Genomic DNA, 144,179 nt, shown 5'->3' with positions numbered 1-144,179 from the left:
AGTTAATAATAGGCTAACCTTACTGGACAATTCTGAAAGATTTTCGAGAACAACACTAGCTTCCTTCCTTTGAATGTCATTCAACTTCAGAGACAACAGACCGTTAACTCTATTAGAAAAATGAAATAACCTGGCTTGCACACGTTTAAGTTGATTAGGAGAAGGATCATTTTCTTCAAAAAAACTAACTACGGATGCCAGCTCAGTAGTATCGTCAGTGATCGTGGAGAGAGAATCGTCAATCTCTTTCTCACCCAAAGTGGGGATGGAGATAGGCAAATTCAGGGAATCTTTTAGCTTATTGGTATCTACCGCAACCGTGCCTCCAGATTGAACATTTCTAATGGTTAATTCATAGATCAACTCCTCCTTGTGCAAATAGCCGGGATGGAGGACATCGCGAGGGCCGGGCATGATGACAGAACTTTACAAATTTAGAAAAAATCGGAAAACAAAACAGCGAGTGAGAAAATTGTTAGAGTTCAAACGAAAAGCAATACTTAGCCGTCAAAAGGGGCTAAATTGAGACCCATTCAACCACGCTCTGCTACCACTTGTTACGGAGATATCCGTGGTAGTTAGAGGTGAAAGAAGGTGCGGGCTGGAATAGGTCTCAACTACAAAATTAAAGTTAATTTAAAACTTTAACAAGGGTTATATTTTCAAAATTTAACAATGGTGACGTAGGATTTGTAAACTTAACAAGTCAACAACAAGCCAAAATCAGGTACAAGGAAATCACAAGATTTAGGGGGTTAGTACAAGATCTGGGCTTCGAGCCCCAAGTATGATTTCTGAGCTCTCAACTCACAATAACAAGACACCCAAAGGGCAGAACACTCTTAATTACATGGAGCATTAGCTCCCAACTTTACATCTCAAGCCTCTCTAAGGGACTTTTACCACAACACTATAAAGAGCTGTCCCGCTCTCGAACTTTCAAGCCTATAAAGGCAATAACGGACTCTAACACAACCTGCCATCAAGGCATAATAAAGAAACACGGGTATATCGTACCCAATCTACTGGGCCTTCGCAGGAAGGAATACAAAACGGGTTAAGTAAATGGCCCAAAATACAAAATTGAATGGAGGCGATAACTTGCACTCCTACACCAAGTTTTTGTCTAAACCCTATGTGGCGCTAGGCCGATCATACAAGGGCTAATCCCAAGCTAGGGAAGTGACACGAATGAGAAAACTTTACTACATTAAAGAAGAGAAGAACGGTTATGAAAGCGTAGTCACCTCCTTTTCAAAAATGAAGGGGAGTTCGAGAGGGTGAAGCACGCTCTATCCCCGCTTTACAGTAATTTATAGATTTTACATAGACAGAAAATAATTTACATTTAAAAAAAGGTAGGTTACATACTAAAGGTTTCGAACCCTCCCCGAGAGTTAAACTGCTGAGCTAGCAAGAAATGAAGATGTTAACCGGCCATTACCTTGTAGGAGAACTGCTGCTTGAAGAAAGAGGCGCTTCCCGCCCCCTGCTACATATTCACACGGTAAGAGAGATGTTACTGAAGTGGCACCGAGACAAGAAAATCAGCAGTTTATATCCCCTCGTGGAACATTCGAGACCTTTCAGGAATGAGTACGTAAATTCATGATTGGCTACATTCAAAACAGGCGGAAAGAAAGGATTTATATTGCCAACCCACAAACCACAGAACAAAATTTAGTAAAAACAAAACTTACGAATACCATATTTCTTCAGGAGAATCCATTCCTTTACACCAGAGTGCGTTATCATAGTTTTTGGTAGAGACCTCTCTTGGAGAATGTCCCAACTTCTTAATACGGAGCAAACAAACACAAATCGAAATAGACACAGTTCAGAACACTTCAAAATTACCAAATTTACAGTAGTGACATCTTCCGAGAAACCGTTGAGTTAATTCAGTTTGTTAAAGTTCAGGCTTTCTCCTGTAGAGGAGTTTCAACTGGCGCAATATTTGAATTAGCGGCGTGGAGGTGTACCGCCCGGTACAATTATTATTACTATTATTATTATTACTACTATTATTATTATTATTATTATTATTATTATTATTATTATTATTATTATTATTATTATTATTATTATTATTATTATATTCACATCTGCTTTTAGACGGACATCGCTGTATAGGAATGAAAACTGGGTGGACTCAGTATATCGAACTCATTGAAATGAAATGGCGTATAGTTTTTAGTGCCGGGAGTGTCCGAGGACATGTTCGGTTCGCCAGGTGCAGGTCTTTTGATTTCACTCCCGTACGTGACCTGCGCTTTGTGATGAGGATGAAATGATGATGAAAACGATATAAACACCCAGCCCCCGTGCCAGCGGAATTAACCAATGATTGTTAAAATTCCTGACCCTGCGGGGAATCAAACTCGGGACCCCTCTAACCAAAGGCCAGCACGCTAACCATTTAGCCATGGAACCGGACATCGAACTCATTAACCGATTGTAACTGATGGTTGAATAGTGGTGTTTAATTCGAAAAGCGCCGAGTTCGGTACCTGGTCGGGTCGCATCTGATTTATTCTTCTATCTCGGGGGGGCTGGATTTTTGTGCTCGTCTTAATACAGATCTCTTCATAAACACACAATACACCACACTACGTATCGGTACAGAAGCAGGTGGTAGTGAATTTATTCCTCTACGTACGGTTGGTATAAGGTAAGACACCCTATAGTAAAACTGAGATAATTCCATACAAAGTGGCGAACCCAAGTAATTGAGGAAACTGCCAGAGTAAATAAGATCTGAATATAGTAGACTTGTGAGAATGACAGCGGCTACAAAGGTGAGGCCGCCTTGGCGAGGTACTGGTCCTCCTCCGCAGGTGTATCCTCGACCCGAAATATCACATTCCAGGGCGCTGCCCCTAAGGCGGTGGAGGTGAGATCCCTCGCTAAGTCCCAAGGAAAAGCCAACCCTGGGCGATAAATGGGTTAAGAAAGGTTTTCATTTTGTTATTTGTATTATTAAATATCGGATTTGGCGAGATTGATATACATTTACAGAATCCTTTGGTCTCATCTCCCACCAGAAAAGCCCATGGTAATCCTCCTCAAGCCAATAAAAAATACATTCAATATTAGTTTCGCTTAAAAGGTGTTGACGGAAGAAGGTATATAATAATTTCTTGTGGCTATTTCTAGCCGAGTGCAGCCCTTGTGAGGCAGACCCTCCGATGAAGTGGGCGGCATCTGCCATGTGTACGTAGCTGCGTGTTATTGTGGTGGAGGATAGTGTTATGTGTGGTGTGTGAGTTGCAGGGATGTTGGGGACAGCACAAACACCCAGCCCCCGGGCCATTGGAATTAACCAAAGAAGGTTAAAATCCCGACCCGGCCGGGAATCGAACCCGGGACCCTCTGAACCAAAGGCCAGTACGCTGACCATTCAGCCAACGAGTACGGAAGAAGGTTAAATGGTTACATTATTTATTTAGTACAATATTTCTTGTCAGTTTCGGTAACTAATTTGCATTAATCACTGAAGGTTTTGGAACAGCGATATTCTATACCCTATACTGTCGGTACAGATGAAACCGTTCAGCAATTTAAAACATTGCTCTTGCCTCTTTTATATATGTGCCTCAGTAATTTATAGAGCTATGCGCAATACGCATTGACATATATCTGTGCGGACTAAATCATTGACAAGGCTAAAGGAGCGGTACATATATTTACGCCCTACGAACTGTGTATTTATATATAATCTACTATCATTTTGTCATTACTAAAAATCGCTATATAGCAATTTTGTAACTCTCCGTGTGTATACAAATATATATTGTAACGTTTGACTCAACAACATAGTGGAATTTTGATTCTAATATTTCAAACTTTATGTGTCATGTACTTGAAGCATTTGAACATCATTTTACTGTTTCACTGTCACGTAGTTTTTTTAGTGGCAAACGAATTATTATCTTTTATTTTGTACATTTATTGTTCATTCATAAATCCATTTTATGACGGTTAGATTCCTGCTCCTGCCAAACAAACACAAAGTTCAATATATTTTCTCTTTTTATTTGATAGGGACTCCAAATGGCTGTCTGTTACGTCTTAATATTTCTGAGATTGGTTTTATGTCAGGATTAATGGCGTCTGGAGAACACTTTTGAGGGGATGCAATGCTATTTCTTTGTTGATTTTCTCGATTATTTTCATCTTTTTAAACTCTCCAAACACTGATGTATCATATATTGCCAAAGATATTTCCACTCATTTAAGAAACATCACAAAATAAGTGTTCTGTACCAGTGGTATCATATGATGTAAAATTTGCACTCCTTGGTCGTAGTCTCCTTGTACACAGAGGTGGATCCAGGGAGGCGCTAAGGAGAACTTTAGTCCCACACCCCTAGCTACATTTAAAAGTTAAAAGATTTTCGGTCTCAGGGGTTTGATATAAGATCAAATATGTCAGATAAATGTATTCGAATCCAAGCGCTGACTTTAAATGAGCAACCTCTGGTATTGTACTACTTCAGCCATCAACTGAACGTATACATTACGAAAATCTGTGATATTAGGCGAATTAAGAATATGTTAGGGATTATCTCATCAGTGACAACGTATGTCTCTCCTTCTGCAAAAAAAAATGTCTCCTCTTCAAAAAGTGTTATCAGTGAACTTGATATCAGCGAGTCACAAAAGACCAAGTTAAAAGCATTTTGTTCTATGCATTTAATAGGAAGACATATTAGCTTCATTGTATTTCAGGAACGAATATTACATGTCCTAAGGTTTCTTGTGGATATAGAGACGTTAAGTAAAGCTGTTGCCTTTGGTGCGTCTTCGAGAAACAGAGAATTTACCCTTGGTTTGAAAACAACTGTTCAATCTTTGGCCACCACCGTGAAACTAAACAAGTTCTGGACATATCCTAAACAATATTTATAATATGCATTGTCTTACATTAGCAACTTAAAAAGAATGTTGAATATAATGAGAAAAAGTACCCATGAAAATGTAAAGGAAGTTTTGCTGCAGCAAGTGACAGGACTAGTTAAATGGGTGAAGAAATCCGTCGGCTCACGAATTTGAGTCAGGCAAACTCAGGGTATGTATGTGTCAACTAAGGAACCTGAAGAATAATTTAGGGCGGTAGTAGGCTATTCTTGCCTTTTGTTGACCCCCTTAATAAGACTTTGTGGTAATGTTAACAAAGTGATGTCTTTAGAAATCTTCAGTAGACGAAATTATTAAAGCAGCAGAGATGTATGAAGCAAATTGCACAGCAACAAGTGATGAATTAAGAAGAGAAAGATCACTATGGAGAGATAATTGGACAACATCTCATTCAAAAGGAAACCGAAGGCCAAACATTTGCATATATTAGATCTATGTAATGAAGACATCTTTACCAATATTAGACTATTGCTACAAGTATTTGCCACCCTGCCAGTCATGACAGCCTATATAGAGAGAAGATGTTCGCCTTACTTAAGCCGAAAACCTTCCAGTACAATCGGAGAGGACCGGCTTAATGGCCTTGCCTTCGGAAAGCGCAATTAATGTTGAAGATCTCGTAATTCAAAACCACGAAGGATGAACATTTCTAACTGGTAAAAAGTTAATTGTTGTGAACTGCTAATAAGTAACTGCACATAGTAAAGTTGATGTAGTACTTCAAACATTATTTAATGGAATTTTGCGGTGAAATAAATATCAATAACATACCTTAACTAGCGTTTACTCCACTCTAATAATTTCCTTAAAATTAACTTGAAAATTTCAGCACTATGGAAGTAAAATGTCTCAGTTATTCGCTCTCTAGTGCTGTCCTACAATGCAAGCCTAGCTTAGCTGCAAGACATACGTACGAGCGCAGCTGAGCCTCAGACCACTCACTGCTCATCTCTAGTTGGAATCGCTGAATGGGCTATATTTGTGAGCCCCTGTATGTGCTTTCAGTCTGCGAAAACAGCGCATCAACAATTCGCCCAGGAAATATTTACTGTGATAATTTCGGGTGATTCACTCTGTATATAGCGATGTTCTAAATTGTAAAATATCCTTATTTTGGTAACTTCTACTCAAACGTGGTCCCCAGTACTACACTTCAGCATTAACTAAACAGAAATGCCACGCCAGTAGTCAATCAATCAATCAATCAATCAATCAATCAATCAATCAATCAATCAATCAATCAATCAATCAATCAATCAATCAATCAATCAATCAATCAATCGCCACTGATTTGCATTCAGCGTAGTCACCCAAGTGGCAGACCTATCTGTTGTTGACCTACACTTCTATTAAGTAATGTCCGACTCGTTAGCTGAACGGTCAGCGTACTGGCCTTCGGGAATTTTAACCTTAATTGGTTAATTTCAATGGCACGGGGGCTGGGTGTATGTGTTGTCTTCATCATCAACTCATCCTCATCACGACGCGCAGGTTGCCTACGGGAGTCAAATAGAAAGACCTGCACCTGGCGAGCCAAACCCGTCCTGGGATATCCAGGCACTAAAAGCCATACGTCATTTCATTTCTTAAGTAATTGCAAAGAATTTGGAAATTTATTGAACATATCGCTTAGTAAGTTATTCCAATCTCTAACTCCCCTTCTTATAAACGAATATTTGCCCCAATTTGACATCTTGAATTCAAATTTTATCTTCATATTGTTATATTTCCCACTTTTAAAGACACCAATCAAACTCATTCGTCTACTAATGTCATTCCACACCATCTCTCCACTGACAGCTCGGAACATACCACTTAGTCGAGCAGTTCGTCTCCTGTATCCAAAATCTTCCCAGACCAAAGTTTGCAACATTTTCGTAGCGCTATTCTTTTTTCGGAAATCACCCAGAACAAATCGAGCTGCATTTCTTTGGATTTTTCCTGTTCTCGAATTATATAATCCTAATGAACGTCCCATACACGAGAACCATACTCTAGTCTGGGGTCTTACCAGAGACTGACAATGTCTTCTCCTTTACATCCTTACTGCAACCGCTAAATACCCTCATAACCATGTGAAGGGATCTGTACCTTTTATTTACGATCCCGTCTATGTTATTACCCCAATGAAGATCTTTCCTTATATTAACACTTAGGTACTTACAACGATCCCTATAAGAAACTTTCCAGTTATCAGTAGATAGTGGGTTCGAGCCCCACTGTCGGCAGCCCTGAAGATGGTTGTCCGTGTTTTCCAATTTTAACACCAGGCAAATGCCAGGGCTGTACCTTAATTAAGGCCACGGCCGCTTCCTTCCACTTCCTAGGCCTTTCCTATCCTATCGTCGCCATAAGACATAGGTAGGTGCGACGTAAAGCAAGTACCAAAAAAAAAAAAAAAAAAAAAAGAAACTTTCACCCCATGAATGGAGCAATCAATACTGCGAGGACTTCTCCTATTATTGAAACACACAACCTGACTTTTAACCCCGTTGACCGCCGTTCATCTCACGACATTTTCAAGGTCACTTTGCAGTCGCTCACTATCCTTTAACCTATTTACTACTGTATACAGAGAAAATGAAATAATTATTATTGTCTGTTATACTACGATTGGTCTCCTCTAAATAACATCATTGCCTATGTTTACAGACCACCAATACGTTCAGCCTACGTATTCCTACAGCTACTGCATTCCTCTTCTCAGAGCTCAAGGGATATTTTGCGAGCATTGCCTAGTTCTAGATGTTATTGTAATGATATTTAAGTGATTACGTCAGTGACTTAGTTGCTGGTTTCCCACCCGGAACACTAAGGTTCCGGTCGATCCTGGGTTGGGACTTTAGACTCTGAAATCGCACAGCTTCAGAGAGGGTATCCGGCAATGTATTCCCGGCCAAAAGTCAAAATTAGCCTGGATGGCTCCAGTGACCTCAGAAATAAAATTCTAATTTTTTTTTCTAAGTTGCTTTTATTAAGTTGGCCTTAATTAATTTGCAGCACCAGCATTTGACTGGTGTGAAAATGGGAAACCACTGAAAACCATCTTCAGGGCTGCCACCATTGGAGTTGGAACCCACTATCTCTCGAATGCAAGCTCATAGCTGCGCGACCCTATATGCACGGCCAGCTTCTTCGGTGAAAGTTCTAATGAAAACAGGTGAAAAGTAAATACATTCTTATATTTAGAGAACACTGCGTTGAAACGATTATGGAGATTAGGCTCAGTACTCAGACAGTAGAGCACTGGCTTTTTTATTCGAAGCAGGCAGGTTCAGTCCTGGCTCGGACGGTAGTATTTGAAGGTGCTCAAATGCGTCAGCTTCATGCCAGTAGATTTATAATTATGTAAAAAGAAATCCTTCTCTTGTACCGCTTTTCCCACAGCTGTGGGGTCGTGGGTGCGAACTGTGTCGCACACCTTTGGGGCAAATTTCCAGCAACTCTGCGTCTCGGAAAACGTAAAAAGTAGTTAGTCGGGCGTAAAACCAGTAACATTATTATTATTATTATTATTATTATTATTATTATTATTATTATTATTATTATTAGGTGAATTTCCTACTGCAATTGTACTAAATCATGACGGACATACTGTGGTCGTCTGACGAGATGTCCTGTGGATGCGGAGTAAGAGGTGCGAGAGATAAGAATGACTGTCACGCATGCGCCTATCTCAAGTCTCAAGACCTAACAATAAACATCTGTTCCGTCCGCGGAGATTTTTGCGAATTGAGGTGCTGTCGCGATGTTTCAAAGTGGTAGGGCAATTGTGCCTTAGTTACACTTTTACTGTGTGGACTGTATAATGAACAGTTTCATAATGAATATGCACTGGTTCATTGTCTGTCACGACTGAAGGCTAGTACATACCAAGCGACAAAGTTGCGGAACACGTGTATCGCGATAAGTCCCAGGGATGTCCTGCGACTGTCGCGATACAAAAGTTGCATGCCGCAGGTCTCCCATTCGAAATGGGATACATGATACAAATGTTGCGCAACATGATATAGTCTGGACGTGTCGCGAGACAAAGTCCCGGGACACGCCGATGCCAGTGTGCAGATAGCCGCCACGTGTTGGTGTTGTGTTTCGTGTTCTATTGTTTTGCGATGGAAACTACTCTAAAAATCATTGAGGATTTTCACACCCTCCCTTGTCTTTGGGATGTTATGTCTACCGAGTATAAAAACAGAGACAAGTGGAGGGAAGCAATGGAGTCTCTGGCAGAAAGTTCACTATGTCCATTCACGAGATGGAGAAAAAGATTCACAACATTAAGACCACATAAAGAAATTTCTTGCGCCATTTCGCGCCGATTCCTGTGGTGCAACTGCCTCTATAGACGTGGTCGCGGGACATTGCATCGCAACAGTCTAGGGACAGTGTCTCGCAAGTGTCCCCATACAATGTCTCGCGACTTTGACGCTAGGTGTGTACTAGCCTTTTTAAGAATGCAGTATCGGTTACTCGTGCAGTACCTACAAGCAACCGTGACTTCTCGTCAGAGCATATACTGTAGTAGTAGCTAGTACACAACAGGATAGATAAGCAGCTCAATTTGTTCCGGGTGATTTCCGACAAAAGAGTAGCGTTACAAAATTGTTGCAAAGTTAGGGCTGGGAGGACTTGGGAGAAAGCAGATGAGCTGCTCGACAGATAAGAGATCTGTGTGGAAAACATTTAATCCATTTTCAAAGGTCAAGTCTGAAAGAGCATTATTCTTCTGAAGCCAGTTATATAAGATTAACTTGACGCGATGCATTACATCTAATCTGGAATGGAAATATAATTCTTAGTCTGATTACAATAGCGTTGTACATCAACTTCATACTCATCGTGGAGTATTTAATATCTAACTTGATTTATTCTAGAATTACAAACTTACATATTATAATTCATAGTTTACTAGCAGAAATACCCGTTCTTCGTACGGGTTATCAGAAACTGGCTTTAGTTACTCATACTATCGGTGTGACTGACTTCATTAGATATTTATATCACTGGTGTATTTACAGTACGTAGGAATTATTTGTCATGTTTGGAATTATAGTGTTTCATCTTCTTCTTTTCTTCATGGGCGCCTCTAAATATTAGTTCCTATTTAGCGTCGACCTCTAAGATCTTTTGCTACTATGTTTCTCCTTCATTACCATCCAGATATACCTGCTCCCTTTATAAAGCTGCCAGTTTAGTGTAAGTATACTTTCGCCAGATAGTACCACAAATATAAATATTATTGAATGTATTTGTTTGATCCGACATTTCGTAACTGCTACAAATGATCAAGGAAATACGCGATGCATAAAAGAAACTACTATAATTATCGAGAATTATAATTCTCAGGGCTTGTCACTCATGTCGCATATCATATAATGAATCTGAATATAAATGTTGAGACATTTTTTCAAGTCATAGTTGCACCATCTTGACAATTGTGTACAGTATATAGGTTCTTTTCATGGTTACAATGATCGTAAAAGTGCACAAAAATATCGGCACTAACAACATCAGTGACACTACTACTCCATGATTTAATAGAAAATAGTTTAAACTATAGGTAACACACTCCGCAAAATGCTGAAACCTAAGCCAGTACGTAAAAACGGAGGCCCGTCGGCAACCACTGGTCGCTGTACTATGGAGATCTCCGGGGCTATTATTTTTATACTTCACTCCCTTTCCATCCCCGCCCAAAGGAGTGCTATGAGCGTCTTACACAACAGTTTATTTTTTCCAGATAGTAAGTCATATGTGTATCAATTTTGGTTGGCAGCTATGCCCAAACTTACATGCATAATCCCGCTGCTGTAGAATCCTGGAGCTGACATTGCAAACGGCCGTTCGTTTCTTTATCCGATTCATAGAGGAGGGGTAGTGTGGTTCCAATATCTCCATAACGGTTGGTTTTAGGGCCTTAAAACATGGCTTTCGGGCCCGAAGGGTTTACCGAGTTTTGTTCTTTGCGTCAAGGGGCTTAAAATGAGCTTTGTCTCGTCCTTGTACGACAAATTCGATTTCGCCTATATTAGCCTATTATTTTAATATTTTTATATCTCCCCCCGTCGCCCCTCCCCCTCGAATAGTTTTGAAAATAAAATACAGTCCATGTTACTCACTAGCAATGTAGCTTTCTATAGGTGAAGTAATTATTATAATCGGTTCACTAGTGTTTGAGTCTATCCGTTACAAACAAATATACACATTTCCTCTCTTTATAATTTTAGTATAGAAGTATAGATTACATCCCTACACATACTGTTGCCGTCAGGAAGAGCATCCAGCCGTAAAACTGGGTTTAATCCACATGTGCGACACAGTTCGCACCCGCAACCTCACAGGTGTGGGTACAGCAACAGAAGAAGAGGATACTTATTTTTTAAAATTCACCCGCTTTTTTATTCTTTTCGCCTTCTGAAGTGGAATTTCCGAAAAGAATGTGTTCATTTTAAAAGGAGATGTTACTCACTGGTAGTCTAATGTAGCTTTGTATAGGTGAAGCAATTTTTAAAATCGGTTCAGTAGTTTTTGAGTCTATTCGTTACAAAGAAACACATTTTTCCTCTTTATAATATTAGTATAGATTTATATCTCTGTTATGTGTAACCTACTTTCATCGATTGAATATAATGGTAACGAAATATCCCTGTGCAAAATGGATTTGCTGAATTCGTGGAGGACGATCAGAGAACAATCTCGCTAGTTGACTGACTTGTCCCTGTTTTCTCATGGTCAAGCTTTCTAATGCATTTAACCACATTTTGAACAACTGTATTGTAGTGCCTGAACTTGGCTCCTTTACTCATTAGCCTTTTATTGTACGTGTTCTTCATGAGATGGTATGCTTGGTTTAACTTGCCTATTCTTATTTTGGAGTCAGGATACTTGATGTTAATGAAAGGCATTAAATGCTCTATTTTATAGTACATTTTAAAAACTCTTCGTGTGTATTTTTGTTACGAATTATTAATCGGAAACCAAATCATATACCTTAAAATCGTCACTTCCTTCAAAGTCCTCTCTCGCCCCGTGTATTTAACTGAGACCCACAACGTGTATTGTGTTCTATTATATTTCATATTTTCAAGCAAACGGCATTTGGATCGAATATCTAGTTCCTACGTTATAAGCTCAAATATTAGCACGTCACTTGATAACTGGAGACCGGAAGTTTATGCAGTAATAGGTTAGAGTACAAACTAATTTGGCTGGTAGGAGTTCTCTTTACATAACCTCCAGGGGTTCGAACAGGCTAGGTCCTAATGCTTATGCAAATCTCATAGCAGAACTGTTTCCGGTCTAGAGTATACTTATTACTCTTTCAGTAAGTTTGGATTCTTACCTATAAATACCTAAACATCCGGTCTCTATTTAGTACACTAAGGTTCGAATGTACAATTATATAGCCTGATTATATACACGTCACGTAAATTTGTCATTATATTGTTTGGTAATATTCAAATTAGCTGAAAATATTCCATATAGGGAAAAACCTGTTCAATCCAAGAAAGATGGAACGCTTGGACAATCCTGGATAGCTACTCCAGCAATGTGCAATTAATCTTCCTTGTCTATTCCGTCCTAACCCACTGTATGTTTCGCCTTCCTTTACCACTATACAGAGTGTCTGAAAAGAAGTTACGGAAATTGTAAGAGGACATAGTGTTCTGAAACAAAAATCGATCTGTAGCGTATTTTATTTTCTCCTACGGAAATCTCACCAGAAAATCGACAAAGAAATGTGAGTTTAATCGTGAGTCACTTCTGTGTCAACCTATGCAGCATGTGACCGCCCAAGGTCTCTTGCTTGATAACCCTTGGCGGTGCACTGCCGTAGCATACTTACGTGTCTCACTCACATGCAACCTTGCTAGTAATGGCGGCGTATCACAGAGCAGCATCTGTTCATCATGGCTGGATAATGTATCGTCTTTACTTTAATTATCATGCGCCAAATTATCCTGATTCGACAGGCATGCAAAGCAGTAAGAACAATGCATTTGTTTTATGAGGCATATTGGTAAACACAGTACATTTCGTGCACGTCAGAGTTCGTCACACTACAAAACAGTTATTGTAATGGCGTACACTCGTACCATAAGCCACCGGTACTTTTAATTTCGTGTGGCTATTCCTAGCTAAGTGCAGCCCTTGTAAGGCAGACCCTCCGATGAGGGTGGGCGGCATCTGCCATGTGTACGTAACTGCGTGTTATTGTGGTGGAGGATAGTGTTATGTGTGGTGTGTGAGTTGCAGGGATGATGGGGACAGCACAAACACCCAGTCCCCGGGCCACTGGAATTAACCAATGAAGGTTAAAATCCCCGACCCGGCCGGGAGTCGAACCCGGGACCCTCTGAACCGAAGGCCAGTACGATGACCATTCAGCCAACGAGTCGGACACCGGTACGTAATAATAATAAATATTGCAAGGATGTCGTGCGGTATTTAGGTATTAAAAGCTAAGTTTAGAACAGAGAATGCTAGGATATAGGCTAATATAACTAAGTTCAACGTTATCATTGTGTTTTGATAGGTGTTAATGCCAACTATCTCTTTACGTTATTTAGATTTCCTAACGTAATAGGCCGGCCTTTACAGACCGACTTCTGTTATTTGTTTGTGTATCTTACAGACTGTGAAAATTAATATTTGTATGTAATGTTTGTAATGTGTTCCATCCTGCGCAGGGCACAAGTACAAAAACGTACAGGAAATAATGCTTCAAATTTCTCTTTCCCGAAGCCCTGCTTGTCCACTCCCCTCCGTTACTACATGAGTGACGCAATGCACTCTACTGTATTGCTTGCCAGCTGCACAGTACGCGTACACAGCCAAAAGCGTGCGATCCTCAGTTAAGCGCTCATATCTGTACTCCATTCACTAGTAGAGATTCTGATTATTTCTGCGTACCCCATGAATTGCCCTTTGGAATTTTGAATGCTAATATAAACACTCTACATCGCTGACGTTCTGTTGTGAATTCCGTGCACTACATCGCATGACATAAGAGATATGAACCGGTTACCCCTGGCGATTAACCAAACGCTTTAGGAAAAATGGATGACGGATCGTCTCTTATATTATTGGGATTATTATGACCATAAATATGCCATAACCTATTTTCATACACTCTGTATAGTATTCCAGCTCGTCTGACCACCTAGCTCTCTCAATCTTCTCCATCCTATTCGTGTACCCACCTGTTGAAATCTCTCCACACTGTGTGACCAGCCCATTCCACTCAAGACCACTTGCTACAGTCACCACGATCTGGATTCTCGTCCTTTTCCTCACTTCCTTGCACCTTATTCTGCCCTTCAAAGTAATGTCCTAGATTTTCCGCCCCTTTTTCTCTGACAAACCTTCAACGCGTCTTGGCTTCTTACACACTGCACATTGAAATGTATACCAAAATCTGCGGTCTCGGTTTTATTGATGTTTTATCATCTTTTGGTCTCTGGAAATAGGCTATTGCAGTTATTTGTACGCCTGAGTTTGTAGTCCAATTCCTTGGCTGAATGGTCAGCGAGCTGGCCAGAAGGCCCTGGATTCTTTCCTTGGCCAGGTTGGAGATTTTAACTCTATACTGTTAATTACTCTAACTCGGGGACTTGTGCTTTGTATTCGTTTTAATACAAATTTCTATCTACGTATATCAGAATACATCACAAAGCACCAAAGAAACAGGCAGTGGTCAGGAAAGGCATCCGACAGTCAAACAGGGCTAGATCCAGACATAGTGCCGATCTCAGGTAGTAAATTACGATAACATACTTGTTAACAATACCACTAAACAAAACAAATATATTTTCGTATAAAGATCTATTCTTGGAAGGTGATGTTTCAACATTTTTTAAGTTGACTCTTCCAGAGAAAAGAAGAAGTTAGGTGTATATTGCATTAGATTCAATCAATCAATCAATCAATCAATCAATCAATCAATCAATCAATCAATCAATCAATCAATCAATCAATCAATCAATCAATCAATCACTACTGATCAGCATTTAGGGCAGTCGCTCAGGTGGCAGATCGTCTATCAGTCGTTTATCTAGTCTTTTTAATTAATAATCTTACAGAAGTTGGAAATTTATTATTCCAGACCCTAACTAAAACTTTCTTCATCTTATCCCAGCTATCTCCTGGGTCACTAGAGACAACCCAGGCTCATGTTGGTTTTGTCCGGGGTTTTAAAACCGTATGCCTTACCTTCAGCCACGTAATTCGCAGGATGAAAATCTCGACACTGGATTCGAACCTCAACCTGCTGGGTAGGAAAACAGCAGATAGACTACTGATTTAATTACGCCTCTATTTCAATCCCTAATGCCTCTTCTGATTATCGAACATTTGCGCCTATTTTTCCTCTTGAATTCCACTCAACTAGACCGGTTGGCTTAAGGCATCGATTTGGTATATTAATGTCCAAGTCCGGTTCCATGGCTAAATGGTAAGCGTGCTGGCCTTTGACCCAGGGGTTTTAGAACTCGATTCTCTGCCGGGTCGGGGATTTTAACCTCCATTGGTTAATTCCAATCGCTAGGAGGCTGGGTGTGTGTGCCGTCTTCATCTTCATAAGTACGGTCCAATCCTTACAGACATGCAGGTCACTCGAAAGATCTGCACCAGACCTCTTCGGAAGCCACGCACCATTTCTGTATACTTTTAAACGCGGCCCATGGAGGTTACTTTCCAATTTGTTTTAAATAATGACCATGTTTTCATTAAAACATGAAGGCAGCACCTAGATGGATGACGATTGAAGGAGAGAAAATTCAGAAGGTGGAGAAGCTTAAATACCTAGGAGAATGGATAGAAACTGCGCTGCCGGGCTGAGTGGCTCAGACGGTTGAGGCGCTGGCCTTCTGACCCCAACTTGGCAGGTTCGATTCTGGCTCAGTTCGGTGGTATTTGAAGGTGCTCAAATACGTCAGCCTCGTGTCGGTAGATTTACTGGCACGTAAAAGAACTCCTGCGGGACAAAATTCCGGCACCTCGGCGTCTCCGAAAACCGTAAAACAGTAGTTAGTGGGACGTAAAACAAATAACATTATTAATATTAAACTGGGCTGACAGGAAAATAAACAGTGGGAGCTCGAATAAACAAAATGAATTTAGCGTCCAAACTAACTACGAACGTCTACAATGAGAAGAATATTTCAATTAATACAAAATCGAGACATTACCAGACAGTGATCCACCCTGAACCCTTAAACGCAGCAAAAACTCATAAACCATTAATAACAGGAGTACTGAAGAGATTAGAAATGGTAGAACGAAATATTCTCAGATGGAGATATTCTCGGACATCATACGCAAAATAAGGAGCATGTTTTTCGGACACTTCCTGAGAATGGGCCAGGGGAGGTTAACACTGATATAATACAGTTTCTTGTGAACATGTGAAACAAAGCACGCTGGGCCCAAAATGTAAAAAGAGATCTCGAAGAAATAGGAACACATGAACCAAAGGTATACAACAGAGTGATTTTAGAAATTAAATCAGGTTTGCACAGGTTTTCAGGACTGAACTGGGCGCAGAACAAAATCATCATGGGCACAAGAAAGACGAAGATTGCAAAGTATTAGAATGAAAGAAAGCTGTACACGGAGAAAGACCAGAAGAAACGAAGCTTATACGTAGTCCTCGGATGCCCAAAACGAAAGGAAAAAGAAGAAAAACCAAATTCTTTCTTCTTTCTTTACTCTTTACTTTACGTCGCACCCACACAGATAGGTTTTGTGGTGATGATGGAATAGGAAAGGCCTAGGAATAGGAATTAAGGTACAGCCCCAGCATTTGCCTGGTGTGAAAATGGGAAACCACGAAAACCATCTTCAGGACTGCCGACAGTGCGGTTCGAACCCACTATCTCCCGGATGCAAGCTCATAGCTGCGTGCCTCTAACCGCACGGCCAACTCGCCCAGTAAAACTAAATTCAACGGATAGGTGTTATTTATGCATTTATTTAGCAAAATGAAGAATAATTGCAGCTTATATAAGGTAGAGCAGGTTATTGTTTAATGACGAACACTAGAAATAAAATCAGTAAATGTTTCTTTCTTTCTTAATCTGTTTATTGTCCAGGGTTGGCTTTTCCCTCGGACTTAGCGAGGGATCCCACCTCTACCGACTCAAGGGCAGTGTCCTGGAGCTTCAGACATCGGATCGGGGGATACAACTGGGGAGAATGATCAGTACCTCGCCCAGGCGGCCTCACCTGCTATACTGAACAGGGGCCTTGGTGGGGGATGGGAAGATTGGAAGGGATAGCCAAGGAAGGGGGAAGGAAGCGGCCGTGGCCTTAAGTTAGGTACCATCCCGGCATTCACCTGGAGGAGAAGTGGGAAACCACGGAAAACCACTTCCAGGATGGCTGAGGTGGGAATCGAACCCACCTCTACTCAGTTGACCTCCCGAGGCTGAGTGGACCCCGTTCCAGCCCTCGTACCACTTTTCAAATTTCGTGGCAGAGCCGGGAATCGATCCCGGGCCTCCGGGAGTGGCAGCTAATCACACTAACCACTACACCACAGAAGCGGACATCAGTAAATGTTTACTAGGTTATAAGGATTTTTTAGAGTGCAATGTCCAAAATTACATTACATTCACATATCTAAGCCATAATTAGAGAAGGATGTCAGAGATACTTTTGTAAGATTTAAGCGTTAGAAGAATACCACACATCATTGAATTGGGCAAAAGTACATATATCCATAACATGAGTGTCATAGATTATTTTACATTTGAATGGCGTGGAGAGTTCATTTCCGACTTTTAATGTCTTGTCAAAACCTAGAGTGGGCTATGCTCGCACTTACAGCAGCTCTGGATCCATACAGAAGAACTGAAAGAACGCACATGTTCATTACAACACTTTTCAGTTATTTGAGACAGTAGATTCTTCATCATCATCATCATCATCATCTGTTTACCCTCCAGGTTCGGTTTTTCCCTCGGACTCAGCGAGGGATCCCACCTCTACCGCCTCAAGGGCAGTGTCCTGGAGCTTCAGACTCTTGGTCGGGGATACAACTGGGGAGTATGACCAGTACCTCGCCCAGGCGGCCTCACCTGCTATGCTGAACAGGGGCCTTGTGGAGGGATGGGAAGATTGGAAGGGATAGGCAAGGAAGAGGGAAGGAAGCGGCCGTGGCCTTACGTTAGGTACTATCCCGGCATTCGCCTGGAGGTGAAGTGGGAAGCCACGGAAAACCACATCGAGGATGGCTGAGGTGGGAATCGAACCCACCTCTACTCAGTTGACCTCCCGAGGCTGAGTGGACCCCGTTCCAGCCCTCGTACCACTTTTCAAATTTCGTGGCAGAGCCGGGAATCGAACCCGGACCTCCGGGGGTGACAGCTAATCACGCTAACCACTACACCACAGAGGCGGACACTGTAGATTCTTACAGATTTGAAATTTTGATTCCAGATTCTAGAACATGCTGCCGCTGTATGGTGTTATATAGGAACTACATGTGTTACTGAATGATACAGCCTGACCAACGTAGTGTCCGGCTCCATGGCTAAATGGTTAGCGTGCTGGCGTCTGGTCACAAGGGTACCGGGTTCGATTCCCGGCAGGGTCGGTAATTTTAACCTTAATTGGTTAATTTCGCTGGCACGGGGGCTGGGTGTATGTGTCTTCTTCGTCATCATTTCATCCTCATCACGACGCGCAGGTCGCCCACGGGAGTCAAATCAAAAGACCTGCAACTGGCGAGCCGAACTTGTCCTCGGACACTCCCGGCACTAAAAGCCATACGCCATTTCATTACCAACGTAGTAGCATTCTTTTAAAAACTGCAACCAGTAGTAGTTTATACGTACATTTCTTTGCAGGCTGATTGACATGAAGTTTGTCTTTTTGGATTAAATCAGTTGGCCATTTGTAAATAAACAAACAAAAATATGTAAATTTATCCGCTACACGGAAAAGTATCAAATCGCAGATATATTTCGGGCGTAGAAGACCAGATTACGAGTACAGATACTTTGTTACCTTCTTACGACATGAGGTGGTCAGATTATGCATCATTTCACTCCATGCACAGGAGAGATAAGGAGTTCCGATAAATCAAATGATAAATGTAGCAACATGATCTACGTCCAACAAAATTGTCGCGGATTTAGCAGACAATCTCATGGCCAAAAAAAAAAAAAATCGCAAGATATGAATTATAAGAAAAATTCTGCTGCATTCTTTGACGTTACCATGTGTCAGGGATTTTGCTGTGACTTAGACCAAACGCCAGTCACCTACTCTATATACAGAGTCTCTCTTATAAATCCAGACCGTCCAGGGACGTTTTTACTCTCGGAGACCTGAGCAGCTCTACGGGAGGCGTGCGCATGATCGTGGGCCAATGATCGTGTAGAATTTGATGATTCTAACTTTCCTATAAGTGATTCAAAATATGAAATATGCGTGTAAAAAGTGCAAAATTTACTTACTATTGAGAAGTAGAGACAAATCTAACTTATAAGGGATAGAGATACGACAAGAAGTCATAGGACCAATGTTGTAAATCACTCTAATTTGAACGGAGATTGTGCCATCCAATTTACGATAGGACTTGCCGTTTAGCCACGAAATACCTTGAAACGAATGTCTCGCCAGTTGCAGGTCTTTTGATTTGACTCCCGTGGGCGATATATATTGATCTCGATATGTAGCTATCAAGAAAGGGTGTGCCTGCTATTGTATTCAGTACTCCCCACATCGACTCTGACTGCCAGTAGGCGTGGAGTCCTTTTCCAACTCCTGAGTAAGTGGCATTAATAAGGAGGGCCCACCATTGTAAAGAATAATTCCCTTCTCGATTTCACTTGCAGAAGACAAAGGAGCGTGCAAATTTGTTCAAAACTCCCCTACCCGATTATGTTTGGGTGTGGACAAGGCTGTCCGCCAGTATGAACAAATGTACCTATCTAAAATGTGACTGGCGTTAAACACAGTGGCTTGCTATTTTAATGGAAACTCACCAACTCGGTGTGTCTGGCAGTAAGATGGCTGGCATTAGGAAATGTGCCTTTCATTACAATGATAACAGCACAACTAAATTTTCAATGGCAGTAGGGTTGTTGCCCGCCTTTATAATAAAAACTCCCCAACTGCAACGTCTGGAAGTAGGAAAGGGGGCTTGCGATTGTAACGAAAATTTTCTGAATCAATTGTAACCCCACATTAGGCACTGGGGCCTGCCATTATAATATAAACTTCCCACCTCGATTGTGAATGGCAGTAGGCAAGTGAGCCTGCCGTTATCATCACAACTCCGCAATTCACACTTTACATTGGAAGCAACGCATTGGGACCTCCCCATGCTGTTTCTTGGATAACTCTAAGAGGCATGCAATTTTTAAAATATTTTTCACTGCATGTACAGTAATTTACACTGACTGACAGAGCAAATGCAACACCAAGAAGGAGTGGTCAGAACTTTATGCCAATTGCAGGGTAGACTGACGTCACTGAGGTATGCTCATGATGCGAAATGCGCCGCTGTGCTGCGCACGTAGCGAACGATAAATGGGACACGGCGTTGGCGAATGGCCCACTTCGTACCGTGATTTCTCAGCCGACAGTCATTGTAGAACGTGTTGTCGTGTGCCACAGGACACGTGTATAGCTAAGAATGCCAGGCCGCCGTCAACGGAGGCATTTCCAGCAGACAGACGACTTTACGAGGGGTATGGTGAACGGGCTGAGAAGGGCAGGTTGGTCGCTTCGTCAAATCGCAGCCGATACCCATAGGGATGTGTCCACGGTGCAGCGCCTGTTGCGAAGATGGTTGGCGCAGGGACATGTGGCACGTGCGAGGGGTCCAGGCGCAGCCCGTATGACGTCAGCACGCGAGGATCGGCGCATCCGCCGCCAAGCGGTGGCAGCCCCGCACGCCACGTCAACCGCCATTCTTCAGCATGTGCAAGACACCCTGGCTGTTCCAATATCGACCAGAACAATTTCCCGTCGATTGGTTGAAGGAGGCCTGCACTCCCGGCGTCCGCTCAGAAGACTACCATTGACTCCACAGCATAGACGTGCACGCCTGGCATGGTGCCGGGCTAGAGCGACTTGGATGAGGGAATGGCGGAACGTCGTGTTCTCCGATGAGTCACGCTTCTGTTCTGTCAGTGATAGTCACCGCAGACGAGTGTGGCGTCGGCGTGGAGAAAGGTCAAATCCGGCAGTAATTGTGGAGCGCCCTACCGCTAGACAACGCGGCATCATGATTTGGGGCGCTATTGCGTATGATTCCACGGCACCTCTAGTGCGTATTCAAGGCACGTTAAATGCCCACCGCTACGTGCAGCATGTGCTGCGGCCGGTGGCACTCCCGTACCTTCAGTGGCTGCCCAATGCTCTGTTTCAGCAGGATAATGCCCGCCCACACACTGCTCGCATCTCCCAACAGGCTCTACGAGGTGTACAGATGCTTCCGTGGCCAGCGTACTCTCCGGATCTCTCACCAATCGAACACGTGTGGGATCTTATTGGACGCCGTTTGCAAACTCTGCCCCAGCCTCGTACGGACGACCAACTGTGGCAAATGGTTGACAGAGAATGGAGAACCATCCCTCAGGACACCATCCGCACTCTTATTGACTCTGTACCTCGACGTGTTTCTGCGTGCATCGCCGCTCGCGGTGGTCCTACATCCTACTGAGTCGATGCCGTGCGCATTGTGTAACCTGCATATCGGTTTGAAATAAACATCAATTATTCTTCCGTGCCGACTCTGTTTTTTTCCCAACTTTCATCCCTTTCGAACCACTCCTTCTTGGTGTTGCATTTGCTCTGTCAGTCAGTGTACTTCGATATCCGTATACGATGTAGAAGACCGTAGCGAAGCACGGGTACATTTGCTAGTTTAAAAATAAAGAAACATGTATTATTTCGTTTTAGGAAAATACACTAAGGGAAGGCGGGGAGGGTAAAAAGGACTGGAAAGCGGGTTGGCTTGAATTTGTAAGATGAGCATATCTACAGTATATCTCAAAAACTTAACATTTTACAGATGTGAAAACTGGTACTTTTAATATTTTACAAATGAAAAAGGTATTGTTTGTTTTTGGAAAAACCAGTTAACGCGGGGCTAAAAGGGACTGAAAACGGGGTTGAACTATTTTTATTCGGATACTGATATCTCTAAAACTGAAGATGTTACCGGCTTACAAATTGGTATCTGGAGTCTCCTTTAAAAAGGAAGAAATACTTATTCTTGTCCACTTAAGGGGGGATGAAAGGATTGAAACATTAGTTGAATTATTTGTATGAGGATACTTATATCTAAAATAACTAAAGTTGTTACAGACGTGCAAATGGGTATTTGGAATCTCCCTTAAAAAATAAAAAAACGTATTTTTGGGGGGGGGGAATCAACTTCGGGGTGGGTGAGAATTAGGAGTTGAATTCTTTTCATGAGGATACAAATATCTTAAAAACTGAAGATGTTATAGTCGTGATAACTGGTATTTGGAAGCTCCTTTATAAACAGGTATTTTTTGTTTTCGGAAAATTCACTTAAGGGGGAGGAGGATGGAAAGAAGCAACGATGAACTTGAACTTTTTATGAGCATACTTATATTTCAAAAACTGAAGATGTTACAGACGTGAAAACTGGTATTTCAAATCTCCCTTAAAAGTAAAGAAACGCGTATTTTTTATTTCCGGAAAACCAGTTAAGGGGCTGACACGAGTTGAAAATTCAGGTGAAATTTCAAAATGTGTACCGGAATATCTACAGTGTATCTCAAAAACTTAACATGTTACAGACATGAAACTTGGTACGTGGAAGGTCCTTTAAAAATAAAGAAATATATCTTTTTCCTATTCGGAAAAACCACTTTTAGGTGGGGGTGGAGGAATTGCTGATAAAAGGGTTGAATTTTTCTTATGGGGATATTTATATCTCAAAACCTGAAGATGTTACAGATGTGTAAATAGGTATTTGGAACCTCCTTTAAAATAAAGAAACGGTTTTCTTTTACTTGAGAGGGGAAATTCTCAGGTGTACAGTTCTATGTCGCATGGTCATCTTATTCCCAAAAGGCAATACCACAAATGAGGTTTACAAAGAGTTTATGGGGTAAATGAAACTAAATTTTTAGGTGAGTTTTTATACTTGAGGGATTTTCACATAAAGTCTTAGTACAATGCCTAGGAACGATTACTTTTATCAAATTACGAAATCAACGCGAGAGAAGCCGCGGATAAGTGCTAGTTGTAAATAAATTGAAGACTACTGGCTCAGCGCTCAATAAAAACCATGCGGTCACACGAACATTTTTAAGAGAGGAAAGACTAGATGATATTGGTGCGAATTTTGAACGGTCGCCGAATAAATCTCTCACAAAATTTGCACAGCAAGTAGGGGTTTCGATTTCGTCTGCACAAAGAACTACAAACCTGATAAACATCATCCCTCATTATGAAGGATGACACTTCTAGCATCTTTTATAAGGTAAGATTTCATATAAGATTGTATACAGACTTAAAGCAGGGCGGCCGCGCGCGACGTTAGCTGGGCTGAGACAGCTGCTGTAACGCAGAGTACAAACACCGTGCGGTCGGTCTGGGTTTATAACGAAGTTTCTGGCACACGGTAATAACGTGAGAAAGAATTTTACAAAGTGTTAGTATAGACAGATGACGAACACTGGTCGTCTGCTTACCAGGGAGTCACGTTTATGCCCACGCAAAAGTTTCTAAGCTAAACTAACGACGCTAATTTCAGATAGACCCCCAATGCAAAATTATATCCATGTTAAAATGTATCCATGTTTAGAAAACCTTTGGTGCTACAGCCCTGACGGACCTTGGCCTATCAAGTGACCGCTACTCAACCTACATGTTTGTCGATTCCAAAGTGATGCGCGCTAAGCACGATGAATTTCCTAGGTCGTTATTCTTGGCTTTATTGAACGAAACCGCTATATCACAGTCAGATAGCTCCCCAATGGTTCCCCCATAGGTTGAGTGGACCTCGAGCCATTCTTCGGATGCAAGTAAGAACCTCTAACCTGGCCAGAAATAGAACCCGGGGACCTCTGGTTGAGAGGTAAGCTGTGTATCCTTAGACCGTTGAAATGTCAAAAGAAGCTCGTGTATGGGCATTTTAAGCTAATTTTTCCGCCCGAATGCTTATTGTGTACCCATCAGCTGTTGCGGATAGCCTAGGTGTCAATGAATAGGCGTACTATAAAAAATATCAGTGAAAGGCCACTGAAAGATAGATTTCTCTAGAGTGATTTTCTATGGTTCGGAACGTTTATATGAACATGAACATCTCAATAAGAGCGAGAATTTTGACATGAATGTGTCTTATGGCTGGGTATAATTAGAAAATTTGTGTAATGTAACGCGACAAAATGTATAACGAGAGTGACGTCACATTAGTCGTTACCGGAGGCCTTGGTCGACAAAGATGCTGCGGCTACAGGTTAAGTTCCTTTAACGTAGAGTTGCAGTTCTTGATATAATATTGAGTTTCATTTATTGAAAGACATATTCATCAACATTACCCTTTCGGAAGAGAAAACGGTTCTATTTCCTCCAGCCCTCGCTACGAAGTTACCGTCTATTTTTATCTATGTTATCTTAATCTTACTTCACCACTCCATCACGATTGCTGAGGTCTCCTTTGTCCCTTGTTCAGAGGTCTTGCAGCAGTTCCAAAGTTGCCCACTACAACTAGACTGAAATCTCGAAAACCGGCGTGGAGAACGGTATTGGGTCTCGCATCTTCTCATTTCAGCCTTAGGAACGCCTGGAGAGAAGTATGATCGACGTCCCCTCCCCGCAGCCTCATTTACATCCCTAATGATAGCGTAAATATAATTCGCTTCAGTCTGACTCGGACTGTCTGATCCAAGTTAAGTGATTGGTTCAGCTCTGAATCAGTGGGGTAAGGTAGATTTATCTTTTTGCGTCTGCGAGCTGAAATGAAGAACACCAAACAAATCCCACAGAGAAACATTTTCTGGTTCTTTGGATGAACCAACCGTAGCAACTCCATATGGCAGATCTCAACATAAATATTTGAGATATTAGTCCTAATGAAAAAAATTGTATATCTGTATGTTTTAGGTCGATAATTTATTTAGTTTTATTTTCCTTCTGAAACTACTGTCTTGTATGCAAAATATGCTTAATAATAATAATAATAATAAAAATAATAATATACAATAGTGAATAGTCGAATTGTTTGAGAACAGAATTAAAGCCAAAAGAGGCAGGATGAAATGGACTGGCGAAATCAAAATTGATCTGAAACCTGAAACAGGCAGGAATTACACTAACAGATGTCCAGAACCAGGTAATCTTCAGATCTAAAATTCACAAATGGCAAGTTAACCAAGAGGAGAGATCAAAGAAGAAGACCTTGACAACTTGGTCTGAAGACACATAGGAAGCACACCGTAAAAGAATTGGAAGAAATATGGGAACAAAGGAAGGCAAACGCACGCCTCTAGGTAATCTGTTGAATCCTAATGGGGTTATTCGCAAGCATATATAATAATAATAATAATAATAATATTCATAATAATAATATTCATAATAATAATAATAATAATAATAATAGAGAAAATGTCAAAATATCAAAAATTCCAAAATTAAATGTTATTATTCTACTAGGTGATTTTAATGCACAGATAGGTAAAGAAAAACTTTTCAGCAAAACATTAGGGGCATATCCGGCACACATAAGAACAAACAAAAATGGCATGAGGCTAATTATTCTCTGTAAATCCTTTCACCTAAAATTAATGTCGGCCTTCTTTAAGAAACTTCCAAGAAAGGCTAAAACATGGGTGTCCCCAAACCCGATGTTAGATGAGTTTCAATTTGACCATGTAGCTATTTCTCAAAAAAAGTATTAAGGAAATATTAATGTTAAACTAATAAGAAGTGGGGAGTTTGACTCCGATCACTACCTCTCTAAAATTAAACTAAAGCTTCTACCTTGCAGGAATCAAAGAAAGCCGAGAAAATTAATGAAATACAGCATAGATAGGCTCAACGTTGCACAAGCAACTATAGAAAACTTTCAGGAATAAAATAACTCAGCATGACAAATGGCCAGAATTATCTAAACAGATTAATAGTGCAGCAAAGAAAGTATTTGGATCAGTTAAAACTAAAAAGAAAGTATGGTGGAATAACGTATGTGAGGAAGCACTAATTGAAAGAACGAAAAAGTGGGAAAATGGAAATGTTCCGGAAAGAATGAACACTATGAGCTATTTAAACTGCAAAGAAAAGAAATAACAAGAATATAAGGCAGGTTAAAAGATTTTTTGAAAATTGCAGCTAGTAGAAATTGAGAATAATTTTGTAAGAAATAACTCCAGAAATTTCTATCAGAACTTTAAGAATAACCTGAAAGGTTATAAATCCCCGAGTATTTGCTTCAGAGATGCAAATGGTAAAATTGGCCTCAACAATGCCGATAATTGTGAGATTCTGGCAAAACATTTCGAACACCTGCTAAACTGCCCCGAGCCAAATCATAAATTAAAATTTTCAGAAATTCAAGAAAATCTAGAAGCTGATTCACCTTCAATAGCAAAAGAAATTAAGGAAGCACTAAAAAATCTTAAAAATAACAAAAAAGCTAGTGGGGAAGACTCCATAACAGCTGAACTTTTAAAATGGGCTGAACCAAAAATTATAGAAGATCAAGAAATAATCTTTGAAGAAATTTGGGAAACAGAAAAGATCCCAGAGGATCGGAAAGAGGCTCTAACACACCCATTACACAAGAAGGGTAACAAGCAAGATGTCAACAACTACAGAGGTATATCTCTCTTGCCAGTTGCTTACAAGATACTCTCAACAATACTACTAAATAGAGTAAAATCGACACTGGACAGTCAATTGGGTGAATATCAAGGTGGATTTAGAGAGGGAAGATCTTGCTCCAAACAGATTTTCAACCTGAAATCTATAATTCGACACAGATTAATAAACTCCAAAGACATAGTTGTAACATTTATTGACTTTAAAAAGCTTTTGACTCTATTGATAGGGAAACCCTAGAAAAAGTAATCCGTGAATTTGGAGTTAAAACTAAATTGTCATATCTAATTAGTGAAACCCTTACAGACACTATCTCGAAAGTAAAGTTTATGGGTGAAATATCTCGACCTTTCAAAATAAATACAGATGTCAGGCAGGGCGATGGTTTATATCCACTACTTTTCAATTGTGTCATGGAAAAACTTGTAAGAATTTGGAATGAAAAACTGAAAGAATCCAAAATATTGCCACTCGTGCAGGAGAAAAAGAACAAAGGTGTTGCAATAAATTGCCTAGCATTTGCAGATGACTTTGCCATACTTTCAGAAAGCCTTACAGATGCAGCAATGCAAGTCAATCTCCTTGAAAGGACAGCCAGCATGACAGGCTTGAGAATGCCGAGAAAACAAAATTTTTGACGAATATAAAAAGTGCCCCGAAGTTTTTAGTAAAGGATATTGGTCAAATAGTAAGGGAAAGAAATTCAAATATTTGGGTGAGACAATTCAAGAAAATGGTTTAGAAAAATCTGCTATAGAGGAGAGGATACAAAAGATGGAAAGAGCTTACGGTATAACTAAGAATACTTACAACAAAATGTGCTTATCAACAAAACTTAAAATAAAGCACTAAAACACAGTAGTGAAACCAGAATGCCTGTGTGCCAGCGAATGTCTAGCACTGAACTACAAGCTTGATAAATTAAAAATATTAGAAAGAAGAATTATAAGGAAAATGTTAGGTCCTCTAAGAATTGCAGAGTTTTTGGAAATTAAGAAGTAACAATGAAATTTACCAGAACATAGAAAACATATCAGAAACAATAAGAAAAAGGAGACTGCTATTTCTTGGACACATTTATAGAATGTATGACAATAGACTAACTAAACGAATCTTCAAGTATCTTTGGGAGAAGAAATCAGCCACCACCTGGATTCAAGAAGTCAAGAAAGACCTGAAGAAACAACATATGAGAAGAAGAATTATTGGAAGGAAAGATTTTTAGAAGAAAATCTTACAAATGGAAGGATTCCAAGGGAGGAAGGAAAAGAAAACAGGCACAAAGTGGCCTGAAGACAGGAAAACGAAGCACAGTGAAACAATGAAAGAATACTGGAAGAAAAGGAAAAAACAACTAAGGAGGAAGAATTGAAATTGTAACGTGGTCCTTAGAAGGGCGGAACGCAAGAAGATGAAATAACAGAGAAAAAATGTTAAGGAAAATACTAAGGCTAAGAAAGTGGGACAAGAATTTCGACTGCGATCAAATGTGGATTTATACAAAAAAGAGAAAATCATATCATCATTTAAAAAGCGAAGGATTTGTATCTCCGGACACATCAAAAATAGGCCACCAGAGAGCAAAATGTTCAAATTCTGGAATCCATGGAGATCAGGAATACACAAAGTAATTGGCTTAAAATAGTCGAGTAGGAAATGGAGGAAAATAACATTGGTTATCATAGGATGAATTATATAATAGATATTAATATAGCATGACCATCAACAATACTGTATTACGGGATTCGGAGATCAAACCATCAACCAAGATCACTAAAATAGGAACCACACCGGCATCATCACTAAGAACAAGGAGGAAACTAGGTATACTATCGAGACAGTGCAGAGAATAGCATCACGGCCTTCAACATTATTTGAGTAAACCAACTATATGCAGAATTTCCAGCAAAGTAGCAAGAAACTGAAACGGCATATGGGAAAATTTCGCAGGTGTTCTTTTTTTAAATACCTTGGAGAAATAATTCTTTCTTCGGTGTTAGACAGATTGGCCAATACAGAAAGAGCCACAACATTTCAGAGGGCATTTAGACTAACATGAGATCAATACAATAAACGAGTCGTATCACTTAATTCTAAATTGAAACATTACAAAACAGTTATCCTGCCGGAAGCTCTATCCCTCTCATGCATCACGTCCACTGCAGTGGACGGCTACTATTGGATGATGTTAGACCTTAGTAGTACTTTATCCCCTATTGCATGAAGTCCACTCTGGTGGACGTGTTCTGTTCAGTGCTGCATTCTTATGGCGGAAAAAGCAACTGTTGGAGCAGCAGGTGCCTTTCTTCTACAAGTGTGTGACCAAAATGGCGGGGAGGAAGGATGACTATGTACATAGTCCTACAATAACGACAAAATCCTTCTATGGAAGATGTAAAGATAGGGTAAAAAATTACAGTATGTTTTATCATCATATATATGATATTGTTGGACATTTCCCTTATTCAGAAACTTCCTCACTGTATGTGTACTGCGCTATACGTTCATGTCCACTGTGGTGGACGGTATGCATGAATGGTCACAACCATGTGCATGGCTGTATCTACTCTGGTGTAAGCCATGCATGAGCAGTACTCGGGATAATTCTGATTTCTGCAGTTAGTATGGTATATCCGTGTATTTTTTAATTATTTTAATACTGCACCAGTAAATGAAAACCGACAACCTGTCTTCCAGTCATTGACCGGGTCAGGAATGGGATGAATGAAGCAGATATAGGCTGTTAGTACGATGGGGTCGCCACTCCCAAAGTGATTTATTAATGAATGATAAATGCTATGACATTCTTCGGCGGACATTGGAGTACTACAGATTGGCGAGGGAGCAATGAGTGATATATAAGTGAAATAGAAGAAGGATCGAGTGAAGACGTAATGTTTAGTTGATTAGTGAGATGCAGTTAAGTGTTCTGGATATGAGGAGGTGGTAGTAAGTGGTAAAGTTTGGGTTAAGTGGAGTAGGAAGCGAAATTTTGGTTGCACGTGAATCTGGGCTAATAGTGAGGTTAAGTAATGTAAGTTTGCATACCGTCTAGTTGAACAAAGAGCCTGCCAAGGTCAATCATCCCACGGCCGTGATACCAGTAAATGTCTTACCGCACAGATTGCAACGGTGGTTTTTCTCGCCAGTGTGAACGACTGAGTGCCAATATTGCATAGGTGTTTTCCCTTACCAAAGTGAGTCATTGCATGCAATCTTGGTTATTGCATGCTAACACTTAGTGCAACCGCAGTGTCTATCCCCTGGGTGAACCAAGTTGTGTGGGGACTCGTGTGGTCCTGTATAAGAGATAGAAAGGAGTTTTCAAGCTCAAGACTAAGTGAGTATTTGACAAGGTAAGGTGTGAGCAGCATATCATGATCGGCATAAAGCAATATCGTGCGGCGATAGGTGGCTGGATGGGCAGGCAGAAGAAGGCGTCAAAGCAAGCGGCGAATAATGGAGAACTGGGGAAGGTTGGTGAAGTCATTTTGGTAGCAACGGTAATAACGGTGCTACTAATTATAGGAGGTGTAGAGATGAATCCCGGTCCTGACGTGAGCTGGGAGGACTGGGAGAGAATTAAGGGAATGATAGGTGAAGCGATAAAAACAAGCACTGGAGAGATATTGGTAAATGAACTCAAAAAGGAACAAGCCAAGGGTTTCGAAGATATGAAGTCCTGGTTCAAGGAGCAGTGGGGTGCCACCGAAAAAAGAATAGAGGAGAACGAAAGGGCAACGTGTGTGCTGAAAGAGCAGGTTAAAAATATGGAAAAGGAACTGACGTTCCTAAAGAATGAGCTCGGACGCGTCAATCAAATTAGGATGAAGAAAAGTATATACATCTATGGGCTGCAGGAAGACCGAAACGAAGACAAAGTGAAGCTTATTTATAAAGTGGTGGACCTCATCCAAAATAAGCTAAAACTAAACTTTAGTGAAGTGGATATAGATGATATAGAAAGAGTAGGAACAAAGAAAGGTAAGAGACCAGTGAGAGTGAAGATGATATCAACGATAATGGCGGACATAGTATTAAAGAACGCAAAGAACGTACAAGGGGAAAGGATTTGGATTAACAAAGACTTAGGAAAAGACGGGATAGAGAATAACAGAATCCTACGAAAACATTTAGGAAGAGCCAAACATCAGGGACTGAAAGCTTTTATTAAGAACCAAAGGCTAGTGGTAACTAATGGAGTATGGTGGCGCGTGTGGACTGTAGCAAAACTAAAGAAGATGGAAGAAGAGCTGAAAAAACATGAAGAGGAAAGCGCGAAACGGCCCAGAGAGAGACAAGTGCACACGCAGGATGAGGGAGGAAATGGGGTATCCAGAGTTGAAACACAGAGGCAAGAAAACAGTACAATGGAAGATAGTGGGAGTGAGCAAGTGGTGCAAAGTGAAGTGAAAGGAGCAAGTGAAGACAATAGGAAGCAGGACAAGGACTCAGCCTCACCGATCAAAAGTAATGCAGAAAATAAAATGGAAAGAAGACAGATACTAAACAAGGAAAGATCATTGAGTTTGAAGGATTTATGGGGAAAGAAAAAAGGAGTAGGCACGGAGAAAGGGAAGGAGGAAGAGGGGAAGGAAGAAGGGGTGAGAGAGGGAGAAGTCTTGCAAGAAAGAATGACTAGGAGCAAGGGAGGAAGTGGGGAAGCTCAGAAACAGAGGGGAGGAGGTAAAAAATAACTAGAGATGACGATAGGGTTGTGGAATATTGAGGGATTGATAGGGAAGTTAGGAAATAAAGAAATAGAAAAATTAGTCAAAGAGTTTGAGATAATAGCCTTTGTGGAGACGTGGTTAGGGAAAGGGATAGAAATTGATTGGGAAGGTTATAGAGTAATCAATGTCACAAAGAAAAAAATAGGGAGGAGGGGAAGGAACCCTGGAGGAATAACTGTCTTAATAAAAAATGAAGTAGTAGGGAGAGTGGAGAGAATACAGAATGAGGTAGAAGGGGTGGTGTGGTATAGAGTGAAAATGGGAAGTGAAGAGGTGGAGGCAATATGTCTAGCTCTTTTGTGCAATCACCCGAAAGATTCAGTGTATGCGAATAAAAACTTTTTTGAAGATCTGATGGAAGAAATAAATAAAATTAAAGGTACATATATGGAGGATGGAATGATATTATTAGGAGATTGGAATGCAAGAGTGAGCAATAGAGTACCGAATTATGAAAGGGAGGATACTGAAGTGAGGGGTTACAGAAGAAGCAGTAAAGACAAAGAGATAAATAGTAATGGTCTAAAATTGATAGAGCTGTGTGCTAAAGAAAAATTATATATTTTAAATGGGTGGATGGAGGGAGACAGTACAGGAGAATTGACGTTCTTCACATCGAAGGGAGGGAGTGTGGTAGATATAGGAGTAAGCTCGGAAACAGCTTTAAGGAAAATTATAAGTTTTGAGGTGATAGAATGTGGGTCAACAGAGCACTTGCCCATTAAGATGAAATTAAGAGAGGAAAATGGTGATGAAAAGAGAGGGTTAGGAAATAAGATGAAACATAAAGAGAGATGGAAGTATATTTGGAATGATGATACGATCGAGAAATTGAGAAGGGAGTTAAGGGTGAGAGGTGATAGTATAAGAGTAGAAGCTGAAAGGGTGCTAGAAGAAGAGAACATAGATAATGCGTTAAAAGTAATAGAACGTCCGGTATGGGAGGTGGGAAAGAGAGTGAAGATAAGAGAGGAGGGAGACAAAAGAACCATGGGATGGTTTGATGAAGAATGTAGCAGAGAACGGAAGATAGTGATGACAACACTAGCAGAATTTAAGAAAGGAGGGAAACAGGAGAAAAGAGAGGAATATTGTAAATTAAGAAGGGAATCCAAGAATTTACTGAAAGAGAAAAAGAAATGTTGGAGGGAGACGGAAGCGGAAAGAGTGAATAGATATTGCAAAGAGAAAAGATTTGAGAGAATATGGGAAACCATAAACTATCTTAAGAGAGATAGGTATACGGGGAAGGGAACAGACATAGAGGAAAAGGAGTGGGTAGGCTACTTTACGGGTCTTTTGGGTGGGCGAGGTGACTGGCAAGAGGACAGAAGTATGACATCAATACGAAGAGATTTACAAGTAGGAGTACAGTTACTAGATGGAGAAATAACAATACAAGAAGTAGTCAGTGTGTTAAGTAAAGTAAAAACGAAAGTAGCGGGCGGGGTAAATGGTATAAACAACAGAGTTTGGAAGGAAGTAGGAACAAATGAATCGATGCTGAAGGTGATGGTAAAATTTTTTAACAAAATTTGGGAATCGGCGAAATTTCCTAGAGAATGGAGAAAAGGAGTATTATGTCCGATATACAAGAATAAAGGGAGTCGGAGTGATCCTAATAACTACAGAGGAATTACACTCCTGGACTCGCTATCGAAGGTGTACACAGGAATTTTAGCCAATAGGATCATAAATTGGGCAGAGAAGTATGGAAGGATTTCGGAGTTTCAAAATGGGTTCAGAAAAGAGAGGAATACGGTAGATAATATATGGATTGTGGATACCCTAATCACGAAATATGTCAAGATAGCAGGGATGAGATTGTATGTAGCAGCAATAGATTTGGAGAAAGCCTTTGATGCAGTGAATAGGGAGGCGCTGTTTACTAGGCTAAGGGATATTGGGTTATCAAGAAAAATGAGGATGGCAATAGAAGGGATATATAAGGAAGTAATGGTAATGATTAAGTTACAGGGGGGGTGGGTTGAGTAAATGCATAGAATCCAAGAGGGGTGTAAGGCAAGGTTGTAAACTGTCTCCGATTTTATTTTTATTGTTTATTAACAATATATTAGATAGTCATGGAGGGGAGGGCTGGCAATGTCCTTGGATAAGGAATCGGGAAATACCGGGTCTGCTTTTTGCAGATGATCTATTGATTATGTCGCTAACACCAAGGGGGTTGAGAAAAGGACTAGAAGAGGTGGTGGAATATACTAAGAGATGGGCACTTAGAATAAACGTGCAGAAGACACAGATAATGATATGCAGGAAAAGAAAAGACAAGAAAGAAAAGAAATATTGGATAGTAGAACTGGAAGAAATCAGAACAAAGAATAAAATTGAGTATCTAGGAGCGATAATTAGCAGCAATGGAAAATGGAAGGAACAGACCAAAAGAGCTTTATTAAAAGGGAGAGGAGCACTTGCAGTAGTGGCGGTTTTAGAAAACAAATTCCCGGAAATTAAATATAAAATTCAGAGAATGGTGTTCCAATCAATGGTGAAAGGAAGAATGCTATATGGAGTAGAAGTGTGGGGATTGGAAGAAAATAGAAAGGAATTAAACCGGGTGGTGGCAAAATTTAGTAAGATTATGATGGGGGTTCCTAACTGTACAGCTAATGTGGGTTCTAGACTAGTATGTAAAGAATCGGTAGATATTACGATAGCAAAGAGAATAATGAAGTATTGGATGAGATTGGAAGAAGAGAAGGGAGGAGATTTAGTTCAAGAGGTGTATAGATTCCAGAAAAATATGGAAAATGAGGAATACTGGGTGAATAAGTGCAAAACGATATTACGAAGGATAGGGCTAGGAGAATGGACTGAAGGATGGGGAGAGAGGAAAGATTGGGTGTTGAGCAAGGTGGAAAAGAGAGTGGCTGATATAGAAAGACAGAGTTTAATAATGGAATGTAGGGAAAGGAACTCATTATCAATATTAAACAAATTAGCAGAAATTACAAACCCGAGAACTGAATTTGAGGGTAGGAGGGATAAAAGAGGTTTATACAATACAATACAATACAATAGATTTATTTTGTCTGGCAAGATTAAGGCCATTAGGCCCCCTCTTCCATCTAACCAGAAAAGACAGTTTTCACATGTGCAAAATTGAAATAAGTACACTTACAATTGAAACATCTTGCAACTACTAAACAATACAATATTATGATTAAAAAAGGAAAAAAATAGGAGAATGATGAAGATGATGATGATGATGATTATTTACACAATTATGACATGATTAGCTAATTTCTATTATCCTTAGTAATAACAGTGGGATTATATAAAGTCTCTAGTTTGAGGGAGGCTAAATCTACAATATCTCCATAGCATTACTTAGTAGGTAGCGGTGACAAAGTTGCCTAAAACTAGCAGGCGAAGCTCCTCTGACAGAGACGGGTAGTGCATTCCATTGTCGTGCCGAAGAAATAACAAATGAGTTTGTGTATCGTGTGGTGCGGTGAGGTGGAATAGATAAGAGTGTATCAGATTTTGACCGTGTTCCAAAACTGTGATTGGATGAGAGGTGATGAAATTGACTGTACAAGTAGGGAGGTGAGCATGAGGAGAGTATTCGACGAAGAAGGCATAAAGCATGAAGATTACGGCGCTGTTTGAGTTTTAGCCAACCGAGTTCATCGTAGGCAGGTGTAACATGGTCAAAGTAACGTAGGTCACATATATAGCGAACACAGGCGTTTTGCGCGCGTTGTAGTTTGTCGTTAAGAGTAGTAGTCAGGTCGTTGTACACGGCGTCACAGTAGTCGAAGTGAGGCAATACCAGAGTGCAAATAAGGCGTTCTTTTAATATTCGAGAAAATATGTTGCGGAATCTTCTAAGTGAGTTGAATGTCGCAAATACTTTCCTGGAGATGCTGGTAACCTGCTGCTTCCAAGAAAGATGTTCGTCTATCATAACGCCGAGATCTTTGACAGATTCACTGAAATTAATGGGTGAATTTTGTAGGTAAAGTTTTGGTAAAGTGAATTTGCTTATAGTTTTTGAACAAAGCCGAGGATGTGAAATTATTATAGCTTGAGATTTTACGTTATTTAATCTAAGTCCATGCATGTCAGTCCAGTTACAGATTTCTTGTAAGTCTCTATTGAAATTTTTAATTTCGTCGGTTAGTCTTTCCGGTTCACAGTGCAAGTATAATTGTATATCGTCAGCGTACATGTGGTGTCTGCAGCTGTTTACCGACGACGTAATATCATTTATATAGACAGAAAATAGAAGCGGTCCTAGGACGGACCCCTGTGGAACACCAACCTCTACGGATCGCCAGGATGAATATTCATTGTTGTTGTTTCTTACACACTGCAGACGACCACGGAGGTAAGAATTCATCCACTGAAGACTGCTTGTCGAGAACTGGAGTTTAAATAGTTTGGAAAGTAGTATGTCTATGTCAACAGAGTCGAAAGCTTTAGAGAAATCAAGAAGAGCTAGTATGGTAACTTGTCTTTTGTCCATCGCATTGCGAATGTCGTCTGTAACCTTAAGTAGTGCAGTAGTAGTGCTGTGGTTACGTCGAAAACCAGACTGGTGTTCGTCAAGAATATCGTGTATTTGCAAGTAGTTGGAGACTTGTTGGTGTACAATGAATTCTAGGGCTTTTGAAAGGACCGATAATATGCTCACAGGTCTATAGTCAGTTACGTCTTCAGGCGGTGATTTTTTAGCGAGCGGGACGACAACGGCAGATTTCCATAAGGAGGGATACGTGCCAGTCATTAGTGAGTGGTTAAATATGTGAGTTATAGTGGGTAAAATTATGTCAATTATTGTCTTAATAAGTTCTATTTCTATGTTGTCTATCCCTTTGGACTTCGATTTTATTCTAAATATGGCTTGTTTAACTTGCGAGGGTGTCACATGTGAAAAGTAGAATTTTTCTCTGTCAGGTGCAGGGGAGTTGTAATTGCTGTATAGTGTTCTATGTTTCCTTTCTCTGTCAATGGTATGTCCGGGAGTGGTAAAATATGTATTGAGGGAGTCGAGGGATACGTCAATAGGATGGTCGTCTCTTTGTTTACCTATTCCCATGTGTCTTAGTTCTTTCCAAGCCATAGCAGGTCTAGTATTTTTATTTAGCAGGGTATGTGCATGTCTAATTCTAGCGTTGCGTACTGACTGCGATGTTTTATTTCGTAGCCGTTTAAATGCGTCAAAATTGTCTTGTGTCGGTTGTCGCTTAAACTTTCTATGTGCGGCATCTCGTCTTGCCATTAACTCCTTTAGCTCTAAGTTTAGCCACGGTGCTGGGGCTCGCGTTACCCGTACTGTTTTCGGCGGGGCGTGTCGATCATAGAGCGCTGTCAGATATTCGTTAAATATGTTTACTTTAACGTCAATGTCGTCAACTGTTAGTATATGGTGCCATGGAACATCTAGTGCGTCTTCAGTGAACATACTGTAGTCAATTTTAGAGAGATCTCTGAATGTAATAGTCCTTGGTTTTGTCTTTCGGGTCTTTAAGGAGTAGGATATGTATATTAGGTCATGAGCTGAAATTCCTGGTACAGATGTCTGTCCGTGTTGTAGTACTTTGTCTGTATTCTTGACAATCATTAAGTCGATTGTCGTGTGTGACGTGGCGGTGTGGTGAGTAGGGAGTGTTTGCAAAATGCTCATATCGCAAGATGTAGTCATGTTTAAAAGCTGCCGACATTCGGCATTGTTGTTTCCGGTGTCTGTGTTAAAGTCGCCCATGACAATTACATGTTCATATTGCGGGAGTACGCGTAACAAAGCATTTTCTACGTCCTCCAAATGTCCAATCGCAGGTGGCTTGTACACCACACAGACAGCACATTTCTGATGGGCTACGATTATTTCCAAGAGCAGGAACTCCGGTCTTCTATTGTATTCGCTATCTGAACATGCAATTATCGTAGGCTTTAAACTGGTTTTGACTATCGCTGCTACACCTCCTCCCCTCTTTCCAGCTCTGTCGTTCCGAAGTAAACAGTAGCCAGGTATGTTGAAAGTCTTCGAAGGGATCAGATCATGAAGCCAGGTTTCAGTGAGAAGGCAAACATCAAATACGTCCGGGACAAGTTCTTTAAGTTCGTGGAAATGGGCAGACAATGAATGTACATTTAGATGGGCTATATGGAGACCTTTCGGGAAAGAGGAAACTTTAGCTAGTAGCAGGTCTCTAGTTGAGTGAGAAGGAAGGGGGGTAATTCCAGGAGGGGTCAGTGGACAGTTGTCACAAGGTCGTGTTCTGTTTGTGGAGAGTGGAGGGGTGAGTGAGGCCTTGAACGGGATTGTGGCTGGGAAGGAATGTCCGGTACTGTCAGAGGAGAGTAACCCATTAGTGCTCGTTGCCACCTTATGAAAAAGTAATAATTATGCGAATGAGATAATCTAACTAAAGTGAGCTAATCTAATTACCTTATGAAAAATTAATAATTATGTGAATGCAATAATCTAAGTACAGTGAGCTAATCTAATTAAATTACACTAAGGTGGTATTTAAATAAAATGAAATATAGTAAATAGAGATCAGAACAGTCAAGTGAATTGTCCGTTTAGTTGCTATCTCTATCCTCCGGTAAGTCACACAGCCGGTTAATGCGCACTTTGTCCCCATCGGGTTTCTTAATGATGATATCGCCGTCTGCAGTCCAACAGTTCGCTACATGGAAACGGTGAATGGCAGCCTTCAGTATGGAGAGTCTAACGGACGTGAGATCTTCGCGGATGGTAACATGAGTGCCTTTTAGTCTCCTTTTGTTACGGAATACTTCTTGTCGTGTACGATAGGAAGTAAACTTGACAATGATAGGCCGAGTTTTCCCTACTGATTTAGGCCCAACACGGTGACTTCTATCAATATCATTGATGTTTATATTCACGCCTATATCTCTGAAGACGTTTACAGCAAGTTCGTCAGTATTTTCTTGTGAGCTCTCCTGCACTCCAAAGATTCTAAGGTTATTTCTCCTACTATATTGTTCGAGAGAGTCGCTTCTAGCTTCGAATTCTGACCTAAGTGCCTGGATTTCCTTGTCCCGACACTCAAGTTTCTTCTTTAAATCCGCTACAAGTTCAGCATTGAACTGGAGAGATTTCTCTAGTTCCTTAACGACAAGTGTGGTCACTCGCTCCGATATCGCCTCTATAATTCTGTCCAGAAACTTACCCGAGCTGAGAGTCTCATTCAGGATCCTCGTGACGGTCTCTTCCACGAGGTTGGCACTACCGTTCGCTTCCTTGCTGTTGCGCTTGTTACTCCTGGTCATCTTGTTTTACAATGTAATATTTTAATGAACTGATAAAAATATGACCACAACAGGGAGACACTATCACTTTAAACACTTTCAAACTATGTTTGCACACTTTAACACAACGTTTGATATATGTTACTAGGAAATAACACCTGCTAATTCACTTTGACTGAGGAGCTGATCTCACGCACGTCCGTCAGCCATCAAGGTGGGAATTCCAAAAAATATAGGATGGATAGGTAGAGAAAATAAGAATAGATGTATTTTATGTGGAGAGGGGTGGTCGGATTTGCATATATTTTCCAAATGTAGTGAATTAGAAGAGTTGAGAAAGAAAGTGTTGAATAAGAAAGAGATAAAGTAGAAAAGGATTATAAGATGAAGGCATGGCTATGCAGAGAATGGGAAAGAGGATCGAATTTATCGAAATATTTAAATTTGGTTAGAGCTATGTTTATAAAGAAATTAAGTGAACAATAGAAGGATGTCATGTACCAGTAAATGAGTGACAGAAAGAAAGTTTGTAAAATTAAAATAGAAATAAGTAGTGGGTCTTTTTATATCATTATGACGAAGAGATGTAAATAAGAAGAAAGATCGGTGAGGAACAAGAAAATATAGACATATTGACAATTTATGTAGATAAATGATGTACAAAATATGAACCTCGTGTTATAACGTTGTCAATATAGTGAATAAGCTATGTAAAAGTATTATAAGAGAGTTGAACAGCTGTAGGGATAGAAGGGAGCTGGAAAGATGTGGAAAAGGGAGGGAGGGGGGACATAAGAGGGAAGGATGGGGGGGAAAGACCCATCCATAGTCGAGATAAACAAACATGTCCGCATATTAACGGAGAGTGATGATGGGAGAAGGCAGTGTGTAGTAAGGCGATACAGACTAGGAGACGGGGCAAAAGATAAGAGCGAGACGAATCGCATGATGGTCTGGGTTCCAGCTCAGCGATTCGACATGAAGAGAAGGGGAGGGAACACATTGCGATAGAGATTTAGGTGGGTATGACATCTGACCTACGAATGTGGCTGACAGCGGCATCATGGGTGGAAGGGGTTCCCTCATTACCAGGGGATGCTGCGAGCAGCCAGTTGCTTTCCTTTTGGCAGGTATTTTAGATGTATGTAGTATAACTTTAGTTTTAGTGAAAGGTGGTGCAGCTTATGGTCCGGCTTTCCGCCTCTGCTGCACCACCAAATTAGAGTAGTGGAGGGTGGTGCTGCATATGGTCTGGCTAACCGCCTCTGCAGCGCCACCAAGGTAGTTAATGGTTTGTTTAGTGTAGGATGGAGTTACCCATGGTATGGTTATCCGCCTGGGTGACGCTACTAAATTAGGAGGGACGTAGGTAGTAGTTCAAGGGGTGTATAGTAGTGATTGTTTATCTATAGTTTTGTTCTTTTATTTCTATGTATTTTGCATTATTTATTACCTGTGATCGTTTGGTGCCCTAACATATGGACAGGTCATCCGCCTTTGTTAGGAGCATCGTAGTAGATTTAGTGAGGTAGTTTAGGTAGATTTTAAGAGAGGATAGTAGATATTGTATGTTTGCCTTTGTATTTTTGTATCCATTTTGTCTTTATTGCTAGTAAGCCGAAGTTGTAAACTAGGGTGGCAATAAAGAAATGTTCTAGTTCTAGTTCTAGATAAATGCTATGAAATGAGAATGGAGAGTGTTGCTGGAATGAAAGATGACAGGGAAAACCGGAGTACCCGGAGAAAAACCTGTCCCGCCTCCGCTTTGTCCAGCACAAATCTCACATGGAGTGACCGGGATTTGAACCACGGTATCCAGCGGTGAGAGGCCGACGCGCTGCCGTCTGAGCCACGGAGGCTCACACTGTACCAATACTTATATTATAATAATAGCCCAACAATAGGAATATAATGAGCATATTTGCTCACTGATTTGTAAAAATCATCATTTAGTTACTTTCAAACATCATATGTTTATTAAATAATAATAATAATAATAATAATAATAATAATAATAATAATAATAATAATAATAATAATAATAAATAATATTAATAATATTAATAATAATTTATAATTACCGGGCGAGTTGGCCGCGCGCGTAGAGGCGCGCGGCTGTGAGCTTGCATCCGGGAGATAGTAGGTTCGAATCCCACTATCGGCAGCCCTGAAAATGGTTTTCCGTGGTTTCCCATTTTCACACCAGGCAAATGCTGGGGCTGTACCTTAATTAAGGCCACGGCCGCTTCCTTCCAACTCCTAGGCCTTTCCTGTCCCATCGTCGCCATAAGACCTATCTGTGTCGGTGCGACGTAAAGCCCATAGCAAAAAAAATTATAATTAATAATAATTAATAATAATTTATTATTATTATTATTATTATTATTATTATTATTATTATTATTATTATTATTATTATTATTATTATTATTATTATTATTATTATTATTATTATTATTATTATCTTTTTCCAATACGGGTGATAATTGAAAAAAATTCCGGATGCCTCTGACTGTACAATTGCTGATGATAATGACGCAGATTAAGACTGGGAAGCAACACCTGTGATCCCCCACAATGTCATTATTCCTGAGTCCAAAAGAAGTTGAGGAGGAGAACGAACAGCATTTTGATCCCCCTGCTACAGATACATCCCCAAGACAGGCATCCACTTCTCATAAGGCGAAAAATAAGCCCAGTTCCAAATGGACAAGGACAGACAATAAGTTTTGTGGTTCTCTCCCTCCATTTTTGGGAGAACATAAGTTGTACTAAGTGTAATGTGTCACTTTGTCCAGACTGCTTTGCCATTTTCTACACAAGAAAATGAAAGACAGTGAATGAAATTATATGCATAGGATGAATCTATTAATGCATGAAGTCTACTCCAGTGGATATGGTGTTATTTTCATGGTGTTTGGTGTAAATTACTGAAATAAAGCTTTGGGTGATCCATTGGACCCCAAATATTAAAAAAAAACCACTGTATTTAACATTTTTATCTTCATCCCATTCATTTATGCATGAGAGGGCTATATGCATCAGAAATCTTCCGTTTAGGAGCTCATTCTATAATTCCTTGAAAAATGTTCGGCCCCACACAAGAAAATAGAATTTGGATCAAAAGGCGAACTTCAGACCTCCATAGCCACACAATTAGTTTCATCAATACTGTACAGAGATGTTTGAATTGTTTTGTTACATCGGAGAAGACATCATTAGAAATCGCGAAGTATTCAGGACCTCAGTAAATAAACACACATATGTGGTGAAAACTAGCAGCAGAACTGGTACAAATTGTCTAGAAGAACGGAGGAGGCACCACAGAGAGTTCATGAAGATATGTTGGAACAATAGGAAGGTGAAAGTCATCAATAAAATGAACAAGTTATTCCGCATCTTCAAGTACCCTTGGGAAAAGAAATCAACTACCACCTGGATTCAAGAAGTCAAGAAAGACCTGGAAAGGAACAACATACGAGAAGAAGAATTATTGGAAAGAAAGATTTTTAGGAAGAATGTCTTACAAAATGGAAGGATTCCAAGGGAGGAAGGAAAAGAATACAGGCACAAAGTGGACTGAAGACAGGAAAAAGAAGCACAGTGAAACAATGAAAGAATACTGGAAGAAAACGAAAGAACTAAGGAGGAAGAATTGAAATTGTAACGTGGTCCTTAGAAGGCCGGAACGCAAGAAGAGAAAGAAGAGAACAAGTTACTCGCGATCTATGAATGCGCATAACGAAACAAAAAAGAATAAGCCTAATATTACTAATAGTTCCCAATGCGAACTGGCACTTAAAACTTGCGTCGAGAGACGGTGAATGGATGAATGCGAGCTGAGTATTGGTCGCCTTGAAGGTAATTTTCAGTATTTTCTCGTTTTCACACCAGGACCTTAAACTCTTTTCCTCTCACACTATCCTTCAGATGTTAGTGTGACGTCAAACAGTTAAGAAAGAACACATCACTGCGTGAGACCTGTAGGCTCCACGACCTGGTACTCACGTGCATGTATGTCAATTTATCACTTTGATGGGAGTGTACATGGACAGGGTTAATATGTCGTAAAAGAATAAATAGGCCAGGTTTACATTCATAGTAAATATTTCACATTAACTTTAATGCGAATTAAATGAAGCGAGTAATTCGATTGGTAAATTAAGTACACATTACATCGGCAATAAATTATGTGCGACAGCCAAACGGGGCATGAGGGCAAATAAATGTTCGCCCCTCTCGCTGATAGGTATAGCGAAAGAGGCCGGATACAGTGAACGCACGAACGAGGCATTAAAAACCTGCGCGGTCTTGAAACAATATCTGTGTTGCAGCGTACAAACTTCCTTTGTTTTGCTTTATATCCTCCGAGGTGAATTTAAATTTCATAGAGGAACATGCAACGCACCGTCAACATCAATCGTTTCCGGCCCACCGATCCCACATGGCATTATAATGTTCGTTAACTTCTTTTTGAAACTAGATAATTCCCAACGTCGTGGTAATTTACTTTTTAGTGTTAGCAGTTGCTGGTGGCCCAGGAGCACTTCATGAAGTGAAGAATCTATTTTAGAACATGGGGCTGGCATTAAATTACCTCTGTTATTGAAACATTTCTAACCGAAATACTGTTTAACCGAAACGACTGAAAAAAATGTAAATTTTCAGTTAAAACAAACTAATGAATCAGTTTATTACCGAGCTTGACAGCTGCAGTCGCTTAAGTGCGGCCAGTATACAGTATTCGGGCTATAGAGGGTTCGAATCCCACAGTTGGCAGCTCTAAAGGTGGTTTTCCATGGTTTCCCATTTTCACACCAGGAAAATGCTGGGGTTGTACCTTAATTAAGGCCACAGCTACTTCCTTCCCACTCCTAACGCTTTCCTGTCCCAACGTCGCCGTAAGACCCATCTGTGCCGGTGCGACGTAAAACCACTTGTAAAAGAACTGGCCTGTTAGAACCCCTAGAAGATATGTCTCTCTTCCTACATTACAGAAGAGCGGGCTAGACAACTCTTTCTTTCTTTACAAATTGACTTTGCATCGATGGCGATGATGGGATAAGAAAGGGTTAGGATAGGCAAATAAGTGGCTGTGGCTTTAATTAAGATAAAGCCGTAGCATTTATCTGATGTGAAAATGGGAAAACACGGAAAACCATCCTCAGGGTGCGAACCCACTATTTTGTGAATGCAAGCTCACAGTTATGCTCCCCTAACCGCACGGCCAACTCGCTAGGTGATGACGACAGCTCCTACCAACCAAAGTAGTTTGCATTCTGACCTATTACTGCCTAATCTTTCGGTCTCTGGTTATGTCAAAGAGAACAAGTAACGGCTTGACTGCCTCCTTCCCTTCTCTATTGCCAACTCAGTTTGTGATGTGACGAACCAAAACCTTCTGATGTTCTGCTATTGAAACGGTGGCGTGACATTGTGGCTAGAAAACGATTTGCAAAGAAAAAAACAAAAGAGAGTATACAAAAAATTCAGGGGGGATAAAGATTTATAATACTGTATTTCAAGGTAAACCAGAGCTAAGATTCAGTTTAGTACATACTTCATAGTTAAATTGCATGCACTATCGAACATCATTCTTTTTCTAAATGTGCACAGTAGTCTGAATGTACAGTACTTTGATAACAATGTACATGTGTGGTCTTAATTTACTTTCAACTAAAAACGCCGCTATAAATGACATTTTAACTGAAAAGCCACAGCCTGATTCCAGTCATTCGACCGGGTCAGGAATGGAATGAATGGAGGTCCCATCTAGCGGCGAGGATAGGCATTGTGCCGGCTGCCGAAGCCTGTCGCACTCCTCTGGGGCAATGACTAATGACTGTTACATGAAATGAAATGATATTGGAGAGTCTTGCTGTAATCAATTATGACGGGGAAAACTGGAGTACCCGGAGAAAAACCTGTCCCGCCTCCATTTTGTCCAGCACAAATCTCACGTGGAGTGACCGGGATTTGAACCACAGAACCTAGTGGTGAGAGGCCGGCGCGCTGCCACTTGAGCCACGGAGGCTCTAAATGACATTTTAATTATTAATCAAAATGTGTGGTTATTGAAAACCACCTCCCCCTCCCCTTTTTGTTCGGTTAAAAGAGGTTCTACTGTATTATTTATTTATTTATTTATTTATTTATTTATTTATTTATTTATTTATTTATTTATTTATTTATTTATTTATTTATTTATTTGTCAGCCTCTGTGGTGTAGTGGTTAGTGTGATTAGCTGCCACCCCCGGAGGTCCGGGTTCGATTTTCGGCTCTGCCACGAAATTTGAAAAGTGGTACGAGGGCTGGAACGGGGTCCACTCAGCCTCGGGAGGTCAACTGAGTAGAGGTGGGTTCGATTCCCACCTCAGCCATCCTGGAAGTGGTTTTCCGTGGTTTCCCACTTCTCCTCCAGGCGAATGCCGGGATGGTACCTAACTTAAGGCCACGGCCGCTTCCTTCCCTCCTCCTTGTCTATCCCTTCCAATCTTCCCATCTCTCCACAAGGCCCATGTTCAGCATAGCAGGTGAGGCCGCCTGGGCGAGGTACTGGTCATTCTCCCCAGTTGTATCCCCGACCAAGAGTCTGAAGCTCCAGGACACTGCCCTTGAGGCGGTAGAGGTGGGATCCCTCGCTGAGTCCGAGGGAAAAAGCCGAACCTGGAGGGTAAACAGATGATGATGATGATGATGATGATGATTTATTTATTTATTTATTTATTTATTTATTTATTTATTTATTTATTTATTTATTTATTTATTTATTTATTTATTTATTTATTTATTTATTTATTTATTTATTTATTTATTTAATCCGTTTGCCCCCCAGGATTGGCTTTTCTTCCGGACTCAGTGAGGGATCCCACCTGTACCGCCTCAAGTGCAGTGTCCTGGAGCGTGAGACTGTGGATCGGAGATACAACTGGATAGGAGGACCAGAGGACCAGTACCTTGCCCGAGCGGCCTCGCGTGCTATGCTGAACAAGGGCCTTGTGAGGTAGGGTAAGATTGCAAGGGATGGTAAAGGAAGTTGGAAGGAAGCGGCCGTAGCCTTAAATTAGGTAACATCCCGGCATTTTCCTGGAGAGGTAGTGGGAAACTACGGAAAACCACTTTGTGGATGACTGAGGTGGGAATCAAACGCCCCTCTACTCAGTTGACCTTCCGAAGCTGAGTGAACCCCGTTACTGTACTCGCACCACTTTTCAAATATTGTGGCAGAGCCGGGGATCTAACCTGCGCTTCCAGGGGTGGCAGCAAATCACACTAACCAATACACCACAGAGGCGAACTATTTCTTTGTGTATTTGTTTATTTTATTCACGGGAAAGATTCTTATAATGTTATGAACTAACTAATACACGGTGCATTATTATTTTTCCACGATTGGATTGCAATAGAAATAGACTTTTAGCTTAATACTTCGTGTTGAATACGTTCAGTACACGTCGACGAGATGTTAGGTATAGAACCAAAACAGTGGCATCTTAGCTATCTATTTACCACCTCTTCGACATGTGTTGTATGTACTCAGCACGCTCTAACAGGCTCAAGGTGTATTTCAAGAGTGAAAAGTATATATGCACGTGAATTGGCCCAGAGCGGACGACAAGCGCGCACTCTGCTGGTAGTAAGGCCAGAACTGTAGCTCCGATCATTGTCACCACAGCTCAATAGGTATAGCGCCCAGTATGAAATCAGAAGACTGTCTGTTCGAATACCACATGGCTATTTTTTGTTCTTACATCAAACATCACTCTTCATCTTGTAGTACATGCACTCAACATGAACTAAGAAGCTGAAAATCTATTTCAAGAACAAATACACTCATGCACAAGTTTGCAAACCATGCACAGCTCTTTGTTTAGGTGGGCAAATCCACATAGAAGTTTCGATAGAAGAATTAGGGAAGTCTCTTATAATAGCCTACCTTCGAAGTTACGGAGTAGGTATTTGAGGGCTATGTGGTCTACAGTTCGCTGACCTTCACCGCAAATACAGCCAGGAGGATCTTCTATCCACGCTGGATCAGTAGGGCTTCGCGCCACACATGGCCGGCAAAGTGACCTTAATGTACAGTGAAACACCTCACTTTGGACACCCCTTAAATTGGACACCTCGTTTGATTGGACATATATTGAACGTACGTACTTCCCTATTCTTTTACACATTGGACAACACTCAACTCTGGACATTGGAGAGGCCATAAATGAAAATTTGGGCAGGTTCAAAACTTTATTTTGGTTTATTGCAAGCAATTTTAACAGCCGTTAGAAATGCTGCCTACCCAAGAGCATTTAAAAACAGGTAATGTTAAGACGGTCAGTCTTCCTGTATTTTTACATCATAACAGAAAAGCTTGGATGACAGGTGATTTTTTCGGTGAATGGGCATGAGAAATCAATTTAACTATGAAGAAGGTTAAGCGTAAAATACTGTTGTTCGTCGATAATGCCACACGCCACGTGGACCCAAATCTATCAAATGTCACAGTCATATGTCGAAGTTAACTAGTGAAGTGCAACCAACAGACAGAGGGATAACTGAAGCTGTAAAATTACTGTACAGAAGACAGTTAATGCGGGTAATTCAACGTAGTAGATAAGTGCAACAATGCAATCCAATTTTCATGAAATGTGACAGCCTTCGATGCAATTTGCTGGATCCACATTGCTTGGATGGACGAGTCTTAAGAAACATTAACTGTGAAATATTTACATCATGCAGAGTTTGTGCCAAAATAAACGGCAGAGGAAGAACCACCTCACATACATAACTGAGGAGTTGAGAAGTCTCCCTGAAGCACTACGCAGTGAATTTTATTGTCAGACGTTGGTGCTTTTAGTGATTTTGAAAATGTGTAGCAAATCCACAATGATGTTCCTGGAACAATAATTGATGGAGTGTGACAAGAAGCACCTACTTCAGAAGAAAGATTGTCTTCAGAAGAGAATAATAAGAAGAAGCAGTTGCTGTTCCCGAAGAGCCAGCTAGTCATCAATAAGCTGTGCAGTGTATTAATGAGTTGGAAAAGTATGTGTTTGTGTATAACCAACCAGAAATGATTTAAAATATATTTGGATAACGTCGGAAAATTGAATCAGAATGGCATGTTCAGAAATCGAAAAATAATACTGTAGTGAGTATTTTTTTACAGTTATAGTAGGCATGAAATTCAGTATACTGTACTGTAGAAAAAGTTCAAAGAACCAATGTTTTATGATGTATGTAGAGTACACACTAGCTCAGAGTTATTCCTTTCCTGCACTGGATCTCTCTGCGTAGGTGCGACGTAAAACAGAATAGCTACAAAATGTATACCTACACAGGTTTTCGTGAGGACCGGGAACGGAGAGAGATAAGACTGGGAATTTGACTTATGTGGTCTAAATTACAACGTATTAGTCTGGCGTGATAACAGAAAATCCTTCTCAGGAACTGATGTAGAGGTTCATTTAGCTGTAAGATTCCACTGTCAATTCTCGTGCGAGATCTCTTATATGACATTATAATGTCTATTTTACGAGTGAAACGTTCACATATGTACGTGCAACCAAACATAGTTTATTTCTGGCACTGAATGACCTTAGAAATGGGATTTTCGCCGAGTGGATATTTTTATGTATATATTACGTCAAACAACCAGATCTTTACACTTACTATTTGTTATTTTGAAGTTGTAAATCGAGTCTTGTTGCTTTTTCTTTTTTTTTTTTTTTTTTTTTTTTTTTTTTTTTTTTTTTTTTTTGCTATTTGTTTTACGTCGCACCGAAACAGATAGGTCTTACGGCGACGAACTCTTATGTTGCTAGTAACTCTTAAATGCATAGTTACTTGTCTCAATTTGTTGAATAATTTGGATGAATATTAGCCGCCAAATGTTCAAGATTATTGAGTAGGATGCAATCGCTAGTTCATCATCTGATATAATCCGTAGAACTATGGGCCATATCATCACAGTTTGAAAACCTGCTAGACAGGAAAATTTAAGCTCCAGGCCGTGGACTGGAGAACAGCAACATTCTTGCATTTCTTCTAGGTACTTAAACCGATGGAAATAGAACCTATCTGTCGACCTCATCCATGGAAATTTGCCACATACCCCAGCGCTTCAGTACAATCTATTAAAGCTAGCCTGTTTTTTTAATTCTCTACAAGTTGCATGCTAAACTGTAGGTGATAAGGTTGTCGTTCTAGTTGATTAATAGGCAACTTCTGCTGTGCTCTACTACCTGTGAGATTATAAGGATCTTTCACTACTACGATCATGAGCACGTTTATGGTTCAGTTCTTATCTCTAGAAATGACGTTCAAGACAAATGATGCAGTTTCATGTTTCTTGCGTTGCAGTTTTTAAGTCTTGAAACAATCCTTTGTTCTTTACATGCAATAGGATAAAAGAGTACACCATTTGTTGAAAACATTACACACTAGGTCTCACAAAGATGATCTCCAGGGGCTCTGAAATTGGGAGCGTATATTGGCGACCACGGGACCCTTAGCTGCGTTCTGGTATTACTTCCACTTTCTAGTGCCAAGGTCCTCACTTTAATAGACTTTATCTGACCTCCTTTGGTCAACCCTTGTTCTTTTCCGATCTCGACAGTATTAGAATACGAGGCCTGGGGAGTGTTTCATTTTCACGTACTTCATTACCCTTTTCTTTCTTTGGCCAGTACCTTCACTTTTCGAAGTGTCAGATCCCTATCAGTTTTTCTCTCTGATTAGTGTTACTAGATAATGGTTCCGTTTACCGTTTAAAGCAATAATCACCACAACCACCTTTCACAAAGGCTGATGTCATATTATGAATAGATGTGAACGGATCACAAGCCACAAGGACTAGGATGTTGTATACAGGTACTGTAGGTTGACTGCAGTTTCCTATTTTCAAAGTATGAATTCTCTTAAATGTTTCATTCATTATATTCATAATAACATTTGAATTTAATTAAGAGAAAGTATAAATCGCGATTTATGAAGTTTAGCACTTCATAGATTAACGGCATATTGGAAATAACTTAATTATCATCATCATCATCATCATCATCATCATCATCATCATCACTTCTGAAGGCGTGCCTAGTCACTCGAGCCATAGATTTCTGTCTTGACCTAGTGTATTTAACTCAGAATAAATCTTGCAGTTCATCCTCTTTCATAATTTCTTAAGAAAAACTATCATAACCAAATGCAAAGCAAAGTCACCTCCGTAGAGATCGTTAAAGATCCTTCGAAGAGCGGAAGCTAAAAGCTTCAATTATCTTCATACAATTTGCTTTACGTCGCACCAACACAGGTAGGTCTTATGGCGACGATGGGACAGGAATGGGCTAGTAGTGCGAAGGAAGTGACCGTGGCCTCACAGCCCCTGAATTTACCTGTGTGATATTGGAAAAATCATGGAAAGCCATTTTCAGCCCTGCTGGCAGTGAGGTTCGAGACCCAATCTCCCAAATTTAAACGCACACCTACTTCCACTATCAAGAATCTACGCACTAAGTGGTGTAGAATGGTTAGCTACTTGCCCGACAACCTTCACCCCGAGGAATTATTCTAGTACTCATGTTTGGTGCAGGCTAAATGAACCTCGCGGCCAGGTGACGCTCTAGAAGTCGAAATATAGTTTCCTGCATTTTTGGACTTCCTGATGGGGAATCGAAACAACGTCCTTCCGGACGAAGCGAGCAAGCTTTACCGCCTCCGTTCAGCAGTCTCTAGATTATTTTAAATCCAGATCTGTTTTTGGTAATGCGCCGTTCCCGCGTCCAGGCATGTACACAAGAGATCCTGACTAGCTCTAAATTCAATTGGTTCAACGACTAAGTTTTATGGGTATGGGTTCCGTAAGAGAAAAACGTTCAGGTCGGTTAATGGTAGATTCTAACTAACGTTGAAAGACGTCTCTTACCCGTTACTAGTTAGATACCATACTCTTATTAGCTCATAGAGAAGTTATCGTCAACTGAAGATACCACTATCTTATAACTAATACTTATTCTAGGAACACACAGAAAGAATGCTGAGGTTATACTATCTCACATTTATTTAAATATTAAGTTAGACATTATAAGAAAAATCATCTTAAATTCGACCAATGAAAACTTCTTGAAGTGAGTAATTCGTTGTTATTCCTACAGTCTGTATTCTTCACCAACATCTCAGAAAATCATATCCTCCGAACTCATCGTAAATAAACGCATTCTAGGATTCTACCATTTCATTTCATGAGTCCATTGATCTCTCAAAATTATAGAATATTAGAAGAAATATTACATAACATTTGGGAATTATAAAGAAACATATGTTTTCATTCGTAGGCAATTCACTTACGAAGTTGGGCGATAATGAATTAAACTAATATGAAGGAAATTAATTATATTTACATGTGCCGTACTGGCAAGAAAATAAACATTAAAATCAAGAATATTAAGAGTGTTGGACGCATCCTTTAAGAAGAAAAAATAATAAAAATTGTACCAATTACTATTTACAATATCTCTGATTAAACTTTCTTGAGAAATAAAGAACGCTTATGGAATCATCGAGTTGGTGTTCAGATAAGAATTGGAGTTCAAATTGTCTGAATATCAGTTATTCTTCGGATAAATATTAAATTCAGTTCGTTACTACCTATTCCTTACTCACAAGACTGACACATATTTCAATTTACACTAACTGTCTGTCTCGATGCAGGTGTAAAATCCTCAATAAAAAAACTATCTCAGAACTTCTCCTGATTTTGAATTGACAAGTACACTCACGTATGTTTCACGGTTTAAATATTCACATTCGCATGCTCAATTGCCTCTTAGTTACTCATATTTCCCTGTGTCACTCACCATAAGCTAAGCTATGTCCAGTGTAAGTCGTAATCACCCTCCAAGTAACGTTATCATAAGGTTTAACTTATAAACTTAAGGTAATGTGACCTTAATTTTAGTGATAAGTATGAGTCTACGTGCGTATTTGGTTGTAAGAAACGTCATCATACATACCCTTATGAAATTATCATCACACCTACTACTAACGGAAAATCTACTTGGTCAGAAGACACCATCTTCGACTAAAAATAATCCTTTTTGAATAGCTATGTCACCAGTGATTAGTCTAGTAGGTTGAATATTGTTCAGAATAATGTTATACACAGTGAGAGTTTCAAAATCATCCGAAATAATTCAGTGAAGGCTTAAATATTATCATGACTACATGTATGACTCTCTAGACAATCCTAACATGGATAGAACATTGCTCTATCAATCTCGAGATCGTATCCTAAGCTATGTGAAGATGCATAGGATTAAGAATTATCATATGGAATTGGCAAGAATTCACTGACACTCTCAGAAACATCGCTTGAAAATCACATCGTCTCAACTTAGAACAACTATGACTATCTCTCTCGAAGAAATAATAAATATGACCATCATAAATCACTATCATCCTTATACCATATCTTTAACGCGTCAATTATTACTCACATTTCACGTATAACAAATCTCTCTCTTCATCATATGCCAATCACTTCATTAAACTGCACGTCAACGTGCCGTGACATTCTTAAAATGCCCTCTTTACTTCCTATCGTCATAGTGCCAAATTTAACATCATAACTCTGAGTAATCTACTGCCTTATTCCTTCATAAACACTTCCTACATACGATCTCGCACCGAGTGACTTTGATTAAAATAGTATACACTGGTATTAATGTCAACTTCACACTTTACTCTTCACTGATAATAATAATAACACTAACTATTTACTCTCACATATCAGTGGAAACATTAAGATCGGAATATCACTTGGTGACCACGCCTACTAATGAAATTGACATTTTGACATTTCATATAGATGAATACCTACTTCCAATCATCTCATCTAGACGTTTATCTACGCACTGTCTTCGCACAAATACACATATCAACATATAATTATAAAAGGTAATATTCTCTTACTTACGAAAACGACTCAGATAATGGACTTAGCTTTGCTCAAGGTGGTCCCGATGTCTTCTCATCTCCGGTCATCTGAGATCAGGATCTCGTCATCTGGTTCCTCCACGAGTGATCGGGTTCATCGTAGCTCTCCACAATTGATTACTGGTCATCTGGGATGATCAACATCGTATCGCCTCATCAGGATCCAAATGCTTCTTTACAGGTTCATAGTGGAATCTCGGACGTATGTAACAGAATAATAACAAAATATGTGATTCATTGCTGTCATTCTTCAACTAATATGTCTCTTGTGAAGCTCAGATTGTATGGATTTTGCTATGGTACAGTTAGTCCAATATGCTAGCTCCAAATCGACTAGGATACTTATTAAGTATTTATTCCAATTTGAAAAGGAACTTCTTTCCTCTATATCTTTATTGGTGCTAACGCACTCAACAGCTGATCATTACGTATCTTTTACTATTAAGCGGTATCGGGCAAATTTATTTAAGCTCTGCGCCACTTCGTGACGTAGCTCTATTGTAATCTGGTTTATCTCCTTTTATAGTATTTTATCTTTCGCGCAGCGATTAAATCTTGATAACAAGTGTTGGGCGTGTAGCCGCGAATTATATTTCCTTCCAAATTACGGTATTTACTCCAGATGAATAATCTCTTTCAGTCTAGTCCTACGTCTTCTTACTGCTTCAAGGTCTGATTATATAGTGAGTGATGAGCAAATTTTTTCTTAAATAATAGGTTTAGATAATGTCCATTTGTCATTCTTTTCCTGCGCCTTCTATACATGGTTCTTTCCATAACTGACTGATGAAAATAATTACATTTCGGCCCGTATTGACGTTAAATGCATTTATTTTAACATTTTGATCACAGAGACTCCATGTTTGTTCCTACCAGCTCGTCTAAAGAACTGTGAAACGGCACAGTAAGTTGCAGCATTTGGAGTGCACTATGTCTTTTTGGTAAGTGCAAGAACAAATTTGTTACTTTCATTGATCTTACTTAGTCCCATCTTCTGATTTGACAATATGAAAGTGACAGGTATGAGCGATATTTAGTAAGCAGTTTGTTCATGCAACTAGTCTCTGTTATGAAATGATGTGAAAATGTCACTCATAGGGTGGGTTGGTGCGTATATTTCAGTGGACATGGCAAATTGATATGTAACAGCACCTTCTAGCTCCGTGAAAAAAGCAAATGGAAACTATCACACTCTTCATTTCCCAAGTACGCCTCTTCAGTTGCATCTAGGCTACAGTATATTTTACACCTATTGATGGGAGTGCTGGGGATCCAACCAACCTTCGGACTGAGGACACAACGTCATACATACATTCGTACTTTGCTGACGAGGCCAAGTTATATAAGAACCAAACCCAATGACACTTAACGCCCTTGAAAGGGCTTGAAAGGCCGGCCTTGGCCTGCCCAGCGACCGCTGCTCAGCCCGAAGGCCTGCAGATTACGAGGTACCGTGTTGTCAGCACGACGCATCCTCTCTGCTTTCTAGACCGGGGCCGCCATCTCACCATCAGATAGCTCCTCAATTCTAATCACGTAGGCTGAGTGGACCTCGAACCAGCCCTCAGGTCGCGAGATAAAACCCTGACCTGGTCGCGAACCGAACCCAGGGCCTCCTGACGAGAGGCAGGCACGCTACCCCTACACCACAGGGCCGGCCCATATATAAATGCAGTGACGTGAATGATATGCAACAGTTTATTAATAACGTTATATTATGATGGTGTATGTGTATGTTCAGTCTTCAGCCCTAAGGCTTGTTGGATCCTCAACAGCTGTGCCATCAGCTGTCATAGATGGCCTAGGCATCACTGAAGAGGCGTACTAGGGAAATTATGAGTGAGGTAGTGTCCGGCTGCTTTCCTCACCGAGCCAGAAGTTGCTATTACATATCAGTCTGCCAAACTCACTGAAATGCATGCACCAACCGACCCTATGAGCAACATTTTCACACCATTCATAGCAGGGATTAGCTGCAGAAGGAATGGCATTACTAGCATCGATCATACCTCAGTCACTTTCATATTGTCAAAGGCAAAGATAAGACAGAGACAGATCAATGAAAGTAACAAAATTGCTCTAGCCCATACCAGAAGACATAGTGCACTGTGAACACTAGGTCCTGCCAGCAAAGGCATATTATGATGGTATAGAAATAAATTTTTCCTAAATGTTAAGAAATGTAAGATGCTGGTATTTACCAGGAAAAAAGGAATATGTAAATCGAACGTATTGTATTGGTGAAACAACACTCGAAATTGTACCGTATGTTAATGATTTAGGAGTTATTTTCGACGGCAAATTAACGTTTAATAGCCATATTGCTACAGTAATGGGTCTGTCTTACGAGGTGCTTGGGCTTATTGTCAGAAACTCTAAATATTTACTCAACCGGAAGTAATTGTTAAGTTGTATATAAGCTTAGTTCGAAACAAATTAGAATCTGTGACGCCCTTTATAAGGACCGAACTCGTTACATTGAGACTGTACAAAAGAAGTTTCTAAGATATTTGTGTTATACAACTTTTAATGTGTTTTGTCCATTTGACATTTCAACCCAGTTTTTAAGAAATTTGTTCAATTTTACGTCTTTGAAAAACTGGATAATATTAATTTAGGTTCAAATATGGGGGACAATTTTAAATGGAAGAATTGATTGTCAAGAATTACTTACTTTCATCCCTTTCCACGTGTTACAAGTAAAATCACGACAGCAAGTACTATTTCGCATCCCAAGATCTGGTTCATCATTTTAATTCACTACCGTACTAGTTAAAATAATATCAATTTATAATTCAATTGGTGCTCAAGTTGGTTTATTCGCTCGCACTAGATTGTTCAATAAGCAAATAAAGGCAATGTTTTACTAAATCATAACTATTATTGAATTCCTTTTTGCTGGAATCCTAGGTGCTCGTAAGTTTATTTTATTGTGTACTTTTTCTATCATGTTTAGTTATTTTCTATGGCTGATCTATAGCCTATATTGTTATGTTTTTCATCTGTAGTTTTAATTTTAAATTGCATTCTTATTATTGATAGCTACGTAACCCACCCCGCATGGCCACTTGCTCCGTATTCTTTTTATTCTTCTTCTTTTTATTATTATTATTATTATTATTATTATTATTATTATTATTATTATTATTCCTTTTTTCCTTCCTCTTACTATGATTGTTACTATTGTTATTGTTTCCCTTTTCCTGTGCTTAAAGATTAAATACCATATGCCATGAAGGGACGTAATTGGGCTCAGGCAAGTGTACCTTCGAATTATCAAATAAATAAATAAATAAATACATTAATAAAATCCCTTTGTCGTCCTTTTCCTATCATTTCTCTATCCCTTCCTTCAACGATGTTTCCACGGGAGAAATTGTGGATCAGAATGTAATCGACAAACATTATTATGATTTTTTTTTTCAATTTCCTCGATAAAACTCTACTTTTCACCTATCCGGCTCGGTAATTGACTGTATATTAATTTTAAATCTGGTGTGCACATCGATACAGGGATCTGTTCGCCTCGATGTCTCATGATACTACAGTGATAATAAAGTAAACTCATGTCCTCATCCCGAGATGGCGCAGCTCTTTTCAGGCACACCCCCAATGGAAATGAACTGCATGCACCATTTTAACCACATACCAGTCCTCCTGTCGTTATTAAATTTCTGGAAGTACCGGGAATCGAAACCAGACAGCTATTACCATTATGCTACGGAGAAGGATGGAATGATGATCAGGTGCCATCAAGTCGACGCCTGGCGACTGCATGGATGGACTGCCTCTAGATTTTCGGTCTTCTGACATTTACTTCAGATCCTTCAGTGACATGTTCATGTTGGATTTGATGGAGTCTATCCATCTCAATGCTGGCCGCCCTCGTCTCCGAGTCGCCTCCATCTTCCCAAGCATAACAGTCTTTTGCAATAAATCAAAGCGTCCCGTAACTTATCCAAAATATGACCGCTGCAATTGTGTAATGAATGCCTCAAGATACAGATTTGGTTTGATCTTTTGAATGATTCATGCAATCGTCTTCTTGTCTGTCCGAGGGATACACAGTATCCTTCTCCACCACTAGAGCTCAAATGCATTACTATACTTCCTATCTCGCTTCCTTATGGAAAAGCGCTTCCAAGGGCAAGTCATCGGCAAATTTTTGAACTGTTGGAGCCAATTCTACTGATGGTTGATCCAAAACAACTATTCAGGTCTTTGATTAACTCATTATTTATCATAATGTTTGATGATAAACCTGCTTCCTTTAAAATTTCTGAAAACATCTCTTTTCATTTTACACTCGGTTAATTTATTAAATGTTAGATTCTTCAGTCCGCTGAAACTAATTTTGAGTAATTAATTTATAAAATACCTAATGAAAAGGTCATATGGTAACAGTATTATACTTGAAAAATAAACAACATAATTAAAACAGGATGACATGTATCGTGTCCGCCTCTATCGTATAGTGGTTAGTCTGATTAGCTGCCACCCCCGGAGGCCTGGGTTCGATACCCGGCTCTGCCACGAAATTTGCAAAGTAGTATAAGGGCTGGAACGAGCTCCACTCAGCCTTGGAAGGCCAACTGAGTAGAGGGGGGCTCGATTCCCGCCTCCGCCATCTTTAAAGTTATTTTCCGTGGTTTCCCACTTCTCCTCCTGGCGAATGACAGAAATTACCTAACTGAAGGCCACGGCCGCTTCCATCCCTCTTCCTTGTCTATCACTTCCAATCTCGTTCGAGGACACTGCCCTTGAGGCTGTAGAGGTAGGAACCTTCGCTGAGTCCGGGGGGAAAGTCAACCCTGGAGGGTAAACACATTTTGAATGACATTTTCGTTCTTGAAAGAACATAATCAGATTATATGAAATCACACTCAAATATTTAGAAATGTATAAACATTAAGCATATTTCAGTTTAAACCTTTTGAACATGAAATCTGAACCTTATCATAATAAAGTCCCCTTTTGTCTCTACACAAACTAAATGCAGAAAGGGAGATGTTCAAAGAATTTCGGAATACTTCCCAATTATTTAAGAAAAAACTAGGTAAACAATTGATAGGAAATTTGCCAATTGGGTTATAGCCCTAAATGCAGATCAATTATGATGGATGCATGGATGGATGGATGGATGGATGGATGGATGGATGGATGGATGGATGGATGGATTTACTTATTTAATTCTTTATTTCTTCTTCTTGTCCGTTTCACCCTCTTTGGGGTACGATACATCTATCAATGGTTAGTGAGTCATGTTTTCTTGTCCTCCCAGTACTTTTTCATTCTTTCAGATCTTGCCTTCCTCTCTTCTTCAGAAATTCTGTATAGTCGTTTGGGCTTCACCCTGTCCTGAAACCTCTTCATTTTATCTTTGGTTATTTTCTTAGCAGATCCATCTACAAGCATCTCTTCTGTAATTTAGAATTCTCGTAGGTCTTTCTCAGTTTCCTTAAACCGGATTGATTTTCTTGTTACGGAAATAGTCGAAGATTCTTTTATTTATCCTTTTCGGATCCATTCGTAGGATGTGGCCATAGAAGTCAATTCTCCTTTTCCTTATTGTCTCGGAATTCCTTTCTGATTTCCTATACAGGGTTTCATTGCTGATGTGTGAAAGGTCGTTATTATGGAATTTGGGGCCTAGAATTTTTCGTAGTATTTTCCTTTCCTTTATCTCCAACTTTTCCATTGGACCATGTGTAGTTATAGATAGAGTTTGTGCAGCATAAAGGGCTTCAGGCTTGTCTACTGTAGTGTAATGTCTGATCTTGGAATTCCACGTGAGGGATTTTTTCTTATAGGTGTCTTTCGTAAGCTGGAAGGCTGTTTCTATTTTGGTTCGTCGATATTCCATTGCTTTCTTCTCAAGACCATTCCAACTGATCCATTCACCAAGGTATTCGAAATCTGTGACGATCTCTATTTTTGGTTCCCCCACTTTCAAATATTTTGGAGGATTCTTATAGTTGGTATTTATTTATTTATTTATTTATTTATTTATTTATTTATTTATTTATTTATTTATTTATTTATTTATTTATTTATTGATACAGAGGTTTATGAAATCTGGCTGAGTCTAAGGAGTGAAAATATGTTGAGGTGTATATAGAAAATACGAGCTCTGTATATTAGGGTTGGGCAGACCGGAACATTCACTTGTTCCGCAACATTAGGAACTTGAGGCGGAGTGTTTCGGTACAGAGTGCCGAGACACGGGACACAGGACACAGGGCTGTAACTGCGTCCTAGAGAGAACTTCGAGAGGCAACAGGACATGCTCCGCTTCAGCTGGAATGTGCCTGAACCGAACGTGCTGTGCCAAGGCCGCACTAGATAGATTAGTTGGCCTTGGCTGTCTGCCTGTCGATACCGGCTGTGTGCCGCCCTGTGTTGGAGTGTCAACATTTTTTCATCCAGTTATATCTTTAATTCCAAAGCGAAGACCCGTATTTTTCTTGGGCTTAAAATTTTCCTTAAAGTCCAAATTAATTTTTAACGTCAATCCCCGAGAAAGTGTTGAGGGAAATTTTCGAGATATTGAAAAAAGTAAATGGAAGTTGAGAGGGAAGGAATTCGAAGTGCAGAGAGCATAAGGCGCACATTGGGACGCAAAAGAAGCAGCTAAAGCAGTGCAGCGCAGAGCAGATTTTTGTAATCCACGCAAATCATTGCACCATCGCAAGTTGACAGACAGGGCAGGACAGAGCAGAGCAGAGCAGGCCGGTTCTGCACCTACTTGCGCCTACCACGCGCAGTCTTCGAAATACAGTTTCCTGCGCACGTGTCACGCAGTTAGTTAAGAAATGGAGGAGAAAATTACCACAGCCATTCAGTCTCACCATGTTTTGTAGGTACTATGTGAATCATGTGGTCTGCAATGCAGTATGTATGTATGTATGTATGTATGTATGTATGTATGTATGTATGTATGTATGTATGTATGTTCGTGAGAAAATGGCTTAACAGAATTTAATGAAAATCGGTATGTAAATTCGGGGAATAAGGCACTACAGTCTAGGATATAAATCATTTTATTCACGCTGCGTAACAAGGTAGTTTAGAGAAAGGCCTAAAATGTAATCCACCGAGCAAGTGGCCGTGCGGTTAGGGTCACGCCTCTGTGAGCTTGCATTCGGGAGATAGTGGGTTCGAACCCCACTGTCGGCAGCCCTGAAGATGGTTTTCCGTGGTTTCCTATTTTCACACTAGGCAAATGCTGGGGCTGTACCTTAATTAAGGCCACGCCCGCTACCTTCCCAATCTTCCACCCTTCTTCCGTCGCCGAAAACCTTCGATATGTTAGTGTGACGTTAAACAAACAGCAAACAAAAGAATGTAATCCTCATATATCTATGAAACAATCCGTGACCCAAGTTCTCGCAACATATAGAATTTAAGACAAAGATCTAATGCTGATTATGGAGAGCATCATCGCCGACTCCGTCGCCGTCATCCATCATCACATTTATGTGAAGAGATAAATACGGAAAATCATTTATCATGTCTTGTCAAATATAAATGCAAACGCGTTCACAACAGATTGTCAATGTTGATTGATTTTAGTATCCTGTGTCTTGTGACAACTAGATGAAAATCTAGCAGTACATTTGTAAATACATATTTTTCCTTCTCCCCCACTGTGATCCTGTTAATGAATTTACCATGCAAGTTGGTCGTGCGGTTAGGATCGCCTTGCTATGAGCTTGCATTCGGGAGATAGGGGGTTCGAACCCCACTGTCGGCAACCGTGAAGAGAGTTTTCCGTGGTTTCCCATTTTCACACCAGGCCAATGCTGGGGGCGCTGTACCTTAATTAAGGCTTCGGTCGCTTCCTTCCCATTCCTAGCCCTTTCCTATTTCATCGTTGCCATAAGACCTATCTGTGTCGGTGCGACGTAAAAATATAAAAAATAATCATGAATTAAATTCTTTGCTTAGTCCATATGAACGCCGAACATCGGTAACATAGAAATATTGTTCAGTCTTGTAAACTGGCGAAGGTGGTTGTTTTTATTGCGATTGTCTTAAGCTGAATAACCGCGTTGCCATCAGCACTAGGGAAATTGTGAAGATGACTAACAAAATGAGAAAAATCGCGAATGCTTGAAGAAAAAGATAAAAAGAGCCTCTTTATACTGGATGCCCCAGTATCACAAAGTCTAAAGAAAACATGTTATTTCTGAAAACCGACGAGACCCTGCGTGGCAATGTGCGCTCACGTCCACTTCGTAATTTCGTAAGCTTCGCGCTGTTCTGCTCTGCTCTTCCCTGCTCTGCGGCCAACTGCTTCTCAATGTGCGCCCGGCCTAACAGCACGAAAGTACAACAATGTATTCATCCAGTTATACTTTTAATTCCAAAGCGACGACCCATATTTTTCTTGGGCTTAAAAGTCTCCTTAATGTCCAAATTAATGTTTAACGTCAATCCCCGAGAAAGTGTTGAGGGAAATTTTCGAGATATTAATTACTCACTAATTACTCACAATACAGGCCAATACATTCAACTGGTGAAAATATTCTTGAATTGGTTACTTTTAAACACCTGCACTGCCACTGTAACCGTGTTATGTGTATTTTATATTGACCGGAAAAATCTTAACCTAAAAGCAGCCTTTAACGTGATTATTGGGCGCGAATTTCAGTGTTCCGACTGTTCGTTCACGTTCCCTGCAGCTTTATGCTGGACCATGGCCATAACTACACGCAGGCACACACCACACAGCACGTTCCGTACAGGCACACTCCCAGTTCCCACTGGTGCGGAGCATGTAATGTTGCCTCCCGAAGTTCTCTCTACACTGCGCAGTTACAGTCCCGCGCCTCGTGCGCCCGCTGCACAGTTCAGCTAGTAGGCGAAGGGCAGTGCATAGTGGCGCTTGTGATGGGACAGCGAGTCAGTGTCTCCGGCTCGTTGAGAATGTTTCGGAACAATTGACACTCGGTGTTCTGGAACAGCGGAACATAACTATGCACCGGCAACTTGTGCCGAAACAGGGACATAGTGCCCAACCCTACTGTATATAAAGTAGATCAATATTGATAGAACGCAATATTTAATGAACTAACGAGTAAAATAGCATTAAATCCCTTCAATGTGGTCACCCGCAAAGTCTATTAGCAAAGTAAAGCAAAGTCACCTCCGTACAGGCCACGAAGGCCCTTGGAGGAGTGGAAGGTAACGGCTTCCACCATTGTTAACCTCGGCACGTGATGAGGTAGAGTGGTTAGCTCTACGCCCGACCGCCTTTGCCCCCAGGAATTAACCTGGTACTCATTTCTGGTGTACGCTGAGTGAACCTCAGGGCCATATGCACCTCCGGAAGTGGAAATCTCGTTTCTTAAATTTTACGACTTCCTGACGGGGATTCGAACCCACGTCCTTCCGGGCGAACCGAGCACGCTTTTACCGCCTCGGCCAGGCAGCCCCCCGCAAATGTCGAGAAGCAAGGCGTGTTCTGTCGAAGACAGCGCTGCAACGCCCAACTGCGCGGAGAACAGATTCCTCGTCAGGAATTTGGCACCGTGCTCGATAGCTCCAGTCGCTTAAGTGCGGCCAGTATCCAGTATTCGGGAAATAGTAGGTTCGAACCCCACTGTCGGCAGCCCTGAAAATGGTTTTCCGTTGTTTCCCATTTTCACACCGGGCAAATGCTGGGGCTGTACCTTATTTAAGGCCACGGCCGCTTCCTTCCCACTCCTAGCCCTTTCCTGTCCCGTCGTCACCGTAAGACCTACAGTATCTGTGTCGGTGCGACGTAAAGCAACTAGCAAAAAAGAAAAGGAATTTGGCGGCCTCGGAGGGGTTCCTTCTACTTCAGAAACAGGTCAAAGTCACAAGGATTCATCTCTGGTGAGTACGGAGGGTGTCCCAAGACCTCCCACTGTCACCGTTGCAATAAGAGCTTGGCATTGTTTGTGATATGACAAGGTGCGTTGACATGCAACATGCTAGGCCGATCGTCTCGTAATAAACGTGGACGTTAGCGCCGCATAGCCGGACGCAGATGTCGCTACCGAAATCGACAAAAGCAGTCTCTGTGAACGGTATGTCCCTCATTCACACCATGCGTAAGAATAACACCCTCATCGTCTTATGCCAAAATCAACATACGCTTCAAACGACTGGGTTCCTGTGGAAATTTCTGTGGCGAACCTGGGTGACGCCATTCATTCGATTAGTTCACGCTCGCAGACGCCGGCCCACGTCTCATCAATGGCAAAAATACGCTGTAGTATCTGTCCAGGCGGATGCCATGCCAGTGCATACCGGTGCCATATCTGTACGTCGGTGGCTTGAAGTCGAACCCAGCGGGACGCAGTTTTCCTCATGTTAAGACATGTCGTCAGTATGTGACTGACAGCAATCTCTGCGAATAATACGCAGACAGTCCATCGATGGTCTACGGAAAAGAGATCACTCACGATCTCAATCTGATCTTGACGAATGGACGGCCGACCTGTGCAGTGCAAATCCGCAGCGCAGTGTCGTTCCGACCCGTCTTGACCCATCGTGCAACGATGTGGCACTTAGTGACGACATACCGTACCTTAACATGAGGAAAATTACGTCCCGCTGGGTTCCACATCAATTCACCGACGTACAGAAATGGCACCGGTATGCACTGGAATGGCATCCACCTGCTAATGGATTCTCGCCACAGGTTTCACATAATCCTCGATGACATTCTGATGCATTTTTGCCACACCCAACCTCGATTTTAATCCACGAACGTTGATCATATTTTGAAAACATGCTTTAGAGCAGTGAAATCGACACTCTTTACTTCAACACCACAAAGCAACAAGGCCGTCAAATGCACACTACACATCAACAACAGCGCCACCTGACCACCCCCATATCTTATTCGCGCATCCCCAATGTGCTGCGAGTGCCTGGACTTCGTTGCCAATACTTTATTTACAACGCTCGTATATCACATAAATATATATAAAATAACTTAAGAGTTTTGTCTTTCCATTGCTCAGAATGTAAAAAAATATGGTATTTATGTATCGGTCGTATCCACAGTAACAAGGAAATGCACTTTTTAATTTTCCTTAATTTCTGTCTGTCTGTCTGTCTGTCTGTCTGTCTGTCTGTCTGCACACGCATCACGAGAAAACAGATGAAGACAATTTAATGAAAATCGGTATGCAAAGTCGGGGAATAAGTCGCAATAATCAAGGTCATGAATAATTTTATTCACGGTGATAAAAATGGTAGTTTAGTTGAAGGCCTAAAATGTAATTCTCAAATATTTATGTTATTAGTGGTCGTATCTATAAATACTACATGTCTAAAGTTAGGCAGGATTACATTTCCGATCATTTTGTCTGATATATTTTACCACACCAGCTATGATCACGGAGGTATTCATGAAGTTGGATTTTTGTTACTTAGTCCATATCAGTCACGAGAAAATCGGTAAACAGAACAGAACATAATGAAAATCGGTATGTAAAGTCGGATAATAAGAAACTACAGTCTACGCTATAAATAATTTTATAAGTCATCCTAATATCACAGATTCGAAAGAAATCGAAATGTGAAGGCCTACAATATAGAAAGCTCATAAAATTGATCAACTTTAAATTGACCATTGTTTGTTGTGATTTGCTTTGTGTTTTCTGTTGCCACTCGTCTCCGATAGATAGGATTACTGCTGCGTACAGAGTATTATTTAAAATTTTCTTTGCGTCGGACTGACGCAGATAGATCTTACGGTGACGATGGGGTAGGAAAGGGCTATGAGTGTGAAGGAAACAGCCTTGGCCTTAATTAAGGTACAGCCATAGCATGTTCTGGTGTGAAAATGGGAAACCACAGAATACCATATTTAGGGCTGCCGACAGTGGGGTTCGAATCCACTATATCCCGGATGCCAGTTTATACCTGCGCGCCCCTAACCACACGGCCAACTCGCCCGGTCGTACCGAGTGTAACAGCCTGCCTGAATAATGGCGAGATGTAGCTGAGGAGTTATGTAATTTTCTTCTTTAACATGCCATTCCTTAGGTTCATAAATTTTCTGGTACAGTGGTATGTAACACACTGGTTCATCATAGCATTCGAGCTATTCAGTCCCTACTCTGAGGCACTGACTGCAATGAACAGTGTGCATATTTTATGGAATAATGGCAGAGGAGTGTTCACGGTTGTCTGCGGCCTGGTCATTCCAGCTCTGTAACTTTGGGCTGTTAGATTGGCACCGCAGTACTGTTCGTTAAAAGTGAGAAAATGTGCGGTTGATATTTGATCGAGTATTTTATATGATAACATTGTTTTTAATCGCTACATTCCTACTGACGTTTTTGTAATGACCTATGTTGACTTCAGTTAGGAAAACCACAAAAGCAGTCTTTCTGAGAATCCCGTAGCGAAGCCCGGGTACATCAGCTAGTATAAAATATATAACATTCAATCAGGAAGCGAAAAGTCATTCGCGATACCGAAAATTCGAGTTATCGAAGTTCGAATTATAGAAGTTTGACTAAACTTTCATGTTTTTGTTTCGTTTACCGGCCTGAATATGATCTCGAAATTAAAGAGAGATACGACAACACACATTGGAATACAACCCTAGGATACGATATTAACGTATAGATGAAGAAGTCGGCACAGTGCAGGGTGATATGAAGAGCTGCGTCAGTTCAGTCTATCGACTGATGATCCAAGCAACAACAGTACTCCTTCGTCTAACCTACTCTAAGTGTAGTCGAGCACAGAGGTTGCCTACTGACATCATGGGCGCATATTTATTATGTTTGTAGCTACCGGCTCCCCTGTCTTGTCAAGGTAACACTCCTGATCCCCAGCCACACAGACCAAAGGGATGGAGAAGGCTAATAAGAGCTCAAAGTGATATCATTGATCTCTTTGAGGGTTGTGAAGAACAAGTATTGAGGTGAAAATTCTTTGACGAATAACGAGTAGACATTCAAGTCGTTATCTTCTCAACGAGGGGAACTGAAGTGTAAAAAAGGAAGACAGACTTTCCGATCATTATGCTATTGTGAAAAGAATATTGTTAAGCCTCCACTACGCCCTTGCTATCTGACTAGAGTTCTGTGGCTTAAAAGTTTAAAATATCGTGGCTAATATCACCATGGCCTCGTCGTACAATTACGATTACCTTAAAATTCACTCAGATTAAGGGCGCTATTCATAGTTGTGTTTAGTCCGGATTAAAGCCGTACCAACTATGGAACAAGAGCAGAGGAACGTTTTCCTTATTCATAGATGGCTTTTCCGTGTAGTCCGAGATTGATCCAGCTTTAGTCTGGACTAACTTTAGTCCCGGTCTAGAGGAAGTTTAGCCGAGGATTAACTTCAATAACATGGGCTGAGCAGTGGTCGCTTGGTAGGCCAAGGCCCTTCAGGGCTGTAGTGATATTGGGTGGTGGTGGTGGTGGTGGTACAGTAATTATGTTCACAAGAAATTGAAAAAATGGATTTATTTTCGATCGCCTTTGTTGTGTAGTGGTTAGTGTGATTAGCTGCCATCCCTGGAGGTCCGGGTACGATTTCCGGCCCCGCCACGAAATTTGAGAAGTGGTACGAAGGCTCGAACGGGGTCCACTCAGCCTCGGGAGGTCAACTGAGTAGACGGGGTTTGATTCCCACCTCAGCCATCCTCAAAGTGGTTTTTCCGTGTTTCCCACTTCTCCTCAAGACAAATTCCGTATGATACCCAACTTAAGGCCACGGCCGCTTCTTTCCCTCTTCCTTGGCCATCCCTTCCAATATTACCATCCCCCACAAAGCCCCTGTTCAGCATAGCAAGTGAGGCCGCCTGGGCAAGGTACTGGTCCTTCTTCTCAATTGTATCCCCGACCAGAAAGTCTCACGCTCCAGGACACTTCCCTTGAGGTGGTAGAGGAGGGATCTCTCGCTGATTCCGAGGGAAAGCCAACCCTGGAGTGTATACGGATTAAAAAGGAAGAAAGGAAAAGAACACAGAGGTGCCAAACTTTGAAGTAGATTATCAATAATCGCCCTCCGCCCCCGAGAAAATTTCGAGTCAAGTCCAAAGCATGCCTCTTTCTCCTCGATAATGACACCCCTTTTGCCCTTTCCTCTAGCAATCTATTCGAAAGTGTATCATATTACACAATGACATTTGCACACAACCTGTTGATTCTATGATAAAACATTCCTAGTAGCTTGTTTCTCACGCGTTAGCTGCTTTTTAGTGTAGTTTTTCTTGAAGCACCTTTCCCACTGTGATGACCTGATGACATTTTCGTCTTCTGAACCATATGCGATTCCAGTGCAGATGTGCTTAATGTAGGCCTCACTTCTTTCTCAATCTTTCTGTCAACTTATAGGTACACTTAACACAGCAAATACAACATTACTGAAGGATTTGCAGTGGAGAAGAGCAGCACCTGAGCTCCTTCATTCACTATAAATTTTACAAGCCTTACGGGTAGCAAAAGGAAGACAAGATCGATTAAGTATCGTTGCAAACTCACAAGCATTGAAACGACGACGATTTCGGAGTAAGGCTCGAAATGATTGAACATTTTCCCATCGTTTCTTTTTTCACGTACAAAATTATTTGTTCTTGATAATGCCAGCTTTTCCTTAATAATTTTCCCTTTCACCGTAATTCCGCAGTTGTGAGGTGAAATCAGTAATAATAACTTTCTATCACTGGCAATCTCTTCTCCACACATGAAAATAGGAATATTTTTTTCTTCTCCGCTCCATTTGGTCTCCCGTATCTTCTTTTCCCCGTCCATTATCAGTCTTTGAGAATCACGTGTGAATAGGAAACGAACGCGAGTTATTACTGACGTCTGGCAACACGGTCAACTAGATCTACACTGCGATGCATCAAGTCGGCCGTGCTCCGCTTTGCGCATGCTCACAAGTGAATCGCAACGCTTGGGAGTAATGTGCAATGACGATGATCGTTAAACTATCTTAGTATGCGGAGGTTTATGTATAACATTTTCTTGGTCCCTAGTTAGTCCCGCCTATGTCGATATTTCCTTTAGTTCGGACTAATGTAGGACTAGCGAATGTTTATGAATATCACCTTAAATGTGTAACATTATTACGTGTTGATTACTTTGGTTAATACACAATACATTAAGACTAGTGTAATGAGTAATATTTGTGAGATTTCGAAGCACACAACATAAACAAAGAGGTAAAAACTTGTGTCCTCATTCCGAGGTGGTGCAGCTCTTTTCAGGCACACCCTCATTGGAAATAAGCTGCATGTACCATTTCAACCACATACCAGCCTTCCTGCCATTCTTAAATTCCTTGCAGTACCGGGAATCGAACCCGGACCCCCGAGGACGGCAACTAATATTGCTAACCGTTACGCTACGGAGGTGGACAACAAAGAGGTAACATCACTATTTTTTGTTTGCTAGGGGCTTTACGTCGCGCCGACACAGATAGGTCTTATGGCGACGATGGGATAGGAAAGGCCTAGGAGATGGAAGGAAGCGGCCGTGGCCTTAATTAAGCTACAGCCCCAGCATTTGCCTGGTGTGAAAATGGGAAACCACGGAAAACCATTTTCAGGGCTGCCGATAGTGGGATTCGAACCTACTATCTGCCGGATGCAAGCTCACAGACGCGCGCCTCTACGCGCACGGCCAACTCGCCCGGTAACATCCCTATTAACGACTAGCAAATGTACCTGTGCTTCGCTACGGTATTCTATATTGTATACGGATTTCTCCGTAAATTACTGTAAAGGCAGTGAGTAAGATTATATTAAGTTGCATTTCTCCTAGTGCTATCCGAGGTACAAAACAGGGAGGACACCATACATTGTTTCCGGTGAAACGTAGGCATTGGGGAAGTTTTGTTGATAATGGCAGACCACGTTTCCTACTGCCAATCACAATGGGGTTCCGGAGTTTCTACTGTAACGGTAGGTTCACTTGGCATCTTCCATTCACAGTAGAGATGGAGACATTGAGAAATGAGAAATGCAGCGCTAACTAACGTACAGTATCAACAATCGAGACACGACAATAGGTCATAGGACCAAAGTTGTAGATCTCTCCAAATTGAACGGCGATTGTGCTATCTGTTTTGTGATACGAGTTACCGTTTAGCCACCAATTATCCCGAAACGAATTCCGCGCCGTCATTAAAATTGCATCCATATTTCGATATCTTCCGCGTCCAAAACTTATACATTTAAACAGCTTGGACATTTTCCTAAAAAAAAAAATGAGCGTCCAGATTTCGGGTTTTAGCACTCGCATGCATACAGAGTAATTAAGGAAGAAAGTAATACAGTTAAGGAAGTTGAAATTAATAGAAAATAGGATTATATTTGAGGACAGCGGGATAGGACAAATATGTAAATACCAAGTGGATGTTTTGGAAAATAAAATCTCTCTCAATAGATAGTGATGGTATGAGTTACGGATGTAAGAAGGCGGTAACAGAGGAGAAATTTAGGCGCAGGGATTCCTAGGTAAACAGATAAAAACATGACTTGTTGTGTTATTATTTAAGCCTAAAGAAGCAAGGCAGTGGCAGGAAATTAAAGCGTAAAACAGAAATACAGTAGAGTAGAAATTCAGTAAAAATTATAGCAAATGCCAGAAGACACTTGCGGTGTGACATAATGGGCTACATTCCGCGGTACTGTTCAAATATTAATAACGCCCCTTAGTGCTATTCGAGGACGATTGTAACCACCAACGGTATTATGCCAATATCCCGCAGAATAGCCGAGTCACGTCTCTCTTGCTTTCTACCGTAGGAACAACCACGAGTTTACAGGAATGATGACGAAACTGGCAATACGTTACTTCCCTGCTGGCAAGCAGACATGTTACTATGGTAACGTGCAGGTTCGCTGTCGGTCTGTCGGTCAGTCAGTGCAGAGCATGAGATCGGCAGAAAATAGTAATTTTCTTCGCCATTTGAAGAGTAAGCGAAATTATGTACATAACAAAGTTGTATATAATGAAGGGGCGTTTCACATATAGTCCACGGATTTTTAAGAAAATTAATAGTGCAAGAGAAAACGGAAGAAAACTGTTCTCGTTTTCCTATAAATCCTCTGTATATTCAGATATTCTTAAATTATACGCATATCGAAACCTTCCTCGGGAGAGTATACTCTAAATATGAAATTTTGTATAGATCTATCTAGCCGTTTCGCCATATGGTGGAACAAACAAACAAAGAGGCACGAAAAATAAAAACCACAGATACGGACTTGAGTTGACCTAAAACGAATAAATATCTGAAAAATTGGCAAAACAAACGAAATTACAGACAACGGACCCTCTACAACTGTATGTGTTTGTGTGCACTTGATTGTACTTCTACTACTTGAATGGTTCATATACTGTTGCTTTCATCTAGAGCATTCTCTGTTCCTTTCACCATTGCAAGCGGAATAAGCAGGAGTTTTAAAAGAATTAATATTACTCTTACCTACATTAGTAAATTAACAACTGATAAGTGTAATATTACTAGCAGCTTTATCATTGTGGACTCAGGTAACTAGAGACGGAAACTAAAAAGTACACAAACACAAAATAAATTACACTTATTTCTCACTAAACATATCCACACACCCAGCCTTGTGGTTGAAAGGTGCTAATCTATTTTGAACCGAGGGAGTGGCTGCGTGATTTGAGTCACATAGCTGTCACCTTGCATTCGGAAGTTAGTGGTTTCAAACTCCACTATCGTCAGCCCTGAAAATAGTTTTCCATGGTTTCTGTTTACACCGAGCAAATGCTGTAGCTGTACCCTAATTAAGACCATGGTCGCTTCTTTCCTCCCCCCCCTAGCAATTTCCTATCCTACCGTCGCTATAAGACCTATCTGTATCAATGCGGTGTAAAAGAAATTGTAATAAAACAAAATAAAAACAATAAAAATGGCGGAAGGCTGTCACTATTGTAACGGCCGCAGGGTTTTGAGGATTTCTTGCACTTCATTTTTAGAAATAAATATTTTGCACGTTGTTGCCGAATCCTAATGAAATATATATTTTCCATTGTTACATTTTTTGTTCTATACAACTGACCACGATGTATTCACAACGACAGCTAACCTCCAACTGAGCGTGAGTCAACGCAGCGCCATCTTATAACAGAGTATGCGTGTTACGTCATATAAAATTAGGACAAATGTTTCCTTACTTTGAAGCGCTATTTCATGAAAACTACGTTTCAGATGTTCAATTTTGTTTGAAACAAGTAACCTCATCTCTTATCTGTCAGTTGATACATTAAACATAATTGTAAGTTAAATACTCCAGGTGATATACACATTCTACCCAAAGACTAAAAGCGTCTTAAAATTTTCCTTTCCAACTATCCGTTGTAGAGGAAGCAGGGGCGGCCCCCTACCTTATGTGCTGAAGTGCTGCAGTACATTGCCTATTTGAAAAATAAATTACTTTAAAAATATTATCTGCAATCAAATACAATGCATTGAAAAAGACGTCAGCCAAAGAATAGGAAATTATTCAACTCGTCTCACAACCAGGTCACTAGTCGTGTGCTCTACGCCGGGTGGCTATGCTGGGCTGTGCGATCACAGCTCAGGGAGAATTTCTAAGCTTTTTGCCAGAAAGCAGGAACTCTGCCTTTTGCGCATGCGTGCCCAACTTTTACGATAGGCTGTGGAAACAACAGCCAAGACCGGTAAGATATCACTTCACAGCGATTCTTCGTTCGACCACAGAGAGGTAGCACTAGCACTAGTCACACTTGCATTACGACCGAAATGAGAACGGGGCAGGTGGCACCCTCTTGACTCAGCGGCAGTATTTGAGAGGGGATCGCTAAAAGCAAACGGGGAAACAAAATACTGTACAGCTGTTCTCGCCAGGTCTTTTAATACCAAAGAGGATAGAATACTCCCAACTTGCCTATTCCATAGACACATCTGTAAATCGATGAACTATAAAAGTTGTAACTACATTTCATGTTGTCAAAATAAGGACATGATATCGTGAATTTCTTTAATAAAAATGTCCAGTTTACAAACGACACTATAAAAATATAACATGCAATTTTTTATTACGACGTTCCTGGTTTTATTTCAATTATTTAGATAACATTGGGAAGTTCTGTTATTGCGCGCTCGCACCAAGTGTTTGAGTTCGTGAATATTTTGCCATTGCAGGTGTTATTGTGCGTTTAATTATATAGTTTTATAATGAGGAATGTGTGTATGTGTTGGGGTTGTTTGCGTGTTTATTCGGTGTGCAAAACTCAGAGGAGAGCCACTTGAAAACCACATACCGGCATGTTTCTCAATATTTTTATTTTTTGAAGGGCGGATGGGTTACAGCACACAACCGATTTTCTGCACCAGCCGCCACTAAGAGGAACGTAAGTCTACGTAAACAACACTGTTTTGATGACGTAAGTACGTCGATTATTTCGGTCCAGTACTAGGGTGTCATCACAAAATGTCGGGAGAGGCGATGTTGAAGCACGATCCGATGGGTCGTGCGACAGCCGGAGCAGAGTATCTCGAGAACGCGAAGCGATAGAACGTTCGCAGTGGTAACAAACGATTCGTAACGAATCAGGCTACAAATTCAATTGAGCAACAATGCGTAGTAGACAAATTAGAAAAACTGGGCGTTAATTTACAATGTAGAGGCATATCCAGCGCAAGTATTCTCATCGTTCTCACAATATTAATATCACGTAGAACACATCTCCAATAGACTATTATGCAACATGAGTTATATCCGAATCAAGTCCCAGTTACCTCTATGACCTCTTTACGAAGTACTTAAATTTACAAGAAACACTGATGTTAGCTGTTTTCGTCCGACTTCTTGGCTGAATGGCCAGCCTTCGGTTCAGAGGGTCCCGGGTTCGATTCTCGGCCACATCGGGGATTTTAATCACGTTTGAATATTTCTGCTGGCTCCGGGACTGGGCATTTGTGTTTGTCCTTCCACGTAGGACTGGCATCAGGAAGGGCATCCAGCCGCAAAACACATATGTGTGATATATTTTGCACCCGCGACCTCACAGGTGTGGGAAGAACGGTGGATTGATGTCAGCTATTTTCCGTTTGTATTGTACTTCTCATAAAATCGATCTACAAACAAAATGATACTTGACTGTTAAACTTGAGCGCGTTTCTTCATTCTTATAGGCTACTTTGCAATTAACATTCTATCCCGTGAGATGAACTCACTCAAAAAACTTATTGCTGTCATTTCGATATAACCCCTGTTCTTTCATAAGAGGGATCACCATGTAAATATGCAGATCTAAACCACAATAAGAGGTGCAGTCTGAAAAGTACCGGTACTTATCGATCGACATATCGCTTCCCTTGGGATGAAAAGTATGTGTATTAAATTTAAAACACTGATTACTTCGGTGCAAAATGGGTACCGTCATAAATAACTGTATTTCAGCTTATTACAGGGCCTATCAAGGTGCATGCGCCTGGTGCATGCACTGTGCACGGTGAAAAAGACGACTTCGCTTGGTTGACCAGAGTGCAGACCCCCACTCCTCGATTTGGAGCAATAGCGCTGTCTCTCTCTTTCCCCACGCCTGTCTCGCTCGCTCCCCCTGTCTCCCTCTTCCTCACTTGCTCCGTAGCGCTCCAAATCTGAGCCGAGTTGAGCCGAGCTTAGCCGAGTAGCCCAGAGACGAAGCGTTGGTCAAAGCCGAGCCGAGGGGAACCGATGCACAGTGCACGGAGCTCTTGCGCCTCGGTTTGCACGCGTGAGATTTTGGGCGTTTGAAATGCCCTGGCTTATTATGTGAGCATGTTTCTAGAACTAAACTACAGTAGTCAGCAGATGGTACAAGTGAAAGTTAGAGAATATACGGTACTTCAATAATGTTACAACCTGCTACAGTATAGAATAGAGGAGAGCGCGGCATTTCTACATTAACGCTATATTAAAAGTCTGCAATGTGCATTAGGGCTTGGTTGGGAGAAGAGGCCGCCTATGTGAGGAATGCTTTTCTCAAAATTAATATTTGCGATCTACTCTCGAAACCTCACATCTCTTATTTCGTATAGTGGTTAGTGTGATTAGCTGCCAGCACGAAATTTGAAAAGTGGTACGAGTGCGCGATCAGGGTCCACTCAGCCTCGGAAGGCCAACTGAGTAGAGGAGGTTCGATTCCCACCTCAGCCATTCTCGAAGAGGTTTTCAGTGGTTTCCCACTTCTTCTCCACGAAAATGCCGGGATGGTACCTAACTTAAGGCCACGACCGCTTCCTTCCCTCTTCCTTGTCTATCCCTTCCAAACTTTCCATCCCTCAGAAGGCCCCTGTTCAGCATAGCAGGTGAGGTTGGCTAGACGAGGTACTGGTCCTCCTCCCCACTTTTCCCCCTCCGACCAAAAATCTCACGCTCCAGGACACTGCTCTTGAGGCGGTAGAGTTGGGATCGTTTGCTGGATCCGAGGGAAATACGAACTCTGGACGGTAAACAGATTGAGAAAGAAAGTTTATTCATAATTGCACGAGTACATTACGGAAGGTACATAAAAAGAAAACAACATGAACTCTGCTAAGCAAAACCAACAGAAAAGCGAAAAGTTGGTAATGGGGAATTTTGAATGCAAAATTACCGTTTATTGTGCGACATATCAGTACCGTGTACAGTCAACTCGGACCCTGAGGCATTCTTGAACACGGCGTCGCATTCCCAGCTCCTAAAACTCCAACTTCTTTTGGGAGAGATTATCCCACTCATGGATAGCAACTTCAGCACTTGTTGAATATTATTGTGGGGATTAGGACGGTGAGAAATTCCTCTCTTCATTTCACGTCGTGCGTGTTCAATAGAGTTCATGTCCGCAGAAAGTGCCGGTCACACCATTCGCTGTAGATTACATGCTGCTCAAGGAACTGACCGACTGCTCTGGCTCAACGAGCACGACCACTGTTATCCAGAGCCGAAATTACTACATGCAAAGTAATTATGTTGTTTTTTTTGTTGTTATTGTTGTTTTTGTTGTTGTTCTTTGAGTCATCAGTCTATGTACTGGTTTGATGCAGCTCTCCATGCCTCTTCTAACATTTTCATTTCTATTCAACTACCTCATCCTACATTTGCTCTAATCTATTTGTCATGTTCATACCTTGGCCTGCCCTTCCCGTTCTTGCCTCCTAACTTCCCTCAAAAACCAAATGAGCAAGTCTTGGATGTCTTAAGGTGTGTCCTATCATTCAATTTATCCCTTCTAGTCAAATTTATCAAAATCAATCTCCTCTAGCAAATTCAATTCAGTACCATTTCATTCGTGATTCTATCCACATTCAGCATTCTTCTGTAACACCACATTTCAAAAGCTTATATTCTCTTTCTTTCTGAGCTGGTTATTGTCCATTTTTCATTTCCATACAACGCCATGTTACAAATGGAAATCTTCAGAAACATCTTTGCAATTCCTATATCAATGTTTGAAGTTAGCAAATTCATTTTCTTATAAAAGACCTCACTTGATTGTGCTAGTCTGCATTTTACGTCCTCCTTACTTCTTCCATCATTAGATATTTTACTATCCAAGTAACAATATTCATATACTTCCTTTAAGACTTCATTTCCTATTCTAATAGGCTATTTCCTGCATCACCTAAATTCGACTGCACTCCATTACCTTTGTTTTGGAGTTATTTATTTACATATTGCAGGCTACTCCTTCCCCAAGACTCGGTCCATACCATTTAGCAATTTCTCCAGATCCTCTGAAGACTAAGATAAAATTACAATATAATCGGCAAATCTCAGGGTTTTGATCTCCTCTCCTTGGATTGTGATTCTCTTTACAAATTCCTCTTTGATTTCCTTTACTGCTTGTTCTAAATAAACATTGAAAAGGAGGGGGACAAACCACAGCGTTGCCTCACTCCTTTCTGGATTGCTTCTTCCTAGTCACTGCCCTCGATTCTTATCACTGCAGACTGATTTTTGTACAGATTGTAGATAATCCTTCTTTCTTGGTATTGTATCTTATGAATAAAACATACACATGATTGATATTAATAACTACCTCAGTAGATGATGCTAAAGTTGCTATTTACACTAAGTTTACAATCTGAGCTCAATGAATGAGATACATTTTATCGAGAAAGAACTAACCAGAAGCAATTCTACCTAGTCAGAATCATATCTCTACCAGAGAGGTGCCTACAACGAACTATCAATTACTTTGCATTAGGGATATCGTGGGCCTGAACCCCACCACCGACAGCTCTGATATGGTTTTCCGTGGTTTCCCATTTTCACACCACGCAAATGCAGGGGCAATATCCTAATGAAGGCCAGAACTGCTACCTTTCCAATGCTAGTCCTTCTCCATCCTTGTGCGACTTTAAAATACTAGAAAAGTATTTCTGCACTTATCCTACTTGATTTTCTGCTCCTCATGAAACCAGAAATCCATTCCAATCATTGCAATAAATGTAACGTAATTCACGTTAAGTTGAGAATTTCAACACTCTTCGGCCTCGGTTTGTTGCCTCTCTATTCCCTGTGTAAAATGGATGACGAGGGACCGTGTTAGCAACGCTTTGCTGCCTGTTGAACTTATCACCCACGAGACCAGTTTTGATGTAACGCACACCTTTGGAATTAGCTCGGATTAGCTTTCTAGATTAATTACCGTGGTATGTTTCCCTTTGTGATTTGAGTGTGTTAGATCTTTACAATATTTACCAGAGTTTCACAGTAATAGTGTGATGTATGGCATGTTATCTGTTGAACCAGGTAGAGAAGATACAGTAAATGTTTTTCTAATGTATTTTATCTCTGTTTGTTCTCGCCATTCTTACAGTCGTTTACAGATATCCTTTCCTATACAAATGATGATGATGCTTGTTGTTTAAAGGGACCTAACATCGAAGGTCATCAGCCCCTGTATACAAATGAGAGAAAGTGGTTTCCATTCTCAATCTATCTGTTTATCCATTCAGCAGTCCACACGTGATGGAATGGCAACTAAGTCTGGCATTGCTACCAAATTAACTGTGCCATACTTCCGCAAGTGTCTTGTTAGTCCAAAATATATCTGAGCCAAGCCAGGCTGAGTGGCTCAGACGGAAGAGCGTTGGATTCCTGAGCTGAAGTTTGTAGGCTCGATCAGACTTTAGTTCGGTGGTATTTGAAGGAGCACAAATACGCTACCCTCGTGTTGGTAGATTTACCGATACGTAATTAAGAACACAATTCCGGCTCCTTCGAATCTTCACGTCTTCCATCCTGTAGGCTATATTTTCGTGTTTGTTTCTCAGCAAATTTGATGATAATGTATTAGGGTTCTGAAATTTGTTCTATGCTGGACGGTGTCTTCTTAAATACCAATTTCCTGTAGGTTGATCTCAGAAAGTGTACGTTTGGAATTTTCTTTGTTAGATTTTTATTATCCGCTTTGTACAGTTGACTGTAGAATTTTAATCGCTTTCTTCCCTATTGTATCCGAGATTTTTTCTGTGATTTGATAGATACCCTGCAGTTTCTTTTTCATCCAAATTCTAGGATTTTGTGACGAATTTTCAGCTCGTTTGTCGATTTTAAAAATATGTAATATGCCAAATTATCAGAGCTTCACGTGGAAAAATTTCTGTTGGTGATGTAACGTCGTAATTAGCGTTTTGTAATAAAGATTTTGTTTTGGTATATGTTCGAGGTGATTTTACATGCGTTTTGTAATATTACAATATTGTTCCTTTGTTTGCTGAATGATGTCCCCGATGGCCAAATAACTTAACTAAGGTACTTGATACGAGATATTCTAAATCTGGTTACTGTATGTTATTTGTTGAGTACTGATTTAGTTCCGTGTATACATATATATTTGTTAAAATTTTGAGTTGTATTTTTCCTCTGTTTCATTTAGTTTTTCTACGGAATGGATTTGGAGTCGTGTTTTGCCGGTGCTTCATTAAGTTTTTTACGGAATGAATTGCTTCTTTTCTATTTTGAATAATATTTTTGTGTGAAGTCTGCTAATATGACTCCCTTTAGTTCCATTTTTCCATTAACGAATCATGTTTTCCAGAACTAAATTTAATAGCGTGATGATAATTCGTCGCCTTGTCTAACTCATGTTTTGATTTCGAATGCTTCGGAAATTACTTCTAAGAATTTAACCATTGATATTGTGCAGGTTAGACATTGTTTGATCAATTCCGTTTTTTTCTGTAGATTTATAACTCTTCGATTATGTACAGCAGTATCTGTCTCTTGAGTCGTATGACTTTTTCACTCTTAATTAAAAATTCCACCTTTACAATACTATAAGTTATTTTCTTTTTGAAAGAAAATGTATTCGTTAATTTAGGACGTATTTCGTCCCCATTAGGGACATCTTCAGCTAATAAGCAAGACAAGTTAAAAATAAAACAAGGATATTATTACATAACGGTATTGTAAATAAGGGGTACAGATCTCTGCACATGGTTGAGAAGGTATTTAGGGTTGTAGTGAGTATGTAAAGGAGAGGGCATGTAAGTCTCTGGTAAGACTCCAAGTAGAGAATGGTTCCAATGTATGGGAATCCCACCAGGATTACTTGATTAAAGAAATGGAAAACATCCAAATAAAAGCAGCTCGATTGTTCTGGGTGATTTCCGACAAAAGAGTAGTGTTACGAAATGTTGCAAAGTTTGGGCTGGGGAGATTTGAGGGGAAGGAGACGAGTTGCTCGACGAAATGGTATGTTCCGAGCTGTCAGTGGAGAGATGGCGTGGAATGATATCAGTAGAAGAATATGTTTGAGTGATGTCTTTAAAGGTAGGAAAGATCACAATACGATGATTGGGATTCAAGAGGACAAATTGGGGCAAATATTCGTTTATAGAAAGAGGAACTAGGGACTGGAATAATTTACCAAGGGAGATGTTCAATAAATTTCCATATTCTTTGAAATTATTTAAGAAAAGTCTAGGTAAAAACAGACAGGGAATCTTCCACTCGGGCGACTGCCCTAAATGCTGATCAGTGGTGATTGACGTTTAAAACATATAAAGTGATTCTGTTGGCGAATCATTCAGAGGTATTCGAATAAAAATACGACGTTTTTCATGAAAAATATCAGACATACGAATGTTTAAATCGTAAAACAGTCATGAAGTTCACCACTTTTTGAGAGAAATGTTGTTGGTGTGAGCATTGATAGCACACATAAGAATTTTTTTTAATATAAATATGGCTGTTGGTTAGACTCTTTTTATATCGGACTCGAAGATCGGTGCAATTCCTTATAATTATTTTTGTTACAAGGTGATTTGTAGGAGGTACTTTTTGTTTGAGAAACGCACAAACCGGATGTTTGGTTGTGCCAGTAGAAGAAAAATAGGCCTAAAATGAAAACAGTATCTATAATTTATAATTAAAAGTGGGACGTATATTAAAATTATTATGTTATATCAGATTGTGTGATACAGCGATGATGGGATATGAAAGTGTCAAGACTGGGAAGAAAGTGTCTCCGGCCTTAGATAAGGTCCAGCCTCAGCATTTGCCTGGCATGAAAATGGGACCCAACAAAAAGCACTATCGGCCCCCATGGTTTTGACAATATTTGGTGAATCGGTGATATCGTATCGTTTAGAAACAAAAAATGTTCCTCTGAGAACTGTTTTGACTTATCTCGTTATTCCTATATGATATAGGCGTATATGATACAGGCGTGTAGGAATAGTACATACGTCCCACTTTTAATGATAACTTACAGATACTATTTTCATTTTAGGCCTATTTTCTTCTATTGACACAACCAAACATCCGGTCTTTGCCCTTCTCAAACAGAATGTTCCTCCCACAAATCACCTTGTAACAGGACTAATTATAAGGAATTGCTCTGATCTTCGAGTCCAATATATAAAGAGTCCATCCAACATCCATATACACTGACTGACAGAGCAAATGCAACACCAAGAAGGAGTGGTCAGAACTTTATGCCAATTGCAGGGTAGACTGACGTCACTGAGGTATGCTCATGATGTGAAATGCGCCGCTGTGCTGCGCACGTAGCGAACGATAAATGGGACACGGCGTTGGCGAATGGCCCACTTCGTACCGTGATTTCTCAGCCTACAGTCATTGTAGAACGTGTTGTCGTGTGCCACAGGACACGTGTATAGCTAAGAATGCCAGGCCGCCGTCAACGGAAGCATTTCCAGCAGACAGACGACTTTACGAGGGGTATGGTGATCGGGCTGAGAAGGGCAGGTTGGTCGCTTCGTCAAATCGCAGCCGATACCCATAGGGATGTGTCCACGGTGCAGCGCCTGTGGCGAAGATGGTTGGCGCAGGGACATGTGGCACGTGCGAGGGGTCCAGGCGCAGCCCGAGTGACGTCAGCACGCGAGGATCGGCGCATCCGCCGCCATGCGGTGGCAGCCCCGCACGCCACGTCAACCGCCATTCTTCAGCATGTGCAAGACACCCTGGCTGTTCCAATATCGACCAGAACAATTTCCCGTCGATTGGTTGAAGGAGGCCTGCACTCCCGGCGTCCGCTCAGAAGACTACCATTGACTCCACAGCATAGACGTGCACGCCTGGCATGGTGCCGGGCTAGAGCGACTTGGATGAGGGAATGGCGGAACGTCGTGTTCTCCGATGAGTCACGCTTCTGTTCTGTCAGTGATAGTCACCGCAGACGAGTGTGGCGTCGGCGTGGAGAAAGGTCAAATCCGGCAGTAACTGTGGAGCGCCCTAGCGCTTGACAACGCGGCATCATGGTTTGGGGCGCTATTGCGTATGATTCCACGTCACCTCTAGTGCGTATTCAAGGCACGTTATATGCCCACCGCTACGTGCAGCATGTGCTGCGGCCGGTGGCACTCCCGTACCTTCAGGGGCTGCCCAATGCTCTGTTTCAGCAGGATAATGCCCGCCCACACACTGCTCGCATCTCCCAACAGGCTCTACGAGGTGTACAGATGCTTCCGTGGCCAGCGTACTCTCTGGATCTCTCACCAATCGAACACGTGTGGGATCTCATTGGACGCCGTTTGCAAACTCTGCCCCAGCCTCGTACGGACGACCAACTGTGGCAAATGGTTGACAGAGAATGGAGAACCATCCCTCAGGACACCATCCGCACTCTTATTGACTCTGTACCTCGACGTGTTTCTGCGTGCATCGCCGCTCGCGGTGGTCCTACATCGTACTGAGTCGATGCCGTGCGCATTGTGTAACCTGCATATCGGTTTGAAATAAACATCAATTATTCGTCCGTGCCGTCTCTGTTTTTTCCCCAACTTTCATCCCTTTCGAACCACTCCTTCTTGGTGTTGCATTTGCTCTGTCAGTCAGTGTATTTAATAAAAACGTCTTATGTGTGCTATCAATACTCAAGCCGACAACATTTGTCGCAATAAATGCTGTACGTCATTACTGTCTTAGAGTTTTAAACATTCGTATGTCTGATATTCTTTTTGAAAATAACAATGTATTTTAATTGAATACCTTTGACTGTTTCGCACAAACTAATCAGTTTTTATCTTTTCAACTTGTCATAATATCCTTATTTTATGTTTAACTTGTCTTTCTTATTAGCTGAAGATGTCTCTTATAGGGACGAAACATGTCCTAAACTAACGAATACATGTTATTTTGAAAAATAATAACTTCTGGTATTCTAAAGTTGGAATTCTTAATTAAAATTCTTAACGGTTATACTATGGTGGGCTTAAAAATATATTTATTTTGTGTGATGACTTTTCAAAGTCACCAAAAGTGACATTGAGTCTCCCTACATTTACTGCATGGCAGTCTTCACGTTTGCCTTTGTACTGCTCATCTTACTTTCTGTATATCCGCGTCATGGTTCATTGAGGGTTCAAATGCTTTCAGTTTCATGACTTAGTGAACAAACAAACAAAGAAACTAACTAGTAAAGAAACAAACATTTTCTACCCTGGAGAATAAATAATTCAGGATGAAATAAATATATGGGCTACAATAGGTAACCTACAATTTTTTGTACGCACCCACGCAATTAACTTTGATCTCTTATCCATCAAAAAAATATTTTTACGACTACATTATGTTTCTGTAAATTAAACACGTGCTTCAATTGGATACAATTCCAGAGGTATTTTTGCTATTGTTAAACTGTTCCTAATGAATGAAATGTATAATTTAGATGCAGGGAGAGTACACAGCTTTATAAAAGTTCTCATCCATTAGCTTCCCCCTGCCAGGCACATGCTGTCTCCCAGGGACAAGGGAGCTAGACGACACAACTTTCTACAAGGGTATTCACTTACCTAACTTACTAATGTATCATTTCCGTCTGCTTTGTAAAATTATGTTCATAATAATGAAAATTAATAGGAGAATCAGGACGTATTTTCACCTAGTCTAAGGGATTTGTTGTGTATGGAAGAGTCCACAAGGGCTAATGTATAAACACAATGTTCAAAATGGCTAATTCAGAGATCCAACTTTTCGTACAGAGTCACCATGAAATTTTTATTCTGCTACTTATAAATGAAAAACCACAGCCTCTCTCCAATTTCAACCGGGTCGAGAATGAAATGAATGAAGCCCCAGTCTACCGGCAAGGATAGAACTGTACCGGCTGCCGAAGCCCGTCGCACTGCTCTGGGGCAATGATTAATGACTAACAAATAAAATGAAATGATATTGGAGAGTGTTGCTGCAATGAAGGCAGGGAAAACCAGAGTGCCTAGAGAAAAACCTGTCCCGCCTACGCTTTGTCCAGCACAAATCGGAACCCAGCGGTTAGAGGCCGGCCCCCTGCCACCTGAGCCACGGAGGCTCTGTAGATTCAAGTACTGTATTTCAACATAGGTTCGGAAATGTTGTCGTTGTGTTTTGGTTTTATTTTGTTCCTACTGTTGCTGTTATTGGAAATCTGCTCAAATCCGCAGAGGTGATTCCTCTCTCTAACTCGAAGATTCCTCGGTCGATTCCCGACACGTTACAGGAATTTAATACTAATCTGAGAATCTGTGCGTGATTCACTCAGCCCTCTCTGAGCAATTAGGAAACTGTCTCAGATAAAAGGCCGTGAAGTCGTCATAAACCACTGAATACGCCCACTTCCTGTAGCCCTCTCGGTTAAAGGATGCACGCGACGTCACTGGCAAATGCATTCATGCGGAATTTTTGAAAATAAATTCAACGTTAATCTGACTCACGTTCCATGTCAGACCAATCGTCCCGTATCATCAACTACGCAGTCCGCCTCAGTAGCGTAACGGTTAGTGTTATTAGCTGCCGTTTTTGGAGACCCGGGTTCGATTCCCGGTACTGCCAGAGATTTAAGAATGGCAGGAGTGCTGGTATGTGGCTGAAATGGTACATGCAGCTCACCTCCATTGGGGAGTCGTGGGTGCCTGAAAACAGCTGCACCATCTCGGACGAGGACACGAGTTTACTTATCAACTACGCAAAACTACAAATTCCCGTTTTTTGTTTTTTTTTATTTCAAATGCGTTCATCACAGTGTTGGAAATTGAACCCAAGATAACCTGACAGTAAACTACTTCAACACCTAGGTCTACTTCTTTTATTATAAGTTGCTTTACGTCGCACCGATACAGATTGTTCGTATGCCGACGATGGGACAGGAAAGAGCTAGGAGTGGGAAGGAAGTGGCTCTAGCCTTAATTAAGATACATCCCTGGCATTTGCCTGGTGTGAAAATGGAAAACTACTGAAAATCATCTTCAGGGCTGCCGCCAGTGAGGCTCGAACCCACTATCTCCCGAATACTGGATACTGGCCGCACTTAAGCGATTGCAGCTATCGAGCTCGATACTCCTAGGTCTAGACGGTGCGTTTGTCATATTTGCTGTTGTAATACTCTACATCAGGGCCTCTCAGAGTGCATGCGCCCGTGCACTGCACGGCGCAAGGTGCAGGAGATAACTTCAGTAGATTGACCAGAGTGCAAACCCCTACTCCACTTTCCCCTACACCTGTCTCACCCGTTCGGCTTCTCTTCGCCTTCTCCACCTTCCCCGCTGATCCTCCCCTCACTGCGAAATGTTTATGTGCGGTGAGTGGTTACACTGTTGTATGGGTCTATGTTCATCATCATCATCATCATCTGTTTACCCTCCAAGTTCGGTTTTCCCTCGGACTTAGCGAGGGATCCCACCTCTACCGCCTCAAGGGCAGTGTCCTGGAGCTTCAGACTCTTGGTCGGGGGATACAACTGGGGAGTATGACCAGTACCTCGCCCAGGCGGCCTCACCTGCTATGCTCAACAGGGGCCTTGTGGAGGGATGGGAAGATTGGAAGGGATAGGCAAGGAGGAGGGAAGGATGCGGCCGTGGCCTTAAGTTAGGTACCATCCCGGCATTCGCCTGGAGGAGAAGTGGGAAACCACGGAAAACCACTTCCAGGATGGCTGAGGTGGGAGTCGAACCCACCTCTACTCAGTTGACCTCCCGAGGCTGAGTGGACCCCGTTCCAGCCCTCGTACCACTTTTCAAATTTTCGTGGCAGAGCTGGGAATCGAACCCGGGCCTCCGAGGGTGGCAGCTAATCACGCTAACCACTACACCACAGAGGCGGACATGGGTCTATGTTACCGGTGTTAAAACGCTCTTCTTTCGATTTGGTTTAAGCAGACAATTTATCTTCTCTAGCTCTTCCTTTTCTTTACCTTTGCAATGGTACCAGATATGCCTGAAACAGGGGACCGGCTGACAGCAATTCTGAGAGCCTTTTTTTTAAATTACAATCAGAAATCAACTCGCACGCAATCTAGTTTTCGTACAAGTCAAACCAGGGAAAAAATACCTTTCACATATGTATGTGGAACCAAACATAGAAATAATCTTAGCTGCATCTCGATGCAGCTTAGGAAAATCTTCCTTCGACAAATTCTCGTAGAATTTGAGCAAAGCCTTTGTATTGGAAAATAGATCTTTTTGATTAACTTATCACATAATTATTGTCCACAGATTAAGCATTTGGCTTTATCGTCACGACTGAGAAAAAAAAAAATAGGAAGTTCCCAGTTCGATTGAAATGGATTTTCGGAAGTCTTTGCTTTCTTCGAAACAGGTTGCTCCATTATTATGTTGTTGTATTGCGCGTTTATATTTCGCAGTACACTGTCTTCTGACCCGTACGCCGTATTCAGTTCAGCTACTCACACGACATTCCGACGCAAGAAAGAACGTTCCTCGTTCAAACCTCGATGGGACACTAGCAATAGTCAACACCGCTGTCACCCTCAGCCCAGCTACTGAACGCCAACATACCGAGTCTCACGCTGACTCCACCTCTGATTCCCTCAGTGACTCTAACACTGACTGACTGTCCGCAGCTAGCTGCTCGGGTGGTGATTCCCGGAATAGTCGCGATGTGGCTAGAGACGGAACATTATCGTTGCCTCTCCCAGGCACTGAAGGGGAAACCATCCAGAAAGAACAATATAAGGAAAGGCCGGTCTTGCCCTCCAGGCCGGGTGGGAGATCACCGCCCTTTCCAGGAATTACCGAACGGGACTAACACAGGGCTGGCACGTAAGGGTATAAAGAGAGCAGCATTGGCCGTGGAACTGTATGCATGGCCTTCCATCAATACTTCACATCACAGTCTTCAGATAACATCGAGTCACACAGTTTATTGAAAGAGAGACTCATGAAAATTTGATTTTCTCAAAGGGATTTTTAATAACTTGTTGCTGTTGTTGGGCCACTTCAGAAACTTGGTGTATGAGATCAGAAATGAATCAGAAGACGAGATTGTCGCTCGAGTGCTCGTAGCTGCTTACTCTCTAAATCGCATGCCAGGAATCTTTGAACGTGTACGACATCCAAAGTTACGTCATTGCAGAGCTAGTACCCCAATAGGAGGCCACACTTTTGAGCAGTTTTTGCAAAGGCTTACAACTGAATTTAATGTAATTATTTTATTCTCAATCACGTTAAACGGTAACTCAATTATCGATTTCTAACATATATTTATTTAATAAAAGATATTTGTTTTGGTCTTTTCTATCATCCCTAGAAGTTTGAGCATTGATTTTTTTCTTACATTCGGTTGATTTTCTTAAACATTCGGTTGCACTTCCCGCTCTGTCCCAATCATTACCAAGGTTAAGTGCAGGGAAAGACTGCTTTCGTGCAAGGCATGAAATTCCATGGATTACTTGAAATTGTTCTACATAGCTTCGCTTAGTTTTTTGTGAGCAAAGTCTATGAGTATTAACTCAGTTGAAGTGCTACCTGCACTGCGGAAGCATTGTCGTGTTACTTGCCCATCATTCATTGTTGCCAACATTACTCGCATAACGTCGTCTCTCTCACTCTCCAAGAGTCAGGAGACTAGGAACTATTCATCACCGCAGCAATGTTCCAGAAGCTAGCTGGAAACACGCACACTTGTGTACAGTAGGCCATGTTTCATGAAGAGGCAAGGGCGCGCCGCAGTTTCACCTGTTTAGAGAGAGCAGCCCCTCTGGCAACCCTCCCTTCAGTCACTACAGAGATAAGGACGTCCTCATGTTTTACTTTTTTGTTAAAAGAACTCCGAGTTTGTTAATGTTTAATTCTCATGGAAGTAGTCTGTGCAGTCGAGCCTAAACGTAGATAAAATCCCTCTGCTTACAAAGCAACCTCCCGCAACTAAAGAACTGAGTGGTTACTTTGGAGTAAAAGTACTGGCTTATTGATCAGTAGAGAAACAAGTAAGCCTAGAATTGTGAGTGAGTTTAGATCTTATGAGCATAAACCAGGTTCCTAAACCTCAACTTCACTAAGAGAGATTCGAACCGCAGCCGCTGTTTCAATAATAAGAAGTACCTAATGGATTCGAATCCCACCGCTGCAGCCCTGAAGATGGTTTTCCGTTGTTTCCTATTTTCAGATGGGGCAAATGCTGGAGCTGTACCTTAATTAAGGCCACGGCCACTTCCTTCCCACTCTTAGCCCTTTCCTATCCCATCGTCTCCATAAGACCTATCTGTGTCAATGCTACGTAAAGTAGGTGTAAAATAAAAAATATATAAACTCTAAAAAGCAAAGGCGGTCGGGTGTAGAGCCAACCACCCTACCCCATCAAGTGCCGAGGTTACGGATAATGGAAGCCTTTACCTTCCACCCCTCCATGGCTCGTACGGAGATGACTTAGCTTTATCTTTTCAGATATGATATGGGGGCAAGAAAGAAAGAAAGAAAGAAAGAAAGAAAGAAAGAAAGAAAGAAAGAAAGAAAGAAAGAAAGAAAATTGTAAATCGCGCAACATGACCTGATGGCAGTGCATTTCCACTCAATAGTCGGGCTGGTGTTAAAATGAATTTAATCTACATTTTTAAAAATTCTAACATTCTAGAAGTTCTTATATGAAATGGAACAACAATTTCAATGAATTAACTGTCAATATTTTTACGTGACACAAATTTAAGGGAAAAAAAGAAACTTTTAATTTCATCATCATTGTCATTTATTACGTAGAACTGTTCAGTATCACGCTCATTCTGACTTCATCATACTAAATCGAACGACTCTTTCCTCTAATAATGTTTCAACATGCAGCTATTTTAATTTAAAAGTACATCATACAAATGTAAATTTGACTCATGTTTTGCAACTTTCAATACATTAACTTTAAGTTAAAAATATTTCTAGACAGCTGAAGATGGCCCAATGCGGCGGAAACATGTACTGTTGTTCTAATATTATGTTTTTACACCTTGGAATTTAAATAAAATATGTATTGACAAGGCGGAACCAGTATACTATTTTTCAACTTACATATCATCTGGAAAACATTGTTACGAATAAGAATCCGTCTGTTTCATTATTCTAATTTATGTCAAGATAGCCAAATAAATGCACACACGCACACAATTCTAATCAGCTATGAATGGCCACACTTAATAATTACTGTCTATTTACAAGTCTCTCCTCCTTACAGCACAGCAGGCGGTCCAGTCCGTTTCTATATCTGGGGAGGGTTAATCCTTACTTTCACTTCCGCAAGTCCAGTCACCTCATAGAGCAGCCGTATTGCACCCGCCCCCTCTCTATATGGTACCGGCGTGGAATCTACAGGGTCGCTGACGGGTCAAGAAGTATGAAATAAATAGGCGCTAAACTAAAGTCAACTTAAAGGCGTACAAGGGAGGAGAAGCGGTGCATATAGCTAAAAATGAGAACACATTCGAATTAAAAATATAAAACTCACAAACCGGTTTATTGAACCTTAATGATGATGGGAAATGACGCATGAAATAACCCTAATGAATTACATTACAATTTACAAATGTTCGTTGTAGTTTGTTTGGCGGACGTCTGTCCGTTATACGTGATAGAAACGAGTACGTTTATCGCGAAGCGATGTATCGTAACATAAAGCGAATGGTAATTTTATCATAACACTGAGGCTATATTATCGCTAACACATAATCTAACATGCGTCCGACAACACATCTGAGCAATCCCTATTCTAATAAAGACCTAGATTTCCCAATGAAATGACGTAAAATACACACATATGATACAACATCTGGGTTCGAACCCGACCCTCGCTATCCTGGATATCGCCAAGCTGATGGACAGAACCACCACTGACCTTATGTACAACCACACATGACATAAAGAAACACATAAATGGTACATGATATGCAAGAAAAATACATAAAAGGCACTTCATCTTTCTTCTGACGTTGTAGGCCTCCAATGCCTACGTTGAGCATCGAACTGACAACCTCTTGCGATGAAGGCAGGGTCCTGTAATCCCTATCTAATTATACTCGCACAATTAACAACGATTCATTGGCAAACATTACCATTATCGGCGGGTCGCTTGTTAATTAATACACTGCTCTGCTGTGTTAGGTAAATCACATTATTTTTGCCGTTGAAAGAAACCAACTTCATTTCCACAGCCAAGTCCCTCCTTCCTCGCTTACGGGACATTCAAACAAAAAAAAGAAACACACTGGGCCAAGGCCAGACGGCGGTCGACCACCCTCATGGGGTCAACACCCACACAACCTTCCCTTTCCAAAGGGAACCGTAACATTTCACTCGGAAGTACATCTCCAATATCCTGCGGCCTTACCAGACTCGCGCAAATCACTTTGAATTAAACACATATCTACCCAGCAGTATCATATCATTATTTTACAACACGACTCCCGTATCATAATGGTAATCTTTGCCTGATTATTATTATTATTATTATTATTATTATTATTATTATTATTATTATTATTATTATTATTATTATTATTATTATTATTATTATTATTATTATTGCCGTTCTACATAGCTTACCCGCTACCTTGCTTATACATGGTCATCGCGCGGAATCTATACAGCAATTACAACACAATTAAGCACTCGCGCGGCAATTAACATCTGATTACTGACTGCCAATTAATCGATGGTCGGCACATGGCTACTTTATCATCACACGGCAATACATGCATTAATTAATTAATTTTCACACGAATCGATGTTTAACACACTTATTATGATCACTTCCTGGTATATTTAATCACAGAATCAATTTAAACTTATCACTCCCTATCTAAGTATTTCAAAGGGTGGAGTCTCTGTTGTGGCTGTCAGTCCGCCCGTCGAATCTCGCAGCTGCGTGCCTTACGTACTATAGCACTTACCGTTTCACATACCATACACTTATCAAATTAATGAATACTCTAATAACTACTCTCACTGCACTCCCATAAACTAATTATTCCTGGTCTTCTGACGCAAATAAACAACCAGAATCTCCCAAGAAAGAAATAATCGAATGAATCTCTATCCCATGCAAAGCTAGAGTATTATATTCCCTAAATTATTTACACTCAATTACTCAGACCTGTTGTCGGTTTCCTAAACTAAGGATTAATAACTACGCGCCCATTCCGACGCTCTATTTCAATAGAACTACATCTTTAGTCTCTTATAGCGTCAGTTTACAACAAATATTCCCATCCCTTCTATGCATGCCAGATATTAGAATTTTGTACTCATCTCTATCACATGATGATGACACCTGCGCCAACTCAGGAGGTCCACCCTGAGCTTACTCCTCCTCCATGGGCACCACGGTGGTTACTTTAGTTTCCATTCCATCTTGGAGTTGAAGATCCATTGTTCGATGCTGGTGGGGTCCTTGGCTGCTAATCCTGTGCACACACAACGTCACTGTTTAATTCACACTTCGGTTAACAGCGTTCACTGTGAACGTCCGGTCACGATCCGGTAAGCTATTGCGTAGCCCGCGGTTCAGTACCGAATCTCGTCTATCTCTCGGTTTTCCTGTTCAATCTGCTGCTACGTCAGATTATTATACTACCGTAATGATAATAATATTACTTGACACATCACGGTTTCCTAAAAAATTAACACATCCGTCACAGAGATCAAATTATACACTGTTTATGCAAACTGTATTATTTCACTAAAATTAGGAGTTAACTTCACATGAACAAAGAACTAACGAGGGCTTAACCGAGCGTAGCTTCGCCGCCGACAAGCCTCTAACCCCGACTGACTCTTGTCCCTTCCTGCAGTAGCTTTTACAAGGGAGCAATACCCCTTCCATTAATTTGCGTAGCGCCTATTCCCGGCGTACTCGAGGTAAGATAGTACGGGTAGTCGGTGACCGGTATCTAGTTGGTGCGATTGAGACATAACCACTCACTTATCCTTCGATGAATCTCTTTAAATTAATTAAAATCTGTTCTGCTTCCCCTACCACACGGGGTGAAGTCCCTCCGTCGAGGACGTGTCATGAGAATAACCAGATGGCCTCAGTACTTTTCCACGCAGAAACAACACAGTATTCTTTCTTCTGCTGAAAGTTATCACGGAAGAGGACATTAAACACTCTAAATAAATGTCCCAGTAACATTTATCCCTTTTAAATCGGGAGATGAGCCCCTAATTCGAGTTTCATTAATTTTCTAGATCGTAGGTAATTAAGTTGGCCAGTCCGAGTCCAAGATGGCTCCTATATTTCGTTTCGAAAAAGTTAGTTTCCCCTCCTTCTGTGAGTCTTGAGGAGGGATGTCTTCTCTCGAGTGATGTCACAGGGAATCCCCATTCATAACCCCTCCCGGGTCTAAGTTGGCTTGGCTTCATCTGCGGGGCCCCCGCTACACAAAGGATAATACTGCGCAACAAGTCGCAGACAAAGAAACCTCGTAGAATAATTTTAAAAGACACAATTTATCTCTCTCAATGGTATGAATATTAATTAGTTTCAGTATGACCTCTATTAATGATATGAATATTAATCATTTTCAGCATTCTTTCCCTTTAATAGCATTGCGTGCGTAATTACGGAGATCGATATCAACCCAAGGTCCTTGGATCATGCCCCTGTCGGGTTCAGTATGTAGATCGCTGAATCTGAACACAGGACTACGGGCCGCTCAGCACACGATGACTGTTCGTTGGTTCGACTCCAGAGTTAGTCCAGTAATTCACACATTTACATGCAGTGAACAACCGAACAACAACAGTTCAACAGTATTCAACAGCAGGACGATACTCACAACAGCGAATATGAACTCAGGTCCATTCACCTTCACACTCACGATAGCTGCCTCCCTCGCTGACTCACGGCGATAAATCCTCAGTCCACAGAAATACATCAACGCACAGTACTCTCAAGTAGTACACGTCTTCCTTTCCGTCGTCTCCAGCCCGCCTGCTCACTGGAATCTCCGACAACACAAGAACAGCTCCTGGTTCAGATCACGGTGTGGCACAAGTTACAGCTAGCACCTCTGTCGCCCTCAGCCCAGCCACCGAACCCCGACACCCTGCGTCCACCACGGAGCCCAACACTGAGTGACTGTCCGCGGCTAACCTCCTTTTCTATAGCTCGGGTGATGGGAACCAGAAAATTCGCAAGGTGGCTAGAGGTGGAACATTCCCGTTGAGTCTCCAAGAAACTTACAAATCAGCCAGCCGACGAGAACAATACACGGAAAGGCCAGCTCCCCGGTCGTCTGAGTCACTAGCCCCTTCTTGGAAGTACCGAAAGGGGCTGGCACGTAACAATATAATAAAATGTTACATGCATTTGTCCTCTTTCGAGAGTCTGAATACAATATATAGTATGTATGCATGTTAGGAATTCAGCCCGAAGGCTGGTTTGATCCTCTGCAGCTCCGCCAACAGCTGTCATAAATAGCCTATGCGTCATTGAAGAGGCATACTAGGGAAATGAGGAGTGAGGTAGTTTCCCGTTGCTTTCCTCACTGAGCCAGCTGTTGATATTACATATCAGTCTGCCAAGCCCACTGAAATGCATGCACCAACCGACCCTATGAGCGATATTTTCACACCATTATAATAGGGGCTGGCTGCATAAGGAATGGTATTACTAGCATTACTTATACCTCAGTGACTTTCATATTGTCAAAGCCAAGGATGAGACTGAGACAGGTCAATGAAAGTAACAAATTTGATATAGCCCATACCAGAAGACATAGTGCACTGTAAACACTACATCTCGGCAGCAAGGACATAACAATATATAGTAAAACAGTGTATTATATCAATAAACGAAATTTATTTTCATAACCATTCTGTATTCTGGATCACAGTGTTCGAAACAGAGATATTACCCATAAGCTATGAAAATTTTCGGCCGGGCTGGGAATTGCGCCCAAAACCTCTGATTCGAAGGCTAGTACGCTGACTGCTCAGCCAGTGAGCCTGAGAATTTATCTTCAGGTTATCCCATGCATTTCTAGGGTCGCTGGGCGCAACAGGCTCTTTTCTTGTTTTTCGCTTGGATGACAATTCCAACACGGTATCAGTTGGAATTCGAAGCTCAGATATCTGAGTGGAAATCCAGTAGTTAGGCCACTGCCAGAATCAGTACAAGCTTGAAACGAAATGCAATGAGGCATCGACGATGCCCTCTGGGATATTTTGTCCGGGGAAGGTGAGTTTGAGAACTGAATTCCCCTTATATCGCTCCATATTACCGCCTTTTTTTGTACGGGATCTGGATGGTCAACAGATATACTGTATTATTCATAAGCTCCAGGCAATAGACGCGGAAGTAGCGGGGAAGATTGTTCGTTCAAACAGGTGGCAGGATTGTACTTGTTGCAATGCAGTTATTCGGGGAGATCTAAAGAATAAATCTGAGAAAATAATAAACGTTTTTATTCGTAAGAGTATTTATATGTATAAACATTTCCAGCGTAACGCAGTAATACACTTTAAATTTAAACATACGAAGTAATGGCGTATACTTCATACGTACAACGTACTGATGTGAAATATCACATCCTTCATACCGGCGTAAAATTGGAGATACCGTGGATATGATGAAAATTTTTACATTCACGTTTGTTTCTGGAATGTTGGTATAATTACACTTGCAGTGCTTTTAGCTGTGATAAGGTGTGATCACTAAGATTTTTCGTAGGGCTGGTTATGCAGCTTAGTTGGTTGGGCGTTCATATTTTATGCAGAAGGTTGTGAGATCAGCGTATTTGGCTGTCGTTTCAATATACTTACGAGGAAGAATATATTTACTTACACGATAAAGAAACTCCTTTCAAAGGAAAATAATAATAATTATTATTATTATTATTATTATTATTATTATTATTATTATTATTATTATTATTATTATTATTATTATTATTATTATTATTATTATTATTATTATTATTATTATTATTATTTAGTCAGTTTACAGTCCAGGATCGGTTTCTCCCCCGGACTCAGCGACGGATCCCACCTCTACCGCCATAAGGACAGTATATCGGAGATACAAGTGGGGAGGAGGATCAATACGTATTTGAGGTTATCTCGAGTGCTATGCTAAACAGGTGTCTGGAGGGGGGGGGTGATGGGAAGTTTGGAAGGGATAGACAAGAAAGAGGGAAGGAAGCGACCGTGGCCTTAAGCAATGTAACAAAGACATCTAGTGTTTGGGAACACATTCACTGAATCATATTCGACCATACTCTCTAGTGAGTCTGCGGCCTTGTCCTTCGCGTACAGTTCTTGGTAAAGATTTTGAACAGCTTCATCTGGGTACAATGTACCTCCAAAACATACAGTTAGTTCTTCTTGAAGGTGCTAGTGACAATGGAGAAGTTTTTTGCCTGATATTCCCTTCAAAGTTTTAAGAGGCGGCCGGAGTCAGTTCTAGATTCACATTTTATTTCAAAATATCGCCACTAGTCTCGTTGATGTCGACAACTAACTCCACTGATAGTTACATCGCGGGTGCATAGATGGCAGTACGAAAGGCCAAGGCCGAACGAGCGATTCCCCTCTCACCCTCCAGCGTCACATAGTCTGTCACCAGGAAGTTGTGATATAGTTCTTGCACGGAGCTGATGGTGTTGACATTTGTACGGAATGCGAAACATTCCAGGAAATTATTGAGCATGGGTTAGTGCTGAACAAAACTGTCAAAATAAGGTACTGTTTCCGACAAATATAAATGAAATGGCGTATGGCTCTTAGTGCCGGGAGTGTCCGAAGACAAGTTCGGCTCGCCAGATGCAGGTCTTTTGATTTGACACCCGTAGGCGACCTGCGCGTCGTGATGAGGTTGAAATGATGATGGAGACGACACATACACCCAGTCCCCATGCCAGAGAAATTAACTAATTATGGTTAAAATTACCAACCCTGCCGGGAATCGAACCCGGGACCCCTGTGACCAAAGGCCAGCACGCCGGACACTGTTTCCGATGATGAAATGAAGTAGAGCATCAATCCCGTCCCCGCCTCACGTCTTTTGCTGTACCGGCCAGTCAGTGAAACATAATATAATTCTATCAAATGAAAATACACACTCATATAACAGAAGTTAATTCACTTACGAATTTTTTAGTCACACAGTGATACTTTGGACATACGATAAATATTGTAACGCGACCAAGAACGGAATTTTCCAACAACCGTGAGTAAAAAAAAGAGCCTTACAAATTTATAACAGTTTATTCCTCTTGGAAACAAAAAGTTCTGAAATATATAAACAATGTATAAAACATCCCATTGTATATTGTGTTAAAATTTGAATTCGATCAAATAACTTGTTTTCGGAGACACAGAGGTGCCGGAATGTTGTCCCGCAAGAGTTCTTTAACGTCTCGACCTTCCAATACCACCGCCCTGAGCCAGGATCGAACTTGCCAAGGAGCAGAAGGCCTGCGTTCCCGAGCTGTTGTGAGAGTCTCTTTGTCTTTACAAAGACGGATTTGAAGTCGTATGTTTTCGTATAAGTTTTAAATAATAAATGTTACAGCATCTAAATATCCATTAGTTCTGTATTTCATGACTTGAGTGGAGTGTAATTAGAGTAACTACTAAGCTCAAAAATATACCACTTCATTCTCGCTCTCGGTGACGTCAGGCGCTTTAGCCAATAGCAACGCTGCTCACCGGAATGACCTATCTGACCTGTGAGTTATTCCAGTTACGTTGGATAACCCAATTTCCAAGAAATACAAGGACTGTAAACGACGGTTTTGTATACCTACCCGTTATGAAACTCGGAAACGGTGCTGGTAAAGAACGCAACAGCTGAGGGGCACTGCAACTTCCCTCTGTAGGTGGGGGTAGTAGAATAACACCCACAGTATCCCCTGCCTGTCGTAAGAGGCGACTAAAGCGGGCCCCATAGGCTCTGAACTTGGGAGTCTGGGTTGGCGACCACGGAGCCCTTAGCTGAGTCCTAGCTTTATTTCCACTTACTTGTGCCGGGCTCCTCACTTTCATATATCCTTCTTCTTCAAGTGATATCTCTTTTTTTTTCTAGTTGCTTTACGTCGCACAGACACAGATAGGTCTTATGACGACGATGGGGCAGGAAAGGGCTAGGAGTGGGAAGGAAGCGGCCGTGCCCTTAATTGAATCGGTTATTTCAGAAAGCAGTCAAGTGGCAAAAAAAGGGAAAAATGAGTTATACGCACATTTTGGTGCTGAAACCAGTCAAGAAACGTCGTCCTATAATAGTCAGGCATTACGTTGAATTTCGTATTTAGTTCAGAAACCAGTTAAGTGACACCGCTTGGTTGGTTTCTGCGATAAACTGCTGGTACCTTTCCGGTTGGCGCTGCTGTTCTGAATCCAGAATAACCAGCTGTTCATCTGTTTTTGTTGTCATTGTTGTGTTTCTGGAATCGCATGTTCCTAGTTTTGTGAACAACTGATTCAAAAAGTGTTTCTTTTGTTCAGTGCAGTGTTTTTATATTCTTAGTAATATGCCTCGCCTCTGTGGTGTAGTGGTTAGTGTGATTAGCTGCCACCCCCAGAGGTCCGGGTTCGATTCCCGGTTCTGCCACGAAATTTGAAAAAGTGGTACGAGGGCTGGAACGGGGTCCACTCAGCCTCGAGAGGTCAACTGAGTAGAGGTGGGTTCGATTCCCACCTCAGTCATCCTAGAAGTGGTTTTCCGTCGTTTCCCACTTTTCCTCCAGGCAGATGCCGGGATGGTACCTAACTTAAGGCCACGGCCGCTTCCTTCCCTCTTCCTTGCCTGACCCATCCAATCTTCCCATCCCTCCACAAGGCCCCTGTTGAGCATAGCAGGTGAGGCCGCCTGGGCGAGGTACTGGTCATTCTCCCCAGTTGTATCCCCCGACCCAAAGTCAAACTCCAGGACACTGCCCTTGAGGCGGTAGAGGTGGGAGTCCGAGGGAAAAACCGACCCAGGAGGGTAAACAGATTAGGAAGAAGAAGTGATATGTCTGAAAATTCAGAAGCGGGTTCGAGTCCCACTGTCGGCAGCCCTGAAGATGGTTTTCCGTGGTTTCCCATTTTCACACCAAGAAAGTGCTGGGGCTGTAACTTAATTAAGGCCACGGACGCTTCCATCCAACTCCTAGGCCTTTCCTATCCCGTCGTCGCCATAAGACCTATCTGTGTCGGTGCGACGTAAAGCCACTACTGTAGCAAAAATAAATCAGAAGACGAACCTGTATCTAAAAAGGAAACGAGGAGTGGTAGACAAACAAACTCACACGCGTAATATTATTCGGAATGCAAGGGTAAAAGGAGAAGGTTATATTTCTTATTCAGACAAGGAAGTACCTGGTCTGAGCCCTACATTATTCTTTGTCATTGTTTGTTTTAGGAGCCCATCAATATCAAGAAGATACGTGAACTAAATGCCTTAAAACCTTACCTGATGGAATATGAATACTTTTATGACAGCATTTTACAATGGCCTACTACAGAGACAGAATGTGCTGTGGAGTTTGTTTATGCGGATTGATTACCTCCTGTCATGATGAGCAGGCATTGCTGATTTCATCCTTTTGTATCAGCAATACAGTCTAAACCTATTAAAATATGTTTTTTTAACAAATATGGGGTTTATGACAAAATCCCTTCAAAATTCAAGAACCATCCCATAAAAATATGTTTGCAACACTCGTTTATTTCAGAAACCAGTCAAGTGGAAATTTGTTCCGGTTTTTTTATGGCAAAGTTAATAAGCACAACATATTTTTCCTTAGATAGAAATTATTAAGAGATATAATACTTTCAAGCTAAAATATTAAAACCCCTACCGTCAGGCCCCGATTTCAAGTAGTTAGCGCCCTGGGCAAACAATATTTAGCCGCCCGCCCCTCTGCGCGTTCTAAAAAATAATTAAATATTACAGTTTTCAAGATTATGAGTTTTTAAACAGCACATTATGCAAATACAGTTAATTCTCATAATTAAAGTTATCAAGCCAAATAAAGATAACAGCCAAATAAGAATGAGGCTGTTTTTAATGTTATTTAAAAAGCCGTTGGTTCAGTTTGATAATTTGTATGTAAGTAAATAATTTTAGAAATAAGACACGTTTTCTTCATAAAATTTAAATATATAGATTAAATTCAGGTTTTAAAGTTAGAATAGTTTAAAGTGTTTTATATAGTCTAATAAAATAATTGGAATAATTTGTGGAATGTAAAAGTAATTTGAGTGTAATGAATTTAAGACGTAATTCACGCAGGCCATAATTACTCGATCCGCCGGCCGCCGACCCTCAAAAACTGGCGCCCTGGGCAAATGCCCAGTCCGCCCATTTGTAAATCGGGGCCTGCTTACCGTAACATATTGTCTGATGCTAGACAGTTTCTTTCATTTTCCCAAAAATGAGAGATTTGGCGCTTGACTTGTTTCTGAAATAATCGATTCAAGTAAGGTACAGCCCCAACATTTGCTTGGTGTAAAAATGGGAAACCACGGAAAACCATCCTCAGTGCTGCCGACAGTCGGATTCGAACCTGTTATCTCCCGAATACTGGATACTGGCCGCACTTTAGCGACTGCAGCTATCGAGCTCGGGTTTTAAGTATCTAGAACCGCCACTGCCCATATTGTAATAGGCTACAACTGAAAGAGGAACAACATATATTTATAGCAATTTATTCTTATTCTACTAAACCTTAAAATAGTTTTATAAATGTATACACACAGAGATAATACAGAAACATTAGTAGCAACTACTATTCAGTATGCGGATTCTCAACCATTACTACATCTCTTTCTGTAACGTTACGCCATTTAGCCATTCTTTTAGCGAGATATGTTGTAGCTTATTCGAACTGACGATTCACCTCCGACCTACAATTCATCATCATCATCTGTTTACCCTCCAGGGTCAGCTTTTCCCTCGGACACAGCGAGGGATCCCACCTCTACCGCCTCAAGGGCAGTGTCCCGGAGCTTCAGACTCTTGGTCGGGGATACAACTGGGGAGAATGACGAGTAACTCGCCCAGGCGGCCTCACCTGCTATGCTGAACAGGGGCCTTGTTGAGGGATGGGAAGATTGGAAGGGATAGGCAAGGAAGAGGGAAGGAAGCGGCCGTGGCCTTAAGTTAGGTACCAACCCGACATTCGCCTGGAGGAGAAGTGGGAAACCACGGAAAACCACTTCGAGGATGGCTGAGATGGGAATCGAACCCACCTCTACTCAGTTGACCTCCCGAGGCTGAGTGGACCCCGTTCCAGCCCTCGTGCCACTTTTCAAATTTCGTGGCAGAGCCGGGAATCGAACCCGGACCTCCGGGGGTGGCAGCTAATCACGCTAACCACTACACCACAGAGGCAGACCGACCTACAATTACCAATAAAAATAAGTTAATTGTCTTAGTTTGAATAGTAAACATCATTGCGTCACTAATATAACAAAGACAATTCAATAAAGTCGCATAACACCTACCTCAGATAAGGCAGCTGTTCTAAGTTCATTCGCAATTTCATGGTATTCTTCACCAACATATTTGTCATATTCTTCGGCGTGTTTTAAAGAATAATGTCGATGAAGGTTATTTTTTTTTTGCTAGTGGTTTTACGTCGCACCGACACAGATATGTCTTATGGCGACGATGGGATAGGAAAGGCCTATGAGTTGGAAGGAAGTGGCTGCGGCCTTAATTAAGGTACAGCCCCAGCATTTGCCTGGTGTGAAAATGGGAAACCATGTAAAACCATCTTCAGGGCTGACGACAGTGGGATTCGAACCCACTATCTCCGGGATGCAAGCTCACAGCCGCGCGCCTCTAACCGCACGGCCAGCTCGCCCAGTGTTAACATTTTTAATAAAGTTTAATGTCTTATTACAAATCAAGCATTTTGCCATTCCATTGCACTCGGTAAAAAGATACGGCATAATAAAACACGACAAAATATAACGTGCTATTGAAAGGTCATACCACAATTAGCGAGTAAGGAAGTATTGTCAGCGTGTCCACTGCCGCTTGTTATGAAGCACGGGTGAGGAAGCGACTGGTAGCAGCTGAAGATCTCGCTCACCACATCCCTGCGTGGGTAAGAGCTGATCTGTCATCATCCCTCTTCAAGGACAAGGCGCTGCGGCATCTGACGGAAACTGGCTGAACTACCAGCACTAGAATTCGGCCGACACTCGGAAGTCAATAAGCAGAGCTTTATTAAAATCACGATTAAATATATAAAGAAACCCTAATTTTGAAGTATGTTAAAGTAGCCCCTTAGAGAAAAATATAAACTTCCCTACGGTATAGTTTGCTTACAATTTGAACACCATCTTGACTTAAAACAAGTTTAGGAAAACCACGGTTCAGAGCTCAATTTCATATGGAGATTCGTTATTTTAATTACCATTTTATAACTATATTTGCATTTCTTTTTGAAATGTTTTTGCACTAATGAAAAGTGTATCACTAACTACCGTGCGCTATAAAAACAAAATAATTTAACCTTGTTCCGTTTCCTTATAAAAACTCTTACAAACTTTTGACCCATGTTACAACAACTACTGAGCTGGTGGCCGGCTGTTCCAGCTCCGGCCGCCTCTTAATCTTGTACAAGAAGTCAAGAATTTTCCTCGTACTTTCTGAACAAAAAGCACGTATTCCACACATCCAGTGAAAAAAAACATCAAAGACTTCTCACCACCGGGCATGCGGCACTACTGTAACGTAATCGTTGTTGACGCAACTAAGGAACAAACTATGAAACTGCAGCGAACTTTTAACTATTGTCCCAGATTATTTGTTAACTTGAGCTATGATGCGCACACCGGTATAAATCTTTACTATCAATAACATCACGGGCTAAAACCTGATAACAAACTAAATATCACATAGTTGTACTAATACATAACTCACCAAGAACATTTCGTATAAATTTCACTTTCACTCCCCCTTTCGTAAATGTAACACTCATTCTTATATTACCATCGTTATCATCATTCACCTACGTATAACTGTAGCGGGTTCCTTGAAGGTTGATTTACCTCACACGGTGCTGGTACCCTGTTCGGAATTCCGAAAACTCTCAACACATAGATTTATGAATTGATCCGAGTCTCTGGTAGACACCAGCGCTGGATATAATTTACCTCGAAGGACAGCATGTTAGCTGCCAGCAGGATCAACACCCACGTCATACCACAAAGGCAGTTCAGCGACGCTTTGCTAAGCAGGCAAGAATCGAGGAGACACCCTGTCCACCGAATAGTCCTGACCTGAACCGCATTAAAAATGTCTGAGGGTCTAATGAATAGAACTTAAAGAACGCCATCGCTCGAGATCAAAGGAGGAACTGTGAAAGGTGGTGCTCAGCGTTCGATAATGATTTATGTTTCTTAGTTTCTGGTTTATTTATTTGTAGGGACAGGCTTTAATTTTCTGCGCTTATTTTTATTTTCGTTCTTGTTTAGTCCCAAAACACTCCGACAAAATTCCAGGGAATTAGTGAGAAACTCCGGTGATCGATATGATGCTGTCGGTGTATGGTAACGTTTACAACCCTCCCAGCATCGAGGAATCAGTAAACATGCATATATCTTCATTATAGATGGTTATGCATTTCAGTGCTCAATCTGCAAGCCTCTGTGAATTTAAACCTAATGTGGTTTTGGTGATGGTGATTATTGATTTAAGGATAAGTACAACTAGGTAATCATCTCTTCATAACTCAAATGAGAACAAAAGGGTGAATTGGTCCGACCCTTCGAAGAAACATGGTATCCGGAATGTAAAAAGAAAGGGCCATGAGGACCATAAAGATGAAAGACATCTTGTGAACATAATGTCATCTAGATCGCAAGAGAACAGGAGTTCACTAACAGAGTTTCGGTAGGAAAGACGAAAGTGTAGAACGTTGTACAAGTGAGTGGAAGCAACTTCACACTTAGTTAGGAGGTCCTTGTTAGCGTCCCCCGCTCAAAATTTTAGATACCCTGTGAATTACCCTTATTAGCGGTCTCTCACGACAGGCAGGGAGTACCATGGAAGTATTCTATGTTCCATCCACGTGGGAGGACCACCTTAAAAAGAAGCGTTTATAATGGAAATCCATTTTCAACCTATAAGCTCGTGTTAAATACATCCTACGTGATGAAGAGATGTTAAGTAGAACAAGAATAGCCAACGGGATACCAGTAGGATTCGAACTCACAACCTCCCGATTTTGCGTCGGTTGCTCTACCAATTGAGTTATCGTGGCCTAGGTCATTTTTGTTCTGTTGGAAAGGATCTAAGCTACAGGTCTGGCAATACTGCTATCACACTGTAGAGTGCGTGCAAGTCGTCAGTTGTGGGACAAGTCAATGAAAATTAAATTTTCACGACAGCTTTGTAATCGAAATTAACTTTCAACCTATTAGGTCGTGTTACGTACAGTCAATATTCAGCGTTTAGAATGGATTCGTATGCTTCGAAAGACGCAACTAAATGTATTTGGGTGTCCAGCTCGGTGGCTGAATGGTTAGCGTAGTGGCCTTCGGTGCAAAGGGCCCCGGGTTCGATTTCTGGCTGTGTCGGGGATTATACCTGCGTACAGTTAATTCCTCTAGCTGGGGCTGAGTGATGGTGTTCGTCACACTCCTTGTACATACAACACAACAAACAATCGAAGAAATACGCAATAGTAGATACCCTTACCTCCACATAGAATCTCTCTGCGGGTGGGGGCGGTAGAATAACACGCACGGTATCCCTTGCCTGTCGTAAGAGGCTACAAAAAGGGGCCCAAGAGGCTCTGAACTTAGGAGCGTTGGATGGCGACCCTTAGGAGTTGAATCATGGCTGAGAAATGATAATTATAATGGATGCAGAAATTTTCTCACGGCACTGGAGTGTGTATCGTAGAGATAGGATAGGAATGGTGGGAGGGGGAGTGTTCATTCTGGTGAAAGAAGAATTTGTAAGCTACGAAAAAGTTAAAGATGAGACACATGTAATTCTAGGTGTAAGGCTCATTTCTAAAGATGATAGGCAACTTGATATATTTGGAGTGTACAGATCGGGAAAGGGTAGCACTGACGCGGATTCGGAATTATTTGATAGGTTAGTCAGCTATGTGGGAAACGACATGGAAAGAAATGTGATTGTAGAGGGAGATCTGAATTTGCCAGATGTCAATTGGGAAGGAAATGCGAACGACAGGAAGCATGACCAACAATGGCAAATAAGTTAATATGGGAAGGACAGCTGATTCAGAAAGTGATGGAACCAACCAGAGGGAAAAATATCCTGGATGTGGTGCTGATAAAACCAGATGAGCTCTATAGGGAAACTGAAATAATAGATGGTATTAGTGATCATGAAGCTGTTTTTGTGGTAGTTAAAATTAAATGTGATAGAAAGGAAGGTCTTAAAAGTAGGACTGTTAGGCAGTACCATATGGCTGATAAAACAGGCATGAGGCAGTTTCTAAAAAGTAACTATGATCGGTGGAAAACGGTAAATAAAAATGTAAACAGACTCTGGGATGTGTTTAAAGAAATTGTTGAGGAATGCGAAAACAGGTTTGTACCTTTAAGGGTGGTAAGGAATGGTAAAGACCCACCTTATTATAGTAGAGAAATAAAGAGACTAGGAAGGAGGTGCAGACTGGAAAGAAATAGAGTTAGAAATGGCTGTGGAAGTAAGGAGAAATTGAAGGAACTTATTAGAAAATTGAATCTAGCAAAGAAGTCAGCTAAGGATAACATGATGGCAAGCATAATTGGCAGTCATACAAATTTTAGTGGAAAAATGGAAGGGTATGTATATGTATTTTAAGGCAGAAACAGGTTCCAAGAAGGACATTCCAGGAATAATTAATGAACAAGGGGAGTGTGTATGTGAAGATCTTCAAAAGGCAGAAGTATTCAGTCAGCAGTATGTAAAGATTGTTGGTTTCAAGGATAATGTCGAGATAGAGGAAGAGACTAAGGCCAAAGAAGTAATAAAATTTACATATGATAACAATGACATCTACAATAAGATACAAAAGTTGAAAACTAGAAAAGCGGCTGGAATTGATCAGATTTCTGGGGATATACTAAAGACAATGGGTTGGGTTATAGTACCATATCTGAAGTACTTATTTGATTATTGTTTGGTCGGAGGAGCTATACCAGATGAATGGAGAGTTGCTATAGTAGCCTCTGTGTATAAAGAAAAGGGTGATAGACATAAAGCTGAAAATTACAGGCCAGTAAGTTTGACATGCATTGTATGTAAGCTTTGGGAAGGCATTCTTTCTGATTATATTAGACATGTTTGTGAAATTAATAACTGGTTCGATAGAAGGCAATTCGGTTTTAGGAAAGATTATTCCACTGAAGCTCAACTTGTAGGATTCCAGCAAGATATAGCAGATATCTTGGATTCTGGAGGTCAAATGGACTGTATCGCGATTGACCTGTGGATCATGGGAGACTACTGGCAAAAATGAGTGCAATTGGACTAGACAAAAGAGTGACTGAATGGGTTGCTATATTTCTAGAAAATAGATCTCAGAGAGTTAGAGTAGGTGAAGTTTTGTCTGACCCTGTAATAGTTGAGAGAGGAGTTCCTCAGGGCAGTGTTATCGGACCTTTATGTTTTCTTATATATATAAATGATATGAGTAAAGGAGTGGAATCAGAGATAAGGCTTTTTGCGGATGATGTTATGCTCTATAGAGTGATAAATAAGTTACAAGATTGTGAGCAACTGCAACGTGATCTCGAAAATGTTGTGAGATGGACAGCAGGCAATGGTATGTTGATAAACGGGGTTAAAAGTCAGGTTGTGAGTTTCACAAATAGGAAAAGTCCTCTCAGTTTTAATTACTGCGTTGATGGGGTGAAAGTTCCTTTTGGGGATCATTGTAAGTATCTAGGTGTTAATATAAGGAAAGATCTTCATTGGGGTAATCACATAAATGGGATTGTAAATAAAGGGTACCGATCTCTGCACATGGTTATGAGGGTGTTTAGGGGTTGTAGTAAGGATGTAAAGGAGAGGGCATATAAGTCTCTGGTAAGACCCCAACTAGAGCATGGTTCCAGTGTATGGGACCCTCACCAGGATTACCTGATTCAAGAAGTGGAAAAAATCCAAAGAAAAGCAGCTCGATTTGTTCTGGGTGATTTCCGACAAAAGAGTAGCGTTACAAAAATGTTGCAATGTTTGGGTTGGGAAGAATTGAGAGAAAGAAGAAGAGCTGCTCGACTAAGTGGTATGTTCCGAGCTGTCAGCGGAGAGATGGCGTGGAATGACATTAGTAGACGAATAAGTTTGAAAGGCGTTTATAAAAGTAGGAAAGATCACAATATGAAGATAAAGTTGGAATTCAAGAGGACAAACTGGGGAAAATATTCATTTATAGGAATGGGAGATAGGAATTGGAATAACTTACCAAGGGAGATGTTCAATAAATTTCCAATTTCTTTGAAATCATTTCGGAAAAGGCTAGGAAAGCAACAGATAGGGAATCTGCCACCTGGACGACTGCCCTAAATGCAGATCAGTATTGATTGATTGATTGATTGATTGATTGATTGATTGATTGATTGATTGATTGATTGATTGATTGATTGATTGATTGATTGATTGATTGATTGATTGATTGATTGATTGATTGATTGATTGATTGATTGATTAGCTGAGTCCTGGCATGGATTTCACCTACTTGTGATAGACTCCTCTCTTTCATCTATCCTATCCGATGACCCTTGGTCAACTCATGTTCTTTTCAGACTCCGGCGGTATTAGGTCCCCGAAGTTTCGAGAATCCTTCACTTTGGCCGTAGCCTTCATTTTTCGAAGGGTAGGACTCCGTCAATTTCTTTTTATGATTACTGTTAATAGATGATAATTGCCCAGTTGTACTTCCTCTTGAGGGTAGTCGCCTTGCTGCATCTCATCAATTTTAAAATGGCTGAATAAATTAACCTCTTTTCTCAGTAGCCATTGGATGTAGAAAGATGTTTTTAGTATGATGTTAACTCATGTCTTTTGTATAGGCTACACTGGCCTAGAGCAGCTCTAAAACATGTGCTCCTAAAAACATATGACTTTCTTAAAACATTCCTCAATTTTCTTCTTTTCTGAAGATATTTTATTATAAAAGTGATATATTCAAGAAATGCCAACCAAAGTACATCTATACTACCACAACAGTATCACAAACATTTGATAAACATTTCATGGAAATGCACCCAGTAGTGTCTGAGAAAAGGTAGCATTAGTTTCGGGAAATGTGACTTTGATTAAATTAGATTTCAAAGTCAATGTTTCGGTAAAGCTCAAGAAGCTCTAAAATCCTCCGCCACAGCAACACTGCCTCTTGCGATTGTTGCTCCAGCAAGGTGACGAACTAATAAAGCAGCCATTTCTCTTCAAAGCACGCCAAACCACAGCATTCTAGAGTGAGTAGACCCTGAGATGTGTGTAAAGCAGTGATACATTGCACAAAACGTGTCTTGAAATATACGTGCACCAATATATTCAATGAATTATTTAAAATAGTAGATATTCTAATGTTTAAATTAAACTATTGCCACATTAAACAGAATGATTCACGCTTTAATAAAATGTAAAAAATGTGAAGATGTCAAATTTTTGCCGATTTGGATCTTTACGACTTCCCTTAAAACAATAATCACAACCATCACTCATATATAATTGGCATCTAGTAATTGGGAAAAGTTCGGAAAGAATACGAATTAAGAGTTCTTCAGTGATATTAATGTTGATATAAAACGCAAAAACAACAAAAACCCATGGCACTACAACCCTTGAAGGGCCTTGGCCTACCATGCGATTGCTGCTCAGACCGAAGACCTGAAGATTACGAGGTGTCGTGTGGTCAGCACGACGAATCCTCTCGGCCGTTATTCTTGGCTCTCTAGACCGGGTCCGCTATCTCACCGTCAGATAGCTCTTCAATTCTAATCACGTAGGCTAAGTGGACCTCGAAACCAGCCCTCAGGTCCGGGTAAAAATCCCTGACATGGTCGGGAATCGAACCCGGGACCTCAGGGTAAGTGAATGTTGATATAGGCCCTAGAAAATGGCGTATGGCTTTTAGTGCCGGAAAGGTCCGAGGACAAGTTCGGCTCGCTAGGTGCAGGTCTTTTATTTGATGCCCGTAGGCGACCTGCGCGTCGTGATGAGGATGAAATGATGGATGAAGACGACACATACACCCAGCCCCGTGCCAGCGAAATTAGCCAATGATGGTTAAAATTCCCGACCCTCCCGGGCATCGAACCTGGGACCCCTGTGACCAAGGGCCAGCACGCTAACCATACAGCCATGGAGCCACACATATAGGCCCTAACAGATCATATTCCGTAACCTACCATTGATTAATTTGGATTCATTCGTTCAATTCCCGACCCGGTCGAATGAATGGAAACAGGCTGTGGATTTTCATTTTCTTTTTAATTGCTATTTTACGAACATCATGACATATCTCTAACCTACATGTCGTGCACCAGATGGTGGTTCACGAGCTCAACTTGAAAATCCTCGTTTTAGAAGGTTCTCTGATGACATTTTAATAGGTTGTGCGGTTTGCTCGTCAGCATGTTTTTATCTAGTTTTACTTCTTTCTTTTTTCCTTCCCTTTCCTCGGCCAATGTTCAGTGTCCATCATACCGCACGCCACCTTCGGACTGTAAACAGTTCTGTTCTCTTTCACGCAACTGTCACATGAAGTTGAGTGCATTCTATTTCAAAACAAGACACGTTTTCGTGCTGTCTTCTCTTATGATCAGTGCACGCTTGAACCATGCATATACAGTACGAGTACAAGCTAGTTCTCCATATCACGCAAGATTTCTTGTCGCAATCCATTTTAATTATATCTCCTAGGATAGGAGTTTCATAACCTTTAGTTTTCATGGATCCATTTGAAAATTTGTTCAAACCTATGGACCCTGTTATAATGAGCAGAAATTATTCTACTCTTTACTGAAAACTTCCCTACAGAGTATGATAAATACAAAGTTTGAATAAGCGAACATTTTTAAACAGAAATCCTTGCCATGAACAAAGTGAATGTTCACTATATAAAAATGAAATACAATCTTCTTTCCCTTGCCCTTTTCCCTCAACTTTGCAGGGATAGACACTATGAAGTGGTATAACGTAATTGCTTGGAAATAAGACTCCTTCGAATGTAAGACCTTCCGAGATTTGAGGGAAAATTTTAGAAAATAAAATGTATGTGCAGATGTTAGACCCGTAAATTTTCTTATTGGACAGGTTGTAATTTCAAGAAACACATTTCTTCAGAATTCAGTTGTTAATGTACGTACCGTTTGCTTTTGGCCTAGGACAATTACTTTTTCCTTTCACGTGTTTGCGAAAGAATGTCATTATCAGGGACAGAGTGACGATTAGAACTTCATTCACCAGCAGCTTCTACCTTTCTGTTTGCTACCTGCTTTATCTTCCACAGACCAAAGGCCAAATTTAGACACTTTACGAAACTTGTATGTGTGTGTTTAGAATTGGCTCTTCGGCAACAAAATATGACAAATCTGCAAAAATAATATTTTTGGTGAAGGCGAAATTTTGGTCATGGACGCCTTTGAGGACCTTAAAATTAACTTTTTGTTTCCGGTTTAATTTGATCTTGACGGAAAAAATATGACATATCTGTAAAAATCCACAATTCTAGCCCTTCAGGCAAGCAACTAATTATTGAAAACATTCTAGGGATATGAGCTACGAATTTTAGGTAAGTAAAATACAATAAAGTATAAGAATATATTCTGTATTTATTCCAAAACATTACAATCCTTTTCTTAATCATCGAATGCAAAGTATGCAGTATGTATATGCACGATCTTCACGTGGATAAAACACTACTTCGTTTTAGAAGGAAGTTCCATCTCGAACAGCGGAATAAAAGTGAATAATGATTAAGTATTGACCAATGATGATGATGACGAAATGCGGTAGACTGATGATTGTTCACTGGAAACTCAACCATATCCGGTCGATCAGATCACGGCCGATTTGATGAGTGCAGTTTGTCTGTTAAGAAGTTGTTTTCGACATTAAAACAGAATTTTTTGGATTTTTTGGAGTAGGGTTCTATAGTTATTTTTGGGATGTACTGTATATGATTCGTCAGTAAATATACCTAGTTTTGACAATTACACGGTGTTGCCACCTGTGCCTTGCAATAAAACACTACCGAAAACGTACAAACTTAAAACGCAGAATGTATCAACCATGTATCACCACATGCTACATGAATAGTCTGAACTAGAAACACCTGACGTATCATACGACACATGAGGTCACTAGAGATTATTCTTATTAATAAAGCAAATCCTACTGTCAGAACGTTTCTTTATTTTACCGTATTTGTCAGTGTTACCAGAAAAGTTCATCCGCGAAAAGATTCGCTCTTGTGCTTAAGGTAGACGTTAAGGAATTCGCCAAAAAATGGTGTGTGGACCAAAAGCTCAGAGTATTCTGTACGACCAAACATGATTCATTACTGGAGAAATCAAAGAAGGAAACCACAGGCATTCATTAATCTTTTCAGACTTACCGCTACGTCTGAACCTGAATAGAACAACGAACTAATAGTTCATTTGTATCGGTATAACATACAATAGGTAGTGTTTAACAAAGCATTAATTTAATATACCGTAATATTTAGTATATTATTTTGATTTTCGTTTCTGGAAATACTCGTTTGTAAGGCCCTTTGCGAATGTAGGAACCCCCGAGTTGGAACTAAACATTGCGTTAAAAGGGAGGTCTTATTTTTTAGTAAATAATGCATAATCAGTATTGTGCTTTTCAGTGGTGGTGGGTAGTGTAGTGAATTGATTTTTTTCTTTCGTTTTGTACAATCTGCTTTACGTCGCACCAACACAGACAGACCGTACGGCAACGATGGGATAAGAAATGGCTAGGAGGGTGAAGGAAGCGGCCGTGGCCTTAATTAAGGAACAGCCCCAGCATTTTTGGTGTGAAAATGGTAGACCACGGAAAACCATCCTCAGGGCTGCCGACAGAGTGGTTCGTACTCACTATCTTCCGAATGTAAGCTCACAGCTGCGTGTCCCTGAACACACGCGGCCAACTCGTTCGTTTAGTGAGTTCACTGCAAATGAAGGAATGTTACGTCCATGAATACAAACTAAAACCACAAGGTTGCTATTCTCCGGACCACCGTTTGAGCAGACTAAAGCGGAAGTGAGTGTATAGACCAGGGGATGGCGCGGGCGACAGGGGCAGCGCGTACGGTGTTGTCAGACGGTACGTGAGCGGACAAGGGGGATGCGCTACTCAGAGTGAGTTTTGCCAAAGGTGCAGTCAATGCGGAGCTGCCATATTTACTCACTCAGTGGATGTCCTGAACACGCGGGTGCAGTTTCAATCATAGTCTGTTTAAAACAGCAGTGAGAGAATTTTATCAGTGTCTTCGCTTTTACAAAAACAGTGTATGTGCGTATTGTGTGCTAATTCATAATTCTTGTAGTCTCTTGTACGTTTGTAGGTTTCTTCTTACTCATTATTGGATATTATTGTGCAATGGATCCGAACAAAAATTCACCAGACTATTATCAGTTGAAGAAGAAACGCAAGGTTTTTACTTCCGGCGAGAGAAAAATGATTCTGTTTGTTTATAAGCATTACCGAGCGAATAGTATTGACGGCGGGATTAGTTTTCCTCGTGTGCTGACCCCGGTTCTGATTCCGACTTGGGTGTGCAGCCATTCTATAGTGACACAGATTAATTACTGCGGCACAAGATAAGCTGACGCTGAAACCTCCTGCATGATATTGATAATAATATGTAATAATATTTTTATAAAAATATAGTTGTAATAACTAATTTATTGAAATTGTACTGGACAAAGTGGAGGTGGGACAGGCTTTCGCCTGGATCCCCAACTTCATCTGTCAGTTTTCAGTTAATTCCAGTATGAGTAGGCCTATACATAATCCTCACTTCTCTCGCTGTTTCATAAATCAGCCGTGAGTAGCAGCTCATTTCAAACAGAAATCAGGCCATATATTTAGATTATAATAGTGAATAATAAATAATAAATTATTACATATATACTGTATAATAATAATAATAATAATAATAATAATAATAATAATAATAATAATAATAATTTAATGAATGTAATGCTTACTGTTTGTGTCAAAAGAATTCGTTCGCAGTGCTTTAAGCGTGATCCCCCTGTGGGTGGGGGCGGTAGAATAACACCCACGGTATCCCCGGCCTGTCGTAAGAGGCGACTAAAAGGGGCCTCAGGGGCTCTGAACTTTGGAGCGTGGGTTGGCGACCACGGGGCCCTCAGCTGATCCCTGGCATTGCTTCCACTTACTTGTGCCAGACTCCTCACTTTAATCTATCCTGTCCGACCTCCCTTGGTCAACTCTTGTTCTTTTCCGACCCCGACACTATTAGGTTTGCGAGGGCTAGGGAGTCTTTCGTTTTCACGCCCTTCGTGGCCCTTGTCTTCCTTTGGTCGATATTTCGAAGTGTCGGATCCCTTCCATTTTTCCCTCTGATTAGTGTTATATAGAGAATGCTTGCCTAGTTGTACTTCCTCTTAAAACAATAATCACCACCACCACCACCACCACCACCTTTAAGAGTGAAATTGTAGTGGCTCAGGTGGCAGCGCGTCGGCCTCTCAACAATGGGTTCCGTGGTTCAAATCCCGGTCACTCCATGTGAGATTTGTGCTGGACAAAACGGAGGCTGGACAGGATTTTCTCCGGGTACTCCGGTTTTCCTTGTCATCTTTCATTCCAGCATCACTCTCCAGTATCATTTACTTTCATCTGTCAGTCAATCATTGCCCCAGAGGAGTGAAACAGGCTTCGGCAGCCGGCTCAATTCCTGTCCTCGCCGCAAGATGGGGCTTCATTTATTCCATCCCTGACCCGGTCATTGACTGAAAAACAGATTGTAGGTTTTCACATTTAAAATGTAATTCAGTAAATTAATTGTTTAAAGATGTAAGCCGTATGGGATTCTAACACGCATACGTTAATGTATTAATTATTTTAAATTCATTCGAGGTTCAATCCGTGAGCTGTGCTGTATTATAGAGGTGGAGTACAACTTTGAATCGCGCTCCGGCTCATTTGGCAACCACGGCGAGTGTGACGAGACAATGACGTCACTTCCGCTTTAGTCTGCTCAAAAGGTGGTCCGGAGAATAGTTTGGTAAGATTCTATTTTTTTGTACATTCTTGTTTATTTTTGAAATGTTCTTTTCTAGTAAACGTCATCGGAAACCTGTTTACTCTCCGAACTTACTACGCAAATGATGGATATTTTTAACTGTTAGAATTTTAATTTACATATAAGAGGTCACATGTTTCACGGAGTAGGAACTAAGGAAGGTCATCGATTATGCTGAACGATTATAAGAAATTATTTTGACACTCCTTTCGTGTTGTAAGTAGAGTGAAACTTATGGACATGGTCCTCTCTGGAAATGAAATTCTCGCATCTAATGTGCTCAAGATTTTGACGCGAAATCGAACCTGTGAACTTCCGGGCAGTGCGCCATTATAGCCTCCTCCCGGAAGCGTATTATACACGCCATGGCACATTTGTGAAAGAGATGTCAGTGCCTGACACAAAGATTTAAGCACCCAGAAGGGGAGGAGGAAAGGAAATGAAACTTCACGTGTTGAGAGGGTATGTGATGTTGTATTTCAGTGATTACACAATTGAGTCAAATTTAGAGAGAACTTGGCAGTGGAAAATAAAAACTTGACTGAACTTAAAAGTAAATGTAATTATTAGTTTAACATATTTAGTTGATAGCAAAACTCGCTTACCTGTCTGAACAGGTTTGTCTGTTAAGAAGTGTTTTCGACATTAAAGCAGTATTTTTTTTTTTGATTATTTGGAGTGGGGGTTCTATAGCTATATTTGGGATGTACTATATATGTACTATAGAATCCTGATAACCCGCCACAATATTACATCCAATAACGATACACGCTTGATGGATAAATGAATCGGTCTGCGCTAATGTTAACTGAATTCAATCTCATAAATTTATTTGGATAGTACTGAAGTGTTTCAAGTGTCGACGATATTATGGCAGTCAGCAGCAAATAGAATTGTTCGTGTCTAACAGATATATCCGTTAAAAGTACTACAAAGCTCCCAGACTCTGTGTGTGTGTGTGTGTGTGTGTGTGTGTGTGACTGAGAGAGGACCATTAATATCCCAACAAGAAAAAGTACCGCCAGCTTTCTTTACCTCGCCATGGGTTAATCAATTACGCTGCAGAGTAATCTATATTTTGCTGGAGCTGTGATAACACCGCTGAAATGTATATTTTTCTCTTTATCAAAGCGTGAATGTACAAAGGTGGATTTGTATTCGGAATGGAAAAGAAAATTATTCATTACTATATGCTCCTTTTTATATCACATTTCATGTTCCTGTGATGATACTGTAGTCAGTCCGATAAAACAACTAGATTTTCTTTTCAGAAGTGAGTGTTATTTGTTCAGCTGTGTATTTCTTTCACTACCTTTCATTTAAAATACACAGGTATTAACACCACACGTCAAAGAGCAATGGCTCTCATCGTCCCTTTTTAAACCATCGGGCATAATGTTCATTTCATTTTATAAAGTGCCGCAGAATGCCAATACTTTATATTTTCGATTATAATTGTTGCGAATATCAATGGAATTAGAATATAGGTCCCTATTTTTAACCGAAGTCTTGCTAACAAATTTCCGAGCGTTGGTGAACCTAAGTGCGGAAAATATTTGAAATCCGAGAAGCGGTAATAATAATAATAATAATAATAATAATAATAATAATAATAATAATAATAATAATAATAATAATAATAATAATAATCTATATATATATAAAATAACTTGTCCTGACTGACTGATTCATCATCGCCGAGCCAAAACTACTGGACGTAACGAAATGAAATTTTGGGGATTTGTTCATATTAAGATGTAGGTGCTCGCTAAGACAGGATTTTTGGATATTCCTTCGCTAAGGGGGTGAAAAGAGGGGTGAAATTTTAAAATGAGTGTGTCTATATCTCGAAAGTTTAAAAGTTTACAGATGTAAAAATTGGTATTTAGAATCTTCTTTAAAAATAAGGAAACACGTATTTTTTTGTTTTCAGAAAATCCTAATAGGAGGGGTGAAAAGGGGTGAAAATGGGAAAAATGGGTTGAATGCCCTTAATCAGTATACCAGTACTTATATCTCAGAAACTAAAGATATTACAGACCTGAAAATTGGTACTTTTGATCTCTTTTAAAAATAAAGAAACACGTATTTTTTTGTTTTTGGATAATCCAATTAATGGGAGGGTGAAAAGGGGGTGAATTTTTAAAATGAGTGAATCTATATCTCCAAACTTTTAAAGTTTGAAGATGTAAAAATTGGTATTTAGAATCTTCATTAAACATAAAGAAACACGTATTTTTTTGTTTTCGGAAAATCGCAATAGGAGGGGTGAAAAGGGGTGAAAAAAGGGTTGACTGCCTTTGATGAGGCTACATATATTTCAGAAACTGAAGATATTACAGACCTGAAAATTGGTGTTTGGGATCTCCTTTAAAAATAAAGAAACACGTATTTTTTGTTTTTGGAAAATCCAATTAATGGGGGGTGCAAAGGGGGTGATTTTTTAAAATGAGTGTATCTTTATCTCAAAACTGTTACAGTTTATAGATGTAAAAATTGGTATTTAGAATCTCCTTTAAAAATAAAGAAACACGTATTCTTTTGTTTTCGGAAAATCCCAATAGGAAGGGTGTAAAAGGGTGAATAATGGGTTGAATGCCTTTAATGAGGCTACTTATATTTCAGAACCTGAAGATATTACAGACCTGAAAATTGGTATTTGGGATCTACTTTAAATGTAAAGAAACACGTATTTTTTCGTTTTTGGAAAATCCAAATATTGAGGGGTGAAAAGGGGGGTGAATTTTTTAAAATGAATGTGTCTACATCTTAAAACTTTAAAATTTACAGATGTAAAAATTGGTAGTTAGAATCTCCTCTAAAAATAAAGGAACACGTATTTTTTTGTTTCCTGTAAATCCCAATAGGAGGGGTGTAAAAGGGTAAAAAATTGGTTGAATGCCTTTAATGAGGATACATATATCTCAGAAACGGAAGATATTACAGAACTGATAATTTGTATATGGGATCTCCTTTAAAAATAAACACGTATTTTTTTAGTTTTTGGAAAATCTTATTAATGGCGGTTAAACAGAAGTGACAAATTGGGGTGAATTTTTTGAAAGATTATCTTGGAAACGTAAAGTGTTACAGACGTAAAAAGTGGGTGTTTGGAATCTCCTGCAAATGTAAAGAAACATAGGTGATTTGTTTTTGGAAACTCCACTTAAGGGGAACCCAAAAGGTGTGAAATTTTAAAATGAGAATTTTTACAGTATATCTAAAAAAAACTTAACATGTTACAGAAGTGAAAACTGGCATTTTTATCTCTATGAAACACAAAGAAACGTGTATTTTTAATTTTCGGAAATACCACTTGGGTGGAGGGGGGGGTGAAAGTGACTGAAAATGGTGTTGAATTCTTTTAATTATTCTACTGATATCTTAAAAATGAAGATGTTACAGACGTGAAATTTGATATTTGCAATCTGCTTTAAAAATAAAGAAACACGTATTCTCGGAAAATCCAATGAAGCGGGGGGAGGGATGTGAAAGAATTGAAAAATTAATTGACTTTAATTGTATGAGAATATATACATCTAATAAAAACTAAAGTTGTTACAGACGTGAAAATTCGTATTTGGATCTCCTTTAAAAACAAAGAAAAACGCGTTTTTTGGGGGGGGGGAAATCTTGGGGGGCGGGAGTGTAAAGGAGTTGAATTCCTTTCATGAGGACACGTAAATCTAAAAGTGAAGAAGTTAGAGCCGTGATAATTGGTATTTAGAAGATCCTTCACTATTAAAGAAACAAGTATTTTTTGCGGGAAGATTCACTTAGGGGGGGAGGGGGAGTAGTTTGAAATTAAGTGACAAAAGTAAATTATATTTATGGGGATACTTATATCTCAAAACTGAAGGTAATAGACGTGAACATTGGTGTTTGAAATCTTCTTTAAACATAAAAAACAAGCCTTTTTTTAATTTTTTTTGGGGCGGGGGGTGCCGGTAAATAAACTTAACGGCGGTGGGGTGTAGAAGGAGGTGAGACCAATTGATTTTACTGTTCTTAATGTACTTATAAGGATCCTCCGTTGCTCAGGCGGCAGCGCGCCGGCCTCTCACAGCTGGGTTCCGTGGTTCAAATCCCGGTCACTCCATGTGACATTCGTGCTGGACAAAACGGAGGCGGGACAGGTTTTTCTCCGGATACTCCGGTTTTCCCTGTCATCATTCATCCCAGCAACACATAATAGTAATAAGAAGAAGAAGAATAAGAATAAGAATATCATTAATAATAATAATAATAATAATAATAATAATAATAATAATAATAATAATGTTCCGGACCGTCGTCAAATATGCGGACCGCGCTGGAAACGGCTCCTGGACGGGTAATGACTAAGAATGCAGTCCGGCCGCGGGTTCAGTGCCGCCAAGGCACCCAATATGACACCACGCCGGATCTCCTGAAGGATTTTATCCAGATTAAAAATGATTATAGGAAAATACGGTACCGTATGGCAAAGATTTACGGACCCAACTGACCGGGAAGAATACCTGAGCCTAGCCTGGGAAGTACGAAATCGATTGCTGGAAAGGAAGATTGAAAAATGGGAGGAAACGTGCCGTAATCTAATAGAAAACGAGTCAGATCGGGAATTTTGGTGGATTCTCGCGGAAAACGTGTCAGATCGCGAATTTCGGCGGATTATATATCTAAAACAATAAGCATTCAATTATAAATTTCAGTATAATACCGTAGCGAAGCACGGGTACCTTGCTAGTAATAAATAAAAATAATTGATGTTTATGTGCAAATATCAGATGAAGAAAGGAGGGGAAAAGGTGCTCAAATAAGGTAAAATTAGGGACAAAACGGTGATGGTTTATTCAACTAATTCAACGATTTATCTTTGCTCTATCCTGGTTTATCTATATATATAAAATAAGAGTTTTGTCTGTACATTGCTCAGAATTTGAAAATAATGGTATTTCTGTATCGGTCATGTCCATAGTAACAAGAAAATGCACTTTTTACTTTTCCGTAATGTCTGTCTGTCTGTCTGTCTGTCTGTCTGTCTGTCTGTCTGTCTGTCTGTCTGTCTGTCTGTCTGTCTGTCTGTCTGTCTGTATGTATGTACACACATCACGAGAAAACGGTTGAAGAGAATTTAATGAAAATCGGTATGTGAAATTAGGGGATGAGCCTCTACAATCTAGGCTATAAATCATTTTACTCACGCTGAGTGAAATGGTAGTTTAGGGGAAGGCCTAAAATTGAATTCTCAACTATTTATGTTATTAGTGGTCGTATTTTAAAGAAAATGGGTATGAAAAGTTGGGGAATAAGTTGCTACAATCTAGGCTATCAATAATTGTATTCACGCTGAGAAAAATGGTAGTTTAGGGGAAGGCCTAAAATATAATTCTCAAATATTGTTGTTATTAGTAGTCCTATCTTGATGAAAATCGGTATGCAAAGTCAGGAAATAAGTCGCTATAATCTAGGATATAAATTATTTTATTCACGCTGAGTGAAATGGTAGTTTAGGGGAAGGCTTAAAATGTAATTCTCAAATATTTCTTATTAGAGGTGTAATCGATGAATGCTACATAACTAGGGTTATATAGTATTAAATTTCCTATAATTCATGTCTTATACATTTTTACCGTACTGGCTATGATCACAAAGATATTCATGATTTTGGATTTTTGTTACTAAGTCCATATCAGCGCCGAGTAACCAGAAAATGGGTAAACAGTATTTAATTAAAATCGGTATGTAAAGTCGGAGAATAAGAAACTACAGTTTATGGTATAAAATATTTTACAAATCACAGAGTCGAAAGAAAACTAAATGTGAAGGCCTACAATATAGAAAGCTCATAACATTGATCAACTATAACATTACATTGACCATTGTTTGTCGTGATGTGCTTTGTGTCTTCTGTTGCCCCTCATCTCCGGTAGATAGGATTACTGTTGCGTACAGAGTATTTTTATTTGATTTACGTCGCACCGACATAGATAGATTTTATGGCGACGATGGGATAGTAAAGGGCTAGGAGTGCCTTAGGCCTTAATTAAGGTACAGGCCCAGCATTTGACTGGTGTGAAAGTGGGAAACCACGGAATACCATCTTCAGCGTTGAAGACAATGGGGTTCGAATCCACTACCTCTCGGATGCAAGCTCACAGCTGCGCACCGCTAACCACACGGTCAACTCGCCCAGTCGTACAGAGTGTAACAGCCTGCCTGATATTGATGGGAAGTAGCTGGGGAGTTAGATAACTTTCTTCTTTAGCATGCCATTCCCCTGGTTTATAAATTTTCTGATACTACTGGTACGTAACACACTGGATCATCATAGCATTCGAGCTATTCAATCCCTACTCTGAGGCACTGATTGGAATGAACAGTGTGCATATTTAGCGGAATAATGGCAGATGAGTGTTCATGGCAATCTGCGGCCTGGTCATCCCAGCTCTGGAACTTTGGACTATTAGATTGGCACCGCAATCTAACCGCAGCACTGTTCGTTAAAAGTGATAAAACGTGCGGCTTTCCGTTTGATCGAGTATTTTATATGATAGCATTGCTTTTAATCACTACATTCATACTTACGTTTTTGTAATGACCTATGTTGATTTCAGGTTAAGAAAACCACAAAGTCAGTCTTTCTGAGAATCCCGTAGCGAAGCACGGGTACATCAGCTAGTTGAATTATAAACAAGTACATCAAATTATCACTTATCAAAAGAAGGAAAAAACATGAAGCTATTGTACTTCAAGACATTAAGCATCTCTACATTTTTAAAAGTAACTCTGTTTCTATTAGGAGATAGAATGTCTTTGTAGATGCTAAAGCTTATTTCGACATCCACAGAAACCAGTGGGGCAAACTTTGTGTTCACTCGGAATGGCAACTCTACAGATGTGGCGAATTCCTCAATGTCTGGATCCTTCTGACGACTAGACTAACGTTTTCTTTTGGCAAAGCCATCTAACTGCTCCCTCACGGAAGTAAAAATGTCCCATAGTTTTCCCTTTTCCAGACCTTGTTCTTCTAATCGTTTAATAACTGCAGTCAGGCACTTGTAACTATGGACACAATATAGTTCTGTTTGCAAATCAATTATTTTCACCGGTAGCAGAAGTTGCTGTACGAGCCTCCGTGGCTCAGATGGGAGCGCGCCGGCCTCTCACCGCTGGGTTCCGTGGTTCAAATCCCGGTCACTCCATGTGAGATTTGTGCTGGACAATGCAGAGGCGGGGCAGGATTTTCTCCGGGTACACCGGTATTCCCTGTCATATTTCATTCCAGCAACACTCTCCACTATCATTTCATTTCATCTGCCATTCATTAATCATCTCCACAGAGGAGTGTGATAGGCTTCAGTAGCCGGCACAATTCCTATCCCCGCCGCTAGATTGGGGCTTCATTCATTCCATTCCTGACTCGGTAGAATGACTGGAAACAGACTGTGTATTTTCATTTTCAACAGAAGTTGCAGAAATTGCACCTGCGTCGGCTGGATCCAAAGAAAGCACAAATTCTCTAATTTTGTCAAAGTTTTCACACAACATAGCACACTCAATCCACGATCCCCAGAGAGTAATGACCGGAAAATTTGGAAGGGGCAGGACAGTGGTTTCCCTGGGTAACATCACGACTCGGAGCTTTCAGTAGAATCTTCTTCAGGGCAGAAATGAAATGTTTTGCCATGTCATATTCGTTCCTTATGGATTCACACACCCTGTGATGGACATGAACCAAGCATGTCACTTGCTACAAAATAGAAAAGAAAGGTTTCAATAATATTGGTTAACAGCAGAAACCATGTATGGAGCTTGGTCCGTAAGCACAAGAAGAAGTTTTTCAAACTCGATACCAGTAGGCCAGACTTTGGGGCAGAAGTTCATAATTATTGATTGAATTACTGTACTGGCATTGACTTTCTGCAAATCATACATTTTTAACAGCATGGGCTTAACGTTCTCCCCTGCTCAGGTAAAATCTAAAATGTTCAAAACATATCGTTCATTGAGTTTATGGTATCATCCACAATGGTTTCCACATCGCAATCAGGCACTTCCTCCTTGATTCATTGAATGGTTTCTTTGTAAACAGACTCCAAGTAAAGAAAGAAACGTTCCTAGAAGGAAACCCTAATTTAATTTCATCGATTGGGAATGTTGAAACATTTAATTTTTTAGGCTTTATCAATCGTGAAACTATCAGCGTTTCGCCCCAGTGTAGCAGTGGCTTCATCAGTTGGAATGCTACACCTTTCCAAGACGCTGGCGGCTAGTAGGCCGTTGAGGCACCACTGCAAGCCTCCTATGTAGGACAATACAATGACGATGCACTAGGGGAAGCATGTGCCTCCACTTGAATAAATGACTGCCTTTGGCGTATATAAAAAAAATAAGGTTCCTAAAAAGAAACCCTAATTTAATTTCATCGCTTGAAAATGTTAAAACATTTAAGCTCTTTAACTCTTTAGGCTTTTTCACTCGTGAAATTACCAGCGTTTCGCCCCAGAGTAGTGCTCGTGTTTCCCCTAGTGCACCGACACTGCAGTTTCCTACATGGAGGCTTGCAGTGGTGTCTCAACGTCGCACAAGCGCCAGCATCTTGGAAAGGTGTAGCATTCCAGCTGATGAGCCCACTGCTACACTGGGGCGAAATTCTGGTAATTTCACGATTGGAAAAGCCTACAGACTTAAAGAGCTTAAAGGCTCCATGTAGTCTTTTTAAAAGTATTTTTTCAAGAAATCCCTTGAAGGCTGGACGGTTCACCTTATTGAGTGGAATTCCTGCTTGTGTAAGAGCTGCACACAAATCAATGTTTAATTCCTTCAAATTTCGGCTTTTTGAAGAACTCTGTTGAAACGCACTTCGTAATAGAGGTTGCCGCGATTTGTTTGCTTGAAGAGTCTTATTCATTTGATGCTTAGAGCTGGAAATGTGTCGTTTGATGCGTACTCGCTGGTGATTTTCATCTAACAAAATTCTTGGATCACAAATAGTGCATCGAATAACAGCTCCATCAGTGTCTATGAAATCTTGTTTGAATTCCTGATCCAGAGAAATAAATCGGGCACTGGACACCTTTGGCATGGTAAAATTTAGTAGTACACTCGTTTAGTAATGTAACAAAGTGCTAACACCAGTTCACTTGCTAACTCAATGCGACTATCACACAACTCACTCTTGCGCTCACTCGCTCACATGCTGTCCACACTCTCTTATAACACCGCGGCAGTTACCAGAATGGTTCTCACTCATGCTGGAACTGCAGTCTCAGCGATTTCTGATAGCTTCGAGCAGAACCAAGTCTCGATTCTCGGAACTACGCGGATGCGGTTGCTGACATCTCTGTGTCACCAGCCTCCGCCTCCATGCGAACACATGACGTCTCTCGCAGTAACAAACTCACATTCACGAACAGTGGGCGACTGATTATGGTGGCATAGAATCACTCATTGTCATTTGCATTATTGCTGGCTACATTATAGCGGTAAAGCGAGAGAAAGAGGTTTTGTCGAACACACAATTATTTTCCGTTGTTGCAGGTGTGATTTCAACTCCAGCGTGGTGTTTACTGAAAGAGGTGGGCTTACTATTCGCACGTACACAGTAGGCTGAGGAGACGTTAATTGAAAGTTAAATATTTTATATTAATTAGAAATCTTATAGAATAAATTGGAATTAAACTTAAAAGCAATAAGGGAGAAAAGGGGATTATGGGCATGGTTGGAGGTAAAAGGGATAAAGGTCCTTAAAAAAGGGGAAAAGAAGCGGGAAAAATGCCTCTTTTCACAACTAGAAACAAAATTTCACACTGTGATATCTTTCCGAACAGCTTTAATTTACCCTAACAAAAAAGGTGCGCACCTAAAAATCCTAACTCTGATTATTATTATTATTATTATTATTATTATTATTATTATTATTATTATTAAGTTATGCTGGTGGTTTAACGTTGCACTAAGAAATCGGAGGCTTCCGGCGAGACACAGATGGAATAGATTGTGAAAGAAGTGGCCATGGCCTTAATTAAGGTACAGCCCCAGCATTTGCCTGGTGTGTAAATGGGAAACCACGTCGCGTTAACACGCGCGGCCACTCCGCTCGGATTTCTTTTAACAAATTGTTTTACGTCGCACCGACACTGATATGTCTTATGGCGACGATGAGGAAAGGAAAGTGTTAGCAATGGGAAGAAAGCGACCGGGGCCTAAATTAAGGCACAACCCTAGCAGTTACCTAGTATGAAAATAGGAAACCACAGAAAGCCATCTTCAGGGCTCGAACCCACTGTCTGCCGAAAGCAAGGTGGTAGCTGCGTGACTCAAACCACCTACGCACACGGTAAAATCCATTATTATCCCTGGCAAACTAACCTCCTCCATTCGCCTCACATTACCCTACCAATGAAGCCGGTTTATCCCTACAGAGATCGAGTTCTTTCCTAGCTTCCCCTTTATCTCCTCATTCCGAGTGCTCTCTTTCACTGCCTGCGGCATTCGAGAATCCCCTTGTTGGTCAATTTCATTGTTACGTGATAAACCTACCTTTTCGAATGAAATGTACTACGACCTGTCTAGGCTGGATGGGTTATCAGAGATTTTATAAAACGAAAAATCACTGGAAAACCATCCATTTATCGTAGCATGTTCAGTGAATGCGGGCCGATATCGTTGATATCTCTAGCGCTGGTTCGCGATCTAATCGGTCGCTCTGAAGCTGGTCATTTACATTTCCATATAACAGAATGGAGATTGCGCAAAAAAAACTGTGATATCTCCCAAAATATAGATGAAAAAACTATTCTCTAAATTAAATATTATTCTACTTTTTGAGGGGAATAAATAATACATTTTAAATAACGTATTAACTAATTAATATAAGTAGTAATGGCAATGGGATCCGGCCCCACAGTGAATGGGGCAACGCGTCCGCCTGTCACCCGCCGGCCCTGGGTTCAATTCCCGGCCGCGTCAGGGTTTTTTAATTGTAATGATTAAAATCCCTGGCCTGGGGACATGGTGTTTGTGACGTCCTTAATCTTCCTTTCCTCACACACAACATTCCACACTACCGCCATTCCACATGGGTCGACGCCCCAAACAAATAGCACTAAAGAAAAGACCAATGGGTGCTTGGCGGTGAGGAGTTTTTACCTTTTAAAGGTTTATTGATTCATAACAGGTTTCTCTAAAAAATCATAAATAGGTGGACAAAGGAAGAGGAATAGGTGTGTGTTAATAATCTATTTTAGTAAAAATAAAACAATATACAATTTTTGTTTTATATTATTCATCATCTTTATTGCCATCTTGGCAGCTGTCAAAAGCACGTGGCAAAGCACGCGGCTTTGTTTTTAAACAATGTGACGTCACGGTCACGTGGTCATGACGTCATGGGGTCCATGACCTTACCGGGGTCAATGACCTCGGGTGCTGACTCGGCAGAAAAAATGCTGACGCTATGGTTCTGAATCCCCATTGCTCTTACTACTAATATAACGTTGTCTTTTAAGTTGATGGCTATTTACTGCAAACTGTAACATAAAAACAGTTATATTGATTTATGTGTTTAAGACAGATATATGCTGTCGCGGACTTTTTGTTGAACTTATTACGCTGAAAACTTCGTTAAGAAAAGTTCCGAATTTCAAATTTTTCTGGATTTAAACAGAAATAAACACAAATCTTTATATATTTCTAATTATTTTTGAATGTGATTTTATACAATCTGATGATGTTCTTTGCAGAACGAAACATGTCATTCTATTTTCATTTCTTTCAGGTATAATTCTGTTACCGTATGTTTTTCGGGTAGTTTGTAAATGTATATATAAATAAATGTATTTATTCAAAATTAGTTTCGGCAGAGTATAGAACCTGACGGTTATAAATTAGCTTAACAGAAAATGAAAAGAGATCGCTTCAGACATCACCCAAAAAAATAGAAAATGCATATGACACCATTTGCCCAGTTGTAGTTCAGAAAATACCAACATAGTAATGACCGCCACTTTTAAATGGTAAACTAATAGAAAATTAGAATAAATCTGTGTTTGAACTGAATATCTGAGGTATATCCATTTTCTTAAAAATTGGCTTTACGTCACACCGACATAGATAGGTCTTACGGCGACAATGGGATAGTAAACTGATAGGAGTAGGAAAGAAGCGTCCGTGGCCGAAATTAAAATACAGCCCCAGGATTTGCATTGTGTGAAAATGGGAAATCACGGAAAACCATCTTCAGGACTGCCGACATTGGGGTTCAAACCTACAGCTCACAGGTGAGTGCACTTGACTGAACGGCCAACTCTCTCTATTGAGATATGCCAAATTTCAGTTCAATTGGTCATTTAACGTGATCGAGCGACGAGGATACGAGCACTACCTCATTTAAACCATCACGCGAAGTTTTATATATAATTCCGCAATTAATACATTTACAAGACAATATTTTGAAATGAAACATAGTTAACCCGCGTGGGATCCGTGCATTTTTTATTCATTCGAAAGAGTTTCACCGTATAAAGCTTCATCCCTTCCTGTACCTTTCAATGGACTCTTCCACTACACGTGCTTACGTTCATTGTTCCTCACTTTCATCACCAGTCAGTCAGTGGAAAGCTTTTTCTGTAAGCTTGGTCATTTCGACCGTGCGTGACTCCTGGCGTTACCTTATTACAAGGTCCTGCCCGACTCCTGACGTTCGCATTCCACGCTCTTTGTTGTCGGTATAGAAGTGTTATGTGAGTTTCGTGGATATATTTCTCTTCAGTAATGCAATGTGTTTTGCTACAAAAAGTGGTATTTAGTTTTACGGATATAAGTATTTTTCTTTGAAAATGCAATATGTTTTGCTACAAAAACTGGTATTTAGTTTTACGGATATATTTTTCTTTAATAATATTTGTGTTTTGCTACAAAAACTGGTATTTAGTTTCACGGATATATTTTTCTTTGAAAATGCAATATGTTTTGCTACAAAAACTGGTATTTAGTATCACGGATATATTTTTCTTTAATAATGCAATTTGCTTTGCTACAAAACGGGTATTTAGTTTAACGGATATATTTTTTCTTTATGAACACAATGTGTTTTGCTTTAAAAGTGGTATTTTGCTTCATAGATATACTTTTCTTCAATAACATGTTTTCCTGTGTATTTTGTTTTATGGATATATTTTTACTTAACAATAGAATGGGTTTTGCTATAGAAACTGCTATTTTGTTTCATGGATATGCTTTCCGTTGATAATGTAGCTTGATTTTCTATAAAAGCTAGTATTTTGTTTCATGAATCTACTTTTCTTACACAATACAATGTGGTTTGCAAGAAAAACTGGTGTTTCGTGCCATACCTAGATATGTTTTTCCTGAAATACACAATGTATTTTGCTACAAAAACTGGCATTTTTCACTCCCTGGTCAAATCAACCGTGCGCGACCCATCACGTAACTCTTTTGATACGACCCCTCGCAGATTAAGTGGCATTTCCCTCGTGACTGCGCGCTTAGTGTTGAGGTTACGGAAGACGAACAGGCAGACAGACATCATTTCATTTTTATGTACAGTCCGACATTTAAAGCAGAAGAAGTAGAGGAATTAGAAGAAACATACAAGTTTCTTGCTGTCTTTCAGTTTGTTATTTAATTTTATTTTTGAAGTGCACAGGCTGTGTTGTTCTTAGCGATTTGATAACAAAAAATGCGGGACTCTTTGTGTTCACTGCGTTTTACAGTTTGGATGTAAAACGCCAGTCACATTATAAGATGTCTAAAATGTCCTAGCATAATATAGAGTAAACAACGCATTGTTTTTCCTATCGACCGGGCGAGTTAGCCGTGCGGTTAGGGGCATGCAGCTGTGAGGTTTCATCCGGGACATTGTGGTTTCGAACCCCACTGTCGGCAGCCCTGAAAATGGTTTTCCGTGGTTTCCCATTTTCACACCAGGCAAATGCTGGGGCTGTACCTTAATTAAGGCCACGGTCACTTCCTTCCCACTCTTAGACCTTTCCTATCCCATCGTCGCAATAAGACCTATCTGTGTCGGTGCGACGTATAGCAACTAGCAAAAAATTCTTATCGAGCGAGTTACCCAGAGCTGTGAGCTTGCATTCAGGAGATAGTGGGTTCGAACCCTACTGTCGACAACTCTGAAGATGGTTTTCCGTGGTTGCCAATTTTCCACCAGGCAAATACTGCGGCTGTGCCTTATTTGAGGCCACGGCCACTTCCTTCCCACTCTTAACCCTTTCCTCTCCCATCGTCACCATAAGAACTACCTGTGTCGGTGCGACGTAAAGCTACTTGGTGTTTTTTGTACAAAAAGGTGGCGTATTGTAAGAAGGCTACGTTTTCTTATAAAATGCAGATTTTACGAATATCTTGTGACATAGGGGATTAATTCAGAAAACTGCCGGGCTGAGTGGCTCAGACAGTTAAGGCGCTGGCCTTCTGACCCCAACTTAAAGGTTCGATCCTGGCTCAGTCCGGTGGTATTTGAAGGTGCTCAAATACGTCAGCCTCGTGTCGGTAGATTTACTGGCACGTAAAAGAACTCCTGCGGGACTAAATTCCGGCACCTCGGCGGCTCCGAAAACCGTAAAAGAGTAGTTAGTGGGACGTAAAACAAATAACATTATTATTAATTCAGAAAATTTTATTTATTTGACAATAATTTATTTCAATAAGTAGTCTACAACGACTGAGTACTTGAGATATGCGGTGAACTATACGATTTTTTTCCTATCAACTCTCCCCCCTTATGATGTGGTGGTATGCCATCCATATAACATCTCGAAACGCACCTCAGGCATCAATACAATGAATCAAGCCAGAGTCATTCTGTTAATCGCCTTTCCACGACTCACCTTGGAGTGGGAACGAACAGATGCCGCATAATGGACCTGGCTTTTTCACCCCCTCGATATTCCTCAAGTTCAGCTTGCATTTTCTCATGCTTGGATGTTATCTGTTTTATACAGGATACACTCAACTTTAATGGCAAGAGGTAAGGGCTGTCAATGAACGTCGACGGAGGTCAAACAAGATGTCAAATGTCACTTCGGTGGAAGTGTTTTAAAGTTAGATGCTTAAATTCATAACACAGCAAAAAGGATGATGTAGAAGGGGAAAAGGCATATTTTCTCGCACTTTCCTAAGTTTATCTCTTGATATTTTGCTCTGGGGGTTTATGATTGTTGTTAGTAATAATGACTTCTTGCCTTCACACAGATTACTACGCTTCGTTATATTTCAAACTTACGTTCGGGGGACGGTAGGTTCAAAACCCACCTTCAGCGGTTCTAAGGATAGGTTTCCGTGGTTCCTCAATTTTACAACAGATGAATGCTGGAGGTGTGCTTCAATTATTGGTCCGGCCTCTCGAGAAGTTTATTTCCATTCAACTGTCATCGAAAGTACAAAAACAATTTGGAATAAACAATCAATGTATTAGGTCGTGTTCATTGCATATAAATGTATATATCTAAGGTATATAGAATAAAAATGGCGAAATACAATGGTGTCATCAAAATTAAATATTAATTACATGCAACATGTTTTAGAGCAAGAACAAAGAACCTGGAATTTATTGAAGTGTCAGTGAGGGAAAATAAAGAAGAGTATTTACGAATAATACTATTATTAATATATGAGCCTCTTACCTTTAACGTAGGGTTCCGACAAGAAAATGGACTGTCCGCTCTCTTATTGAACCTTGTACTTGAAAAAGTAATCTGAACCTAGGAAAAGGAAATTAAAGGAGTGACACTTGGCAGACTACTCAAAGATAGAATTCGAGTGAAGTGTCTGGCCATTGCAGATGACCTAGCAATTCTTTCTAAAAATAGACAAGAAGAAATTCATTCAGCTGAAAACTCCATGAATCTGTCATCAAAACAGGACCTCAAATCTCGTATGAGAAATCTCAGTACATGGAAGGAGCTCCACGATAATTAAATGGACAGCCTTTAATAAGTACATTCGGTAAAATTTCTGGATTAAATCTTTCTGAAATCTGGGCTAAGCTTTTCCTTTAAAAAATGATGAAAATTGAAAATATGAGGTGGTCATCTTTAAAACAGTTTTTGAACTAGAGACCTTTTTGTTGTAATATTCTTGTTGTCCCCTGTTGATTTAATTATTTTGTTCATTCATAGGATGACATGTGTAAGTCGTTATTGAAGTTGAACCGGCTATTTTCTAGAAAAAGTCTCTTAAATTACAAAAAGCCTACCGAATGACCTGGAATTCACGCAACAAAATATCAATATCTAGGGAAGCAAAACCAAGTAATTATACTGCAGTAATCAAACCGAAAGCATTATATGCATCGGAAAACTTAATCGCGGATGGTAGATCATTAATCAAATATATAGGAAAGCATGAAATTCCACGGAAAATCTTCAGCGCGATTTCTAGATCCGGAATCTCTCGCACATCTTCAGAAAAAAGTGACTGAATTTCTGTGCGTATATTCCAACTAAGATATGTTCTACCTCGTCCTTTCATTAAAAACCAGAAAGAACTAACTTAGTGAATCTGAAATATACCTCCAGGAAATCAACATCACCGAGGAAATTATATGGGGTATATGTCAGTTCCGAACACTAATCGATACTCACGAATTTGCAGACCAGAACCAGGAAAATCCAGACAGAAAAACGCAGGAAAAACTTAGTGATAGGATGAAGAGATTTTGTGACGAGAAGAAAGCAAAAACGTCAGCTAAATGAGTTCAACCGGGCTCCTTAGTCGGGCATAACGATGTAAAAATAATAATAATAATCTTACTGCCATTCATGATGTAGGAGAATTGTATGTCGTGGCCGATCAGAATCACATAATGATCTTGAAACGTATTTATACTAGTTAAGCGAGTCCTTGCATGGTTTGTCATGACTCTGTAGAGCATGGTCCACATTTTACGCGGTAAACAGAATATGCTGGTATGGTGTTCACCGGATAAGATTTTGTATAGAGAAACATCTGCGGCGATTGCCCAACTAACACTCCATTCCTTCAAAGTGTCGAAGTTGTTCGCAACACTTGTTTAACCTTGAAGTGGCCTCTAAGAAAGCAACGATTTGGCCTATGCGACTTACAGTTCAAATATCTCCCTGAAATGACAATGGAAAAATAATTTCTCGTGGCTGTTTCAAGCCTGCCGCAGCTCTTGAAAGGCTGGCCCTTCGATGAGGGTGAGCGTTACCTGACTTTTATGGCAGTGGAGGATGATGTTCTGTGTAGTGTGTGAGTTGTATTAATTTTGGACGAAGCTCAAACACTCAGTCCCCTAGCCAGGGAAATTCATCTTTCACAATCAATTCCCACGACCGAGATGGAAATTGAACCAGGGTCTCGAGGTCCAAAGGCGAAAGACCTGTGAGGTAGAACAGTTAGGAAATTAAAAACCTTGACTTGATGTGTTTCCTCAGAAAAGAACTAAGTTGAGAATGAAGCAAGTATTTTGCTCGGCTTCGTCAGATATGGATTAATACATGAACTTTTCTTTCTCACATGGCAAAACTCCAGAAGTATATCAAGTCTTCCACTGCAATAACTTCTTACGGGCTCCTTGCATGAATAACCAGCATCGAATCCTTGGATTCAGAGGATTCTGGGTTCAATTCCCGTCGAGGTCTAGTATTTAAGGCGCGTCTGGTTAATACCCCCAAATGTAGAACGAGGTGTTTATATTTGTTCACGTTCACACTTCTTGATACATAAACAACCCACCATATTAACAACTTTCATGCAAACGCTCAATAGTGAATACGTCCGTCAACATAATATTGGCATCAGAAAGGGCATATCGACGTAAAAGATTACCATGTTTCAATTTGCAACATAATTCGCAACAGATACCCCATCCGGATGTCGGAAATCGGCGAAAGAAGATCGCAAGAGTTTCTGGAAATGCAAATATTTAGGTGATATCACGTACCGCATTAGGCAATAACTGAATTTCGATATTCATAAAACATCAAGGAAAGATTCCAATTTTCCTCCTCCCTGTTGATTGGAAAGTCAAGGTTGATGTTTTCGCAACAGCACTGATAATGTGACTAATTGTACAATAAATGTCAGCTAGTGAGGCGCTAGATGGAGGGTTCACAGTTGTAGGGTGAGAACTCGATACAGTAGCTATGTTCATCGGATTGCAGTTCTCACCGAGCCCCAGAGTAACAGAGTAACTTGTAGAAAGGCGTGAGAACCAACCGTGTGTTCTTGTTATATATCACTTGAACTCCGACTCGAGTGAGGGGTCTGCGGGGGTAGGGCGCTTGTGAGCGTGATGACACGCGACAAGTGGACTTTCTTCCGAGTTCCCAACCTGTGGGCCGAGACTGCTGGTTGGCTCAAATAACGACCTAGAGAAAACTGGAATGAGAAACTATTTCTACATAAACTTCCCTTATCTACTTTTATAAATATGGAATGTTTAAATTATGATCTCCATTTCAGTTTTACAGGACATTCTCGAGACAGTAATGGCGCCAATTAAGAGCAATAAAAGAATACCAATACTTAAAAAGAATTTACACCTTCAGTATAATTAATCAAGCAGCCAAATTATTGATGAACATGATGATAATTTATTGTTTTGTTACCAGTCGAACATGTAGGTCATCGGACCCTGATGGAATAAAATGACAGGAATGGGAAACTGCACATGCTATGCTACCACTCCCACCCACAGGGGGATCTAAATCAGACAAGTATCTTGATCTACGTAATTTACCTAGTAGCTTACATCTTGAATGTTAAGTAAATGATAAGTGTTTCCTATATGATAGGCATATCATTAAGCTTTCGGTAATTTATATAGATTCCCCACTTCTTAATACCTGAAGCATCAAGCTCGTTCGAAACTAAGAGAAAAGTCAAATTCTAAGGGTATTTACTGGGTGCATTAATATTTTGCTCTAAGATTTCTTCTACCTGTTTGTCTACTCCATGTCGTTCAGGAATTCTTAAAGGTCCTTTCCCTACCTGGTACCATTGAGGGAATTGGTACTGAATATACTGCTGATTTCGTTTCACTTATTTGATCACCTTGTAATTGTGTTTTTTAAAGATGGACATGATGAAAATTTGTCGAAAAAACAAAATATTTTCTTCAGGGGGGAGACCCAGCTTAACAAAGGAAAAAAAGGTTAATATTCATTCGATTGTTAAATATGCTACAATTGTTGTTGACAGTTCCTGCACATATCCCAGTGTTGGTATGCTTCCTGGAAACCGGAAGCAATTTCAATAATGTCAGAATTTTAATGATTTTAATATTTTAAAATAAAATGTTCGAAATCTTTTTAACGTTTTATATAACTGCTTCCTCGTACTTTTCCTTTTTAAAGTGTGTATCAAACCTGCAGCTACAAAATGAACCTCAATCATTAACATAGACTGTAATTCGGATTTTTGGTTGGGTTTTTATTCCGAGCACCAGAAAATATTAATATTTTTGTAAATAAATATGTTATATAAAATCGAAAATTTCAATCCCATTGATCTGAATGAGGTACAGACTGTAGTACAACAATATGGGAGGAAACTCTGAAAAATTCATAATTACCCGTGAAACAGTAAGGGAGTTGTGAAGGAAACCGTTAAAGAGGCTGGAAATTTTGAACATTTTATTTTGAAATGTTGTAATTAGAATTTTGACATTATTGAAGTTGCTTCTGATTGCTCTGAAGCATGTCAATACTGGGTTATGTGCAGCATTTGTCAACTACGTTTGTAGCATATATAACAATCGAATAAATATTGGCCTATTTTCCCTGTGTTAAGCTAGGTCTTCCCCCTTCAAAGAAACCTCCACCGCTAATGGTTTCAGCAACTGAACTGTTTTTAAGCCATTTTGGGGTTTACCGCACTTGTAAACGACACTGTTTTCTGAAATCGGATGGACAGTTTCCGACTTACAACTACTGCCCTCCAGCGTGGTACGCCAAAATGGGATCTTATTTAGCGGCCATCTTATGTTGAAGGGTGACGTTACGGGTCAAAGTTTAGGTGTATATGGATCATTCCTTGTTTGTGTCATATTATACTTTAAGAACTCTTCTTTAGAACTGTTTAGTTACAGTGCGATATCATTAATATATGCGGAGATATCGGCATTGCAAAAACGTCACGTTTTTTGACGGGCGTTTAACGCCAGTACACGCCCAGCGCCAGACCGAAAAGAAAGGCTTTTTCACGTCAAAAATATGTGAAATCTCCAGCAACAGATCGGTCAATAGCATTGCTGTTTTTCTAAAATGTGGTAGAGTAAACCAAGTTGACAAATTGGCAGACAGGTAGCTTAAATAACTTCAATTCAAGATACCTGCAAAGGATTGCTGAGGCCATGCGGTTTTAATGTTATGCTAAGAGTGCAATTTATATCCTGCAATACGAGTTATTTCCTTTCAACTCCTTCGTTGATTTCATCGGTTCAGCGGGTCCTGGGTTCGATTCTGGGCCGGGTCTGAGTTTAGGTGTAATGGATCATTCCTTTGGCTCGGGGACTGGGCATGTGTTTGCCTTCATACATACAACAAACCTCACTACTGACCAGAAGAGACACACGCAGTTCCAAGTAGGATTGGCGTCAGGAGCGACACTCAGCTCTAAACACGGACTTCTTTAAACAGTTCGCACCAGTGACCTCACCACGGTGTAGAAAAAGTAGCAGAAGAACAAAAAAGTGTAGGAGAATACTCTACCTTCATTTTAACACATCATACGTTATTGTATCTCCCACATCGGCCCCAATCTTTTAATTTATTTTAATGTTAGTTACTTATGAAAATGCGCGCCCTTTATTATTATTATTATTATTATTATTATTATTATTATTATTATTATTATTATTATTATTATTATTATTAGTATTATTACTGCAATTGAACGACTAACATTGGATTATAGCACTGGCAAGGATGTACGCACTGCCTTTTCTTTCCAGACGGTTTGTGATTCTAACCCAAATCAAAGCCAGATAATTTGCTCAGTGGGTAAATGACGTTGAGGTGAAGCACTGATCACAATGCCCTAATCTCCGACAGTGGAGGTCAAGGGAATATTGAGCCTTATCTTCATCTCCTACAGAGAAGGTCAAAGGAATGTTTAGTCGTACCCTCATCTCCTGCAGTGAAGGTCAAGGGAATGTTGACCATACCTTCATATCCTACAGTGGAGGTCAATGGAATGCTGAGTTTTGCTCACTTCTCCTACAGTGGAGGTCAAGGGAATGTTTAGTCTAACCCTCATCTCCTACAGTGGAAGTCAATGGAATGTTGAGTTTTACTTGCATCTCCTACAGTGAAGGTCAAGGGAACGTTGAATCTTATCCTCATCTCCTGCAGTGGAAGTCAAGGGAATATTGAGTCTTACCTTCATCTCCTACTGTGTAGGTCAATGGAATGTTGAGCCATACCTTCATCTCCTGCAGTGCAGGTCAATGGAATGTTGAGTTTTACTCACATCTCCTAAAGTGGAGGTCAAGGGAATGTTGAATCTTATCCCCATCTACTGCAGTGTGAGTCAAGGGAATGTTGAGCCTTACCTTCATCTCCTACTGTGTAGGTCAATGGAATGTTGAGCCATACCTTCATCCCCTGCAGTGCAGGTCAATGGAATGTTGAGTTTTACTCACATCTCCTAAAGTGGAGGTCAAGGGAATGTTGAATCTTATCTCATCTACTGCAGTGTGAGTCAAGGGAATGTTGAGCCTTACCTTCTTCTCCTACAGTGGAGGTCAGGGAATGTTGAGTCTTACCCTCATCTCCTGCAGTGGAAGTCAAGTCAATATTGAGCCTTACCTTCGTCTTCTACATTGGAGGTCAGTGGAATGTTCAGTCTTACCCTTATCTCCTACAGTGGAGATATATTCCTTCCAGCCATATCCCTTGTTACCCATGAAGCACGAATAAATATAGCGTGTGTATAGGGTTTTGTGATTTAGGGACGTGTGTTGTAAATTCCAGAGCTGTTGGCTCTTTTTCATTTCCTGACTCTGAAACGCCTTTTAGACTGGTTCGAATGTCTTTAAAGGGATACAATTTAGTCTCAGTGAAATATCCTTTCTTTTTTTGCTATTTGCTTAACGTCGCACCGGCACAGAGATGTCTTATGGCAACGATGGGATAGGAAAGGCCTAGGAAGTGAAAGGAAGGGGCCGTGACCTTAATTAAGGTACAGCCTAGGCATTTGCCTGGTGTGAAAATGGGAAACCACGGAAAACCATCTTCAGGGATGCCGACAGCGGGGCTCGAACCCACTACGGTATCTCCCAATTACTGGATACTGCCGTGAAACATCGGAAAATTCCCCATTTTCAGGGAATTCTACTATCCGTAACTACGGAACGAAGTGGAATACAATGATTAGTCCATACCTGGCCGCCTTATCCCCCACGAATTATCCTGGAACTCATTCCTGATGAAGGTTGAGTGAACTTCACGGCCAGGTGGACCTTCGGAAGTGGGAGTCCCGCCTCTTAATTTTTTCGACTTCCTGACGGCAAATGGAACCTACATCTTCCCGGATGTTCCGAGCACGCCTTTACGGCCTCGGTGAGGCAGCACCTTAAGTATCAGTTAGCCCAGACAAAAATATTTTTTATTTTACAAAAAAGTCCGAAACGGTAACAGCTTCCCATTTAACACAGCTTATAGACTGCTGCATTTCGATAACCCAATTCTCTTCTTCTTCCTATCCTTTTGATTTTCCTCCCTCAACTTTGTACCAATATTCTTGGGATTGTTGCTTGATGTGGATTCGGCCTAGTTTGACGGCCGGTTGCCCCTCCGGATGTATTCAAAATTGAGTGTCTATATGGTGTGTAGTAGGAAGATGTGTCGTATGCAAATTAAGAGGAGCGTATTAAAGCGAAAACCAAATCCCCGAGTCAGAATAATTAACAATACGCGGTTAAAATTCTCGTCCCGGTGGGCGCCGAACCCGCGGCTTTCTGAACCGATGGCCAATATGTAAGAAATTTAGCCAAGGAGACGGCTCAGTTATCAATTGCCTGGTTTACAAACCAATATTTACCATAGTTCTTTGAACTTGTCTTTGGGCTGGAGGTCTAACTGTAATTAGTGTCCTCAGTTCCCCGATAACATTGTAACCATGGCAACCAGTGTTCGTCATCTGATCAGAAGCGTCACCTTCTCACCGCGCGCTTTCTTCCTGTAACTAAGAACTTGAGACCCCGTTCTACTCTTCAGTCCAGGACTAAAATACTTCAACTGGCCGGATAGCGAGTCCTAGGGCAATGGAATAAGCAACAGGCACGCTAGCTCCATAATGCAGGGATGGCTAATAGTAATAATAATAATAATAATAATAATAATAATAATAATAATAATAATAATAATAATAATAATAAGTATTCATTTAATCCGTTACCCTCCAGGTTTGGATTTTCCCTCGGACTCGGCGACGGATCCCACCTCTACTAGCTCAAGGGCAGTATCCTGGAGCGTGAGACATTTGGTCTGGCATACAACTGGGCAGAAGGACTATTACCTCGCCCAGGCGGCCTCACCTGCTAAGCTGAACAGGAGCCTTGTGAGGGATGGTAAGATTGGAAGGGATAGACAACGAAGAGGGAAGAAAGCGGCCGTGACCTTAAGTTAGGCATCTCGGCATTTGCCTGGATGAAAGGGGGAAACTACCGAGCTCGATAGCTGCAGTCGCTTAAGTGTGGCCAGTATCCAGTATTCGGGAGATGGTGGGTTCGAACCCCACTTTCGGCAGCCCTGAAGATGGTTTTCCATGGTTTCCCATTTTCACACCACACACATGCTGGGGCTGTACCTTAATTAAAGCCACGGCCGCTTCCTCCCCAGTCATAGCCCTTTCCTGTCCCATCGTCGCCATAAGACCTATCTGTGTCGCTGCTACGTAAAGCCAATAGCAAAAAACAAAAAGTGGGAAACTACGGAAAACCACTTCGAGGATGGCTGAGATGGAAATCGAACCACCATCTACTCAACTAATCTCCCGAGACTGAGTGGACACCGTTCCAGACTTCGCACCGTTTTCCAAATTTCGTGGCAGAGCCGGGAATCGAACTTCGGCCTCCGGGTGTGGCAGCTAATCACACTAACCACTACACCACAATAGTAATAATAAAATCAATAACAGTTAAGTTGGCATGGCTATTATATTTACGAGGTCTAGAATGTGTTTCATTTTCTCACAATTCATGAACCTTACCGTTCCTTTGCGGATACCCTCATTTTTCTTCCGATGTATTAGAACTCTTTTTTAACGTGGAGTAACGTTTTTCGACCACGGGTACATGGAGAAGAATTTTAAGACGCGTATAGTTTTTGGGTCGAACGCGTATATCACCGAGAGTACTAACGTTAGGATTAAGTTTAATGTCTCAATTGACAGGTAAAAGAGAAGGCAACCTGCTGCGAAAATAAATTATAATCTGAAACCTAGTTTTTATGAAATAGCGCTTAATGTAAGACAAACTTTGTGCTTAATATGTGACGTCACACACATACTCTGTTATAAGATGGCGGTGTGTTGACTCGCGCGCTCAGTTGGAGATTAGCTGTCGTTCTGAATACAAGGGGTACCCAAAAAAACCGGAATTATTTTTGAAAAGCTATATATTTTCAATTTTTTTACAAAACAACCTTATCACCTTCAAAATACTCTCCATTACAACTAATACATTTGTCCCACCGGTGCTTCCACTGTTTGAAACATTTTTTGTTGTCATCTTTGGAAATGGCTGACAGCTCATCCCTCGTTTTCTTCTTGACCTCTTCAATGTTAATGGTTATGAATTTCATGTTTTTGGTCCGTATTGAACTGAGAATAATATATAAGTAATAATAATAATAACAACGTAAACGTTTCCACCTTTTCAATACTAAAATATATTCACAAAATTATAAATTACACGGTACTAGTTTTGACCCATCTAGAGGTCATCATCAGTCGTATTGGAGCAAAGATCACTTTAAAATAACATTTTCTTAGGATTTCGCCAAAAGTGATCTTTGCTCCAATGGATGACCCCTAGATGGGTCGAAACTAGTACCGTGTAATTTATAATTTTGTGAATATATTTTAGTATTGAAAAGGTGGAAACGTTTACGTTGTTATTATTATTACTTATATATTACTCTTCAATGTTGTCAAATCGATGTCCTTTCAAGGCTCTTTTTATGCGTGGAAATAAGAAAAAGTCACAAGGAGCCATGCCAGGCGAGTAAGGTGCGTGGGGCAGCGGAACAATGCCATTTTAGCAAAAAACTGTCTAACAGAGATGGTTGTGTGTGCAGGTGCGTTGTCGTGGTGGATGAACCAGTCTCTCGTCTGCCACAAATCGAGTCTTTTTTGACGAACACTGTTACGAGTAGAAAACAAAATTTCACAGCTGCACGTTGTTCACTTAAACTTACCATCATAAAAAACGAAACAAGAACTAAACAGCGCTAGCAAAACAATCACTGCACATGAACAGAACAAGCCAGGTCGACAACGCAGGTGGCACTGAACTGGCAATGAGTTGAACTATACCCGCCTAGCGGCAGATATGCGTACTACACTAGCTTCGCCACGGCAATGTTATTTTCGGATACCCCTTCGTACAGCTGGTCAGTTGTGTAGAATAATGAATTGAAAAATGGGAGAGAATGATTTGATTAGGATTCGGCAAAAACTTGCAAAAGAAAGAATTACGTGTAATATTACTCCCGAATTCGTGAATTATGTTAAATTTTCATATCACAGACCCACATTATACCCACATTCCAAGTGTACCAAGTTCTATTGAATAACATTTATTATCTACTTATTTGTTTTTTATTTCTTTTTTTTTTTTTTCGAAACCCTGCTGCTGTTACAATAGTGAGAGCCTCCCTGTGGATGAGTCAAATGATATATTACCTTTACGCCCTGCATGTCGTAAGAGGCTACTAAGAGCAGGACAACCGTTGAATATTACTCGCTATCTTGCCTTCAAAACGGAAAATATCTGTGTTTCTATGCTTTACCGTGAGGCGGAGAAAATGTACGAGTGCAAATTTTATGTTCTGTGGACTTTCTTTTACTCCACGAGAACGATCCATCCTGCTTTTTTATTGAATCATTTTCACCCCCAATACATTCTTAGTGGTATGTAGCGAATGCCATAACAAGGAACTCAAGTTGTTATGTTCTAGATGTTTTCTAGTTGTACTGAGGAAGTAGAGAGTTTCTTCCCTCACGGACTGCGGTAATTACCCTGGGGGGATGGGATATACAGGACTTGTTAGCCGTGTTTGAGGGGTGGAACTCTAAAGTGATGTGCTTCAGGAAGTTGGCAAGTGCTAGACGGATATTATAGTCTTGTCAGAAACTTCGGAGTGCAGTGAATGATCTGTGATGGTGGGGGATTGTACAGCTGAAGACAATTTAGATACTGTACGTAGATAACTGACTTGACTCTGACGGCAAGGTTACAACTATTGCTACCCGGCCTCATTGAAGAGAATATTAATGATATAAATAACGTTCAAAATTTGACTGAGTGGCTGCGGGATACCCATGCTCAAGGTTATGGTATTGAAGGTAGGCTAAAACAAGTAAAAGGAATTGAATGATTCACTAACATTATTATTTATCTATTTACCTAATATCTGAGGCCATCTTTTTCAGTTCAAACTCAGTTAATATATAACTGTTACGTCTTCAGTCTGCCGAAACTATCTTGGAGTAAATACACTGATAAACTATCTGAAAGAGAAAACATATGGTATCATTATTACACTTCAAACAGAAACAACTTAGTTAAAACTTAGTTCTTGAAAGAACATCACCAGATTCTATCAAATCACACTTAAATATTTAGAAATGAATATTTATGTGTAAATACTTAGGAACATGAAAACTGGAACTTATTTTAATGATGTCCTCAGTTCAATATTTCAAATCCCTAAGTATTTAAACATAAACCGACATAAATATTTGAGTGTGATTTTACAGAACCTGATGATGTTCTCTGAAGGACGAAACATGTCATTTTATTTTAACTAGGGGCCTAACTTGTTTCTTTTTCAAGTATAATAGTCCTACCATTTGTTTACTTTCAGGTAGTTTATCAATGTATTACTCAAAGTGGGTTTAAGGAGATTGAAGAACCTAACAGGTATAACACTCATTAACTTTACGCACTTGAGACGAAATTTAAATGGCCAATGAAACAGAGACCAAATTCAGAATGAGAAAGGGAAAAGCAAGGTCCATTCTTACTAAAATGAGGCGTTTTCTCTCTTGTAGAGACCTAGTAATACATTTAAAAAATGAAAATCCACAGTCTGTTTCCATTCATTTGACTGGGTCAAGAATGGAATGAATAAATCCCCCTCTAGAGAGGAATTGTGCGGGCTGCCGAAGCCTGTCGCACTCTTTGGAGCAATGATTAATGACTGACAAATGAAATGAAGTTATATTGTAGAGTGTTGCTGGAGTGAAGAGATGACAGGGAAAACCAGAGTACACCGAGGAAACCTGTCCCGCCTCCGCTTTGCCCAGCACAAATCTCACATGGAGTGACCGGGATTTGAACCACGGAACCCAGCAGGGAGAGGCCGGCGGACTGCCGCCTGAGCCACAGGATTAATAACACATAATAATAGGAAAACAAATAGGGAAATGTTACTTGTTCACTGTTGAAATGGTAATTTACTGGGCGCACTTTCACGTAAATTGCAACTAAATTCGCAGTCTTATATTTCGTGTCCCTCCTCAACAATTGCTTCCTCAGTCAGTTCCGGCCGTTTATATGATTTTGCATATGAGACGAAAACATACCTCCATCTTCCAGCACTGTTTACTGATTGACAGATTGTCTCAGCTACACATTCAAATACAACTATAGTAATAATGCAACAAAGAACTGTTACTTGGGGCTTTCACATTCCTCAACCCACAGAATATTCGTCATAAAAATTGTCATATCTGCATAAAATAAATGAATAAATCTTACGAGAGCTAACACCAAGAGTTAATAACTGATCTCCCGTCTTGTAAGCTACTGTTAAACTTTTTCTTACGTTTCAGCACCTTTCCTTTCCTTAATAAAATAGTGTCTGTCTGTCTGTCTGTCTGTCTGTCTGTCTGTCTGTCTGTCTGTCTGTCTGTCTGTCTGTCTGTCTGTCTGTCTGTCTGTCTGTCTGTCTGTCTGTCTGTCTGTCTGTCTGTCTGTCTGTCTGTCTACTCGGCGTCTGGTTGGATCCTTAAGTGGCACCACCATACGTTCGACTATAATTACACATATTATGTAATATTAGAACTGACATCGTACTGACATCGTACCAGTACTCTATTGCTTTCTTCAACGATACAGACAGTAATTTTACAGCACCACTGACCATACTATTTCCATATTTCACGAATGCAGATCCGCTACACGTGGTCGGCATGCCGTTACTCAGCACCATGTCATCAGTTTCCATACTGTCAAAACAATGAATAAGGCTGAGACTTACGAGGAAGTTATGTTTCATCATGGAATTTTCCAGAAAATATTGTTGAGAAAGGTTGAAATAATAGACATTTATTTCCAAAGCTAGACTACAGATTTCCTCTTTTAGGTTTGTGTAACACTATAAAAATTACTATCTTCTTATTCTACTCAACCCTAAGATTGGTGGGTAACATGCATGTCTTCCAAGCTTTTCCATTCTTTGGCCAACAGCTTCAAGTGGCAACAGGTGTATCTGACTTTAATACAAAAGATGAATTTAATTATTAACACGTACTGTCAACCTTGAATAAGTGTTTAAGATTTGTTTGAGGAATAATCTGATGCTGTTCTGAAAAGGAATAACATTGCAAGTATAATAAAGGTGGAATTTATCCTCTAAAACATCTTTAACACCTGCCTTTAATGTTGTCTATTAATTACACTTTAGGTCATCATTTGATCCTTCTGCCTTCCATTTTGCCTTCAAACAGCGTGGTGCACCAGTCAAAATGACGAAGCAAGTGGCAAACGAAGCTGTCTTCTTATAGACATGATATAGGCTTTGGGGCTTGTGCCGTGTCAAGAAAATAAGGCAAAATTATTTACGTTTCGCAGAGAACATTGCTCTGCGTCATCAGATGAAAATCTCGACTGTCCACGAGAAAGGCTTCTTAAACAATGAGCTTTTGAACTTAGGCGTTATAATAGAAGTGGAAATGGTGCGTTCTTTCGTCACCAGATGGCTCCGCGGATGCGGTACAGCGCTAGTGTTCGAAGCGGAAGCTGACGTAACCATCAGAATCAGTCTAAGAGTGTCACATAACATGTGTACATAATATGATGACATTGACACAAGCCTGGAAAGAAACATGTGGCGATGAGGAACGTACGAATATCATATCTGAAAGTACGGACCGTGAAAGCATCAATAGCAATATTTCTTCTTATGTTGAAGGTTTCAACCAAGGTGCGTGTCTCATTTGCTCTCTCGAGAACACTCTCGTTTGTTACTCTATCAGTCCAAGATTTTCTTAGGACTCGACGCCTGCACCACATCCCAAAAGCCTTGACATTCAGCTCCTCCGCTTTTTGCAGAGTCCATGTTCCTAACTCATAGCTTACATCACTCCATACAAAACATTTCACGAGGGGTTTTCGTACCTCGATGCCGACGCCGATGATCTTAAATGTTAGTAGATGCAATAATTACTCAAATAATTTCTAGTGCATAAGGACAGCAGAAAATGGTTTGATGGTAAACCGGATAAAAATATCAGGTTGTAAGTTTCACGGAGAGAAAAAGTCCTCTCAGTTTTAATTAACGTGTTGATGGTATGAATGCACCTCACAGGGATCACTGTAAGTCCTTAACTTAGATGTTAACATAAGGAAAAATCTTTATTGTGGTAATCGCATTAATGAGATTATAAATAAATGTTACAGATTAAATTTCTTCACATAGTTATGGAGGTATTTAGGTGGTGTTGTACGGATGTAATTGAGAGGGTGTATAAATCACTGGTAAGACCCCCAGTTAAAGCATGGTCCCAGCGTTCGGAACCAACACTAGGATAACTTGATACAAGAACTGGAAAAGATCCTAAGGAAGGCAGCACGATTTGTTCTGCGTGATTTCCGACAGAAGTAGTACAGTTAAGAAAATATTGCAAACTTTCTACTTGGGAGTAAGGAGACGAACTGCTCGACTAAGCGATATGCTCCGAGTGCCAGTGATGAGACGACGTGGAATAACATTGGTAGACGAATTAGCTTGTGTGGAGCTTTCCAAAGCAGGGCAGGTCCTAATGTTGAGATAAATTTGAAACACAAGGAGACAAATTGCGGTAAATATTAATTTATAGGAAGAGGAATTAGAGATTAGAAAAAAAGACCTAGGGAATATGTTCGATAAATTTCGAAGTTTTGAAATCATCTAAGAGGTGACTAGGTAAACAATTGACAGGGTGGCTGTCCTAATACAGCTCAATGATGATTGATTGATTGATTGATTGATTGATTGATTGATTGATTGATTGATTGATTGATTGATTGATTGATTGATTGATTGATTGATTGATTGATTGATTGATTGATTGATTGATTGATTGATTGATTGATTGATTGATTGATTGATTGATTGATTGATTGATTGATTGATTGATTGATTGATTGATTGATTGAGATGTTGTCGACATTGTTTTCACGTATGCCAGGTTCCTCATATTCATCTTTCCTAATCAACCTTTTCTTCCAACCCGAAAATTTTAGCTTTACGAGGATTATATAGAATTTAACTATTTTGCCCTTCGGCACCCTTGTAATTCCTTTGCCTATACCTTCATTCGACTTAGGGCCAGTCCTCTTCGATTTTCTCTTCTGATGATGTGAAAAGTGGACGGTTGTTTAGTTGAACTTCCACTTGAAACAGTAATCACCACCCCCACTACCATCAGCACCACCAATACCTACGTTTCGTATTCTACAAGAGAACGAACGAGTCGTCCCAAACTATCTTAACTCCAGAGGACTGTTTATGGACCAGTTTGCTACCTGGACGACGAATCAAAAAGTTTGAGAAAATATATCTGGTGGTTCACCAGCCCCATATTTCTTCGGAGATGGCAACCCAAATAACGCGTTAAACAAAGATCTTTACAATTTAGTTTTATGAACACAAAATAACTTGAAGTTTCCTCTTATGGCCAAGAAGGCTCTCTCTACCTGTGTGTCATCACTGTAAATTGATCCATAGATGTAGCAAAGGAGAAAACTTCTTCTTCTTCTTCTTCTTCTTCTTCTTCTTCTTAATCTGTTCAGCCTCTAGGGTTGGATTTTCCCTCGCACTCAGCGAGGGATCCCACCTCTACCGCCTCAAGGGCAGTGTCCTGGAGCGTGAGACATTGGGTCGCGGGATACAACTGTGGAGGATGACCTGTACCTCACCCAGGCGGCGTTACCTGCTATGCTGAACCGGGGCCTTGCGAGGGGATGGGAAGTTTGGAAGGGATAGACAAGGAAGAGGGAAGGAAGCGGTCGTGGCCTTAAGTTAGGTACCATCCCGGTAGTCGCCTGGAGGAGAAGTGGGAAACCACGGAAAACCACTTATAGGATGGCTGAGGTGGGAATCGAACCCATCTCTACTCAGTTGACTTCCCGAGGCTGAGTGGTCCCCGTTACAGCCCTCGTACCACTTTTCAAATTTCGTGGCAGAGCCGGGAATCGAATCCGGGCCTCCGGGGGTGGTAGCTAATCACACTAACCACTACACCACAGAGGCGGACAAAGGAGAAAACTAATATGCACAATTCCGCGCCAAATACTTAGGGCCATTCTGCTAACATGTGATTAATTGCGCCTTGAACTTACACAGGTACACATAATAAGATAGAATTGATAGATTATGCCACGTGCTCTGTAATGTAAGGAAGTTAAATGAACATTGTAAACCTTCATTGAAGACACGCATGTTAACATTCGATTTGGAACGGCCGTATTTAAGTACTAAACCTCTAGCAAGCCTCGTGTACGATGACTTCGTGGCTGAATCGGTTTAAGAACTGGAGCACAAGATGTGTGAGTATCGGCAGCGTAGTTGTTCGAATCCATGTTTTGAACGACAGAGGTGCTCCATTTTAGCGGGGATACAATCACAAATAACTTTGCTTTTGGTTTTACGCGGTCCGCTCTGATTTGGCATCTTAGTATTTGTATTCCTTTGACGAGTACGTTGAATTGCTGATAATTTGTGGAGAAAGTACGGTCGAGTCAGCTTCTGTGGTGTAGTGGTGAGTGTGATTAGCTGCTGCACCCCCGGAGGCCCGGGTTCGATTCCGGGCTCTGCAACGAAATTTGAAAAGTGTCATTTGGACTGGAATGGGGTTCACTCAGCCTCCGGAGGTCAACTGATTCGAGCTGGTTCGAGTCCCACCCCAGCCATCTGCGGAGTGGTTTTCCATCTTTTCCCAATTCTCCTCCATGCAAATGCCGGGACGTTACCTCACTTAAGGCCATGGCCGCTTCCTTCCCTATTCCTTGCCTATCCCTTCCAGTCTTCCCATTCCCCAACAAGGCCCCTGTTCAGCATAGCAGGTCAGGCCGCTTGGGCAAGGTACTGGTCCGCCTACCCAGTTGTATCCCCG

This window comes from Anabrus simplex, chromosome 7, assembly GCF_040414725.1.
Source record: "Anabrus simplex isolate iqAnaSimp1 chromosome 7, ASM4041472v1, whole genome shotgun sequence".
Lineage (NCBI taxonomy): Eukaryota > Metazoa > Arthropoda > Insecta > Orthoptera > Tettigoniidae > Anabrus > Anabrus simplex.
The sequence above is the reverse complement of the archived record's forward strand: the minus strand, read 5'-3'. Positions refer to the sequence as shown.